This window comes from Mytilus trossulus, chromosome 1 (genome assembly GCF_036588685.1).
Source record: "Mytilus trossulus isolate FHL-02 chromosome 1, PNRI_Mtr1.1.1.hap1, whole genome shotgun sequence".
In the NCBI taxonomy this organism is placed as follows: domain Eukaryota; kingdom Metazoa; phylum Mollusca; class Bivalvia; order Mytilida; family Mytilidae; genus Mytilus; species Mytilus trossulus.
Genome location: NC_086373.1, coordinates 98,238,265 through 98,350,693, shown reverse-complemented (window position 1 = coordinate 98,350,693; position 112,429 = coordinate 98,238,265). Strand labels below are relative to the sequence as shown.

The window sequence follows — 112,429 nt, the reverse complement described above, 5'->3', positions numbered from 1 at the left end:
TTCATATTCGTACAAACTGATTGAAAGATGTGTCTGGATGAGAAATCTGACGAACAGAAGGGGCGGATGCAGGGGAAGTTTTCGGGTGTGGAACCTCCTTTATTTGGACAGTCAATGCATTTGAATGGGACATACAGTTGGAACCCACCCCCTTTTCTCCTGGGTTTGGAACCCCCTTTTAAAATGACTGGACACGCTCAACATAAAAATGTACAGATTGAATATGCAGGAACCTCCTTTTAGGGGGACAATCAGGGTTGGCTGTAGTTACCCCCACTTTTGTTTTTAAGATCAATGTTTTTGAATAGAGACATATTACTGGGGAAAAAATTCTTGAGCAAAGGAAAATTTAAAAGATTTCGTTTTTATTCCAAAAAACAGATACTTAATATTTTTGATTACTCCTCCTCTAATTTCCTTAAATGTGTGGGTTTTTTTTAATGTCTTTAAACAATTTGTAGGTAACAATATTAGAATTTCTTCCCCTTATGTTATTTAAACCATGATCAATTTCTATTGTTATGACTAACAATAGACTGTCTTTTCTGGACGAAGAAGCAGAGGTTTCCCAAACCCCGATCTTCACACCCTGTGGGTAAAATCCATTGTTATTTGTAACAATAAATCTATTCAATTTACACGTGTTTTATGAAATATAGAAACTTAGAAGTATAACAATAGAGCTGGGATGTAAGTATCACGAAATTTTCTATTGTATTGCTATTTGTGTATTTTTCTGTCCTGTATGTAATTCCATTTATTTGTATTGCAGTACTGTCTTGTAATGTCGTTTAAGTGTTATATTTAACATTGCCATAAAAGCAGGAGGTTTGACTAGCCACAAAGTCAGGTTTAATCAACCATCTTACTGTTATAGTATAGTTCGTTTCTGTGTGTGTTGTATTTTAGTGTTTCTGTTGTGTCGTTGTTCTCGTATATTTGACGTATATCTCTCAGTTCTAGTTTGTAACCCGGATTTTTTTTTTCTCAAGCGATTTATAAATTTCGAACGGGGGTATACTACTGTTTCCCTCAGTTATTTTTCTTTGCTATTTCCACCAAAGATGAATAACTGGATCTTCCTTCACTATATAGGGAACAGGGTTTAACGTGTTGGCGGGGTGTACAACGTTTCGGAGCTAGACCAATACCGTGTTCAATTCGTTCCTTACTCGCTTATAATATGTGTATTGTACGTTGCACCTTTTACAAATGATTTGCAATTGTTTTCTTGTCTCTGGTGATTCATTTTACCTCAACAAATTTAGAACTATTACCAGAGATCAAAATATAAACAATGTTAAAGGGGGAAGGATATTAAAAATCGAATAAAGAATTAGGAATAAGTAACAAATAGGTAACAAAAAAGAAATAAGGAATAAGTAACGAATAGGTAACGAATAAGGGATAAGTAACGAATAGGTAACGAATAAAGAATAACGAATAAGTAACAAATAAGGAATAAGTAACGAATAAGGAATAAGTAACCAATTTGAAGTATATGTATTTAACTATTGTAATCACAATCAAAATTCAAAGTTGTATTGTACAATTAATAGAAACTGTAAGTAGAGTTATAGTTCAAAATAGATGCAGCATCTAATCTAATATTATAAGGAATTATGTACAAATATAGTTTTGATTTTTTGATATTAGATATTTTGAGATATAATTATGGTAGGTTTATTAGATTTTTTTAAAGACTTTGTGTTATTGAGATATTCACTTTTGGAAAACTATATATTTTTTTGTATTTTTTTTTTGTAAATTATTGAAAAACTTAGGTAGCTAGATTTGTTTGTAATTATGTAAGAATTTTTTTTCATAATCCTATATACTTTTTTATGAAGCGAACCCTTAAAAATCTTGTCTACCATTGTTTATCAGCATGATAAGTAAAACAAATAAATGAAATTATTGGTGAACTTTTTATACTGAATCTAACTGTATATATTTAAATTTTTGATATCGGTCTGTAATAGGTAAAATTCCACTTTCAAATTTTTCAGTTATTTTACCACATTCCCTTTGTTCCAGGAACCAAGGGTGTGTCAAATATTAAATGGTAATCTCAATTCAGAGCTGTAATAACTTTTAACTTAATGTCTGTGATATTTTGATATGAGCGTCACTGATGAGTCTTATGTAGACAAAACGCGCGTCTGGCGTACTAAATTATAATCCTGGTACCTTTGATAACTATATATAGCCCCAACTGTTCAGTTCGACATATCTGCAGTCGTATCAAGATTTACAGATGCTTTATGTTATGAAGTTTCCGTATGATATATTCCATTATCCACCTCATTTTCGATATGAAGACTGCTTGGATAAATGTGCAAGAAGAGTCAGCAGATCCTGCTTCACATGTGGCATCCGTCGTTTTGTCCATTTCAGTGCAAACCCGGTTATAAGTCTTATTCGATGGGTCACATTTGTTATGACATAAGGAACATATCATTTATATTAAAGTTACGTTTTTATTCCAAATTTCTAACAGTAGGTCGACTAATAGTACAATTAGCGAAATTGCTTGTTATCTTTAAAATCTTAAGCAGAATTCAGAAGCGACCAGAGGTAAAAAAAACCTAGAAGTGGATTTTTTTTAAAGTAAAACCATCAATTGACTTCTTATTTCATTAATTTCTGTCTAAGACAATTTTTGACAAGCTTTTGCCTTTTGCCTTTTGTCTTATAGTGACATTTTAACAAAAGAGATATGATTATCAAGCTCACTTTAACTATATTTTCATCTTTTATATACATTATCTAACGGACCATCACACCAATGTTCCTCGTTTTTATATAAGGCATAAAATGTTGTGACACCAAAGAGTCTTATCAACAGATGAACATTTGCCTTTTCGGAATAAATTTTCTGATCGGAAATCAACATAAAACGAGTGTCTTGCTAGTAAAATGTGAAGGAAATTATTAAACCAATGAATTATATTTACTGAACTAAGCCCTCTCTGCACGATTTTGGACTTTTTGGGGGAAAAAAATGTATAACCACAAAATAAGATTTCATTCGGTGATGGTTAATAGCGAGTAAGTAACTTTTGAGTTTACTTCCGAAATTTACAGGATAGAAATGATAATCAGTCCACGCAGAATCATGGAGCACGTAAACATGATTAAATTTGTTAGAGTAATGTAAACTATTTATTTGATATTTTGCATATATACCCATTTTTTTTTATAAACGTGAAATTGTTTTTAAGAACCAATTATTAAATGAAAATATCATAATATGTCGACTACTTCACGATAGTTAATTTAATTTTGGAATAGGGCAAACGTTTTTTAATATTTTTATCATAATTAATAATGCTTAAATAACCCTGCACTGATAAAAATGGTTTAATAGGTACATCTTATATCAAAAAAGAAAACAGACAGAATTTCAGCGTTTTATTTACCTACTATAGTATTATGCATTCACTGCAACACAATAAGTTGCTTGCTAATAATTTTAAATTGTCATTAGTCATTTCAAACATCCCTAGGCGACATGTTGAAAAAATTGCGGTTTGTTATATGTATTTCTAAGTAATTTGTAAATATAAAACAGTAGTTATTACCAAAAAGGATTGTCGTTCGCCCTCGTTAAACAAAATTCAGAATATTCTGTGGATCCTCATATGCAGACGAGGAAGATACTTACAATTAAAGACGTATATAAATGAAGACTGGATGACTCTCGATCATCACTTCCCGACAGGAAATCTCATCTTAAAACGGGGAAACAAAACATATTCACCAATTTGTACATCTGAATCCTACGTCTGAATCATGGAGAAGTTTTACAGATTTTTGTGTCTTGGATTATTTCTGTATTGTTTGACACCTGTTGTGGTAAGTTTCTTATTATACAAATTAACAACGAGAGCGCTATCTTAACTAAGCTGTATTTGGCGACATTTTTAGGAATTTTTAGTCCTCAATGCTCTTCAACTTCGTAATTTATTTGGCATTTTTAACATTTTTTTTCTCGCGTCTATGATGAGTCTTTCGTAGACAAAACGTGCGTCTGTCGTTAATATAAATTTTCAATCCTGGTATCTATGATGATAAAATTGAGAATGGAAATGGGGAATGTGTCAAAGAGACAACAACCCCACCAAATAAAAAAACAACAGCAGAAGGTCACCAACAGGTCTTCAATGTAGCGAGAAATTCCCGCACCCGGAGGCGTCCTTCAGCTGGCCCCTAAACAAATATATACTAGTTCCGTGATCATGAACGCCATACTAATTTCCAAATTGTACACAAGAAACTAAAATTAAAATAATACAAGACTAACAAAAGCCAGAGGCTCCTGACTTGGGACAGGCGCAAAAATGCGGCGGGGTTAAACATGTTTGTGAGATCTCAACCCTCCCCCTATACATCTAACAAATGTAGAAAAGTAAATGCATAACAATACGCACATTAAAATTCAGTTCAAGAGAAGTCCGAGTCTGATGTCAGAAGATGTAACCAAAGAAAATAAACAAAATGACAATAATACATAAATAACAACAGACTACTAGCAGTTAACTGACATGCCAGCTCCAGACTTCAATTAAACTGACTGAAAGATTATGATTTCATCATATGAACATCAGGCACAATCCTTCCCGTTAGGGGTTTAGTATCATACCATCATAACATAAATGAGAAGAACATAACCCGTGTCATGCCAACAACTGTTTTTAGAATAAATGTGTTTAGTTCCGATGCAAAGACCTTATCAGTGACTCAATATTAACGCCAAAATATGCAATCTTTAATGACTTGAGTTTATCTAGATAGTCAAAGGGGACAAGAACTTGCACACCTTTATGTTAACATACGGCATTCGGCTATCAGTCAATATAAAAATGTAGTAAGCTATTACAGGCCATGCAGTTGTGGATCCAAACTTTTTATAAAGGGGGAGGTCGCTGACTGATGTAAAAGGGGATGGGCTTCCGTCATGCTTTATTGATAATCGAATTGAATACTTTTCAAGCTGTATCATATTTAGAAAAATATAATTTATATATGATAATGCATGGCGTGTATTGGTACTCTTTTACCTTAGACAAACCCAATTGTGTTACACATTTCAACCTTTGATAAAGCGATGACAAATGTACACATTCACGATGACAAGAGTTTAATTCAGACACTGTTGACTATCCGATGAATTATAACACTAGTTTATATGTAATTATCCCATAATTGAGCTTTGCACCAGGTTTCATTAGATATATATGTTATGTCATATCGTAAGGATCAGGGCGGATATTGAAAAATATGTTACAATCTATAAATAACGTCAATTTCTGTACTCATATGTACTCTGAGCATATGTACCTCTTTATAGTTTTCTCTAAGTTTATAATGGGTATTCTGTGAAAAATTCAACAAACTATAAACATTTTTATTCGTACGAATTTTTTGCATTAAAGTTTTTCTAATTTTCATTGTTGATACATAATATTATCGTGATCATCATTATTAAACACACTAACTCTGTCAAATACCGCAGACTAATATTAAACAAAGTTTAAATTTAACCAAATATGTGTTCCTCAAATTTAGTGTCAACAATATATTACCCTTAATTTAAATAAAATACGTCTTATGCATCATACAATCGTCATAAACACTTGCTATTCAGAAACGGACGATTAGTGCTTGTATTTGTATGTCTTCAGTTAAGTTGCATATGCTATTCAAGAATTATCCAATAAATACTACTGGGTCTATTGTAAATGTCAACTGGGTTTTATTATAATTTTAACGAAAATATTTTTGAAAATATAATTATATGCAATACTATGGACGCATTATTATTCGTTGAATACTAATTGAGCGGATTTCGGGGGTACATGGGACCATGAATTTAGATATTCAACAAGTTTCAATTTTTTTAAAGAAGTATTTGCAGACTTTGCAAAAACCACAGAATTGAATATCTGCGAACATGCGATCTTTCCTCAAATCACGAAAATTGATGGGAAAGAAAATTAACGAACTCACAGTACCTATATTGTTTCTGTATGGTAAGGGCATTACACATTAGAGATTTGACGGTGACGTTTTTTACAAAGTGAATTGATATATAATTTTCAGTTAATAAAAACAAAAGGAACTTCACAAAATACTGGGGATGACCTCCAGGCTAGATACCAGACCCTGCTTTATGAGTGACACCCGACATGTGACGAGCACAATATATGTGTATATGTTTATAAATGCAATAACGGATTGGTGATCCAATCTAAATCTTATTTAATCCTCATCTGAATGAGTGCTAGCATATCTTAGTTAACTTGCAATCAAGTATTATATAGAAAGTATATAGACTGCTATCAACCTAGATCATGTCCTTGATATTGAAACAGATGAATGTAAAATAACAAAAATATCGCAGTTCAAGAAAAATTCAAAACGGAAAGTCCCTCATCAAATGGCAAAATCAAAAGCTCATTTTTATCTTAAAATGCCCTGTACCAAGTCAGGGAAATATCCATTGTTATATTATTGTTCGTTTCTGTGTGTGTTACATTTTAATGGTGTGTTTCTGTTGTGTCGTAGTTCTCTTATATTTGATGCGTTTCCTCAGTTTTAGTCTGTAACTCGGATTAGTTTTTTTCTCTATCGATGTATGAATTTCTAACAGCAGTAAACTACTGTTGCTTATATCAAACACAGTAAACGAATGGTAACAACTGCCAACAACTTCAAGATAGAATATCTGTCAAACGTTGTGATGTTAACCTTCCAGTAGTCAAGTTCCATGTCTTGAAAATGTATTCATAGTAGGAGATTATAACTTTGTCGATCAGGTATTGTTCTTGTTTAATTATTCACCTTGATTTGTCATTTCCAAGATGTGCGAGATTTCCATCGGTATACTTCCATCACCTAAATCTAATCCGGAGACATCAACCTTTTGTGATGTAAATTGTCTACCCTTAAAACTTGACCGAGTATGACATTTTGAACTTGAAACCCATTCTCATTGAAAATCGTGAACAAGATTATTACTTGTTTAAACAATTCAACAGAGACTTATAAACATAAAAGCAATACTAAAAATACTTAAACTAAGGAAAGAACTACTACAACCCTTTGAAACAAAACTAGGAGATCCCACGTTTCACATTTTTGTACCAATTCGGTCATGAGTCTGAGTTATAGATGTCAAATTTTAGGAAAAGATGACAAAATTTTTGTTACGACGATTGAAACATGTATGTCGTAATCTTTGAAACAGACATAACATAACGGTCACCAGCTCGTATTTGAGTCAATAAACCATTTTTTCCCGCTGAGATGACTTAACTTCATCACTTGGAACACACTAATTTGTAGTTTCCTTATAAACAACAATTTCCTTTAATGCTAACTATGCAATATCGTATGAACTAGGACATACACTCTATATATATGCAGGGCAGCTGAAATTTTGCTACAAATGAATCAATTGTGAAGCTGAAATGAAATTTGTTCTCAACCGACTCTCATTGTCAATTTATAGATGTTATTCAAGATATAAGGCATAATTCTGTTTTTCTCCCAGCATGACCCTGTAGTTGTTCAAATGAATCCTTCTGGGAGTAGACTAAAATTACAAATATTAAAATATTAGTCCTTTCCCTCATAGTGTATGCGTTAACCTCATCGTAACGAATAAAAGCAAAAAGTATGATTTCTTTAGTATAATAATTTCACTCTAAAAAAGTTGTTGCCTAATTATTTTTCACACTTTAACGAGTGCATTTGATAGACGTTTATATAAGCAAATATGATATAGTCTGTATGCATTATATTTGAATAGCCATTCATTAAAGCTGTATAAAAAATATTCCAACTGTAACATTGAAATGCGAGTATATAATTAGAATGGATAAAAATGGTTTTCTTCAATTTTCATGCAACAAAAACTAATCATATGTATGTGAATACAACATAATTTTGAAGTGTTATTTTTGTATGTATTTATCATCTGAACCTTTATTTAGTAACTCCCAATATACTACAATAATGTCGATTTGGCAGCTGTGCTCATTATGCTTTCCAAATTAATTGTTACCCCTTAACATGTATTCGGTCAAATCAAAAGTTGTTAGTTATAACTAGTCAGACATTTTATCTGATTCTATTTTAAAGATTCTGTTCTCATTATACTCCTGTAAAATATTTCAATAAGGAATGAGTTGAGACATAGTATAACCTCCTCCATATACTAGTATCTTTGAATATTGGAAATGTATTTTCCCAATCAAGAATGAAAACCAATTAAATAAGAATCTATACACAAAATTGAGTTCTTGTTGATAACGGGTGCGTTACTAATGCCTCTATTTTGGAATAATTAAGTCACGCGTCAAAAAAAATCATTATACGTCACCATTACTCCAATATTCCTCTTTTCTTCCATTTAAAGTTCTAACAAATTTTACTGTAAACAAATTTACAAAACAGATTTAAAGTTCAGTGAACCATCTGAAATTGAAAAAAAATAATAAAAGAGTTGTGCATCATTATTGAAAAGTTCTTGGTCATTTGGCCAAAATCACTTATCACTGGGAATAGAATACATACCTTAAACTCTTATATAATAATCTAGTTGAAATAAAACAAATAAATATAGTTGCAGAAATGTTCAGGTTAAATTAGGGTTTTCAATAATGAAATTCTGTTTATTATTTATAATGCTAACTTAAATTAACCTACATTATTGAATGAAATCAGACTAATATGCCACTGAGTTTACACGTAAGCTAGTTCCTGGTTGCATTTCCTTTCACACATTTTATATTTTGGTCCTTGAAAAACTAATCCTATATAATTTATAGAATACAGTTGTAAGTAGTACAGGTTAAAAATTGTCATTGGTACACTTTTGAGGTCACCATTTTCTATAAAACTGAATAATGAAATAACTTTTCAATTATGCAATACATGACATATTGACTCTGGTCAATTATGATCTGAAATATATCTACATAAGAAAATGTCTGTACAAAGACAGAAATATGACAGTAGCAATTCATTCGTTTTAATGTGTTTCAGCTTTTGAATTTAGTTCGGCACTTTTATTATTTCACCTTTGAAGGAGATTCCATTTAATACTTATTCATTTGGTAGTAATTATCTGTAAATCAAAACAAGTGGCAATCAACCTGTTATTGTATCAGTCAGTACTTTTTTTTTATTTTACTTTATCACTGTGACTTTGAGATGAAGAACAGCACTGAAAGGGATGTTGATTTGCTTTTTGTTGGATATTGTTTAATATACTGATTTTGTGTCATGGATGAATACCCCTTTATATCCTCTGTTTTATTTTAAAGGAATCAACTTTAATATCAAAACACAGGTTCTACTTAATTTTTTTCAAATCCCTCCTTAAACAGAAAATGAAATACTTTCGTAATTCTTATCAACTTCTTAAATTTTATGTATTACCTTTTCACATTTACACAGTAAAATCTTTTTGATTTATAACGGATATGCACACAAGCAATATCTAAAATTAATAAGCAGCTTGGTCTCCTTTTCTTTGAATTAAGGCAAATTAATTTTGTAACTTGTTAAAAGTTGGCAATAGATGATTGAAATGTGTATAAACTTTTATATAAACACATTATACATTTTTGTATAATCGTTCAATTCGAAATTCTGCAATTTTCAAATCCGGAACAATTCCGTATGTTTAGCATTGGTAGATGATCAAAAAGTCAACTGTTGATACAAAAAAAATGCATTCACACTGTTATAAAGAATATTATTAAACACGTATTTTAGACTGCAAATGATGTACAGTTAAACAGGTCAAATATCTATGTATAGGGTTTTGACATGGCTTGGTACTTATTCACTCTGACATTGTGGTATTGTGCTATGGTCATTTAGTATCATTGGCCTTCCGTTTTGATCATGTGCTTTGTCTATATATCATTATGTTTTTCTTTGTAAACATATTTGATATTTTATATTGATTAAGATTGTAACAAAATGTAAACTGCTGTTTCCCCTATTTTTGAAATTTTACATTTCATGTCTGTTTGTTTTGTACAATATACTTAAATTTTTATGGAACTGTCATACCAGTGAGAGGTTAGCTAAAAACAGATTTTACCCACCATTTTCTACAGTAGGACATGCCTGTTCCAAGTCAGGAATAAGACTCGTTTGATGTGTTTGGAATTTTGATTTGTAAAATGACATTATATACGGGACTTTCCTTTGAGTTCGGTAGTATTGTTATCATATTCTACTTTGTATGTTGTAAAATTGTTAACATAAGCTTAGCAATTCAGACAGCTATAAACCCGGTTTAATCAAACATTATTTTACCAAAGATAAGGCATTTATCAAGTCAGTTATATAACATTTTTTCCATTCGTTTATTGTTTGCCATTTAATAAGGGACTTTCCGATTTGAATTTTCTTTCGAGTTTGGTATTTTGATCATTTTACTTTAACAGTGAAGTTTTTTGTGCATGAACAACTGAAATTATGTCTGAAACGTTTGTAATAGAAGCCTTGTTCCCTTCCCCATTTTCAATTTAGAAAGTCAAAATATTGCAGGATTGGAAGTGCTTAAATGTCATTTAGTTTGCACAACGTTATTCTTCATACCGTTGATAACGTATTTTTTATGATCCAGCACAATAAATGTCAGTATTATGATTAGCAGTTCTGCAAATCGTTTACATAACACCATATTATGTTATGAATTTGAATTTTACGGAGTCTATTCGAGATTTTTTTTTTTTATGAATTCTTCTGACAGTGTGTATTGTGGAAAGTTAAAATTAGTTTAAACAATTTATGTAAGTTTTGGTATTATTAGTTTTACCTAATTATCCCTCATAATTAAAGAAATTTATTCAAAATACACCCAGTTCTGTACACGGCTGGTAATCTACACACGCAGAACATTTGGTTCTGCAATAAAAACAAAGTGATACATGTATCATTTACTGTTGTACATGGAGTTGAAATCCTACAAAATCAGTTGCCGCACGAGATTTTGCCTAAAAAAGTGACATTTGGATTTTGAAATGGTTCTAATTACAGACTATAAAGTTCAAATTTACTTTTTTTTCGGTCAATGGGTATGAATGTCGATTTGGGCGGCGTGTACGCTGTCCGGTGTTGATCGACATCTTAATAAATCTAAAAACCTCATATTTTCATTATGTCATGCGTTAGGGGATCTGTTCTGATTGAGGACATCGTGAATGCGTGAGGGGACGTGAAATCATAATATTATTTCCAAACTATGAGTCTTTGAAAGTTGGCTAAATCTGGTCAGATTGTTCATGAAAAAACACATTTGTGTGCATAACCAAATTAATGAAACAGAATTTTGAAATACATTGTGGAAAGATATGTTTTAACCCTGTATGCTTACATTGCCTTTGTAAATTTTAAAATTGTTTGTATGCACATTGAACGATAAAATTTATGTGACGTATAATTTTTTTCTGACGTCAGACACTCAAATCAATCCATGTGTTCGTAGACAGTAGATGTTTTTGTGTCCTGTTAAATTGTTCGTTTTAAAATTGTTTTACGATTATGTCTGATGTACCCATATTTTGACTATTCTATTAAGTGTGACTGTTTATTTAACGCATCATGTAAATGTAGCGGAATTTGATGAGACTGTTATTAAAGTGAGAGGGTTAGCGCTATAGAACCAGGTTTAATCCACCATTTTCTACATTTGAAAATGCCTGTATCAAGTCAGGAATATGACAGTTCTTGTCCATTCGGTTTGATGTGTTTTGTTATTTGATTTTGCCATGTGATTTTGGACTTTCCAAATTGATTTTCCTCTGAGTTCATTTTTTTTGTGATTTTTCTTGTTACGAACAAGAAAAGGAAAAAGTATGTGAATGATTTGTTTCTAGCTACAAAAGTTGAAAAATTTCAAAACCTATCAGCCCAGTATGGTTTTTTTTACGAAAAGAGTTAACTCCCCTTATATTGTGTATTTTAAAACAAAATGGATTGCTAAAACACAAATTTTTATATTTGTTTGAATAGTTTGATTAATACAATACATCACAAAGTTTTCTGTATATGAATAAACAGTCTAACCAATAAATTGCAAATATGTCTCCAATAAAGGCAACAGTAGTAAACCGCTGTTCGAAATTCATAAATAGATTGAGAAAAAACAGTTCGGACTACAAACTAAAACTGAGGAAAACACATCAAATATAAGAGGAAAACTACGACACAACAGAAACACAAGTTAACATTAAACTTTAACACACACACTTGGCACAGGACATTTTAAGAAAAAATGGTGGGATGAACCCGCGGTTTTGTGGCATGCCAAACCTCCCGCTTCTACGGGTCGGCAATGGTAAAATTATATATCATTTAAAGACAAGATTTCATGACCGGACTACCATACAAATAAATGAGAGAACATATAGGACAGAGAAACACGCCAATTATAGCTAATAAAAAGTACCAGGTTAAAATAAACTTATACGTCAGAAGCGTATTTCGTCCACACAGGGCTTACCAGTGACGCTCAGATGAAAAAAATTCGGGAGCCAAGACAAGTACATTTAGGAACAAAACTTCCAAAAATGTGTGCCTAATACGGCTAGGGTTTCTGCCTGGAATAAGAACATCTTTGTTATTTCCAATAATTCATAATTTTGCAACCAGTGAAGTTTTATGAAATGACTATATAATAGATGATAAAATCGAAGTGGTGACTAACTACACAATAAAAACAACCTAAACCAGCACATAAAAATTAACAGCAGAGTTAGCCATACCATCAACGCACAAAGTGACGTCACATGAATTTCTTACACAATATTCCAAAAATATGATGGACAAAATACAGAATTAGATTTGCAATACTGATATAACAATGAAAATTACAACATTAATTGATATCAAATTGTGGTAGTAAACTGTATTCGTTCTTATGTTGTACTGTTATACCACTGTCCCAGGTTAGGGGGAGGGTTGGGATCCCGCTAACATGTTTAACCTCGCCACATTATTTATGTATGTGCCTGTCCCAAGTCAGGAGCCTGTAAATTCATTGGTTGTCGTTTGTTTATGTGTTACATATTTGTTTTTTGTTCATTTTTTTTTACATAAATAAGGCCGTTACTTTTCTCGTTTGAATTGTTTTACATTGTCTTATCGGGGCCTTTTATAGCTGACTATGCGGTATGAGCTTTGCTCATTGTTGAAGGCCGTACGATGACCAATAGTTGTTAATGTCTGTGTCATTTCGGTCTTTTGAGGATAGTTGTCTCATTGGCAATCAAACCACATCTTCTTTTTAATATACCGATTATTTGCCAAAATCCACGAATTAAGAGACATATTTGAAATTTAATTGGAAGACTTCTATTCATAAAATAAATTGGTGTTTTATTGTTATTTCAAAATTCTATCTCATAATTTTTATTTATGCACACAAAGGAGTAGGTCCAGTAAGACCCCTTTTTGGCCCTACAATATAGCAGTTTTACAAAATAGTTAGAATGTACAGTTATAGTTATTTATTGGATAGAAGAATGCTTCTGCTACATAAATATGGGCTGTTTTTGACAATACAATGCACATATATCGGGTAGTAGCACCATTAAGTCATGCTAAATTACTGAAATCTCCACAATTCTAGCATTTTAGTTAAATTTTTTGCGGCCACTTTCATTTTTCACAAAAAACATCTGAAAAGTGACACTTTTCGGCATATTTGGTAGTTTTTCATGTTTGAGCTTGAATCGGATCGTTTCTTATGACTAAATCAGTTAAAATCTTTCACATAAACTAATTGAATCAAATGAAATAGACACTTAAGTGTTTAAAAAGTAGTCAAAATCTTTAAAAAGATGAACCTGGAATTTAAGGCCAAAATCGGTCCTTACCGGACCCACTCCTTTGTTTTTTCATAAACAATCTAACCATATCAAAGCAACTTTCAACGACTGATATCTTTTATATAAAGATATAATTCCAAGTCCCCTCACGCATTCACGATGTCCTCAATCAGAACCAATCCCCTCACGCATGACATAATGAAAATATGAGGTTTTTAGATTTATTAAGATGTCTATCAACACTGGACAGCGTCCACGCCGCCCAAAACGACATTCATACCCATTAACCGAATAAAAAGTAAATTTGAACTCGTAGGTCTGTTAATAGAACCATTTCAAAATCTAAATGTCACTTTTTTAGGCAAAATTTCGTGCGGCAACTGATTTTGTAGGAGTTCAACTCCACGTACAACAGCAAATGATACATGTATCTCTTCGTTAAAGTATTCACCACAGCATAGCATTCTCCGATTTTCAATATTTTGATCAGTCGAATAAGAAAATTGCGATTTAGAAATGTCTTTACCCTTTGAAGCGGTGACAATTGCTCCACTCAAGCACAACCGGAAAATCCTCTCACGGTTTTTATTGCAGAACCAAATGTTCTGCGTGTGTAGATTACCAGCCGTGTGTAATAAACCTTTGGATAATACATATACTAATAACTAATATCCCATAGTTTTACCCATGATATATGTTTCTTTAGAAAAAAGTCCAGTAATATCTGTTGATAACTTCGTACTTTATTTGGTCTTTTCACTTGTTTTATTCAAGTGTCTTGCGTACAGAATTATAAACCTAGTATATAGGAAGGTTTTCTTTGTCGAATCAGAACTACTTATTATTATTTGGCGGGAAAAAAATGAAATAGCATTAAAAAAAAATATACTATTAACAAAAGAAAGGTTTATTGAAGTTTATGTATTTTCTATTTACAGAGCTCTATCGGAAAAGACAAAGATAAAGAATCCGAGGGTAAGTGTTATAGAAGTAGTTATATAAGTGGTTCCCATAAAACTTTACAATACTTAATAGTTGGGTGTCACTGGTATCAAGCATGAATGTATTCTTTATCTATTCGTATTAAGTGTTTTGGTTCTGTATTGTAACTTAATCATTTTACTGCGCCTTTATTTTGGCACAAATACCCTATACGAGCTAATATTACTTATACGTTCAGAATATATGATTATGACTAAGCAGTGGTGATAAACTGCACAAATATCGAGAATTTCAAGAATAGGAGGTATATATTTCTGTAAACATGTCTCAATCAACGACCATCGGTAAGTTTTTCAAACCGAAGAATAAAAGGTTATGAATTAATTCCCACATTTTAGGTTTCCTTTTATACTAAATTTTGTCCTGGTATCTATGATGAGTTTATTCAAACATATTACAACAACTTTTCTTGGCAATAAAAGTTGGGCTTCAAAGCTTTTGCAAAACTACATATTCTAGGGTCGGCGTGAATTAGATGTGGACACTATAAAATCTGAAAGATATGTACATACAATCTAAGTATCTTTTTATCATGCAAAAGTATTTAATATTCAATTTGTCTACTATTAATACAGGAATTCCTCATTCCAAACCAAAAAGACAATTTAAAATAATTGGTCCTGTTTTGTATCATACAAGGGAATTGCCACCGTAAATACAAGTATCTTGTCCTAGGGAGGGATAAAGCTTTCTTTGTAAAAAAAAAACCCAACTCCGATTCAAACAAATAAATCCTTGAAAACTGACATTATCAAGTTACTGAATAACTTGATTGGCAACATATTTGTTAAATGTGGAAAACTTGTTTTTAACAATCAATGGACATTCCAAAGGGAACAACTTGTGCTCTTATTTTTGTCGACTTTTCTTTGGAAATATGGAGAATTTGAAGCTAGCGTGATCGTTTAACTTTACTATCCTCAATATAGATGATGTCCCCTCATTAGATAATTCAAAGTTTGGTGACTTTGAAAACGATCGAACTTGAATTAAAGTATACAACAGAAACAATTAAGTCTGCTTCATCTTTTGACTTATATCTAGAAATTGAAAACAAGTGTCGGTTGAAAGCAAACCGTTATGTCAAAAGAGATGAATTCAGCCTATCAAAATTTACAATAAATCACAGCATGTTCAACTTTTTCATTTTTTTTTTAAATTTTGAGTGGTGTTAAAATTGATCTTCCATCTGAAAGAAAACAAAAGGAAATAAACACGAACAGCATTACAATTCAAGGCTAACAAAAATATTCGTCTCTATTGATGTTAAAATTATAGTAATCACTAACAGTTCAGACAACTCCTTCTAAGTACTTTTAATAATTACGAAAATAAGTGTTCATTTTTTAAAGAAATTTCAAAACAACTATTTGGCTTATGAAACAATTACTGCTGATAAGTTAAAAAGGTTGTTACCATTTTCTTGGTAAAAAATTTCCAGATACAATGCTTTACAACAAATGTTTACTTTTATTTCATGGGTGATTTTTTTTTATATCAAATTCAGTTGAAAAGGATTTTGAGGTTTTAGTGTCCATTTGGTATCTTTCGCCTCTCTTTTGAAATTACTGTAAAATGAATTTCATTTTTTGTTGAAGATATGCAGTCAGATTAAGAAAGGGGTAAGGTGCAAGCGTCTTGTTGGTCCTCATTTTATGTTTTTTTCTGACTTTTTACCCGTTCCACTCCAAAGTTTGTCAAGATTGTGTCCCCTTCCTCCCCTTACACCCAAACACTTTTTTTATCCGCTTTTGCTATACCACAAGCTACTCGAACATTTTATGATCTCTTGATAAAACTTGTAAACGAATCTCCAATATCAAAACCTTACTGGATTGAAAATTATCCCCAGTTAGAATTTTTAAATTGTTATATTTTTTCTTCAAATTTAGATAACAAAATTGTCAAGTACTACAGAGAACTTTGTTTACCTAAGTTAAACTTTGAAATGCAACATGCCTGATAATTTACACTTATCAGATGCGTATACAATTCAGGGACTATTTTATTAGACACACTTCACTGGTTGTCTAATAATTTTTTGATATTTATATTATTGCAATGGTGGTGGTAATTTTTAATTGTTTTGTTTGTTTACTGTTTCACTGGTATATCAATATGTCATTTATTCATAAACATGTAATATGAAATTCAAATGAGACATTTTTTTTATTTCAAAATATTATGATTGTATTTATGCTACAGATGCACCACTGCAGAGAAATAAAAGACAATGTACAAGTTCAGGATTTGCAAGTATAGTCAGCGGTGGTTGTAGTAAGTTATACATGATACTTGTTAATTATTTGTCTATAGATGTGTTTATCCTTGCTTAACAGTGTGTATAAAATATAGCAACTTGATTTTAATCAGATATTTATTAAATTATATGAAGATGTTGGTCAAATGCCAAAGAAGCAGGAAAACGACTCACTATAATCCCACAATAAAGGGAAGTTTTTGTGCAATATTTCAAAATGTAAATTGCACTCCGTCTACGATAAAAACAATTTTTACGGTGAATCAATATAAAGAGATGGTAGCAACATCCTGTTTGCTAAAGAAACACAAAATATAACTAGAAACAACTATTGTTGCTTAACGAGGCTACCTTTGAAGTATTTACCAATTTCACAGACCAAAAAAATATTCTTACTTCAATAATACCAGCTTTTAATCAATGGTAAAAAAAATATCATCGGCACAAGGACATTATTACCAACATGCAGACATATTATACGTTTATCTGTTTCACATCCTATCTTTATGGAAATATTCTATAAAAAGCACAAAAGTGTCGTCATTCTACTCAAAAGCCAATTTAACAAAACGATAATGTTGCCAGGTCATTAAAGGTGGCATTTTTCACACGAAATTGATGTTTATGTACTCATAGGGTCTTTGCCTCGGAAATATATATATATATAAACACATTTATCAAAAAGAATAGGCTGTTTACATGATACGGGTAATGTTCATCTCGTATATTTTATGATTGTATGATACTAAACCCCACACAAGAGAAATTGTGCTAGTAGTCCTTTGTTATGTTGATCATTGTCATTTTGCTAGTTTCCTCTGTTACCAGTTCTAACAACAAATGGAAGTTTTTAATGACCTTGACTGGCTATACAGCCCTTGTACGGTCGGCCCAGTTCTAACATTGGACTCGGACGTCTTTTATCTGAGTTTAACTTGTGCATTGCTGTGTTTGTTTATTCTTTATTAACTAGAGGTATTAGTGAGATTTAGTTCTCACAAAACAAGTTAAAAGCAAACCCCACTAAACCACCAGCATTTGTGTGCCAATTTAAAGTCAGGTGCTACCGACCTTAGTTGCTCTTATTTCTCCTTTTTTATTAAAACATTTCTTGTTCATTTATCTGTTTTGGAGGTAAGGATGACGTTCATTTTCGTTAATTTATTACACATTTTTGTTTAGAGCCAATGAACAGTTTTCTCAACAGTTTAGTAGTTAACTTTTTAATACATAATTCAAATTAATTTTGTTCCGACACAGGTTTTGATAACGAATAGATCAACATTTTAATTGCGATTATAACACGAAATTTACAAGGTTTTATAAGTTAAATAATTGAAGCTTATACAAAGATTCGAAAAGATTTGCGGTTTTAAGAAGTTTTGTCAGTTCTTTTAAACAAGGCTACGCCTTTTAATTTTGTAAACAATCGTACATTCACCGGAAATTTTAAAGTGAAAATGATATACATTTTTCCCTATACTTATGAAGAATGGTTTTAAAATATTGAAGTACAATTTATTCATCCTCCCAACTTTTGCATTGAATAACAAGGTGAACTTTGTGTAAGTGAACATAGTTTGTAGGAATAATTGATATCACATACAGGGTCATTTTGTATGTCTTTTGGAATGATATTGTATTACCATATCTGAAATGTTTTCAATTCATTTATTAATTTGGTGTATTGCGGCATACTCAAGTCTAGCTGTTATTAGCTTCAAATGTGCTGAGGGGATTACAAATACAGACTCATTGCATTTTATTTTAATAGACTTACCAAACGTTTCCCTTAATACTACATCCTACACGATACCAGCTGGTAGTTCAGTGTCCCTAGAATGCACGGTATCAAGTCAAAGTACAATAACATCAGTCTTCTGGACCAAGTATACAGATACCGATACTAGTAGAAGGATCAATAGTACAGGTACAAACAAGTACAGAGGAGGTACACCAGACACACCATCTTTGACTATATCTAAGGCTGTACTTAGTGATGCAGGACAATACAGATGTTCTGCTGTTAATCGCGATGGAACAGGACATAGTACTAGTAAAATCACGCTTCATGTCACAGGTATTAATTAATTTTGATTCAATACATTTGATATAGAATAGAAATAATAAGACTTTTTATAGTGAGTAAGAATGTAACACAATGATGACTGCTGTACCTTTTGTTACGTCTGTTGTCAAAGACATATAATTATGTGTTGTTGCCCTAAAAGTGGCAAGGTTTAGCAGCTTTAATTCACCATTTTCTACATAAGGAAATTCTTGTACAAAGTCAGGAATATGACAGTCGTTTTCTATTCGTTTGATAATTTTCTTTCTTGAAATTTCATTGTAGGTCGTTATATTTGTTATTTTACTTTTTAGACAATCTCAAATGTTTTCTCTCTGTAAATGAACTCGTTTCAGTGATCACCCGTCTAAAAAGGTCACCGTTCACCTAATTTTCGAACGAAATCGTAACTTTTTATTAACAACATTTCAATATTTTAATTACCAAAAACTTCAGGATGAGAAATATTTGTTGCCATTGTTGAAGTTAAAATTAAGATACAAAATCTGTTTGGAACTAAAAACGCGTAATACAAAGTGTACTAGTCACCTCCCCGTGTTCCAACTTTTCACTTGTCATTGAAAACTGTATCACTTATTTCTCAACGCATTTTTACATATTTTGAATATATTTTCACATTTACAAAGCTGAAATAATACGCCATTGTTGTTCTTTTGTATTGTTTATCCACTGTTTGGAGACCTGAAGTAAGGTGTTTACATAGAAGGCACTTCATTAATGTACTATTCACTGTCGCGCCATACCTCAAATGTAAAAAAAGTCAACATATACACTAACAGTTGAATCACTCAATCAAAACAGTTGTAAGTGTCCTGATTTCCAGTAACCAAAATTTTGATTTTGTTTCAATTAGAGTCCTACATTAGATTGATCCAATGTAAAATCCCATTTAAATAATGTAAAAGATCTAGTAAAGGGTTGATAATGATTTTGTAGGCGGAAGGTAACCATTTTCGACTTTGTTTTTATTTCACTGCTCACAATAACGATGGTTCTACCGTCTGGACACACTTATACAAATTGCCCCGATCCAGGTCACGGTTGATTTTGAAATATTAACTTCGTTTCTTGTGAGGTTGCTTTTTATATTTCATAAGAGTGTCTGCTAAATACAGAGTTTGACTGTTTTATAAGGCAATAACTATGTCCTGTTCTTATAGAATCATGTGGAGGAAACTTTACAGCAAAGGCAGGAACAGTTATCTTTCCCGCCATTGATAATAGAAAAGTCTGCTTTTATCAGATTACTTTACGGACGAATTACAAAGTATCAATTAGCTTTATCAATAGAAGTGGTTGGTCAAATACTGGATACACAATAAAGGTTTGTTATTCAATATAAGAATAAAATATAAAAAAGAAGATGTGGTATGATTGTAAATAAGACAACTGTTTACAAGAGACCAAAATGACATAAAAATTAACAACGAGAAGTCACCGTGCGGCCTTCAACAATGAGCAATCCCATAACACGTAGCCAGCTATAAAAGGCATAAAAGGTTGTAAAAATATGTGCTGAACTCATTTGGTATAGAGCCAAAATACCAAATATTCATTAAAACAAAATACATTAATTACTTATCTAAGATTGCATGCAGTTCAAAAATAATTCCAAATAATAAGTAAATCTTGCTGTTCTACTCTAAGGTGTCTTTGGTTTGGTTTGTTTTAATTTGTTCAAAAACGAAACAAAAGATAGCACGGAAAAAAGCGATATTCAAAGATATAACTGCGAAGTTACGTTATGATGACTTAAGCTTCGTGTCAAATAGCAAACGTTAATAGACTTACACGAAACACTCAAAATGACATGCAGAGGTAAACAAGATAAAACAACTAATTCCATGTGTAAGTGTATTAAATCGGATTTAAGAAGAAAAATATTAATAGGAAAAAAAACCCACTTAACTCTTTGTTATCGTTCAAAGATCGACCCAGTGGTTGTAAATAAACTCTCAACTTAGGTACCAAAATTATAATGTTGTACACCAGACGAGCACTTCGTCTACATATTTGCATCATTGAACGATTTGTAGTTCATCCTTTCCAGTTCGCTATCATATCATGATATTTGCGGACGGAAAGATTGATGGTTTGGTGGGACAAATTGATTAGTTTGTTTAAACTTTTTTTATTTAATTTTTGGTAACTGTTTAGTATATGGTAGATGTTTTAACAAAATCTTCTAAAATTCATTACACGTTCGGCTGTTATCATTCTTAAGTATATGACAGTCTTTTATAACATTTACATTTTTAAATTAAATTCTTTATCTCTGATGCTATTTGTAAAATGATTACATGTATATGTTTGTAGATTTATGATGGTTCTAGTAGCAACGGTTCTTCAATAGCCACTATAATATTCTTGAGTAGCCCTTCTTATTATAACTCATCAAGTAACAACATGTTTATTGAATATTCTCGATATGGTGGTGAATTAGACAGTATAGAGGCGTCATACCAAGGCATTATTAAAGGTAACAAAATCTTATATAACAATTGTATATTTTTTCTATAACTAAATTCCAATATATAGTAGTATCCTTAATCGGTTCTTATTTTAGAAATATATGAACGTGGATCTTCAAATTTGAATATGTTGCAAACATGTTAGTTACAAACATACATGGAAAGAATTAAAATTTAAACTAAGAATTAAATTTACTACTATAGTTTAGACCTTTGTTTTGTTTTTTTCTGCAATGATTCCTGTATATGATGCACGAAGTTCCCAATAAGATTCTGTTTTGGATGAAAGAATCCGAAATAAAAAAATAAGTGAATAGTACCGCTATTACGGGCAATTCCGTTCATACCAATTATTTTTTAAAATGTTACCGAAGAACGCTCTTAGAAAAATAGCAGAAGAAAATATTTTGAAATAGAATACAGATAGAAATTAGCCCCCTTCCCTCCCAAAAAAGCATCCAAAGCACCGTATACGCAGACATGGAAAATGCTTTGTTGGAACGCAATGATGAAAGAAGATATTTGACGGAGAACTTTCCCTATGTTACAGGTGAAAATAGTCTCTTTCAGGTAAGTGGAGTTGTACAGACGAAATTCAATATAGTTTTGAAAGCTTGTTAAAATTAAAGCATCATCGTTTGATCTCAATCTACATAGGACATCAACTGTTATTTATTCATTTCCGTTAATGAAATGCCAAGGCTCTTTCCATCGTCACAACGTCTGTTATTATAAATATATTGGATCATGCCTCATGCATGCCTACAGAAAATCGAAAGGACGTTAAACATTAGCCACATCATTAAGTTAGAGAACCATTCATACTTAGTGACACATTACAGCCAAAGGATATGAGATTGTCTTTGGAGATGACCTTAACGGATATGTATGGTCAAAGAAAATTGAATAAAAAACAGAAAAGATGATCAATGACCATTAGAACCTGTCATGAGTTGTCATAAAATGAGATATATGTATGTTGGAGTTTACTTTTGTTGCAGTTCTGTGTTTCTGTTGTTCTGTTATTTTTCTCGTTCAGTTGGTGGTTTTTGTTTTAGTTTGTAAACCGGATTTGTTTCGCTTAATTTATTTATAACTATTGAACAGTGGCATACAACTATTGACTATATAATGAGACATAGTACTTCTATAAAGTTATAAGTCGAATCATGGTGACCAGATGAAAGACATACTTACTAAACATTAAAATATAAAATGTATAAAATGTTTTAACAATATATAGTAAAAAAAAAACCAACCATCAACTGATTGTAAACAATTTTTTTATTTGTAGATACCTCTATTGTGTTTTGCCAGTATTTTTGTAAATATTGTCTATTTTTGAACCCAACTACAGTTCTTTAGAACTGACATCATCATGGTGACTAATCAATTTGGAACAATATATTTGTTACACTCCAGCTATTGTCGATATTTGGCATTCTGATGGCCAACCTCTATGCTACTTTTTTTTTAAATTCAAATGTCCTTTCATTCCTATGATGCAGACACCACACGGGTGTCTCTAGATTTTTTTTTATCAGCATTTGTTTTTGGTTTCATGTCAAAATTTTCCGCTGTTTTTTTTTTACAGATATATGGTTGTTGCTCACAGGGAAACATTTAACGCAATGTTATTTCATTAATCACATACACTTTTGAAATCTGGTATCTGAAGTTGGTAATCCCCGTTTGCCCCCGTGATATCATATACTATTTGTTTCGTTTGTGCCTGGCAAACTATTATTTGTATAATATTAACTAACAGATTAGATTCTCGTTTGTTCAGGTTGACTGGTTTTTAGTGAAATTTCGACTCTTCATTTTTTTTCTATATTGGTAATACCTTATTGTTCAGAGCATAATTTGTGTTCATAAGTAAACCGACCAAGTAAGTGTTTAATACTTATTTGGCCTACTTTTCATGAAAAGAAGCATCATATATTTAAATTTATTTATTTTGAAACATGTTTCATAAGAAATATATCACTTTTCATGTACTTTGGTAATTAGAAAAACATGTATATTCTCATTTTTGTTTCATTCAGCCTCGTCCTTAAATCGAGAAAAACGAACAGCATCATATTCAAAATTTGTTGGAGAACAGGTAACTTTATCATGCCCACTACAATTAGTCGGAATCACAGTACGGAAAATACAATGGACATTTATCAACAACACAGGATATAGCATTGACCCAATTATATTTTCCTTTTCTTTAATGAAATACCAAGGGGCTTCCATCTACACTCCGTCTCTCACTATCAAAAATTTAGATCTTAGTGATAATGGAATATACAGGTGTCGGGCCATTAATGCGACTACTAGTACTACTAGTTTACCTGTAAATCTGACAGTCAATACAGTGACACCTAATTTACCTGTGGTTTCCACAGACAATACGGTAACAACTAGTTCACCTGTGGTTTCAACACACAATACAGTAACAACTAGTTTACCTGTGGTTTCTACAGACAATACAGTAACAACTAGTTCACCTGTGATTCCAACAGACAATACAGTAACAACTAGTTTACCTGTGGATCTCATAGTAACTACAGAAACGACTACTTTAACAGGTAAATGATAATTGATTACGATACTACTACTTCAAATGCTATTAATACCTTTAGTACAACTGCTGATACTACTTCTACTGCTAATGCTGCTACTGATATATATATATATATATATATATTACTACCACTTATAGTAATAATTTACTTTAATCGATATATGCAAGATATATATTTTTAGATATATGTGTAAACACTGCATCGGTCCAGGGTTTTTAGAATTATGCTATTAACTGCATCAATAATTATTTATAGAATGCAAACACACAATTAAGTATTTACCCAAACACATATATTTTCGTATTTACCAAAAAGTATTCATTTTAGTATTTACACAAATACATTTAAGTATTTACCCACAAACCCATATTTAGTATTTATTTATCCATAGGTGACAATACTAATATTTTCTAACTTTATCACTTTTTAGAATGAGAAAAACTGACATACCCAACGTCATTTTACAATTTTATAAAAATTTAGAAGCCATTTCGAATAGTTCTTAAAAAATATTTCAATGTGTTTCAAAAATAATATTGTGCACTTCGCATTTTTTATAAATAAAAAACATAATATATAATACCCTTGCATCCAATTTCAGCAGTCTGAGGTTGACTTCCTTCACCTGCCTTTGCCGTATGACAGACCAACATTAAGCCGGGATAATATAATAATACTTTCCCTTATAATAGTTTCCGCAAATTGTATATTTTTCTAAAATGGGAAAATATATGTAAAATTTAGTCACAATGGAGTTTAATCACTGCCAGTTTTAGTTTTGTCGTCTCTTAACAACGTCAAGTGCAATAGCAATGCACAGAGACCACGTTTACCACCATCCTATTCTTCTTTTTTTAATTACTTGAAAAACTATCAACAGACCTGAATCAAATTTGTTATATTTTTTTGCAGGACATAAAGTTATGCACCTGCCATTCTCATATTTGAACGCTATGAAATGATGCAGAAATGAATGCACAATGAAAAAAATCAGAAGATCAATAGAAATAGAAAGATATCGGAAATGAGTATAAAAAAAACGTAAAATTAGACAGCCAAAATAATTTCTCTGACAGGACATAAAATCAGGGGGAAATCGGCACAAGCAGACTCCATGATTCATATGGAAATATTTGAAAAAGATGATAACAATAAGGAATATAAAGAGAACTTAAACAAAAGACTAAAAAAGATCAAATTATTTTGAGACAAAATTGCAAGGTCTTTGTTGAGAAAAGCGACGAATGAATTAGGAGAGGACGTTTTGTGCAAGAAGAGAGGGTTTTGGAAAACTCAAATATTATGCTTAAAGAAAAATAGAAAGAACACAATACTTGCAAGAACATAAAGAGAAGAAATTAGAAATGTGATTATGAAAATGATCAAAACAACAAAATACTTTAGTAAAAGGACGAAAAGTGGAAAATCAAAATATAGATTAACCAGAAAATTACAACAATGATACACATAACATACTAATTTAAAAAAAAAGAAGAGGATTTAAATTATGTTAAAGATTTTGTGAAGATAGTTTGTGATCATGATATGAACTAATACGTTGCTCTCATTTCCCTTAAAACAAAAGTTACAGTTTAATAAGCGTCGGATAATGATTATGAGATATTCAGACCTATTCGTCGAAAACAAAATGACAATGTCATGGCAAAAAAACGGAAAACGACGTAGAGGAATAACAATCTTCAAAACTAAAGACAACACAAAGCGATTCTCATAAAATAAACCGAAGATGATCTAAGGTGCTCCGAAAGGGTATGCTAATCCTGCTCCACATGTGGGATCTGTCTACCCTTCCGTAGCACCTGAGATCAGCCCAAGATTTTGTGGGATTCTTGTTGCTTAGTCTTTAGTTTCTATGTTGTGTCTTCTGTACTATTTGTTTGTTTGTCTTTTTATTTTTAACCATGGCGTTTTCAGTTTATATTTCGATCTTTGAGTTGACTGTCACTCTGGTATCTTTCGTCCCTCTATTTTCAACAAAGTACATATTCGGTAATGATTATAGAATATAGCTGATAACTTCTGTTCACGCACAGTGCATATCAGGCACAATTGATGGTGATCTAGTATGAAACCGCCAGACATTTAAAAATTACTCGATGAAGAATAAGTTTCCACAACTTAGGTAAACCATGAAGGTGAATTGCTTATGGTACCCAACACCTTCACCAATATGAAATTGGCTCGTTTAATTTTTATAAAATTTTGACAAAGTATTTACTTTTACCATTTAACAAACATACAAATATTTCACAATATTTGAACCAACCAATTTATCTGAAAAGTTACACTGGTTATATTGCAGTTTGACCAACACTTATTTTGATCATTGAGAAGCTTAATATTCCAATAACAACTTTATTTAGTTAAAACGTTTAGCTGATTAAACAGAGTTATCTCCATGTAGTGTTAGGTACCACGATATGATTTAGACCTGCTTTGTACAAGACAAAACCGCAGAGCCGTTTTTTTTAACTTGCTTCTTCAAGACTCAGGAAGAAATAGTCCATATGAAGACCTGTTATCTTAATTGGGCCCAACATTCTCAGAGCCAACCTGTATTTTGCATTGTAATGCTTCGTGCTGGGGGGCAGAATTACAAATACCAATTTCAAAGATGTGTGATCCGGCTCGGGATAGAATGCACGAGCAGCTATGCATGTTAGATGAGCTGACTATGACAGCCTGATGTTGCAGAGGAAAGATGAGTATTGATGACTACGTTTAGAAGATGATATTGACAGCTGTAATTATTTTGCAAAAAGATGAAAATTAAATAAAATTGGTTGAAATCTAGTTACAAACATTGAGTATTAAGATAAGGACAAACGATCACGATTTAGCAAAGAGTATATATCTTTGAGTGAGACATACCAAATTTTCGAAGATTTTGAATCAAATGAAAAGCAGTACATCCAACACAGGTTGGAGATAATTATTGACAAAATTAGTAAGGAAATCCTACTGAGATGAAAGCGAGCTAATGGCAATGATTTGTGAACCAGGTAAAAGAAATATTATTTAGGTATTCCTAAATACCCGAAATCAGAAGGACTCTCATATTGAAGACAAAGATAATGCAGACACATACTCTGAAATTCTAATCATAGACTACTGCACGAGCAGAGAAATTATATACAATCATCATCTTATGATACGGCAGGTACAAATATAAAAGAAGAATTGATCAGAAATAGGATACCAGTCATTTTTTATAATTTGTTCGAACTGAATAAAAAGCTGAAAAAAATACCGTTTGTTTACAGATTTTTAATTGTGATACTAGTAAATCAAATGAACAGTTCTTCGTTATCTTGTATATAAGGACTTTTTTACATATTTGTTTCTCAAAGACAGTCTAAAACACTATAGAATGAAACCTTGCAAAGTAATGTAATTTATTTGGCCTTTTAAACATTTTTTGATTCGAGCTTCACTGATGAGTCTTTTGTAGACGAAACGCGCGTCTGGCGTAATTGTAGAATTTCAGTCCTGGTATCTAAGATGAGTTTATTTACATCCTTCTTTGTTTCCGTGCCATAGTTCTACAGTTTAAAGACCTCAAAAAATGCCTCGAAGTTTGAAATAATCAATGTCTCTAAAGTTATGAACACAGCAAGATATATGCATCTTATATTTTTCGATGTCTACTTTGCAATAACTTGTAACTGAAATGTGACATTTCTATGTTATACAAATTTTTGTCAGATATTTATTGTACAAATTATTTCCACAATTTTCATTGCATTATTAAAAAAAATACAAATAAAGCATTATTGCGTAGCCTTTCCGTCTAGTTTTGCGATTAGAAATTTAGAATAAAATGTTGTTATAGGTTTTTTTTTGTTATATCTTTTTGTTATATATTTTTATCCTTAAACTTTGCTTTCTAATTCATCATAGTGGAACAATTTTATCAGGTTATTACATGGCATTTTTCATATCGCATGTATTATCAGCCATAGGTTCACTATCAAACCAAGAGCCGCACGGCTCGAGGGCTGATATTGGCCGAGGGCTGATAATACATGCGATATGAAAAAATACATGTTATGATTATTTTATCAGATGCTTCATCAATGGAGAATAAACAGATTAATGTATAATAGATCCTTGTATGTGGTTCTCAAATTGAAGTTTAAAGAGTGGAAAGTTCACGGACGTCGCACCCCAAATGTAATACATTCGAAATGAAATCTTTATAGCATATGCTAGAACAGAGAAAAAAACCAGCAGTAATATTTAGTAGTTTAACATGGACGATAGAAAAATAATTCAACAATATACATAATGAACACTGTTTGGTAAAATCAACATTTTTAAAGAAACTTTCTAAATTATGTCTGAACCTTGATAAATGCATTTCTTTTATCATTTGTTTGTTTGTTGGTCTTTTCCTCTTCGTTTTACACAATATGCTTTCTAGTATCAAAATAATTGTTTTGTACTCTAACTTGTAATGTTTTTCACTGAATATGTACCATTGATGTGTATTTTCCGGAGTTTGCCGAGTATCGCTGGATTGCCATGTGATAACGTTACGGAAAGGCATGTGGTAATAATCGAAGCATGTGATAAAATTTTCATATCAGCCCTCTTAACAATATTTCGGGAAAATATGGAATTCACGTAAATTTAATGCTATTATCATACAGTAAAAATTTTATGTTATTTCATTTAAGTATATGATAAGTACATTTATACATTCTTTGAGTTATATCTGTGACCAATCTTGTATTCTCGTTTTTGAAAATAATAACGATATGAGGAATTGTCATACTAAGCGATAGTGATTATTACTGATGCATTATCTGTCAAGTAGTCAATAAGTAGAATATTGTGTTTCATATTAAATGACAACAACCATTATTCAAATATGTAGAATTAGTCGCAGTCAACAATGCGTCATATCAAAACAAAACAAACCAACAACACTTCAAATTTTGGCTAGTGGTTATTTCTCGATTGTGCTAATTTTGTCTTTGAAAGCTTAGATTGGCTCATACAAGGATGACTTTGGATGGATTCTGTTATTATTTTATGTACTTTTTGTTCACAAGGCTCTGCATAAGCTTCGGTTCTTGGCACCAAATATTTGGCTTCGAGCGTTTCTGAAGAAGATGCATAAAGAAAAGCGATTTGGACGCATGAAATGAATGTGTTAAAAATTCAGTTTCTCATTTGAAATGAAATGCAGTATTTGTACATGTACATGTATGGCAAAAATGGCAAGGGTTCAGTTAAATACGAAATATAAAATACCTAACTCAAAGGAATTCAAAATAGAAAGTCCATTATCAAATGGCAAAATCAAAAGCTCAAACATATTAAAACAAATGAAAAACAGCTGTTTTATTCATAACCTGAAGCAGGCATTTCCTTCTGTAGTCAATAGTTTAATAAAACCTGGTTTTATAGCTAGCAAACCCTCTCAATCATATTCAATCATATGACAGAAAGATAGAATTTTACTATATTGACAACAAATAATTTATATTCTGAACAGAACACAAGACACACTGTTTCATTAAAATGTTTTCAATATCTTTAATCATTCCTATTTTTACCCCCCCCCCCCCCCCCACACACAAAAAAAGTATCAAGAAAAACATGCTTAATTGACTTGTTTTGCGGAAAATATGAACTAGAAAACGATTTATTAACCTTTCAATCTTTTGTTTCAATTTTATTAAGAGTATATATTTGCATTTACGGTTTATAGACGGCTAAATGATGGTTTTTCATAGCTTCACTTTTCATGTAGATTCATAACCTTTGTCGATATTTATACATATTTACATATATCATTGATCTTCTTTGTATCTTATTGCACATATCTTAAGTCTATAGCAATGCTTCATGTTTGTGTGACATTGTCGTATTTAGAAACATATATGATATATGTGTATACACGTTTCTTCTATTATTTATCTTTTAGTAGTATGCGTTTGTGTTTGAGTACAATGCTAGTAATAACAATTCACTAGATGAACTAGTTCTGGACTCGGTTTTGAAACATTTCAATTAGCAATTGATGTCCTGACGGATTTTATGAGTGAAAATAAAGCATAAGCCTATACAATCTTCAATCATTTCAAAATATAATAATACTAATAAATTAAATTCAGATTACTAGGTAATTAAGATTGACGTAAATTCAACCTAATTGTGACATGGAATGATAATATATTACATATTTGACGGTTTTAGTAAATTTGAGTTAAGATTTCATCATTTAGTTTGAGATTTAGTTTTTATGATTGTTTTTTTTTAATAGTTTATCAAGGACACCCACCGACGAATGAAGTGAAGATACAAAAATAGATTAATATTAAAAATTTTGTTCCAGCAAAGCCTCCAGTGGTGTCAACAGATAAAACGTTAGTTAACGTTATATATGGACACTCAGCAAAGCTCTCTTGTATAGTCTCTTCAAAGTCGCCAATACAATCGGTTACGTGGGAAAAAAAAGTTGGTTCTACAGTGGAAAAATTACAGATACACAGTAATGAGGGAAAATATCAGGGTGGAAACGTGACAAATCCTTCACTTACTATCCTGAATGTTGATGGGAACGATAGCGGAAATTATACTTGTACTGCCAGTAATAGTGTAGGAAATGGAAGTGCTGATACTATACGAATCGTTGTTATTGGTATGCCAATTAGTTTATATTTTTTATATTTATATTTAAATGCAATGTGATTTATGTTAATCTACATTAAACATTTTCTGATTTTCAGCAAATGAAAACTTAAACACATCTATGCTATTGTGAATGTATTTTAACATTGCATTATTATTTTTATAAAAGAGGGACGAAAGATACCAAAGGGACAGTCAAACTCATAAATCTAAAACAAACTGACAACGCCATGGCTAAAAATAAAAAAAAATAAAAAACAGACAAACAATACTACACATGACACAACATAGAAAACTTAAGAATAAACAACACGAACCCCACCATAAACTAGGGGTGATCTCAGGTGCTCCGGAAGGGTAAGCAGATCCTGCTCCACACGTGGCACCGGTCGTGTTGCTTATGTGATAAATCCGGTAAATAGTCTAATTCGGAAGGTCACATTTATGAAAGGGAAGGGGGTTTTAGTTACGACGTTAGGAACATATCCGATATCATTTGTGAAACGGTTATTCCATAACGGTCAACCAACTCGTGATGGCGTCCGTAAAATTTACGGAGGGATGATTTCAACTGCACCATTTGGAACTCTTGGTTTAATAGCTTCCTTGTGAGCTGTAACTCTTTATCAAGAAAAATTATGACAGGAAAATGCAAGAACGGGAATATTTTATCAATTGGGAGATTTATAGTATACAGATGCTGCTAGAATGTTGCTACTTAGAAATGGAAAGTTCACATTTGGTAAGCTGAAATCATCTCTTTTGTCATAAAGTTTCATTTTCAACCGACCCTCATTGTCAATTTCTAGATGTTAGTCAAGATATGAGCCCGAATAAACTGTATCTGTAGTATCCTTTATCTATAGTTCGATGGGATAGATGCGTTCCACATAGCCACCAAATTTTGAATTATTTGGTGAAAGAACATCATCTATATAGCGGAAAGTAGAGTTAAAGGATATTGCTAACTTCTTATCTTTCTTCCTTAGAAGTTCCTGCATGAAGTCAGCCTCATAATAATAAAGAAACAAGTCGGCAAGTAGAGGGGCACAGTTTGTTCCCATTGGAATGCCGACAGTCTGTTGAAAAACACGTCCTCCAAACGTAACAAATATGTTGTCAATCAAGAAATCAAACATCTTGATAATATCAGTTTCAGAGAATTTTTTGTTTGAATCAGAGTGATCCTTTACAAAGTAGGATTTATCCCTCCCGAAGACAAGATACTTGTATCTACGTTGGCCATTTTTTTTAATGACGCAAAGCAATACCAACTCTTTCAATTTGTCTTTTAGTATGGAATGTGGAATACTTGTGTAAAGAATAGAAAAGTGAAATGTTTTAATACTGTTACAAGATGAAAGAGTGTTAGATTGTATGTACTATAAAAGATCTTTGGAATTTTTAAGTATCCACATCTGATTCACGCCACCTAGAATAGACAGTTTCACAATAACTTTGAAGCCCGTCTTTGATTGCTGATAAAATAGATGTTTATAATTTAGAAAGAGGTTTCGTGGATCACTTGGTAGACCCAGCAATATAACGTTGTTTGTAGTTTAGGTATCCAATACAGTGATGGAAGATCCAGTTGTTCATCTTTGGTTGTATAAATGGTCCAAATCTTAATGTGACTCTAAGTGATCTTTAAGGATGACTGGAAGGACTTTGTCAGTCAGTTTGCAGGTCAATGTGTGTTACATGCATCCGGACTTATACCACACTAACCATATATAACAAAGCACGTGGATTGTTTTGAGCTAAAACGGATACAATGTCATATAGCTATGAAATTATTTCAAACTCTAAGGTTTCAGGGGCGTTTGCATAAAAATCCTATATAAGAAAGAAAAATATAAGTTTATTTAATTTATATTCTGTTCATCATTAAAGCAAAATTAATCATTTAGACTATTGGACATGTTTATTTTCGTTGGTTAAAGGTTTGTATCGGTTATTCTTTTTACAATTACGACCATGTTAAAGATGTGAGTACATGGAATAGTTAGGCATTAAAACAAAATTGAGAAAGGACTCAAACTCTTATGTTGCTTTAATATGGTTGAGTATTCATTTTAGATCATATACGGGGAGTATAATCTAGTCTCGACTTCATTATCCTGTGTGTTGTAGACAGACGCCGAGGAATATATTAAAATATTCAGTTTAACATTGTTACATTTTCGGGTTTAAAATGTCAGATATTATAAAATGGGATTAAACTTTAACAGAGATACGAGTCCGACCAACTTATTGTCTGTTTGATTCAATTGGTAGATTCATCTACAGTTGGGCAAAAATATACTGCAAAGAAGGAGATTGATATTTGTTTAATCAATATTTTATACATTTGATGCATCAGAAACGTTCGAAAGCAAAGGATATATATATATATATATATGCAGTCGCGTCGCTCTAATCGAATATTCTTAATCAGCTACGGTTAACTCAGACTCTGTCTAATTGGGTTGATAAAAACGAAAAATCTTAAATATTACATCGATAACCTTTGGGACATTTTTATTTTGTTTGATCTTTTATAGGTTGCAAGTTACTAATAATGTTAATTATTTAAATGTTATGATATCTTATTTCAGATATTGATGAATGCCAGAACCATACCTTAAACAATTGTGTACAAGATTGTGAAAACACATTTGGTTCATTTGTTTGTCAGTGTTGGAAAGGTTACACGGGTGATGGGAACACGAATTGTAAAGTAGATAACGCCCAAATAGGTAAAACAAATATTTACAACATTTTGATTAATAGTAAAAACAGAAATTTTAATTTAAGTTTTTAAAATTTTATATTGAATCCATTAATGATTTTCTACTGTAGAATTTATTCTTAAAAAACAAATTTATTTATTTGATAAACCGAACTACACATTTTTATCAGAACTGTCAAATAACCTTTCTTCTACCTTTGCATTATGCAAAAGAAATAACTTCAAGTATACACCAGCACGTTATGATTGGTATATGATAACCTACACACATACATATTGTAAACAATTACCAATGTTCATGTTGTTCTTTTGTTGATATTCAATTCCCTTTATATTCAATAAACTATTTAATATGAATAAAAATTCAAATTGAAGCCCTGTTGTTTGGTAAATTATTCGATAAATTTGTTGTTTTAAAAAAAAAACCTGCAGAATACCACATGTTTATCAACAGCAATTTTAATATGTAAAATTCACTTGTACTGCAATATTTGAAATAGGTTAGCATTTAGCAAAACCAATGACCGTTGATCATATTTATCATGTTTTAATCACTTAAAGTACGTTTACCTTTAACTTTGCTTCAATCTTTCTTTACATTTCAAGTCAGTTTGATAATAACACTGATATCTTGAACCTAAACCCGTGATAAATTTATACTACGTAGATTACTTTGTATTTTGTTTTAAGAAAGCTTTCATTAATATCATATAGTTTCTAGATGGTTCTGTTCAAGTTAATGAAAACATTTAAGCATGGTATAAACAAGGCAAACTTTAATTGTATTATATATATATATGAGAGTTATGTTGATACGTTTTTTTTATAATATGTATTTCGCTACCATGTTTTTATCAACAGAAAAATATTTAAGAACTGCAGTGATTTCTATAACGGTTGAAGGACCATATAAATGGAATGCCAGCTTGTATGACGTTGATTCTAACTATTACAAATACTTCACATCGCAGTTTGTTAAAACGGTATGTTGATCGATACAAGGCTTCAGGTGCAATTGTTTGCTCTGTTTTCTTATGCATTTACATGAAAAGTAATATCGAATTTAGAGAACAAGCAAAAGACTGGAGAAGAGACTGATTATCATTTTGAAAATATTAGAACTCAACTGAAAATAGGGGTGAAACTAGGTGATCTATAAGGGTTATTGGTTCTTGTCCTACTAAAGACATAACAAAATAATTATTGCAAGGGAGAAAAAGTTACAGATATCAATGCATGTCCCTTTCCTTCAATTTTATGACCGTATCAAATTTATAAATTTCGGTACGCAAAAAATTTACCAGGAGTCGCTTTTCTACGAGACAAACCTACTCCAACAATATAATATTTGAAAGACGATTACATAATTATGAATCATGCAAAACAGAAGTAGCATTTTCATCCATTGAAATGATCATGTCATATATCAAGTAGATAAGCAATGTTGCATTTAGAATGAAGCAGGACTACTTTATATAAATAATATGACATTGGCGCCCATTTGTTTGGAAACGATGTATAGAATTTTGAAAATTATTAAAAAGTGTTCGATAAATTTCATGTAACGGTCAAAATATGTATTCTACGCGTCAGCCATCTTGTTTCTGTCTAGTTTTATTTCTCTACTTCTCTGTTTTTATAATTATTCTTTTCTTTCTTTTTTTTTACTTTTTTTATGTGATTGAATTAATAATTAACTACTTCATTTGCAATTTATTAATACAGTACTCTTAATTTTCTGTTTATGTTAAACATTAATGATGCGCATCAGAATATGTGTATTGTTAGTATAAGAACATACGAAAAACTTGTGTCCCATCCTGTTGCTTAATTATTGCAATAAGGTACTACTATAATTATCGTATCGAGAACTATAGACAAAAATGCACATAACATTTTATTGCATATAAGAAAATAACCATCACTGGAAGTTAACCAACCAAATGTATCCCCTTATTTAACCGGTGTACAAGCTGTAGTTACCATGTTACCTCAAGTTTACAAAATCTTCTATAGAAACCCGAAATAAAAAAAAAATAATGGTGCTTTAAAATACCCAAGACATAGGTTTATGAAACAGAAATGTTTGAATGCAATAAAATGTAGGATTAATTTCCTACAACTGTCAAATTCAAGGAAATATTTTTGTTTCGACCTAATTTCGTATACAACCGGATGTGACGTACCATTATTTGGTGGTATAACACCTATATCGATATCGGCTTTTTTTGTCAACTTTTTTTCAAATTAATCCCTAGTTAACCCGAATCAATATAAAACATTTAGTTGTCGGTTCATCTTCAACGTATGAGTTTGAATGTCTCATTGATTACCTTTCGTTTCTCTTTTACAGGCTAATGAAATTGGCCAAACACATCCTGGATACAGAGAAACAAAGATTATAAGTTTAAGGTAGGTTTTATGACTTCGGTGGGGCATATCTAGATACACATTCATCGATCAGTTTGGACGTTGTCTAAGGTCCCACATTATGAATGAATAAATTGAGAGTTCACAAGTTATGACAAAATCACATCAACAGATATAAACATGACATGAACATGTACCTATCAGGATACCTGCATTATCAAAACGAGATTTTATTCAGGAAAGATGATATATTCGAAATATGAATTTTATTAACTTAAAGTAAGTAAACGTATCCAACTGAAATGAACTATGTCTGCGCTAGGTTAAATCCGAGTTACTACCACTGTTTTTCGTGTCAACATATATTTGTTCTGCCTATCAGTAATTCCTCAGAGAATTGTTATTAACCGGTATAATATCTGTTTTTAATGGATCACATATACTATTCCATTTATATCGTCAGAAACACATACTGTGATGCTTTTGTGGAAATAATATACTGGAATATTTCTCCCATTTTGAACTTTAATTTGAAAGAAATTCTTTTTCATGACACGTGTTATAATCTAATCGATATTTTAAAGCCAACACTGAATCAGCAACCTCTAGATTTGGGATTTCTAACCTGCAGTTGATATTTTTGTTATCTGCGATTCACATCTCATGTTTACCCTTTCTCATGAATACTTAGAAACAAAAGACAGGACATCCAGTTGGAATTGATATAGGTAATAGTTTCAAAACCAGAAGGGGTTATAAATATTACGAAAACATACTGTAATACATTTTATGTGATTTTTGATGTTGGTAAATGCGTGGTTCTTAAAGTTTTAATGCGACACATGAAAAAAGAAGTAAAATGTTGGACGAGAATTGTATTGTTCTTTTTATCATTCTTATGAAATATGTTTTGAATTTTACTTGGTGTTCAGTATCTTGTGATTTTCTTTTTTTGTGCGACTAATATAAGCATTTTTTTTTTATAAAAGCCATAAAAACGTATCAATTTTTTTTTTCATAAACTGTATGATGGTCTCTCCCTACAATTAAGGAAAGAAAATTGATGGAATAGATAAAATTAACATTTCAGACCTGGAAGCATAGATGTAGATCAAGGTATCATAGTGGACAAGTCATCAAATTTACCAATGCTTCTTCAAACGATACAAAGGAACGTCGATATGCAAACATTTGGAAACTTCACAGTCACGAATGAAACTTTTCAGATCGTCCAGGGTTGTAAGTAAAAGAAGGAAAATATTAAGAGTAAATTAGTTTCAAATATGTTTTTAAATATGATATTAATCTCCAGAGCACGTAAAAGGACTATTCAGAACGAGAAAAAAAAACAGTTGAGACAACTATCCACAAGAGAACCGAATGACTCATTACGCAGTAATTGGTCACCGTATGGACTTCACTTATGTGCAAAACCCATGTTGTGTAGTTTTCAGTATGTTTCATGGTTAATATGTTTGCTAGATCTCTAAATCCCCTAATTTGGGACAGGGATGAGATAAGCTGTAATCAGTTGTAAAAAGGTGTATTTCAGTAAATCAGAATCAATCACGACAAAACGTTTAAAAAGATTAAAGTCACACAATGCCGATATAAGAGTACTTACGGTTTTTGGAAGGATATTCAAAAGCGTTAACAACTTAAAAACAAATCATGTGTCAGGGACAAAAATATCAAACAGTATAGATCCAACGAATTCACTGTAAAGACGTCATTTATAGTCTGACACAAAACATTCAATTATTAATCGAAATTCGGATCGTAAGTGATCTTTACTGTACAGAATATATTTCGTTTTATTGGTTTTGATAGGTCTCTTGGTATTTAACTTTCCTTCTAAGCTGTCTGGTAGAAATATTATTATATAAAAGACGTACTTTTAAAAGTTATTTTTAAAGCTATTTTTCACATACAATTTTTAACTGATAAAGTACGTAATAAGTTATTTGGAAGATGAAATGTGAATCAGTTTTCATTTAGTTTGATGACTGTATAACATATTTTGCTCGTCTTAGCCTTAACTATCTTAATCTTGTCATTTCTTCATTTTGTTCATTAAGATTTTATGTTGAATCTGGATGATTTTGAAGTGTGATCCTGAAAAGAAATGTTTATTGTCACTTATTTTTTAGAGGTCATACGTTAACTTCTGAATATCTATTCTGTTTGAAGTTGCCTTTTATTTGTATAAAACAGAAATAAATTTAATCATAAGTCATTTGACACATATTCTTGTCACAAACTTTCTGTTTTCTTTTATTACAGTGGGATACATAACTGATATCACTATTAATGAAAACATTACTGGTACTGAAGGAGCTATAGCTACAGCAGAATGTATAGTGGATGCAGTATCCATAACTGGAAATATTGAATATCAATGGAAGTTAAATGATGTTAAAATAAACCCAACAAAGATATCTAGAATACAAGTGTTGTACAGTAAGATAACAAGTACAAAATACAACTCTACTCTTGTGATCAAAAATTTAAAGAGACAAGATAAAGGTTAGTATCATGGATTCACATATTATAAGCATGTTTATCTATACAACATATTATGGGGACAAGAGAATTAGTTTCTTGTGTTTATTAATTTTCTAGATCTGTTATATTGCTCTTTTTATATTTTCTTTAGTGTATCAATTTGAAAGAAAGGAAAATGACAGTTACTTTTGTCTTCTTTTGGTTGGTAGGGTTTGAATTTGTCCGTTTTTTATGGTCCCAATTGATACGATATTCCCGGAAGCTATTAAACCAAAAGTCTCAAAATGGTGAAGTTAAATTTTACAGACGCCATCTAGATTTGGTTGACCGTTATAAAATATCACTTTCGATGATATCGGTCATGTTCCTTATGTCGTAACTAATAACCCGTGTCTTTTTCACGAATGTGACCGACCTATTTTTACCGGATTTGTAATAACTTGAGCATTACAACGGGGACAGGATTTGCGAACTCTTCTGGAGCACATCAGATCACCCCCAGTTTTTGGTGGAATTCGTGTTGCTAAGTCTATTGTATTCTATGTTGTGCCGGTGGGGTTCATGTTGCTAAGTTTTTACTTTTCTATGCTATGTCGTTGGGGTTCATGTTGCTTAGTCTTTACTTTTCTATGTTGTGTCAGTGGGGTTCATGTTGCTTAGTCTTTACTTTCTATGTTGTGTCGGTGGGGTTCATGTTGCTTAGTCTTTACTTTTCTATGTTGTGCCGGTGGGGTTTATGTTGCTAAGTCTTTACTTTTCTATGTTGTGTCGGTGGGGTTCATGTTGCTTAGTCTTTACTTTTCTATGTTTTTTCGGTGGGGTTCATGTTGCTTAGTCTTTACTTTTCTATGTTATGTCGGTGGGGTTCATGTTGCTTAGTCTTTACTTTTATATGTTGTGTCGGTGGGGTTCATGTTGCTTAGTCTTTACTTTTCTATGTTGTGTCGGTGGGGTTCATGTTGCTTAGTCTTTACTTTTCTATGTTTTTTCGGTGGGGTTCATGTTGCTTAGTCTTTACTTTTCTATGTTGTGTCGGTGGGGTTCATGTTGCTTAGTCTTTACTTTTCTATGTTTTGTCGGTGGGGTTCATGTTGCTTAGTCTTTACTTTTCTATGTTGTGTCGGTGGGGTTCATGTTGCTTATTCTTCGATCTATGAGTTTTAATTCCCTCTTGTATCTTTTCTCCCTCTGTTATTGTGTTTTTGGAAAACTAAACTCGTGACAAGGGGGCATTCTACTTCACACTTTAAAAGAAACTTTCAGATCGCCACGGTTTAATGAATAGTGTGTTTATTATCTTACTAATAGTTTGGAATGGGCTGAAATACTCTTTCAACTTACAATACAAGTACTTATATAATTTTATCTGTAGGAAATTTAACATGTGAGGCAAGACTTGGTAACAAAACTGAAATCAGATCAACCCAGATATATCTTTATTCATTCAAACTTGAAAGTGACTCATCATTCGTCATTAGCAATGGGAGTGATATCAACGTCACGTGTACAATTCTACCTCCTACTAAATCAGCAAATGACTTGAAAATGTGTTTAAATGGAAAGGTTATTCCTGGTATGTTTATATTTAGCTTTTTTATAAAATTTTTGACAATGTGTGATTTTAATTGTGAGTTAAGAAGACTGCACAAGAGTTGTATTTATCATTAAAATTAATCTAGAAGAAGTTTTACCGATGAAAAAAATCGAATAAATCTTTTAATAAGATACAAATCAAGGGAACAACTAAAAACGAGGGAATCGCACGAATTTCAAATGAAGTTGGACCGAGAAACTCGACATAGCAACCGTGTCCTGCTATGCGTCCAGCTATCATTATTCGAATCCATGATAAATTTTGAAAATGCTCCATGAACGTCTTAAACTTCGTCAACCAACTGGCTGAGGGGTGTCATTTTAATTGAATTTCGAATAGGCTAAACACTGTTTTTCTTTTATCGGTATCTCACATGTGGGAGCTCTTTACTATTTTCGACGAACAGGCTATTTATGACTATGATTATAGACATTATAATTAACCTTTTGTCGTTGTTATGCTCTGTCGCATTTCAAAAGTTGTATTCGCTGTCATATATCATTGAAACAAAAAAGAAGTGAAATGCTCTGTTATTGTAATCGGAATTACCTTTGAAATCATGACGAAATAATTGGTGTTGATGAAAATTACATAGCATAATTATATAAAATTATGATTATTACTTTATTTATCATTTTGGACCAAAAACATATTGATTACAGAGTCCTTTTTATACATGAATCAACGGGGGACTGTTTCAACAAATCTTTCGTTTGGAAAATTGTTAAATAATTAATTTTTTGGTGACAAAATATTCATCATTGCAATTTGCTACTTGATAGTGAACTGTTGGTCAACATATGTTATGCAACACGACCTGATACAAAAAAATGAAGAGCAAATTTAAAGTATTGCAGCAATTCTGGTGCATTGAGCTATAATTCTACCATTTTACATATTATATAGTGAAGTTTGTTTTTGTATTATGGCGTTACACTATTTTCCCAGGAAAGTAGACAGTTAACTCTGTGTTATCCCCGCCACATTCTTTCTATGCATGACCGAAGTTAAAAGCCTGTAGTTAAATGGTTGTAGTTGGTTCATGTTTAAATAGTCTTATTTGTTTGTCGTAAATTATTTTGTTATAAATTTGGTCGTTAGTTTTCTCAATTGAAATATTTCACATTTTTCATTTTGAGACCTAGTCGACTATACAGTTAGGGGCTTTACTTAATGTTGATTGCCGTACGGTTACATATAATTGCCGACGTACACTTCTCTTTATGTTTGAAAGATAATAGTCTCATTTATTTTCATTCCGCATCTCCTTATTTTCATTTTGGTCTTTTGTGAATATTTAGAATTGTATGTTAACTTTGTCAGCTATCCAATTGATACCGACATGATTGTTATAAACAAAATCTGTTTTGCATTATAGATTCTAAGATGATTTTAAAGGCTAACATTGCAGAGTTGAAATTGACCACATTGAAAACCCAAACAACTGTTGGATGTAGTTGGAAAACTGACAAAGATTGCTCCGAAACCAGGATAATAAAGATATTTAATCCGAGTAAGTGGATACAGGATATTCCTACAGTTTCACTAGTGTTTTTTGTTTTAGATCTGTTAATATGTAAGAAAGTTTCTCCATATTTTATGAACTATTAAATAACTAATGATAAGTCCTCATGTCATGCAATTATTTGGTAATTAGTTATCAAAAGTACCAGGATTATAATTTTATACGCCAGACGCGCGTTTCGTCTACATAAGACTCATCAGTGACGCTCAGATCAAAATAGTTAAACCATTCAATCGTAATAAATAAGTTTTTTTTTAAACATATAAAAAAAAAGAAACTAGAACAAACAAACCTTCGTATTTGCTTGTTTGCTGTATCATTTACTTCATATTTTCTTAATATATATATATATATATTATGATTTATGACTGCATATGGAACATTTAAATATCCCTTCTTGTAATATTCTATAGAGTGGGGTGCTCATTTTCGCCATATCTTTTCATGTTTTCTACAGTTTATGTTCAGGTTTATATGTTTTTGAAGTAAACTGATATTTCTATATGAAGATAACTTCAAATGCAAAACATTCCTAAGCTTTGAAACATGTTTGTTTGAAAATAATCATCTGTTAAGTTAGATTAAAGGATGTTTGAACATTCCTGAAGTTTTGTCAATGGGGGACACATTTTCGCCGTTTCTACACATCTATTAAAACCAAATAACTGCAGCTTTATATAATACTAATAAAAAAATAATCTTTATAGATAAACAGCAGACATTTCAAAGGTGTAGAAAAACATAAATTTAGGCCAATCAGTCAAAAAATTACTTTAGAAAAAAATCTTTGAAAATCCTGTTTTTCATTCGGGAAATTGACCGAAAATCGTTGTCCGTTTTTCGATCTTTTGCAGTAAGTGTTGTAATTTTGTTTAAGTTTAAAAAATAATCATATTTGTTGTAAAATTATAATTTATCGGCATATTTCTTCCATTTCAGCCATCCTTAGAAGTGTTTACACCTCAAAATCAGAAAACGGCGAAATTGCGTCCCCGGCGAATATGGGTTCCCACTCTATATGTTAATGCAAATGTTTTTGGAAACTTTGAAATCAGCTATGTCAAAATGTCTTATTAAATATGCCACAATTAAGTGACCAGTTGATGTCGTTCTAAGTGCTAAAATATAATCTTTTGTAAGCATAATCAGTGTATAAGTTGTACATCTTAATTTTTACGCATTCATTATCATATTCCATGAATCTTTCAGAAATTGTCCCATGTTTAGAGGAAGTTGACGCAAACAATATCACATGGGAGAAAACTCACCCTGGTATTACCAATGAACAATCATGCCCGTCTGGATATTTAGGTAGGTTTTCGCCTATCGTGCATGGTGTTCAATAGTAATGAAGATTATAACAAAACATTGACTATTAAAGGTCTATGATCTGGCAGTTGAAATTACCTTGGAATTTGGTATTTTAATTATTTTAGTTATTACTCATTTCTTATTTAAATATTCTGTTTTAAAATAATTAAAGCGAAAAACAATGACAAAATAGTTAAAAAATATCTACTATATAACGTTAAAAAGTGGATTTATTATGATAATTGGTAGGTATAAAAAGTGACTTAGTATAAAAAAAGTTTTAAGGCGATATTTTTGCGAAAGCATTGACAAAAGAACCTAGATAGATAACCTTTAAAATAAAGTTGCTTTATCGTAATTAAAAAAATCTTTTGATATGCAACAAATAAAGAATTGTATAAATTGTTATCAATGGTACCAGGATTATAAATTGATACGCCAGACACGCGTTTCGTCTACATAAGACTCACCAGTGAAGCTCAGATCAAAATCATTATAAAGCCAAACAAGTTGAGGAGCATTGAGGACCTTAAATTAAAAAAAAATGTGCCAAAAACGGCTAAGGTAATTTATTCCTGGATAAGAACATCCTTAATTTTTTTTAAATATTCAAAGTTTTGTAATAAAAGGAAATTTAAAAAGTTTGATGAACATTTTATTTAACTACAGGTTTAGCTTCCAGATATTGCGAACTTCAAAATTCCAAAGGCATGTGGAGAGAACCAAACCTGGTTGCATGCACTAGAAAAGTATTTGCATCTATTTCTGATCAAGTAAGGCTATCAGATCGTCAGTGCCTGAATTATTTGAAAGATTACCTTTTGAACTTTTATTCAAGGCCAAATTAATTGAATGAATTTTACATCTGACTTAAAAGATTAACAATTGATAATATTTTGGAGTCTTTTTTAATTGTCGTAATGTTCATTATGTTTTAATTGGAGCATTCGAAAATCAGATACAAAGTGTTTTAATCGTTCTGATCATTAAAAAAATGTAGAACAATTAAAACGAACACATTAACAATCAGACTTCTAAAAATCACTGATAAAGATTTTTTTGATTAAAAAAAAACCTGTTAATATTGAGGATGTCTGCTTTATAAATTTAAACCATTTTACGGCAAGAAAATCACAATGGTTTATGATTAATAATTAGCTAAATTATTTCAGCTTCACAATATTCAAGATGGCTTACAAGTGGATACATTAGCTAATGTGTTGAAAGTGTTTTCAAATGAGAGTAAAGACATTTTGAATAGCAACAAATCAACTGCGAGTGATATCAGGTCCGGTGTAGAAATTTTAAGAACGGCATCAAGTATTGTTTCTAATAGAGAAGAAATCATAACAAAAGAGGAAACAGACGTAAGAATTATATTTCATAATATTCTCGGTAAAGATATCTGACTGAATGTGAGTTCAAATTGTGGTTGAAGGTTGCAGAGGAATCGGCGCGTACTCTTTTGATGTAACCAGTCCGCTCATTGAAGAGTTCTTGCCTTCCCTCAGTTTTTGTTATCTTCATTTAAATCTTCTTAGTTAATTCATGTCATAGGAACATATGCAAACTATTGTTCTGTTTTTTTCGATTATGTTTTTTTTTTGTATTATTTGAATGAAACAGATCTGGAGTCGAAAAGCCTTTGCATCAAGTAGAGTGATTTGAATTTTCTCATTTTACCTTGCTCGCTTTTTTTTAGTCACCTATTTTCAGGTTAATATGTCATATCCTCTTCATATGTGTTTTACATCCAAAACAAATAACCACACATTTCATACAACTATTTCAATATCATCTATACTTAATCATTAAAAAAAGAACTAGGAAAAGTTGTACTCGTGTGTGTCTTTTTTTAGAGTTCTGTGTAAAAGAGGGACGAAAGATACCAGTGGGAGAGTCAAACTCAAAGATAGAAAATAAACTGACAACGCCATGGTTTTAAATAGAAAGACAAACAGAGAAATAAGAGTACAGCAGACACAACATAGAAAACTAAAGACTACGCAACACCAACCCCACCAAAAACTGGGGGCGATCTCTGGTGTTACGAAATGGTTAGCAGATCCTGCTCATCATGTAGCACTCGTCTTGTTGCTTGTATTATTACAAATCCGATAAATAGTCTAATTCGGTAGGACACATTCGAAAAAACGGAAGGGTATTGTAGTTATGACATAAGAAACATATCCGATATCATCTGTGAAACGGTTATTTTATAACCATCAACCAACTCGTGATGGCATCCGTAAAATTTACGAAGAGATGATTACAACTGCACCATTTGGAACTCTTGGTTTGATAACTTCTTTGTGAGTAGCAATCATCTACTGTTAAAACCGTTGAACCACAAGTACCATAGTATTTTCATCCACGCAATACTAAATGTTGCTCACCCAAGACAGCAGCTAGTAATTTAGTGGTTGTCGTTCGTTTTGTGTCTTTTTATTTTAGTTTTGTTTATTGCTGTGTCATAAAGCAGACTATTGGTTTTTCAATTAAATTTTATTTTATTTTGTCATGTCATAGCTGACTATACAGTATGGATTTCTTCATTTTTAAAGGCCTCAGTGGATATATAGTTGCCGAAATCCGCTTCCATTAAAATCCGTTTGTCCCTCCGTCGGCAACAGGTCGCACATTAACGCAAAATGCTTTAACTAATTTGCAGAAAACTCGTGAATTATTTCTATCTATTGACGTGAGCTCCATTTCCTTATTTATACATGTTACATTCCCTAGTTATGCAGTTTTATTCATGAAAAAAGGGGTGTTTTTCTAGTTATTGGACAAGAACTCAAAAATGTTTTTAGCAGTTCTCATGAAACTTTGGTGTACTGTTTATATCTATATTTTAATATATCATTTTTATATATTAATTTTAGATTTTATTTTTCCGAGTTATGGGATTTAAATAACAAAAAGGAGTGCTTTCAGCAGTTTTCAGTTAACTTTGGTGACTGGTTTATATCTATTAAGATAACATCCCTTCAGTTTTTCACGAATTTCTGACATTGAGGGAATGACATTGCTTCCCTCGGTTTTAGTCTGATACGTAAATTTGTTTTGCTTAATTGAATTATGACTATTGAACAGCAAAATACTATTGTTGGCTTTATTTATGACCTAACAACCATCTGCATCTTGTACTCAAGAATTTTGAATGACTAGTGGGAATATGATAAACACTACAATACAACAGCTTGGTATTACTCACATGTTATTTAAATTTTGATTGTCGTCTTCATATAAAAGCTGCAAATTTAAGCTACTGCATCATCATGTTTTCTTTAAATGATTTTAGCTTGATTTCATTTAAGGATTTTTTTACTGCCACGGATAACATATTATCAAGTGAAACAGACAAATCATGGAAAGAATTCTATACCAAGGTTTGTTCTATTTAAAATTTTATCATCTTTCTTCTTAACAGATCAAAATTATTCAAAAAATAATTCAAACTCAGATCAAGCCAAATAATGTGTTAGAAGTAAATAAAGAAAAAAGAAGTAAAATCACAAAAATAATTAACTCCGAGGAAATTTTAAACGGAATGTCCCTCAACTCTAAGCCAAATTCAAATGACAAAACACATCAAACGAATATAGCTATCTAATGGAAACTCTTGAGAAAAAATACTTGTCTATATATCAAAGGATAACAAAAAATAACGGACTCATTATTGGATTTAGACTATTTTCTTTTAAAACATAAGACTAAATCGTCTTGCATCAATGATGCAAGTACTAAATGTAAGTTATTTAATTGCACTCTGATCGTTTCACGCTTTTTTATTTTATTTCACAAAGACTGGAGAAAACAAGGCTGGTCAAATGATGAGCATTGTTTCAAATGTTAGTGATTCAGTTTTAAAGTCACTCAAAAAGAACGAATCTAGAAGTATTGTAGGCGACAATATTGGTAAGTCTCATTGTATTACTTTATTAGCCTCGTTGCAGAGTGAGTTCTGCTTATTATGCACCTTTTAAATACAACTTTACTTAAACAGAAAAGTGTAATATAGTGTTTGGTACAGTTTAGTACTATGTTGTTTTATGACCAGTTCCTTACGTTTTAGATTTTTTTGTCCTAAAATACGGTTATCACATTCATAGTTACAATTGTTGTCAACATACGTTATAAATGCTTAATAACATTAAAGGATAACTAGCAACTCTTATACCCGTTAATGTAACACGTTGTGAGGGGTAATAAAATTAACGGTACCAATTTTCTTGCACCAGATGTGCATTTCGACAATACATGTTTCTTCAGTGATGCTCGTGGCCAAAATATTTGAATATAGGAAAAGTATGTCCGTCTTTCTGCATAAAATTGAGAGAGGAAATGGGGAATGCAAAGCGACAACAACCCGGCCATAGAGCAGACAACAGCCGAAGGCCACCAATGGGTCTTCCATGTAGCGAGAAAATCTCGCACCCGAAGCTGTCCTTCAGGTGGCCCCAAAAAAAATATGTATATTAGTATAGTGATAATGGACGTCATACTAAACTCCGAATTATACACAAGACACTAAAATAAAAAATCATGCAAGACTAACAAAGGCCAGAGGCTCCTGACTTGGGACAGGCGCAAAATTGCGGCGGGGTTACACATGTTTATGAGATCTCAACCCTCACCCTATAGCTCTAGCCATTGTAGAAAAGTAAACTCATATCAATACGCACATTTAAATTCAGTTCAAGAAAAGTCGGAGTCTGATGTCCATATGCTTTGCTATCGTAATATATAAAATGATTTGATTGTACAACACTACCCGAGTATTTGAACAAATGTTATGCGGGTCGAACAGTTTAAAGAGGAGATAATCGTAATTGTTTGTGATAAAAACAAAGAAGATGTGATATGATTGCCAATGAGACAACTGTCCACAAGATACCAACAAAATAGTTTGCCGCACTTAAATATTGTTTCATCGAATTATTCATCAAATGATTTTTTTTTTATTAGACATCAAGAGATATTTGATTGATTTTGAAATAAAAACTGTGAAATTAACGTTCGGATTTTGATTATATTTCCACTCAGGCGTTACATAGCAGAATATGAATCTTGAGTTATATGGTTGATAGTTTTATATTTAATGGAAGTATCAAATATCTTATTTTAAGTAATAGAAACATATAAAAATAAAACGCAGTTGTAAAAAAAATAAAAAAAATAAAGACTTTGTTGCAATTGAACTGTGAACGTTATTTTAAGGATATGTTTTGCTTTTCATAAATTTTACTCTTGGTCTAACATTTTGTGTTGATCCTTAACATCATTTTATTTTTTCTTTCAGTTTTAGAAATCGGAAATGCAGATATTGGCGACGTCAGGTTTCCAGGGAATGAAATTCGAAATAAAACACCGAGTTTTCAAAACAAAGTAGTTCTATTAGAAAAGACAATTACTGATAGTTTAAAGAGTGAGAATAACTCATTTATTAGCATTTTCATTAAATGACATACACTTTTGAGTAAAGATCATAATATATATAGATATGCGTATACGTTTAGTCAATGACAATAAATAACGATAAAAGTAAACCTGAAGTTATACGGTTTGATATTTGAATATTTTCTTCCATATATCAGTCTGCATAACAGAAAAATCGTATCTCACATTTTCTTTTTATTAGGGGTAGGGGGTGGGGTGTAATATACCTCTTAGAACCAAATTTTGATGGTCGGACAACATTTTGATTGATATAGAGTTCATAAAAAAACATTTTCGTAACTATATTTTTGTTCCCTAATCACAACAATACTGGCAAAAATATGTTTTCTGGCATTACAAATTATAAGCCTGTTATCTTTGATAAGTTTCTTTCACAAAGTGACTAATATGAAGTTGCTATTATACATCCTATATAGGAATTTATACTGCAACGTGAATACTGCAAGTTGTACCAAACATTGTTACAAAGGAAAGGGATGTTTCAAGCAAAGTCGATTCAGTATCACGTCATTTTTTTCACATTTTTTAATTTAGTTTAAGGATGGAATGTACGTTTAATTGTGTATGTTAATATATGCATAAATTTGTGTTGTAAGTTTTGGCTTCAGTATTTAAAACAAAACATGGTAGATTTCATAAACATATCAACGTTTTTGTAATTGACATGAAATAGTAGAAGGTTTCGGTGAACTTCGCCGAATTTCGCACTTTCCCAGTTTATAAGCCTCATGCAAAATGGTGATACATTTTAGAATATTGATCATATATTATAGCATTCATATTTATACGTATATGTTTACAGCAAATGGTACAATACAGTACTCAGCGGTGTTATATAAAACAATATCACAACTGCTACCTACCAGTAACAAGTAATGTATATAATTAAACAATAAGTAGATAAAGTCAAACTCCAAAAGGAACAATACCGAATGTTTTAATCATGAAAGCGGCCACTTCACAGCATGCAACACTTATCATATGAATCCATGCTAAGTCAAATATTTGCAATTGATTTTAAGATATAAGTTTGAATTTCATTTTATTTTAATAATACCAATTTTCACTCAAAATAACATCTTTTTCAACTTAGCATGTTTAAGAATGAACCGATTTTTGTTGTGTCTCTTGTTCTTCTTATCAAGAAGTTGTTCAAGCATTGTTTCTATTTTTTTACAGCGCGTCACAGAACATAGTTGGATCACCAGTTATGGCGTTTTCCATTCCGCAAGATCAAATTTTGAAAAAGCTTAGCCCACCTCTTCAGTTATATTTTGAAACAATTAAGGTTAGTGTACTAGTATTAATTTATGTCCAAAGAACATAAGCATCAACAAATCCAAATATTTGCAAACCTTTTAATTATGTAATCATGAATTTGGAAATTTCTTGACACCCACAGTTATCAGTTTTTCAAATTATTTAGAAATTAAATGTGTGATAAGGGCCTTTTGGGGCCTCCAATATAATTTTAAATTAAAACTGTTTAAAGTGAATAAAAAAGATATAAGATAGTGAATTATAATTTTTGTACTTTTTTTAACACTTTACAAGCAACACAGGTTAAACAAAGAGTTTTTTTTATGACTTTTGATCCCGTCTCCCTTTCAACGAATGCGACTGACCGAAGTAAACTGATCACTTGGTTGGTACTTAAAGGAGCATCCAAAAATATTCCAGATGTTAAGTAGAATGTGCAGTTTGCATAAACTGATCTTGCAACAGTTAAAATGTTGTTCTTTGTGGTTTTTGTATTTTCTAAATGGATGTGGTATTCATACTGATGATAGTCTTGTTTTTCATCCGTCATGAAAAAATTGTTTTAATTGCTAAATTAATTGTTCGGTTATATTTTAGAGTCAGTTTATTAACATGCTCGATGGTTTATGCATTTCAAATGATGGTGATGTCTTACTGTTAGATAAAGCGTCAACTTCCAAACCCCAAATTTTTTTTGGAATTCAGATTTCTTTGGTTAAAAAAGTATCAAAGTGATTAAGATTTTACTTGTCAGCATATCCAGTAAATGTTTTAAGTCCTGAAAAATAATGAAAATTACCTTTTTTCAATTATTTTGGGAGACGTTGAAATCCTTTATATTTATAACCTCATTTTAAGACTACAGATATGAAAACAAAAATAGACCTTTTTTTCTAGTCACTCTTTAACTATTTTTATTAGTGATATCAACATTAACATGCACTTTAAAGTTATGTCTATGAATAGGGACTACTGTAAAACCTGGAATTTTTGAAAAACTAAGGCTTTTCTACCTTAGGAATAGATTTCCTTATCTGAATTTGACAAAACTTTTAGGAATTTTTGGTCCTCAGTGCTTTTCAACATCGTTCTTTATTTGGCCTTTCATAACATTTATGATTCGGGTCTCACTTATAAGTCTTTTGTAGGCGAAACGCGCGTCTGGCGTAACTATTAAATTTTATTCCTGGTATCTATGATGAGTTTATTTGTTGACCCTTTTCCTGTGTTACGCCGTTAGTGCTGTTCTCGTTATACCATTATACCATTATCGAATGTGTTCCTGATGGGATATCATAAATTGTAAGATGTGACTTTGCTACTCTTGTTAATTTTAAGTATCAATTTAAAATTAAATTTATTTGTCTTGTAGTCAAACCTCACAAAGAAGCAGTGTTCTTTTTGGAATTTTGATCTACCGTAAGTACTATAAATTTCATGAAGTAAATGTTTTTGGTTGTGTTTTTGGAGGCATTTTTTTTTAGAGTAAAACCGTTGTAACTCTTTTTCAAATGACACTTAAAGAAACTTGCATTTCTACACTTAATTAAAGTGAATAAAGAGATATCAATGCTTTGAAAAAACATCGGAGTTGACCCGGTTGTATGAAATGTTGATTAAACTAAATAAAAGATGACAATATGTTCCACATTATAACTAAAGTGGTATTAACTTAAGAATATGTTTTCAAGGAAACTACATATGTTTTAAACATAAGCCAATGCGGCTATGCTTATTTAGAAGATAGCACTCATATTCTATAGACATGGCCAGCTTCATATAAATAATGTTCATTTGTACACAAAATAATAATCCATTAATCTAATCCTTCATAAGAAGTAAACATTATTCATACTAGAAGTTGGGTATATGTATATATATTCGACTATGTTTTGCTTATAAAAACTAATATTACAAGCACAGAACTTAAAGGAAAATTCAAAACTGAAAATCTATTCGCAAATGGCAAAATCAAAAGCTCAAAAAAGAATGACATACAACAGTTTTGAGACCATTTTTTTAAGAAGATATCGTCAACTTATCTCAATAGAGACCAATATTAGAGTCACTATATATAAATACATTCCAGGAATGGTGGTAACTGGGCTACAGATGGATGTGAAACTGCCTATATGAATGACAGCATTACTGAATGCAGATGTAATCATTTGACAAACTTTGCAGTTATACTAAGCTTGGAAGATATAGTAAATAGATTATAATTATATTATGTAAAATATTGTTATAAGAATTAAGTACTGCATTAACTTGAAATATGTCTTTGTTTTTTCTACTTAAGCTTATATTTCTAAACTTCGACTTATTAAGTAGGGCTATATTGCAGTATGTTTGATATAACTCTTTTTTCAAATACCACAGAATAGAACGGCTTGAAATTTTGGAACTGAAACGTTAGCGTTTGTTTAATTTTTTGTTTCTGTCAGACTCAAACATTTTGTTTTCTGCTAGTTTGAACTCTTCGATACATTAAACCACTTTTGAACAGACTGATTTGATTTCTGGTCTACATCTCGATAGGGATGACTGGAAACATGTAAGCGCTTTTCTGATCTTTCTCACACCTGATGCCTGTTTTCTGTTACTTCAGCATGCGAGTGACCAAGTTTTAGAACGGCAATGGGTATAAATTCCTGTCTGACCATCAAAATCTAACACTGTTAATTTTAATTTCATTAATATGTGTATACATTTTTTTTAATTTTTAAAATTTTTTAAAACTGTTTTTTCTGATTCTATCATTAACAGACTGACGAACATCACGAAATAATGTCGACTATGTCTTTGGTTGGCTGTATCATATCATTGATATGTTTATTCATCACAATAATGGTATACAGTTTAGAATGGAAGTGAGTAGAAATCTTTTTAAAATAGTTGTTATAGTATTATAGATTTTATATTGACAAAAGGGAAACAAAAACAAATTGATATACATATTTTTGGAAAATTTTATAAATTCGGGTCACTTTTATTTATAGACAGAGTGGGATACGTAGAATTATGCCCCTTACATTTGACATTGGAATGTTGCACTTACAAACAAAATAATTAAGTCAGTGTTAAAAGAACAAACCCATTGTAAATCTGTAAGAGTACTGTTTGATGAGGGTCTTTATCATTGTATACATCACCATTGCTGATTGAATATGAAATTTATAAGAGTTTAATGAAGTACTGCAGCGGAAGTTTTAGAATTTTTTAAATGTCATTATAAATTTAAAATCAATTTTGGACACTCGTTGTAATCTTGTCTCGCTTTAAGAATTATGATTTTCAGCAAAAAACTATTTTACTAAAGAGGCGGAATATTTCAAGGGCATGATATATAGCCAAAAGGCAACAACTGAAAAACGTTTGCAACACAAACCACGAAACAATCTATAAAATTTAAACATCATGACATGTTTAACTTTATTGACGGATTAAAAAGTGTTTATTTTTTCTCTACATTTTGCAGGAATCTTACATCTGATAAGTCTGTGATATTGATGATAATGTGTGTTGCATTGGTATTGGCCTATATCGCATTTTTAGCTGGAATAAACAAAACTGACAATAAGGTAGATAAACTCTTCATTACTACTACGATTAACATTTAGTAAAATAGACGCGCGTTTCTTCTACAAAAAAACAATCAGTGACGCTTCAATACAAAACGTCCCAACTTGTTGAAAAGAATATCAGGAAATCCGTAAATTATATCAGAATGTTTCACTGTTTAAAAACTCTTAATATTAAAAACATAAATAACATTCATTTTCAGTAAGAAATGTTTCAGAACTAAAACAACATTATGTACACATTTTATTTTGGAGTTGCATTTCGGCTGATAGTTAAATGTTTATTATCTCTAAGTTAGCATAAAATGTATACTAACTCTAAGTTATTGGTGATATTCAGTGGATGCCATTGAGTTTGTAACGAAATGTAATTATCTTTGGTTAGCTTGCTTGTAAGCTAAACCGTGAAGTCATTATTATGTCAGGTATACTACCCTCCTTTCGAAGTAGCATAGTCAAACAGACAGATCGATTGGTTTTCTGTCGGACTAGTTTATTCTTTAAAAAGCATAGTTTACCTAACCTAACAATGACTTCACGGTTCAGCTAAAAAGCAAGCTAACCAAAGATATTACCTTTGGCTACACACTTAATGGCATCAGCTGTAACGTTATCAAATTTGTTGCAGAACGCCAGACTCTTTATTGTATAATAAAGTGTAAATATATCAAGTTCATTTATTAACAATGTACATGTATAACGTTAACAAAAAGTAACGGTGGAGTAATATCGGTACCGTTGATGTTAATGTTAGAACATAGTTTTTACAATACGATTCACGATTAGAGTACTTAGTTTCAATGTTCAGTTAATCACTATAGGTTTTTGTACTTGACAATGCAAAAACTCTCTCTTGTCAAGCTAAAAGACGATACAGGATTGTCAGGTTTCAATATTTTTCTTTTAGAATTTTCTCTGTTTTGGTGTTCTACAGCTGGTCAAAATATTTTTGGAACCTATAATATCTGTGATTGTGTCTATTCTTAGTTTCATGAACGTCCTATGCAAGTTAATATTTAGCTAACGATCATTGCACATTATTGATTTTTTTAGATCATATGTCCTGTTAAATTGTAGAACCTGGTTATGACATATTTTGATAAGGATGAAAGCTTGGTTTACTCATCGGATTTTGTCTAATGCTGAGTTCGTTTCTGCGTGTGTTACATTTTAATGGTGTGTCGTTACCCTCAGTTTTAGTTTGTAACCCAGTTCTGTTTTTTCTATCAATTTCTGAGTTTCGAACAGCGTTATACTACTGTTGCCTTTATTTACTAGTACTTAATTCCTAATAAACAATTAATTCGTCTGTGTTTTGGTTACTTTGAGAATACAACATCAAGAGTTTCTCTTAAACTATTTAGTATCATCATGTTCTCTGTAAAATGCTGAGATATCAAAAACTGGATGACCTTTAATCAAACTCGTCATACAAATGATAACGGCAAAAGTAATATACCGCGCGGTTCAAAATTCCTTAATCGATTGGATAAAATAAATGCGGGTTACAACCTTAAACAGAGTTAATCACTCAAGTTATAAGAGGAAAGCAACGGGACAACAGAAACACTTAAGTGCAAAATATTATTTTTTTAAACCGCCACCATACATTGAAACGAACTATTTAATAACAATTGCCATATTCATATATATGCCAAACAAAGTATGCTATATCATATCAAAACAAATGATTTTTTTCTTCTTCTTTGTTTTAATAGGATGCGTGTACTGCTGTTGCCTTGATACTTCATTTACTTTTCCTGATTGTTCTATTTACAATGTTAGCAGAAGGGATAATTCATGCAGTATTAGTTGTGGCGGTGTTCCCACCGAGGAGATCCATCAACAGAATTCTAATTCCTTTGATATTTGGTATCTATTCTGTTTATACTGTATATATTGTTGTACAAAACCAAGCATTTATAGGTTTATATTCAACAATATAACTCATCTGTTTATCACTCGTTGCAAAGTGCGTGATGAAAATGATTCATAGCAACTTTCAGAAGGATGATAGATCAAACTGATACTTAAGCCTTCAATAAAATATTAAACCATCCGTTCGCACGATTAAAAATCATGACCCCTTCAGAGGAAAACAAATACATGATTCTATGTTTTTTTATATTTATATTGTCATCCATTTTCGTTTGCAATTTAGGTATTATTGCTTTTTATTTGAATTATTTTTGTATCTTTATTATATTAAAACCAATTATTGAATGCACAAATCTCCGAAAAAAATCTTACAGGTAAAACATGGGACACAATAAAAGGAAGCAATTTGATGTTATAACAAAGATATTGCTATTATAATTAAATATGTTTGGTCGTGCATTGACGTGAAATGGACAAGGTGGATTGGGAGTCACGTTTTAGGGGATGGATGGACATTTTAAACAAATACATACATGCAGATTTTAATTCTTTATAAATAAAAACAGACATCAATCGTTTGAATACATTGATAGTTCACATAGTAAGGACACTTATCATATAATTCTGCTGAAACTGTTAAAGCTCTTCATTATAAATTTTGGAACAATAAATAAAACATACTAACACAAATTATATTCTTGCATTATAGTTATTCCTTTTGGCATAGTTCTTATATCTGCAAGTGTCACCCAGTTAGAAGGATATGGAACAAGTAAATTGTAAGTTGACAGCTTCAGAACTTTATCAAATATAATTTTATCTTTTTTTTTGTTTCATTTTACCCTCAAAATCACGACCTTCTCAATTCTTTTTCTTAATTGATCTGAATCGCAGTAATGTTTTGTTTGACATAGTTCAACCAATACAAAACATTAACACCGACTTTCACTGAGACTGTCATTAAAGTGAGAGGGTTAGTGCTATAGAACCAGGTTTAATCAACCATTTTCTACATTTGAAAATGTCTGTACCAAGTCAGGAATATGTCAGTTCTTGTCCATTCGTTTTTGAAACGTTTTGTTATTCAATTTTGCCATGTGATTATGGATTTTCCGAATTGATTACCCTCTAAGTTCAGTATTTTTGTTATTTTAATTTTTGAAAATGGTATGTCTTCATTTGACAGCTGTTGGTTGTCAAGAGAAAATGGACTGATATATGCCTTCTTTGTGCCCTGTTTACTTGTCATTTTAGTAAGTATCTTAACTTAGATAATAGTTTGCAATAATAATCCTTTATAACGCGTTTGATGAAATATTGTTGTAAATAAACACGAAATTCAAGCAATAACGTATAAACAACACATCAAACGATTTAACTTTGGATTTGCATCTTGATTCAGAGCAGTATTATTGATGAATTAATTTTACAATACGTACTTGGGGCATCAACTAATTTCATTATCTTTAATATACTGCACGTTTCAAAGGGGGAAAAAAAGACTTCTTTATTATATGGGTATAAATTATTATTTCAGCTATATCCAAATTCTGTTTTTCATTGCTTATTTTTTTTTTATTTCAGTCGAATTTCGTGATAACTGGATTGATTTTGAGGAAACTGTTTTCAACACGAGCCACCATGAGCAAAACAAAAAAGGAAAAACTAATGTATGTTTAAATGCTACAGACCTTAAATGTCAATAAAGTTGATTTTACTAGATGCAATTGATGAAGATAATTTTTCAAAAAATAATTATGCTTACAATGTTTTCATTGAAAAAAAATTCCAGTATATATTTATATTTCGTTATAATATTATCTTTATTTCTGTTTTCTAAACAAGCAAAATACAAATATAATATTATCTTTATTTCTGTTTTCTGAACAAGCAAAATACAAATATAATCATTATGTGCTAAATAAAATTCAAAAAGCTATACTTTTGCAGGCTTTTAAAATAAATCTTAGTGATAGAATAATAAACAACTTTTTTTTCAAATCTCAAACAATATTCATCATGTTATCTTGTTAAAAAGGCAGCGTTGAAAACAGTATGAAATTTGGAGAACAATATTAAAACAATAGTAAATAATGTTTAATGAGAAAGTTTATTGTAGAACTGGAGTCCGAAGTATTGCCATCTTATCACCTGTGTTTGGTCTAACATGGTTGTTTGGTATGTTTTCATTCCATAAGAGTACTGTTGTGTTCAGCTACCTATTTGTAATTTTCAACTCTTTACAGGTACGTATCTATTCCTTAATTAGATTCAGAGTCATAATTTATTTTAGTCAAATTTAGTTGAAAGACATAACGAATATTTATTTATTTTGCGAAATCATATGTTTCATAATTGATAAAAGATGGGCGCCTAATTTTAGATGGTGCATACAATAGTACATATAAAAAGACAGGTCCTTTTATTTCATGAAAAGGTATAAAGAAGTCATGTTTAAAAACAGTTTTTGATAAAGATATAATGCAACATATTCACCTTTGCACTTGTATATCGATTGTAGTTTGTAATATGTATTAATGATGGTTGGGATGGTTGACAAGTGTTTACTTTAAACCTGTTTTACGTCCAAATGCATGTGCTAACTGTTGTTTAACAAGACAATGATTTTGAAAAAAATCTTTCAAAAATAAAGGATTGGCTTATATCGTCTTCATGGCTGATCATAAATTAATAATAAGTCGTTAAAGAAGTATTATTCTCAGTCTCGTTGAAATCTCGTTTTGGAACTATTTCATATGATACAAGTGGAAAATGTCAATGAATTAAAAAAAAATTAATCAAACTTAAGTCTGTGAAAAAAAAATGTATTTACAATGAGTATCTTTTGAGTAATTCATTTTTCAAATTTTATTACCAAGTCAGTTTTTTTTAGCCCGAATTTTGTGATAAATAGGTGAGGGGTACAAGAAATTATTTTATTGAATAGCAATATAATATTTCCCATAGAAAATAATCAAACGTTAGCGTGCAATAAATTCCAATTTTTGCACAAGTGCAATAAATCTTCAAAATTCATGACGACATCAACGACAAAATCTAAGGGGAATATTCATGCAATAACCAAATATTACCAGAAACGTGTACGTCCCATATATTTTTTTTTGTTTTCGAATTTCTAAAATATCTTTCTTCAATCATTTATAACCAAAAAGTTGAAATGATATGCATTTTGTTCTTAAACAGAAAAAAAATCACCAATTTACAAAATTGACAACATGGTAAATTTGACACAATTAACATCAAAATAAGATAAAACTTTCTTATATTATAAAACACCTTCCTATATAGGTTTAATAAGTTAAATTTATTTAAATTAGTCCACTTTATCTTTATAGATTGATGAAAGAAATTAATTATGGAACTGTGATTTGTTTTCACAATTCCTCAAAAAAGGAAAGAAATGAGAAAATCATCAAAATTTTGTACTTTCAAAAGTCCGAAGGAAAAAAAAGTGGACCACCATATCAGTTTTCTTCACAAATAGTTGACTTTTTTGGCTCCTCAAAGGTGTTTATCCTTAATTGGTTTAAAAATCATTACTTACTCAATACACAAAATATTTTCTCTCTCGAAAACTTAAAGCAGAAATTATTCGTACACACAAATCGGATCATTTCTGATGTTTGACGTTAACTCTCTTCAGGTTGCACTTTGTAAATACATCTGTTTCTGAAAACACGCCTCTTTTGAGGAGAAACTGAATATTCATGGAACATTAATTTTGTTTACATACTGGTTCCCAGTTATGCTCACTGTGATCCATATCACAGAGAAAGAACTTGGGCGTGTTACCAGTAAATAAACACGTGCATATTGTTTACATTGAAATATGTGGTAACCTTTCATTCGAAGTAGGGGTAGTTAAGAAAATTAGTGTAAGTTTAAACTCTGAGAAGTTCAGGGCATATAAACGTTAAAAATATGCCGCACAGCCCTATATTTTGACCTTTGAAACAAATTGTGGTGCAAATGAACTTTCAATTCTAGGATAAGATTTTTTTCAAAACCTCATAGCAAAAGTGGCACAGTTTAAGCCGTAAAAGGAGTTCCTATGAGAAATTGCATTGTCCATATTTACAAAAATGCAACCTACAATAACTGACCATAAGTCAGTGTAAATTTTGTGGAAAGCGGGCAATAATATTTCTATGTAATTTTGTCAAAAATATTCTAGTGTATGTTCACGTAGCTAAGCGTTTTTCTTTATTCTTTTTAATCAGCATATTATTATATTGTTATAATTGTTCTATATATTTTATATATTTTACTTCTATTTTAATATTCATTTTGTTTTATTCTAGGGTTTGTTTATATTTATCCTGCACGGAATATATAATCAGAATGTAAGTTTTGCAAGAATTTATTTCCGTAAAGCAACAACCGAATTGTGTACTTTTGGTGGAATGATATTTCATCAGACTCGGTTTGGAATTAGTTTAAGTTGGGAAGCTCTATTGGTCGACTTGTAATCATAACATGAATGATATGGTATTAGTCTTATAGAGCAGAATTGATACTTAACCTTGTCAAAGTCGAAAAAAGTTATTTTAATTGACATGCATATCATGACGTGTTATGTCACCTAATAATCCGTATTTTAGTTAGGGTTTAATTCACAGCGAATTCACTCAGTAACCCGCATTTTAGTTAGGGTTTACATCACAGCGAATTCACTCAGTAATCCGCATTTTAGTGAGGGTTTTCATCACAGTGAAATTAAGGTAGAAGGTCTTCTTCACATCTTTATCGTTTCCTTTAAATTAGACAAGTTACCGACTCCAAACTGGAATATATGACAAATGTAATAAATAGGTAACTTTCCATTTCTCAGCAGTAACATACACTCTGCTTTGTCGAAAGGTGTTTGAACAACTCTTTTAACACGATACTCCCATGCATATTCTTACTGTATGGACTTAAACACAGGTGGTCATTTTACATGAAAACTGCGAAAACTGAACCACTGAAATCACAACTAAAGACGTTTTACAGTCACTTTCATGTATTGTTTGACCCAGACAAAGTGTCGGTGTATGAACTCAATAGCGATATGATTTCGCTGTCATCAATCTTTATATGCCCCTATACTTGGAAGATCTCATTGTGCAGGTTATGAATTTGCATGGCGGGTGATGGTTGCATGGTAAGAGATGCTTATTCAATTGACACACCCGGTCTTGCTCATTTTGGAGTTCTTCCAATTCCCTCGCTTTCTGTTTGTCACCTTGATTTATCTGGCCGTTATCTTTTCACGAGATTTAAACTTAAATTACTAGTATTGTAAAAGAGGGACGAAAGGTGGACGAAAGACAGAAGAAGGATAGTCAAACTCATAGAGTGAAAATAAACTGACAACGCCATGACTTAAAAAAAGACATACAGACAAATAATATACAGACGACAAAACATAGAAAACTAATGACTAAGCAACACGGACCTCACCAAAAACCTTCTGTGTCGAAGAATAAAACCTACAAATATACCAATAATAAAACTTCTGTGTCGAAGAATAAAACCTACAAATATACTAATGATAAAACAGTTTCGAATGAAGTCAACGGTTAAATTTCACTGCAAAAGATTCACATTTCCAGAGATTATGATCGCATTTCTTTCTAATACAAACGATAAAAACAGTTTGCAATCAAACGTTTAGATTTTTTGTTTCATTACATAACCATAAACTCGCTGCAAATGTGTCTACATTTTGCCGTTCGTCGTTTGGTAGTACAAACAATGCTTTTTTTTTTTTTTAACTTTAACATTAAATTAATTATCTAAACTTATTTTCACAGTAAGGTATTACCCAATTGAGGTACTATCCTCCTTTTTTTCATTGTTTTTATTTTCAATAAAAAAGGACTTATCAACACTATCTTCATAAATTCATCTGATGAAGATGAAGATAAAAGAACTGCAAATGAAATTTAATATGCATAGAAGAGCGATGTGATTTGTGTCTCTATAACATATTCCTCGAGGGTTATTTTGTACAATTATTTGTACAATTTATTGCATTATCATACAATCGTTATCAAAGGTACCATGCTTATGATTTTATACGCCAGACCCGCGTTTCGTCTTCATAAGACTCATCAGTGACGTTCAGATAAAATATTGATAAAGAAAATAGTTATCAAAGGTTATGCGTTTATTTTTCTACATTGGTTAGAGGTATAGGGGAGGGTTGAGATCTCACAAACATGTTTAACCCCGCCGCATTTTTGTGCCTGTCCCAAGTCAGGAGCCTCTGGCCTTTGTTAGTCTTGTATTATTTTAATTTTAGTTTCTTGTGTACAATTTGGAAATTAGTATGGCGTTCATTATCACTGAACTAGTAGATATTTGTTAAGGGGCCAGCTGAAGGACGCCTCCGGGTGTGGGAATTTCTCGCTACATTGAAGACCTGTTGGTGACCTTCTGTTGTTGTTTTTTTATTTCGTCGGGTTGTTGTCTCTTTGACACATTCCCCATTTCCATTCTCAATTTTAAAGGTACCATGTTTATGATTTAATACGCAAGACGCGCCTTTCGTTTACAGGAGACTCACCAGTGACGCTCAGATCAAAATAGTTATTAAACCAAACTAGTACAAAGTTGATGAGCATTTATAAACCGAAATTCCAAAATTTTGTGCCAATTACGGCTAAGGTTATCTATTTCTGGGATAAGAACATCCTTAGTATTCCAAAAAATTCGAAGTTTTGTAACAGGAAATTTAGGAAAATTACCATATAATTGATAAACATGCTAACTACTGGGCTGGTGATACCATCTGTGACGAAACGTCCACCAGCAGTGGCATCGACCAAGTGGTGTAAATAATTATCAAAGGTACCAGGAATATAATTTAATACGCCAGACGCGCGTTTCGTCCACAGAAGACTCATTAGTGACGCTCAGATCAAAATATTTATAAGGCCAAAGAGGTACAAAGTTAAAGAGCATTGAGGATTCACAATTCCAAAACTTTATGCCAAATACAGCTAAGGTAATATATGCCTGATATGTATAAAAATAAAATGAATATATAATGGATATTCATGTCAACACCGAAGTGCTGACTATTTAGAACAGTAATAGTCCCGTTCATTTTGAATCCTGCTTTTCAATTTCCTATTCAAAGAAAAAGATCGGGATAAGAAATAGTCTTGATTCAGTCTATGTCATTTGTAATCACAATTTTATAGAGGGATAAAATAATTGCTTTTGATATTTAGGTAAAGAAATCTATGAAAAGAAGAGTTTCAAGGATGAGAAAGGAGAGAGAACTTACTTCATCAAAAATGACAGAAAGTACAAACACATGGAATATCTTTAAAAAGGTAATGTGGTTGATATATGTTCCTTGCAATAGCGTAATAACCTTCACAGAACCAAATTCCCTGTGCCAGATGCGCATTTCGACAATACATGTCTCTTCAATGATGCTCGAGGCAAAATTATTTGAATTAAAAAGCCATATAAAAGATGAAGAGCTATAATCCACAAGGTCAAAAAAAATTTAGCCAAATCCTTGACAGGAAACAGAGCTTTGCATTAGGGAGATACATTCTTTAATTAATAATAATTGCTAACATTTTATAACAGCAAATTTTAGTAACACAAAAACTCCATGTTCATTTAAAAGTAAAATAACAAAAAACTGCAAGGTATTTCAAACAGGAAAATCCTTAATAAATTGCAAAATCAAAGTTCAATCAAATCGAACGAATAGAAAACAACTGTCATACTTTTGACTATGTCCAGGCATCATGAAGAAAATGAATGATTAATTTTTTTTTTAAAGATGGCTTAAACTTTCACTTGTTATACAGTCGCATTTAATTCTATCATATTGAAAACAATGTGTGAGCATAATAAACAGTCATAAAAGGTAAAACATAAAAAAATGGGGTACATCTGACATCATTGTAATACATTAGATGTAAACAAAAAATAATTTGAAACACAAAAACACAAAATGGCATATAGACAGTGTATTTAAGCATACATGAAAGTCAATAATTTAGAATTGGCCATAGCACAATAACACGACGTATAGGAACCGAGCCATGTCATAAGTATATTATCAAAAAGTAAAATCACAAAAATACTTATCATATGGCAAAATTTAAACACATCAAACGAAATTGAGAACAACTGTCATAATTTTGATTTGGTACAGGAAATTTCTTATGCATAAAATGGTGGATTAAACTTGGTTTTAAAGCTAGCTAGACCTCTCACTTGTATGACAGTCGCAAACAAATCCATTATATTGACAACGATGTGTGACAAAAAAAAATCACTCAAAATACACAAACATGATAGGTAAAACATGGACTAAACAGTACAGGTTAAAAAATTTGCAAGGAAAGACAAAGGGAATGATAGAAAGCATCATTACCTATCATCTATACTCCAAGACCATCATGTATTATTTGTGAAGTTATACGGAATAGTTATCATCAAGGCATTGGTGTCTTACAATGATATTTCTAGAAACAGAACAAGACGATCTTTGACATAATATTGGCTCATCAACTTTCTGATCAGACACTGATGAAGTTTTATACAGAATAGCTGCTGGAAGTTATTAAATACCGAATGAGCTGAGAAATGTTTATCCCATACTCAGGTGATGACGGTATATTGCATCTTACGTGGGGAAATTTTATAATTTCAAAATTAAAATCTTCTCGCTTGTCATAAATGCTGGTATTGAAATAATTGCGTATGTCAAATTCGAGGGAAATGTCTAAAATGAGGCAGAGGAAGCGAATCTGTTGGGGAATATATTAATGAAACCCAACGAGAATGTTTCGATTGTTAATGAAAAGAACATCACCAATTTACCTGAATGTTAAATAAGTTTGTAAAATCAGAAATGTGTTTGAAACTGTCAAACACAATTTTTATTTTAAATCAATATTTTGAATTTTTTTATAAATTTTGTAGAAGAAAGAGAAGAGATCTGGAACATCAAACTTTTTGTCTGAAAGTAAGATTTCCATTAATTAACAGTTATTCATTAATTTTGCATGAATTGTTCCTTTCATCACTGAGTTAATATTCTAAAAAGAAAAGGCAATAAATGGGGCAAGCTTGTTTGTCTTTTTGAACTAAAAGATAATTGAGGGACTAAATAGATCCAACAACAAAACTTTACAAGCATGGCCGTACTTTTGATGAAGTAGATAACTGGAATTTACATATCCATGATGTAAAGAATTCAGATTAAAATTTGCTCGATTTCATACAAAATCAAGATAACAATTTAATTTTTTAAGCAAAATGATTGCTGACTTGGTGTAATGTAGCCTGCACAAATAAACATCAACTCTTGAAATGTTGTTTTATTACGAATTTCTGCATTTGGTGATGTTTGATATCAAAGTCACGATGTTCCTGTATATTATAAATGATAATTACATATAATTTGTACATCAAAATGCACAAATAAATCCTTTTTTAAAACGAGCTGTAAAAAGAGTTAGCATGGCTTAAAATCATTATTAAATTTTTCTATAAACAAATGCTATTAAAATTTTGAGACCATAAATGCATACAGTTTAATATCTCACACTATTTTTCCACTGAACAAAAACATTACAAGGAAAAAGTGTATCCATTTAAATTAAGGAAAAATATTTTGCATTTGAATACAGTACAAACTATTAAATAAAGCGTATAAGTACACTATACTTGATCATTTTTATATAGCTGAAAAAATATTTTCTACTAATCCTTTAAAACTTATTCTGAACACGACAAACATGCAACAACCTGATGTTCTGTATTTAATTGCCGTGTTGATGTTGTTTATAAGTGTTTTTCGTTTCTCGTCTTGTGTATAGATAAGACCGTTGGTTAACCAATTGAATGGTTTTACACGAGTAATTTTTGGGGCCCTTTATAGCTTGTTCGGTGTGAGCCAAGGCTCCGTTCTGTGACCTATTATGGTTTACTTTTACAAATTGTTACTTGGATGGAGAGCTGTCTCTGTGAAACTCGTACCACATATTCTTATATCAATTTTGTGTATGTAGCAGGTACATCCGGGTCAGCTGTAGCAAATCCAGTATACAGTGCAACATCAGTCGGACAAGAGGAGACAAGTGCTTTTGTACAGGTTTGTCGCATTAGTTCGTATTCATAGCTACATGTTATTTAAAATTAAGTACCAGTCTTTGTAAGAATCAGGCAATTTATGTAAAAATCAAAACATGATCAGAAAAAACCCACCGAGCTAATCATGCTATTTAATACTTACCATCGTCCTGAGTAAAAAATTATTAGTCTTTCATTTGTGTGTGTCTGGTAATATCAAATAACTCGGTTAGAAAATTGGTTAGAATGATAGCAAATTACAGAGTTATCTCCCCTTATTCGTTAATTCCTGGTGCATTTCAACCAAATTGTATCTTCTATTACCAGAACAGAACTGAAATGAATGTTATTTTTGTGCATAACTACATATTATGAACTGAAATCATTGTCAAATTGGGTGGTTTTTTTTATCATGTTTTCACCACTGCCTGATTCTTAGGCACACTGGCACTTAATAACATTGAGTGTATAGGATCCTCAACTGTCGTTTGGTTTTGTAACTGGAACTGACTTATGAGAAAAATATGTAAACAAAAACCACAGTTTACTAGAATAAGAGTACTTTAAACAATAAATATTATTATTAAGGTAGCAGTTACATTCTTACTTTTTTATATTCTTGCTTCGAGGAATATATTTTACCTTGGATGTTCAGAGGTCTTGTGATTCAAATTCTTTCCTTAAATGATCTTTAATTGTTCACTTTTTGTTATGATGTTAGTCCAATCAGTGAACATTTTGGTGAACTAGCTGTAAGCTGTAGGAAGCATTTTCATTGTCTGTTATGTTGCTTTCTTTAGGTTTTTCCATGTTGATATTCAAATGACCACCCATTCTTTGAAGAGTTAGGTATATAGTTTATCTATGTTTCTCTCATCAACTTATTACTCCTTTTATTCCCACTTTTCAAATATAATACTTAACCATGATAACATGAATAATGGACTTCCTTCCATAAAAAAAACCGCTTTAATGTCATAATACGATTTATTATACTCCACGTTAAAATGACAGATTATGATTGGCTAATACGAGGGAGACAATTTACTCTTCCCATACCTGAGTAGGAGAAAAATGTCTTGAATGTCACCCGCTTGTACAGACCAATTCAAAATCGATAATTTAAACGACATTGATCGAATTTACATCAAGTAATTAATTCCAATGCTCAAGTTCTATATTTTGGCTCAAAAATTTTTCATAGAATGTCAAAATAAAAAAAACCCTTCTAGCATAACTTCTATTAATTTTCATAATATCTGTAATGTTATTATGTACGTGACGTCGAGGTCGAATTAAATAGACAATTATGATAGGACATTTTGTATAATGAATTAGATAACACAAAGCTGAGAGGGTGATAGAGCAGATTGGAACCCCTCGAAAAATATTGTCAACCTCGGCTTCGCCTCAGTTGACAATGTTTTTTCAAAGTTACAATATACTGTATCACCCTCCTAGCTATTTGTTATTTACATAGTGTATGTATTCTCAAAATAAGTGTTTATAAGCTATTTATTGAATAGTTAGAATATTACAACCAAGTTATAGGGTTTAGTGAGGATGAAGTTAAATGGTCATGTATAATGAGGTTGGCCTATTGATTTTGGATTAGCTTTTCTAGTTCAGCAAACAAAAATATGATTGTTCAATCATTTATTTATTTGACTTTTGAAATAACATTAATAAGCTAAAAAGATTTAAGCATAAACTTATTTTTTTTTTCAAAATTATTCAAACAAATGTATTTTAGCATTTTTCCAAAAGATTTCTCCCTACGACATCAAAATTTCATATTCAGTAAACTTTGATATCAGAATCTACTTAAATCATAATTCGTTACGGTGTCATTTATAAAATTATAATCCTGGTACCTTTGATAACTTTTATCATTAATTTTGTTTGAACCATTATTTTACTTGTCTTTTATATGCTTTTATGTATATTTTGGAACTCGAAGGATCAAGACTTTATATTTAAAAGAAATAGTGCAACCTAACATATAAAATTAATCAGATCGTTATTTGTCTGTGTTAGATATTTGAGTTGTTATATTGTATCGCCATTTGTCTATTGTTAAAGACTGTTCATGTCTATAAGTTGATTAAAAAAATCAAATGCTTTCTAATTAATGTTTATCCCATATCTGTATGAATAAAAGAAAATTGGCCGTTCACAAAAAGTTCTAGGTTTAAATAAATAATATGTCAATGGAAATCTTTTGTAGGAGACCATGAATGAAAAAGAAGCATTACATGTTAAGGAAGAAGAAGCATCACATGTTAAGGATGAACAAGTATCTAATGTTAAGGATGAAAGTAAGTTAAAACAACAATTAGATTAACATTGAAACGTATCTTTTCTGTAATTCCTTTTAGACACGTCATTCTATCTTTTGCATTTTCATATCCTACCATCTGGATCAGTTGGTACATAGTGATCTTAAAGACTATAAATCCGTTCGTTCGATTATTCGTGTGTCCCCCTTTTGTATTAGTTACTGCTCATGAACTGCTTGATACTATGTTATGAACTCATATTACTTTTGAACCTTTCATTTCTTTATTTTTTCTGCATTTAAATTATTTTATGAGTTACTTTACACCTATTTTTATGAGATTTTACTGATAATCTTAAATATATAATGCCATTAAGCACCTCATATCTGCTCGTTTGTCGGAATCTTACTTAAAGCACTGTTAATTAAGCTCGGAATTTGCCATAGTTTTTTTTAAGTTGGTAGCCATTTTTTATCCACAACTTCTCCTAAAACCACCAACTTATTAAATCTTAACCATATACTTAGTAATGCTTTTGTGAAACTTTTTTCTGTAGAGTAATTTTCGCGGAATATTTTGGCAAATCATGTGCTCACTTAGAGAACCCAGATATCCCCTTCTCCTTAAAAAATGTAACATAATTTGATGCAATATTCTTTTTTTTAATAGTGTGTAATGATATTATGCACCTCCAATTTGTTTTTGGTGTCAAGTAGCATGAGGGTTTCACTAATTAAATTATTGACTCTGCAAGGGGCGAAGATATATTTGTGTGGTCTTTTGCTGCAGTACCTACACCCTTACAAAGTAAATAAAGCAGATTAGGTTTTTATTTATTTGACTCATTGGGAGGGGAGGGCCAGTATGATTTGTTACTTAGTTTTGTATCAAACTGTATACAAAATTGTATCGACAGTTAAAACGGAGTAGGCAACTGAACATTTTGGCATGGCAATTGTGTTTTAATTACTATTTTTATATCAGATAAAATAGTCCTCTAAAGAAACGGATAAAAAATACAAGTCAAGTCATTTCCTATGACAAAGCAAAACTTCACAATGGTTTAAATATGTTTACACAAAAATCAGTGTAACCGATTACGTTTGATTTTTTTGAGTTACTAAGATGGAAATCATGACATACTATTACACTTGTCAAATGAAGGCAACAGAAGTATACCGCTGTTCAAAACTCATGGATCAATTGAGAGAACGCAAATCAAATTTATAAACTCGAATCGAGGAAACACATTAACTATTACTGTTTAGTCCAATTTTGTTAATATCCTTTTTGGTGTTGTTCAGAATTTATAAATTCCGGTCTTGTGTCATTGTGGTATGGTCTATTTTTTAATCTTGTCTTTCATTTTTGCTTATGTATTTTGTCTATAGAGTGCCTTTTTTTTGTTTTCTATGTTGACCTTTGTTTTGATAGATTGTCAACTATTTATCGAAACGAACCAAAGTTTTTGCTATTTTTTAAGTATTCCGCCGGAGTGTGTGTCTCTTTTTAGATAGATGAAAAAATTCCAGTATCTACTAAGTTACTTGCAAATGCCTATTGTTAGTTTGTTTAATTAGCAGGTACTAAGGCGCAGTCTCTTGTAAATCCATTGTATGACGCAACGTGTGACAATAGCCGATTGTGAGGAGAAAACAGCTGCTTATCTGCAGGTTAGGCATATTAAAAATATGATTGAGTAATTATTTCAAAGAAGTAATAAACATCATATTAGAAGCAGTACGAAAATTAAAAAAATTAACTACCATGCACATTGACTTGATATGGCAAAACAAAAAACAGAGGCAGTTGTACCAAATGGGTATTTAAACTAATAATTCAATGAGAAAACGATAGCGTGATATAGAAAAAGACGAAAATCGAAAAAAATGACTAACAAGTATATACAAAAAACAACATATAAATAAAAAAAAGACAACGCAAAACCAAGGATTATTTCAGGGGTTCAGAAAGATATATAAGATGAAACTGGTTCGCGTTTGACAACTACACTTTGTCCATAGCGGATTCCAGTTTAGCTGCAGATGTTGCACCCGTTGGTTTGCTCATTTGAGATCAATTTCGGTGATAGTTAACTCTAATTAAGTGATATCATTCAAATAAGAGAGGATGGGATAATGGTAACGACATTTGCAAAATATCTGTCGTTTATATCTGTAAAACGTATTTTTCTATAAACTACAACAAACTCGTGAAGCGTCCGTAAAATTTTCGAAGTTATAACTTCAATTCAACATTGGGAACCGTTGTTTAAAAAGCTTCCTTATAAGCAGCAACCATCATATCGATTTGGAGGTATATACTCTATATAAATGTTGGAATGTTAGAAACATAGAAACAGAAAGTTGACTATTGGGAAATTGAAATCATCAGTTTTGTCTTAAAAAGATAGAAATTATAGATTCAATGCGATTTTATACATTCATTGTAAAAAAAGCAATTAGAAAGGGAAATGTATATATAGCTGTGAGATGTATAATCAGAATGCGAACGCGAATGAAAGCGCAAACTAGTTGTAATTTCAACTTGTCAGCGGAATGTTATCCATAGTTTTGTAAAACAAAATATATCTCAAATGAGCCGACGTGTTATCGAAATATACATAATGAAACAGTGATAATGTACTAGGCGGTTATTGGTTGTTGTTAAAGTCATAAGAAACCTCAAATTAAATGGATAGTTTTCATTATACAACTTATGTACATTTTTGTACATATACTTTTTTCTGAGGAAAATGCTTTAATTTTTCACACTTAGAAGAAGTTTACTTATATTTAATTGCTTCCTTGCAGGAAGCAATTCGCCGACATATTTTCCGTATGCATAGTAACCCGAGCGTAACCCTCCTCATAAAAATCCGGTGACCACAATACGCATGGATCTGTCATTGAAATAAACAAATATCTGATTATACATGTTAAATAAAGGCAACAGTAGTATACCGCTGTTCAAAACTCATAAATCTATGGACAAACAACAAAATCGGGGTAACAAACTAAAAACGAGAGAAACGCATTAAATATAAGAGTAGAACAACGACACAACACCGGGACGCAACACACACAGAAACGGACCAAGCAACAAACAAAACACCACGTGCTCAATTCCCATGCTTTTTGTGATTTGTTTACTATAAGGTAACAATCGGTAAAACTCGGCTTCAAAACACGGCATTTAATGAGCAGCCATATTTGTTCAATCATAACAAACAGAGAGAAAACAAAATTGACGATTATATGATATATTTACGAAAATAATGATAAAGTCGTGCACAGAGGATTAAGTTTATGATGTATACATGCATTGGTTCAAGAATTGGACAAACATTATTTTTCACCACTCACTCGTTTCATATGACTTTAATGTAATCTTTAAAAGATTACACTATTAAATATCTTTGTAAACTCAAACAGCGCTTATGAATTATTTCAGTACTTTTAAGTGTTTTTTGTGACCTATATGATTTTTTTTAATATTCGATCGTATGATTTACTGAAAACCCCAATTTTAAGACAACGAAGATCTAGATTCGTTTTGATGGAATAAAAGATTCTTCGGAATTTTTCGGAGATTTCCGAGTATGCTTGTATAAAAAAAAACTGTCAATTTGGAAATAAATGTGTCAGACAAGTTCATAATCTAATATTACTTTTCCCCCTGAAGAATACTTTAATATCGGTTGCATTGTTTAAAAAAAAAACGAGCAAAAAACAACTTTTAATTTTTCAAATCAGTTGGAGTAAAAAATAGAATGCGTCCAACGTATAATGAAGCATAAGGATGTCCTTACAAGAAGTGGCGTATTCTGTATATGACCGGTTCAGTACAACTAATCAGAATCCAATAATAATCAAAGTTTATTATTTATGTTTAAATCACGAAATGCTTTATAAAATACACAAGTTTAGATATTAAATCATCATATTGAAATTCTTATCTTTATTTCAGACAAGAAAGTGGTTTTATAATCAGGAGAGAAAATTGAAAGTGCCAAAGGATTGAAATATTGTGTAAATTGTGCTTTTTTCATCATCATCACCAATATTTAATTGTGAATAAAAACTACTGAATTTAATGCCAAAAAGGTTGCTATTTCGGCTTGTATAATTTTTATAACATATACATTAGTTCTGAATGATATTTTGTGTTGTTTGCGGGTGCCAAGCAATCAGCAATATAACATATATAACACTTTATTATTATATTAAAGTTTTACGAGGCGACTTACCTGGTATGGAACTTGCGCCCTTAACATTTGTCATACGTGTTGTTATTTATAGTTTCAGGTGTATTTTTTCTAAAAAAAATTATTTAGCGCTATTGATGATTGTTTGCCTTTAATTGCAAATTCTATTTAATAATATGATTTCAGAATTTTGCATATCCAAAAATAATGTTCATTATCTTCGATGACATTACATATATTGCATAGTGGACTTTTAGTTATTTCCAAGAGAAAAGTAATTGTTTGGCTTGAAGAATGTAATGTAGAAATTTCCATCTTAACTTTTTGAATTATTGTCTAGTATATAGCTAAATATATAGTACAGGATTTTATGTCTTTTGATTGTGTTGTTTTCGTAAATAAACATGTTTGAAAACCTATTTTTTCAACGGCAATTTTCTAAGCGCTTAGACATTTCCAGTGCACCGTTACAATTCAAATATGATGTAATGGTATGGAATAACCTTGCAGCTTGGTAACTATTGACACAAATATGCTACAATTGAGAAAAATGACTAAAGATTTTACCTATCTGCCGTCGCCATATTGGGATAGTCGTACGATTATCTCTTTAATACCAGTGATATTGTTGAAGTTCATTTCAATTATAAGGAAAGCTTGTCCAATGTTATCAAAATCAAATTTTGATATGACTTTCCAATTGGGTAATTGGTCTTGTTATCAATGAGTTTTTTACCCAATTAATATTTATATCTCTGTCTATCATTTTGAGCCCACGAGCATGGTAATTTTTACTTATTATAACTCTTTTAATTTTTTCTAGTTAATTGTTCCATATACAACTATGTATCAATTTTTCTATATTTTGTATTCTTTATCATTTCTGTTTCTGATGCAATATGTTAAGTGATATACGATATAAGATTAATGGTTAACAACAGTTATCTAACTTAACATAGTTACATTTAAATTTCTAGTTATTTCTTGTAACTAGTTATTACTCTTTTGATATTTTCTTCACAAAATGTGTCCATATATACCAATAAAAGTTAGCTCCTACATTACTGACCTCCATGAAATATTCAGGGTTCAATTCTGTTTTCGGTTGTTAATTGTCAATTTGTCAATATTCCTCACATAAGTTCATAATATAATCTGCTAATGTTTGGTTTATTTCATGAAAACATGAAGAAATATGCAAAACCTGTAGCGTTGATTTATCTTAAACGTTTTACAGTTTGTAGACAACTGCTGCAGATAACTTTATATAACTGTTTACAATTATTGTATATAACATGCCCTGTATGGCCGATGATATGTTCAATAAAATATTGATATTTGTAATATTTCTCTTCAAGTTGAAATTTATTGATTATTTAAGTAAAGTCATGCATTTCCCTTATTCACTGGTCTCATTCCTTTTATCTGTGTTGTCCTACATTTAGTTAAAAGAAAAATCCGGACAAAGAATAAGAGATATGCGCAAAGGAGATACATTTCTTGATTCTTAAGTACATATACCATTTAACAAACATTTATCCAAAGTAGAAAAAGTGTAAAATAACATTTACAGGACAAGGTCTTGAGAATATGTAACTTCGTTTCGTGTGTATTTTAGTCTTAGGCACCATCTAATTGACTATCGAGTTAAAACCTCCGATGGTAAATAAGCGATATACACATTTATATAGATATTAATAGAAATAGAAAGTGAACTTGTGCAATTGTATTTTTCTATGTTTGTTTAATTTCATATTAAAGATATTCAAATTAAAAACATATATTAATCATTGTTTATTTGTGTGTTTCTCTGTCATGTATGTTCTCCCATTTATTTGTATTGTAGTAATTGTAGTAAAGTCATGTAATGTTGTCATTTTAATGTTATATTTAACATTGCCATAAAAGCGGTAGGTTTGGCTTGCTACAAAACCAGGTTTAACCCACATTTTTTTCTTAAAATTACCTGTACCATGTCAGGAATGTGGCCATTTTTAAATCATAGTTCGTATCTGTGTGTGTTGCATTTAAGTGTTTCTCCTCTTATATTTTATGTGTTTCCCTCAGTTTTAGTTTGTAACCCGGATTCGTTTTTTCTCAATTGATTTATGAATTTTGAACAGCGGTATACTACTGCTGCCTTTATGTTTTACCTGAATAAGAATGATGTTTTGTGGATTGAATCAGGCAACCAAATGATTTAGTTTTGTTTCACTTTCAATGGTGACATTCTTTTCCTTTAAATAATCAACACACACAATGCATGCGTTATCAATCTCTAGTTTAGGGGTTGATTTGAAGTTCACAGGACTACGGAATCAATGAGGTCAAATTATTCACTTGCAAGAAACAAAAGACACGGCTTCCTCTGTCTCACTTTCATACTTATATCTCGAATTTGGCATAAGATGAACCGATGTTAATTTAAATTATCAATTTTCTCCATCTAAGTTGATATGTACAAACCTCGCGTGCATATGAGATATACATTAACCGACTCAGTCGGTATTCAAGAGCTAACGGCTGACCTGATCCTACCAAATAACATGAACTCGCTTCAAGTTCACACGACTTATCGGGGCCTTTTATAGCTGACTATGCGGTATGGGCTTTGCTCATTGTTGAAGGGCGTACGGTGACCTATAGTTGTTAATGTTTGTGTCATTTTGGTCTTTTGTCGATAGTTGTCTCATTGGTAATCATACCACAGCTTCTTTTTTATATTGGTTAGTTTTAAGTTGTTAACCTGATTTGTTTCTTCTTTCCCCGCTAGCAAGACATCAACATCCAACAAACTGTATCTGAACTTCGTTCAACCCAAGCGAAGGTTGGAAAGTTTTTGTAAACATAATTTCTTAAAACTAAGCATTATCAATAACACTTCTATGTGAAATGTCTTTTGCCCACGCCCCAAAATATTTTCAGCCGAAATCTATCAATTATAAAACAACCTTCGAAATAATGATTGATTCAGGTAATTGTCTAAACGCGAGAATGCATACTTGCACACCGGCCAAGTAGTCATCACTTTTGTGTTGACATGAATTGAATCCTTGATATGCTCGTTATCCTAAATTTTGAATTTTTTAAATACTAATGCTTTTCTACCTTCGGAATAGATTACCGTAGCTTTATTTGACAAAACCTTTAGGAATTTTTGGTCCTCAATGCTCTTCAACTTCGTAGTTTATTTGACCCTTTTTTCACTTTTTATTGATTCGAGTGCCACTGATGAGGCTTTTGTAGACCGTTCTGACGCATATACAACATTGTATTCCTGGACGTTGACACAAATTAAAAGTTAAAAAAGAAATGTAACCCCCTTTTATAACATGTGCTTCATCAATCTTTGAAACCCAATTGATGCAAAGCACCCGTCTTAACTCCATAACAAATGTGTTATTGTTCTCGATAAAGCCCAAAAACAACATCGTTTTTGTGTGAAAATCACTTTCATAAAGTTAAATGCTCTTCAACTTCGTACTTTATTTGACCTTTTTTCACTTTTTATTGATTCGAGTGCCACTAATGAGGCTTTTGTAGACCCTTCTGACGCATATACAACATTTTATTCCTGGTATCTATGATGAGTTTATTTAACTACTTTTTTTTTAAGTCGTTGACACAAATTAAAAGTTAAAAAAGAAATGTAACCCCCTTTTAAAACATGTGTTTCATCTATCTTTCAAACCCAATTGATGCAAAGCACCCGTCTTAACTCCATAACAAATGTGTTACTGTTCTCGATAAAGCCCAAAACAACATCGTTTTTGTGTGAAAGTCACTTTCATAAAGTACTTAATTATTGCATTAGATATTAACAATTCTCTTGAAAACTCCACATATATCCTCACGACACTAAGAAAGAAATCCCGAATAACCATAACCAAATGACAGTTGTTATCTGGCGTATTGAATTATGAATCTGGTATCTTTAATAACTATTAGCCTGTCGTATTGTTCTATTGTATTGTTTATTTGTGTGTTTGTTTTTCCTGTATGTTCTTCCGCTTATGTGTATTGTAGTTCTGTCATGTAATGCTGCCATTGTAATGTTATATTTAACATTGCCATAACAGTGGAAAGTTTGACTAGCTACACAACTAAGTTGGACCCACAATTTGTTCTTAAAACGTTCTTTACCAAGTCAGGAAAATGACAATTGTTATCTCATAGTTCGTGTCTTTGTGTATTGCATTGCCGTTTGTTTTTATGCACTTTAGTGTTTCTGTAATAGTTATACACCGAGGGATAGGTGTTTCTGGAAAAGAAACCCCGTCGGCCGGAGGCCGGAGGTGTTTCTTATCAAGACAAGACGTATCCCGGGGTGTATAACTAACGTACACCCTATGCTTCATCCTGTATTTGTTAACATTGATTATTTAATGAAAAGGAACGGATAGCATATTTATTGACAATATCAAACCATGATTTATAAGATTATATTTTTACATGAAACCCCATTTGTAACTCTTACTTTCTTACTTTGTCTATCTTCGTTCAAACTTTGACTAGTGAGTAGATTTTACAAACGTCAAAGTTGCTGTTTTTCATATCTCCGTTAAATCCATGTTCTTATATATATCATTAGGTCAAGGTTGGCCGTCTCGTACATACTTGTCACAAAAAAACATCTTGATTCTCGTATGCAGTTGTAAAGTGCCAGTCTTTGTAAGAATCTGCAATTTAGGAAAAATAAAAACATGATTAGAAAAAAAAAACACCGAGCTAATCATGCTATTAAAAACTAACCATCATCCTGAGTTAAAAAGTATTAGTCGTTCGTTTGTGTGTGTCTGGTAATATCAAATAACTTGGTAAGAAAATTGGTTAGAATGATAGCAAATCACAGAGTTATCTCCCCTTATTCGTTAATTTCTAGTGCATTTCAACCAAATTGTATCTTCAATTAACAGAACAGAAAATGGAAATGAATGATATTTTTGTGCATAACTACATATTATGAACTGAAATCAATGTCAAATTGGTGGGTTTTTTTGGTCATGTTTTCACCACTGCCTTAGGCAGAGTGGCACTTAATACGGCTGGGTATAAGACGAAAGACATTTTGAGTCAAGCGTTAGATTTGTTGAAAGCAACTAAAGATACAGGTATTATTATAATCCAAAGTACTTGTCTGCTTAACTAAGGTTATCATAAATGTATTTTAAATATCTTACGGCTTTATAGAAAAGCCCTCTCCCCTCTTCTCAAGAATAAACAAACATTCATATTCGGACATACTGATTGAAATGTGTCTGGATGAGAAACACTACGATCGGCAGTGGAGAACCTAGAGGAAGGTTCCGGGGTTGGAACCCTCTTTATTTGGAGTGTCAGTGCATTTGAAAGGGGACATAAAGTTGGAAACAATCCCCATTTTTCCTGGGTTTGGAACCCCCTTTAAAAATGGCTGGACACGCTCAACATAAAAATGTACAAAATGAATATGAAGGAACCTTCTTTTTTGGGGGGAAAGGGGGCAATCTGGGTGGACTGGAGTTAACCCTCCTTTTTTTAAAGATCAATGCTTTAGAATAGAGACATATGACAGGGAAAAAACTCTTGAATCTTGAAGCAAAGGAGAGTTTGAAAGATTTTGTTTTTATCAACAACAAAAAACCAGATAATTTCCTAAAATGTTTTTTTTTTGTACTTTCTTTTGCTCGTGTTTTTTGAAAAATGATCAATTTCTATTGTTATTAATAACAAAAGACTGTCTTTTCGGGATGTAGAAGCAGGGGTTTCCAGAAACCCCGCTCGTCACACCCTGTTGCTAAAATCCATTGTTATTTGTAACAATAGATCTATTCAAACATGTGTTTAAGGAAATAAAAAAACTAAGAAGTATAACAATAGAGCTGGGGTGTAATAAAACTATAAGCATGTCGAAATGTTCATTTGTATTGTTTATTTGTGTATAATTTTTCTGTCCTGTATGTTCTTCCATTCATTTGTATTGTAGTCCTGTTATGTAATGTTGTCATTTTAGTATTATATCTAATATTCCCATAAAAGAGGGATGTTTGGCTAGCCACAAAGCCAGGTTCAAACCACCATTTTTACAAAAAATGTCCTGTACCCAAGTCAGGAAAATGGCCATTGTTATATCATAGTTGGTTTCTGTGTTTGTTGCATTTTAGTGTTTCTGTTGTGTCGTAGTTCTTTTTATATTTGATGTGTTTCCCTCAGTTTTAGTTTGTAATCCGGATTTAACTTTTTTCAATCGATTAATGACTTTCGAGCAGCGGTATACTACTGTTGCCTTTATCTATTTTCCTTTGATATTTCAACCAAATATATGACGAACTGGATCTTCATTCACTATATAGGAAACCTAAACCACACAAGTGTTCTTCCATACCAGGTTTTATTGTTGGGTATTTCAAGAGATTTTACTCATTCTAAATTATAAACATATAATTTTATCAGTTATCAAATTGGGGCTTCAAAGTAAATATGAACCAGAAAATATAAAAAAAAAAGTACCGAACTCCACCAAAAAAAAACAACAACTGAAAGTTCCTTATCAGGAATACCGAAAATTTGTTGAAAAAGTCTACCTCCTAAAGAAACTCCAATATATTGATCACTGGTTCCTCTTTGTAGCATGTGTTACTATAATTAACACAATAACGGGATGTTTGGTATTTAGTAACGAACCACGTCAAAAGGATGTAAATCAAAATGGACTCAACAGTAAAGGTTAATAATTCATAAAGACAGATAAAAGAACGCTATAACACACAATTAAGATGATAAATAACATCAGTACATAGAATCTAAACTTCAAGATCATTATGTATAATTTGTTAAGTTGATACGAAATATTTATCAACAAGGTATTGATGTCTCTGATGAATTATTAATAAAAAGAACAAGACGTTTTTTTATACTGGTTCATTATCTTTCTATTCAGACATTAGTGATTTTTCTGCAAGTCTGAGAAGCATCATGAAGCTCTTGAAAACCGGAAGAGTTGGGTAATAAAATTGAGAATGGAATGTATATCCCATATGCAGATGCAATTGATATAATACTACTTACCGCTTATTTTCGCGGACAGAACTAAATCGCCAAAATAATTTCCGTCAAAATAAAGGTGTGCATACATAGGTATTAATAAAGTTTTTAATCTGCCAAAATAATAACCGCCAAAATATTTCGTATACCTTGTTCAATGAAAATCGCGAAATTTTACACCCGCGAAAATAACCCGCTATACGGTAGTTGGAGAAATTATTAATTCCAAAATCAAAATCGTCTTGATGGTCATGGGTTTTGGTGTTGAAGTTACCACTATGTCAAACTCGAGGTATAAGCCTAAAATGAGACAGAGGATGCGGTATCTGTTGTTTCTTTAATTTCTAGTTTTAAGGATATAATGATGGAACCTAATCAGACAAGTTTTGAATGTTAACGGAAAGAACAGCATGTGTATATCTATTTAAGGGGCGTCGTGAATCAAATAGTATGTAGATACCAAACAATTCCAAAGATCTGTTATAGTCTATAATTATAATTTTGATAACTAATTAAACAATCTTACTCTCTTTCATCGTGCCTAATAGTATTAAAACGGTTTCTGTTGCTCAGTGTTTAGTTTTCTTTATTGCGTTTTGTGTACTGTCCTGTCTTTTCGTCGTTTTGTGTCTCGCCTTGACGGAGGTATGCTGTTTCTGGCGTCAGCGGCGATGGCGTCACCAATGTATTAGATTTTGATTAGGTCTAGTTTATGGTGAACCACAAGTGGTAGGTCAATCATATTTGGTATGCAATTGTATAAGCAAAGAGATTAATTGACCTTGTCGCCTCAGTCATGGTCTATTGACTTTGAAAGTTTTGCTTATTTTGCATGTATAAGTTTGTGATTAAGTCAGTTTATGGGGAACGCCAAGTGGTAGGTCAATGATATTTAGTATGCAGTTGTGTAAGCATTGACATATCTCATTTCCATGGAGATAATTTGACTTTGCCCCCTAAGTCATGGTCTATTGAATTTGAAACTTATCTTAGTTTACATGTATTAGTTTGTGATTAGATCAGTTTAAGATGAACTACTATATATAATGTTAAGTCAATGTTATGTGGTATGCAAATTTATTGATATTTGCAAGTATCGTTTCCATGGAGATTATATAGCCACACCCCTCTTCATGGTTCATTGACTTTGAAACGTTTACATAGTTTATAAGTTAATGTTTGTATTTACGTTTGGGAACGACTTATAAAAAATCAATGGTATTTGGTATGCATTTGTATTAGCATTGGCACATGTTATTTACATGGAGATTGTTTAGCCATGTAACTCAGACATGGATTATTGACTTTGAATATTTGCATAACTTGTGTAAGATGATAAAGGATTGCTATTTTGATTTCAACATTTGCATAATCATAATTACAAAAAGGCGAGACATATTTCTGTGATAACAGTTTATGTTTTGTATTTTTCAATAACATGTATCAGTTTATTTTTGACTTATGAGTTGAGATATCCTTAATTATCTTTCGCATCTCTTTATTCACTAATTTGCTTTTAGTTAAACTAAAAGAAAAATTGAAAGAATTATTCCTGCTTTGTTTCATATAAAACACGTCCAACACAAAAACAAGTAATTTCTAAGGGATAAAAAAAATCTTACTATGTAAATAAACAACTGATTTAAACAAAAATTCTCTAAAACTGATAGATCATAAACACTTTTAAAATTTCTTGGCTGGCAATATATTCGTCACGTTTGATGCAAGTCTTTTTACAACAAACAATCGGCATTCTCATGGGAAGCAAATGTGTTTCTCTTCTTGTCAGCTTGTTTCTTTATTCGTATGATACAGTTAAGCCTGTCTCATATTGTGGCATGAACCTTTAAATTGACAAAGAGCGTCGGTTAAAATGAAATCTTTACTTCAACCGAAGTGATTTTAGCTTCCAAATTGTGAACTTTCTATTCAATGTAGGAACATACCAATAGCTCCTGCATATTGAGTATATATTTCCCAGTTGATGCAATATTTGCTTGAATTTCCTATCATAATTTTCTTGATAGAGGCTTTCTGCATGCATGGTAGCTCAGTTTCACTGATGACGACGACTTTATTTGCATTGTTGTAACCACAATCCCGTCATCTTTTCCTAAAATGTGACCTGCCGATTAGAAACGACAGTTGTTTTCCGTTCGTTTGATGCGTTTTAACATTTGATTAAGGACTTTCCGTTTTGAATTTTCCTCCGAGTTCAGTATTTTTGTAATTTTACTTTCAACATGCAGAGCAGCATCTGCTTACCCCTCTGGTCTAGTCAAAACTATTCCTCGGTCCATGCTCGGGTTTGATATACTTTTGTATTTCTTTTCCTTTTTGCCATGGCTTTGCCAGGTGTTTGTGTTTGAAAATATTTATATATTAAGATACTACTTTTGATTCTTTCGAACGTTATCGTGAGATTTTCCCAATATGGTAGTCCAGATAAATTTATCTTTTACAATTCCAAAATGCTACATCCTTTACATCAACTTCCCGTTTTCGGCGGGAAATAAAGGCAACAGTAGTATATCGCTGTTCAAAACTCATAAATCCATGGAAAAAAACCAAAATCGGGGTAACAAACTAAAACTGAGGGAAACGCATTAAATATAAGAGGAGAACAAGTACAAAGATGAACAGCATAGAGGACCCAAAGATAAAAAAAGTTGTGCCAAAAACGACCAGGGTTTTCTGTTAGTTACCAGAACATCCCTATTTTTTAGAATAATTTATACTTTTGCAAACAGTAAATTTTATAAAATGACTATACAAAAGATGTACTTGATAAAACTTAAGTTTTAACTAATTACAGGAAACAACTGAAATACATTGCATAACCAGACATTTGTAAATATGCTTACGTAGCTTGATAGTGAACTAAATGGCAAATAGATATTACCTTTACCTACACACTCAAGATCACTCTAGTCAACGGTTGTAATTAGATATTATCAGCAATAAGTCAAATATATTTGATGTATGGCATGTTTATAAGGAATAAATATCCTTCTGTCAGAATTCATCTAGTCTTGACCTCATTTTAATGGATTATTGGTGATGTAAAGCTTATTATACTATAAAGTGCGAAATGTCAGAACTATTTTGTCCGTCCAAAGAATAGTTTGGGGGTTATGGCACTTACTGATAACTTTGATATTCTGAATCTAACCATTTATTTAGATTTTTGATTTTGGAATCGGTTTTCAAATTGGTCCACATTAGGGTCAGAAATAAAACTTAGTTTAAAGTAAAACAAGAAAGTACTGAACTTTACAGGAAAATTCAAAACGGAATTTCCCTAATCAAATGGCAAAATCAAAAGTTCAAACACATCAAACGAACGGATAACAACTGAATTTAACTAAAATTGAAACCAAGGGGTTCTTCGATATGAATAATCTAAATATATATTTAGATATTTGATAATGGGCCTATAGTTTTCTAGTTTGTTCAAATCGGGTTCCAAAACTTAACTTTATTTGATATTAACAAAAATTGAAGTTGATTTGCTGATTCTTACCATATATTTAGATTTTAGGTATTTGGCAAATGTAATTTGAAAATTGTATCACAATCAAAATTCAAAGTTATATTGCACAATTATTACAACTATAAGTAGAGTTATAGTTCAAAATAGATGCAACATCTAATCTAATCTTATAGTAGAAATTATGTACAAATATGGTTTTGATTTTTTGATATAACATATTTTGAGATATAATTATTATTACATTTTTTAAGACTTTGTACATTGAGATATTAAATTTTGGAAAACTATTTGTTTTTAATTTTTATTTTGTAAATTATTAAAAAAAACATAGGTTTGTTTGTAATCATGTATGACATTTTTTTTCAGAATCCTATATACTTTTTCATGAAGCGAACCCCTTTAAAAAAAACTTGAGTAATATTGTTTATAAGCATGATAAGTAAAACAAATAAATGAAATGCTTGGTTAACTTGGATATACTGAATCTAACCGTATATATTTAAATTTGGATATTGGTCTATAAAAGGTAAAATTCCACTTTCAAATTTTTCAGTTATTTTACCACATTTATTTTGTTCCAGAAACCAATGGTGTGTCAAATATTTAATGGCAATATAAATTCAGAGCGGTAATAAGTTTGAATTTAATGTCCGTTCTAGCCCCAACTGTTCAGTTCGAGATCTGCAGTCGTATTTAGATTTACAGATGTTATGAAGTTTCCGTATGAAATATGTCCAGTATCCACCTCATTTTAGATATAGACTGCTTTTTGTCATGCGAACTTATAAATAAGAAACATATATTTGATTGATAGGTCCTTCGAATATCTACATATCCGTCAGAAATTAAAGTGAAAGAGAGGTGAAAGATACAAAACGGAAGTTCAAACTCATTAGTCGAAAATAAACTGACACCGCCGTGGCCAAAAAAGAAAAAGACAAACAGACAAACAATAGTACACAAAACGCAACATCGAAAATTAATCTCAAAGTGTTCAAGAAGAGTAAGCAGATCCTGCTTCACATGTGGCATCCGTCGTTTTGTCCATTTCAGTGCAAACCCGGTTATACGTTTTATTCGATGGGTCAAATTTGTGAAAAGGAGATGGGACCTAAGTTATGACATAAGGAACAGATCAGTATACTAGTATAACTGTTGAAAAATAATGTATAACCGCAAAATAATATTTCATTCAGTGATTGTTAATTGCGAGTGAGTAACTTTTGAGTTTACTTCCGAAATTTACAGGATAAAAAAATAATAATCAGTCAACACAGAATCATGGAGCACGTCAAAAATTGAATTAAATTTGGTAGAGTTATGTTAACTCTTTATTTGATATTTTACATATATATTCCTCTTTCTTTATTAACGTGATTTAAAAAAAAAAAAACAATTATTAAAAGACAATATTCTGCAATTTATAAAAAGAGCTTTGAAATTGTTTCAGTTTGAAAATACCATCTAATTATAATAAATCGACTACTTTACGATAATTCATTTGATTTTGAAATAGGGCAAACGTTTTTTTCAATTTTTTTTTATCTTAATTAATGCTTAAATAATATGACCCTGCACTGATCAAAATGGTTTAATAGGTACATCTTATACCAAAAAAGAATACAGACAAAATTTCAGCGTTTTATTTATCTACTATAGTATTATGCATTCACTGCAATAAAATAAATTGCTCGGTAATAAAATTGTCATTTGTCATTTCAAACATCCCTAGGCGACATATTGAAAAAAATGCGGTTTCTATCTCGGAGTGTTATATGCATTTCTTAGTAATTGTAAATTTCAAACAATAATGCTGATCATAACACATAGTCGATATCATGAATGATATTATGCAATGTATTCAATAAAATATAACCATTGCTTCATAAATGTTATGTTTTCAAAATTGTATAAATAGTTTGATCGTTAAACCTTGGAACAGTATATACTTTCCTTGTTCAAACCATAATAAAATAAGTTCCCATAAAATCAAACAGCTTCAGGTCGTCATATGAAATTAACAGTTACAACATTCATATATCAGTATCATGATCTTGACCTGCATGGATACGCATTCAACTTGCAACTGGGCGATTTAACAAAACGGTTATTGATGACTGCATGAAAAACATGAAATTAACTGTTCAGGAAAAAATAAGTCCATCTAGTAATAAAATACGGGAAAATAAAAATAAATATTTGCAAAATGTTGCCCTGGATACTGTATTTTGGACATAAAGAAGACTATGTCCCAATTTCACGAAATTTCATTATGTTTGACAACGATTTTGATGAAAAACAAATCAATCTTTAACACAGACTGAACCTAAATGCTAGGATCTAGGATCGCCAAGTATCGCTTTCACGAAAAGAAGGATGCATGTCAAAAGATCCAAGTAGGCAGTTATTTCACCCGTAACTCTTAAAAACCTCCTTGCTTTCGACATGACGACAATAATACGATTTTTTGCCTAAGGGAGGGGTCATTTTTCTATAGTAATTGTAATATAAAAATATTTTTTCACATTTAGTATAATTTTTCTACATATTAACGTGAATTTCTGACACAAAAAAAAAACCACAATAGTTCATTAAAAGTATGTAATCAAAACTATGTATATCAAATGTGCGAAAATTTACTTTCGAGAGATACAACAAAAATACATAAAGTATCTTTAAATTTATTCTGTTTAAGATCTTATTTAATCTCATTGAAATAAATTAGATATTCTGTATACAATATTATGCATGCTTCACAATAAGTCAAAATAAAATGCTGAACGACCCAGATCCACTTCCTTTCAAAAATTGTCAATATCTGATGTATTTCAATTAAGCACAATAAACTTTATGTAAATTTATTACACGCATGCAACCAGGACAAGCATTTTGAACACATATTTTAATGGTACCTAACTGTCAGAACATGATTATGATTATTAAAGGTATAATAAGTGTAAAACTTTATGATACCATAGGGCCTAGGTGTTGATTGACTTTTATTTTGATGACCTAAGATCAGTGCCTAAGATATGATAATGAAATAGCACCCATACCTTCTTTAATATATAGACGATCTGCTAAGTGAACATCACACCATGAATCTCTCCATTTTTGCGTGAAAGTATCACCCAAAGTCAGGTGACATATCAAACCGTTTTGTAGTTAAGATTAATTAACGTAACGGTCAGAAACGTCTGTTTTAATATGTCAGTGTAATCTTCAGCTTAAGAAGAATGTAACAAACTTTGTATTTATAAAGGATATAAACTAGTACTTCGTTTTGAAATATACTTAGATTTTCATTGTAATGTATCTATATTAACAAATTTGCGTATATATATATATAGCGGCACACTTAGATTAAATGTTGAAGTTGGTCGTTATCAAAATACTCAAAGAGATAATAGAATATGTATATGTTCAAATATGAATGTTTTGGAGGACGAATATCATTTTGTTTTATCATGTTCAACGTATAACAGATCTGTGCGTATAAAATTTTATATTTATCCTACTGTTCTTGGCCAAATCGGCACACAAGTTAGATAATTTATTCTAAATCTCTGACAGTAAAACTATGCAGTTATTTAAATGCAGCTTGGAAAAATAGATCACGTAAATTGTCATAATATTATTGTTTACTCTGTAACTTTTGTTTTCTGCTGTCTTTTCTGTGTCATGTATTGTATATAGTTTCGTTTGCCATAGCATGTATATGATTCTTGAAAATAAAGTATTCATTAATCTGACTACAGTAATAACTATGCCGATCTGATATATCAATAAAATGATAATGCCCCCAGTTCGTCAAATCTCGTACCTAATTAGTCGATAACTCAAAATCACGACCGATCTTGTACATGCGCATTGTTTCCCTGAACTAGAGTATAAATGAAGATTGGTTAACTTTTATCATCACTTCCCAACAGAAAATCTCAACTTATGATGGGGAAACAAAACATATTCACCAATTTGTATATCTGAATGTTTACTGAAATAATGGAGAAGTTGTACAGATTTTTGTGTCTTGGATTATTTCTGTATTGTTTGACACCTGTTGTGGTAAGTTTCTTATTATACAAATTAACCATGAGAGCGCTATCTTATCTTAGCTGTATTTGGCAAAACTTTAAGCAGTCTTTAGTCCTCAATGCTTTTCAACTGCGTACTTAATTTTGCTTTTTTAACAATTTTTTATTCGAGCGTCACTGATGGGTCTTTTGAAGCCTGGCGTAAATATTTCTATACATTCGACATCCTCAATTGGTCCGAGTCCACAGTTATCGTCCTTTGATTTTTCGTTGTCCACGAATATAGTGCTTAGTGTGGACAGTGTGTTACTTGCATTTTTTATACCCCATCCAAATGTATTTCTTCATGTTTTATGCCTCAAATAGCAAGTATGGGGATTAAAGCACATTATAAAAAAAATTGGGTCAAGAATTTTAAAGTGAAGTAGTGATTTGGTCCGGTTAATAAGAAGAGGTTAAAAAATAGCACATCGAAAGCTTTTAAAAGATTTCAGGACCCTCATAACACAAAAATATCCATATTTGGAGTTAGAGCCAATGAATTTTTCTTTAATATTTGGATATTATTGAGAAGGTGTAGGTAGGATTCAATTCCTAGAAGGTTTTAACCCAAAAAAAATCATTTCAGTGGGCCCTGCTCTAATTTATAACCTTTCATTTGAGCCATGTACGGTGGCGAATTTTGTCGAATGGAGCTTCCGAGGCTTGCAAAAAGAATGTACACTGGACACCAACCAGGAACCAATACGAGTTGAAGATATGGATAATAGCTTTCAATCTAACCACCTGCGGTCAAGAACTTTGCCGTAGAGGGATGGGAGTAAAGCGACTGCTAAAACCAGCCGTAATGATCCAAAATCAGAAATTGAGTATGTTGTTGTCAGCTTCCAGTGCACTTTACCACCTGAGAATTTTCATGAATAAAAGGGTTGGGGACAAGCTTTCAATTCCACTAGGTGTGGGAAAAAAACTTTGCCGTAGGGAACTGTACAGAAAGACTGAAAAATGAGCCCATATCCATAACTGTATAGGTACCTCAGACTTTTGGATGGCCAGTAAAGTCTTGAGGTGCACTTTCCCACACAGGGACTAATACGTGTTGAAGAAATGGATTATAGCTTTCAATCTAACCACCTGCGGTCAAGAACTTTGCCGTAGGGGGATGGGAGTAAAGCGACTGCTACCACCAGCCGTAATGATCCAAAATGAGAAATTAAGTATGTTGTTGTCAGTTTCGGGTGCACTTTCCCACCTGGGCATTTTCATGAATAAAAGGGTCGGGGACAAGCTTTCAATTCCACTAGGTGCAGGGAAAAAAACTTTCCGTAGGGAACTGTACAGAAAGGCTGAAAAAATAAGCCCATACCCATAACTTTATAGGTACCTCAGACTTTGGATGGCCAGTGAAGTCTTCAGGTGCTTTTTCCCACCCAGGGACTAATACGAGTTAAAGATATGGATTACAGCTTTCAATCTAACTACCTGCGGTTAAGAACTTTGCCGTAGGGGGATGGGAGTAAAGCGACTGCTGACACCAGCCGTAATGATCCAAAAGAAGAAATTGAGTATGTTGTTATAAGCCTCAGGTGCACTTTCCCAGCTGGGCATTTTCATGAATAAAATGGTCTGGGACAAGCTTTCATTCCCACTAGGTGTGGGAAAAAACTTTTCCGTAGGGAACTGTACAGAAAGACTGAAAAATGAGCCCAAATCCATAACTGTATAGGTACCTCATACTTTGGAAGGCCAGTGGAGTCTTCAGGTGCATTTTCTCACCCAGGGACTAATACGAGTTGAAGATATGGATAATAGATTTCAATCTAGCCACCTGCGGTCAAGAATTTGCCGTAGGGGGATGGGAGTAAAGCGACTGCTGCCACCAGCCGTAATGATCCAAAATGAGAAATTAAGTATGTTGTTATGAGCTTCTTGTGCACTTTCTGTAAGGGTTGCGTCTCATAACATCATTAAAATGAAAGTAAATAAAAAGGTTGATGCCTCTATTCACATAGATCGAAAAAAAAACAATTCATTGATAGTTTGTCATTAGTGAAATGATTTACACTGAATCATCAATAATAAATTTAAGTTTGGTTAAGCACAAAAAATGAGTAAACATTAGTCAATTTTAAACGGCATGATAGTAATAGTTAAAAGGAATTCAAATTAAGAGATGTAGGAAATACTTTTTGCCGACAAGCTGACGTTATCGTAAATCTTCGCCCTCAAATATTAACCATTACTTACCCCGGATATTCGTCTTTTCAATGCTGACAGAAATATAATCTGATATGTTCATTGAAAAGATGATATTTTGACAAAAAGTTAAAAGAAAAAAAAACCAACAGCAACGTCACTCTAGTCAGACTAGAAAATATGATTTGAAAAATTTGGAAAAGCCAAACCTAAATATATTTTTGATTAACTAAATATTAATTATATTTCTGGTGAACTCTAAGTGCTTGTTTGATATTCAAAATATATAGCGAAAATCTAACAGAGACCGCTAGAGTGAGACCTCTCGGTCTTTCACTATACATAACCATTGTTAATCTTGCCTATTTCGTATATAAAAAGATGCTTTCAAATAAGTATCAAAGGTACCAGGATTATAATTTAGTACGCTAGACGCGCCTTTCGTCTACAAAAGGATTTCCCGGAAAATACCATCTTCGATATGTACGAAGGGCTTAATGTGTTACTTTTCAAATGGAAATCGTATGAATTCAGATAGATGGGTACAGGTGTTGGCTAAATCTTCCTGGTCTATTAATTTCCTTAATATTACACATAGATTTGGTTGATATATAGATATACATGATATAACAAGGAATTAGAAATCCTTCTCGTTCTATAATTATAAAGGGCTACACGTGCTAGTTCGATATTCAAAATATATAGTAAAAATATACCGGAGACAACTGAAAAAACAGTGTGGCCCTCCTGGTGTTTCAATATCCATACAGTTTGATAATTTTGCCTATTTTTTGTTTATATACGGATGCTATGAAAAGGATTTCCAAGAGAAATATAATCTTCGATGCATACGAAGGGCTTAAAGTGTCACTTTCCAAATAACAATCGTCAAACAATAAGATAGAAGGGCACAGGGCGTATGCTAGATCTCCCTGATTAATCAATCTTCAAATGACCGCTGTAAAAACATTGAGAACACCCCCCCCCCCCCCCCCCCCTCTTTTGACATTTCACTTAAACTTGCGTATACATCTTTAGTAGTGCTACGCTTTTGACGTTGGATGACTGAATTTACCTGTCGCATCGGCTTTTATCCTTCGTGCATATTTTGAATATCAAACTGACACAGTTTTCATTCCTGATCTACTTATGGTCTGAGAGCACAATTATTTCGTAGTACATTTCTTTTAGAACATAAATGAAATTGAAAAAAATCTAACCTGCGCTTTCTCAATGAAATTTTTACAGTGTGTTGTACTACTTTTGGGGCAAATCATATCAAATTATAGAAACTTTCATCGGCTCTCACTCAAAATATGGACAATCTTAGGGTGTCTTGAAATCTTTAGAAAACTTCCGAAGTGGTAATTTTTAACCATTTTTCAGCTGGATCAAATCGCTATTTTCCTATAAAATTCTGGACCCAAATGTTTTTACAGTGTAATTTCACCCGGCCAATAATTACTTACAATTTGAGGCATTAAACATGGAGAAATAAATTTGGAAGGGGTATACAAATTAATGGCAAGTAACCATCTGTCAACACTAGGGACTATATTCGTCAACGAAAATCAAGGACGACAATTGTGGTTCCGGACCTTATATGTGAATCTAAGTGATTAGTTTTCCCCTTTATACTTTATTCAAGTGTTGAACCTCATTTTGTTGAGTTTTTAATTAAAAGTATAAACAAAGGTTAAAGCAAATTGCAGAGGAAAAACAAAATGCAACATATGCATATCTCAAAACAATAACACTAGTGGTTCCAGGAAATGGAGATCCCATAATATAATGGTCATTATTCACGAAAAGACTGAAGAAGGATATCGCCTTGCCATATATGATGGAATCCTGCTGGGATCTTTAATACAAGAAATCAGTTTGCGGTTGCTGATTTCAATTCATTGGTACCTTCAGATGTTTGTGCTGAAAACTCTATTTCTCTCTGAGACGTGCCGTAAAATCTGAACTGATATGGCGGACAAGGTTTTTTTCAATGTTGATATTGTGGTAAAAACAGATGTGAATTTGATAGATATGTCTGTAAAAAAGAAGGGCAAATATATAATAGAAGATGAAATTCAAATTTAGTTTGTAAATAAAATGTTTATTTTTAAAACATTGTGCAGAACATAAACATTTGTCAAAATGATTGTACGCATAAAAATAGTTTTGATAACAATTTCATTTTATTTCATATTCTCAACCTAAAAACCAATACTAAAACAATACGATAAAAAGAATAATCATTATGCCATTTGATATTTTCATACAGACTTTATCAACCCGCCCGCGTGGGCTCTCTTCAAATTATTAATACTGATACAGTCAGTACGAAAAAGGGCTTGCTTGATATTATTACTGATAAAGTCAGTATTAAAAACAAAACATCAATTATTCTATATATATTTTTCATATCATTTAATTATATTGTGTTTGACATTTCAATATTTCTGTTTCTTTCATATTAATATATTATGCCTAACGTTTTTAAATGTAAAGGTTATTATTTACATATATTACAGTTAACTTTTAAAAAATATATTTCAATATGTTATATATTTTAGTATGATTTCAGTTATTCTGTTATTATGTTATTCTGTTATACCCTGACGTTTTTTTCTAGTGATTATACATAATCCCTCAAAATTTAAGAGAATCTACATAATCCCTGATTATACAGATTCACTGTAACATATACATACTAGTAGTCGAACTTTATCAATATTGAAAGACCAGGTGTGTCTCACTGTCATTAAAGAGGTCTTCAGTAGGTTTTCGCTTAAAATGTCTTTTATGTTTGTCCTTCCAGAACTATTTCTAAATGTTTCTAGCGTGATCGGGTTTTGTTTTTGTTTTGATAAATAATATATGTAAAGTTACATCTTTGTTGTTGTTTTATTGATAAAGATCTATATTTCATAAACACAAATCTCGACTCGCATAAGGGTTTACATTTGAGGACAATGATAGTTTGCAACATCTTGAAGGAGTCATTAGACAATTTCTTACATATCTTTTGACTCCTCTTATATATGAAAATCATGCTTTTAAAGTTATCGAATATTTTAATTTTGTTTGGATTTTTAACCAAATTTCAATATCGAAACGACTGTAAGCAGCCGGTTGGATAAAGAATATCAAATGACGAATAACGAAACGGCCGCTAATTCACATATCTCCCATAGAACTAACTATGCCCTAGACCAATACAATATTGTGTCAGTAGGTAATGGGGTACTGATTATGTCAAATAGTCAAACTTTACTTCATCCGGCTGACCAAACTAACAGATTTTGCACATTGGCCATTAAACCAGAGGGAGAGGTTACTGAGGCCTCTAAAGTGGACAATAGCACTTATACCAAGACCAAGTAAGAGTTGGTCAGCATAGGGTGGGATGAACCCAGTAGGTCGCATACTTAACGTCCAACTTAACGATTGACGGATGACCGATCTAAGAGATTCTCCACGTGAGCCATTATTTCAGTAGTAGAGAAAGGGATGGATTTTGAAATGGCAAATAGTCTCTTCGCAAAATAGTTTTCAGCGAATTTGATTTCTGTTTTTAGACACAATGGTATTCAAATTCGACTTTGTCTATTGAATAGCAATTTCCACTTGTGTACATACACACTAATCAGCACTCACTTTCACCCCCGATTTGCATTTAATAAAGTTTGCATACGACATCGATAGTAAACCTCTTTCCGCTCATCTATCATGCCCTTGGTATGACGATATTCTTTTTCATCTTTTTTTCATTCATCGGAAGTTATATTCCGTTGAGCGCTTATTAAACCTACTATTCCAAGTTGTGATGTACATGTATATGTATTCTAGATGTTGCATCTATCTCTAATTTGATGTATGCCTTTTTGTGATTTTTCGTTACATTTGTTGTTTTTATAGTGATCTTAAGATGATAACACAATATTGACTGCTCTACCCCTATTTTTGACATTTTTACTCTTTGAGTATGTTTGTTTTGTTCATACATCGTTGACAATGTAATGGAATTAGATGCGACTGTCATACAAGTGAGAGGTATAGCTAGCTATAAAACCAGGTTCAATCCACCATTTTCTACATTAGAAAATGCCTGTACCAAGTCAGGAATATGACAGTTGTTATCCATTCGTTTGATGTGTTTGGACTTTTGATTTTGCCTTTTGATTTTGGATTTTCCTTTTTGAATTTTCCTCGGAGTTCGGTATTTTTGTGTTTTTACTTTTTAGATTCAGAGTATTCATTTACACTTTTATGTAAATCAGCCAAATCATTTCTTTAGTTCTGACTGGCGAAATTAATGGTGACATAACCATCTGGTTCTGACCAATACCGATAACACAGCAGACATGAACTCTGCTCTTGTGATATCACGACAGTGTTCTCGATACATAAACTCATCATAAATACCAGGATTAAAATTTTAATTATACCATAGACGCGCGTTTTGTCCACAAAAGAATCACCAGTGACGCGCATATCAAACTGGAGGCTCAAATGAGCATTTGTCGCTCACCTTGGTCTATGTGAATATTAAACACAGGAAGAAGATGGATTCATTACAAAGTTGTGTTTTGGTGATGGTGATGTGTTTGTATCTTACTTTACTGAACATTCTTGCTGCTTACAATTATCTCTATCTATAATGAACTTGGCCCATTAGTTTCAGTGGAAAATGTTAGTAAAAATTTACAAATATTATGAAAATTGTTAAAAAAAAGACTATAAAGGACAATAACTCCTTTAGGGTTCAATTGACTATTTTGGTCATGTTAACTTATTTGCAGATCTTACTTTTCTGAACATTATTGCTGTTTACAGTTTATATTTATTTATAATAATAACCTAGATAATAAGCGAAAACAGTACAATTTCCTTAAAATTACCAATTTAGGGGCAGCAACCCAACAACGGATTGTCCAATTCATCTGAAAATTTCAGGGCAGATAGATCATGACCGGATTAACAATTTTACCCTGTCAGATTTGCTCTAAATGCTTTGGTTTGTGAGTTATAAGCCCAAAACTGCATTTTACCCCTATGTTCTATTTTTAGCCATTGCGGGCATCTTGGTTGGTTGGCTTGGTCACCGGACACATTCTTAGCTTACCTGGCTCAAAGGGCAAAGTAAAGTTTTCTCAACACTTGGTGTCCGTCGTCCGTCGTCTGGCGTCGTTAACTTTTACAAAAATCTTCTCCTCTGAAACTACTGGGCCAAATTAAACCAAACTTGGCCACAATCATCATTCGGGTATTAAGTTTAAAAAATGTGTGTCGTGATCCAAACCAACCAAGGTGGCCATCATGGCTTAAAATAGAACATAGCGGTAAAATGCAGTTGTTGGCTTATCAAAAAAATGGACAACTGATCCCCTAAGGAGTTATTGTCCTTTAAAGTCAATTTTTAACAATTTTCATAAAATTTGTAAATTTTTACTAACATTTTCCACTGAAATTACTGGGCCAGTACATTACCGATATAAATAATTGTAAGCAGCAAGAATGTTCAGTGAAGTAAGATGTACAATCACATCACTATCACCAAAACACAATTTTGTCATGAATCCATCTGCGTCCTTTGTTCACATATTATTCACATAGACCAAGGTGAGCAACACAGGCTCTTTAGAGCCTCTAGTTCAAATTAATTACCCAAATGATGAGTGTGGCCAAGTTTAGTTAAATTTGGCACAGTAGTTTCAGAGGAGAAGATTTTTGTAAAAGTTAACGCCGGACGACGGACGACGACGGACGACGGACGCCAAGTGATGGGAAAAGCTCACTTGGTCCAGCTAAAAATGTTTAAAAGGCCAACAAAAGTACGAAGTTGAAGAGCATTGAGGACCAAAATTTCCTAAAAGTTTTGCAAAATACAGCTAAGGTAATCTTTTCCTGAGGTATAAAAGCTTTTGTATTTCCAAAATTTGATGTTTTGTTAACAGTTAGTTTATTATTATGCACATATCAATGATAACTCAAGTCAACACAAAAGTGCTGACTACTGGGCTAGTGATACCCATGGGGAGATAAATTTCCACATGCAGTGGCATCGACCCAGTCGTTGTAAATAAACTCATCATAGATATCAGGATTAAAATTTTATATATACGCCAGACGCGAGTTTCGTCTACAAAATATTTATCAGTGACGCTCGAATTAAAAATTGTTTAAAAAGCCAAATAAAGTATCAAATTGAAAAGCATTGAGGACCAAAATTTCCTAAAAGTTTTGCCAAATATAGCTTAGGTAATCTATTCCTGAGGTAGAAAAGCCTTTGTATTTCAAAAATTAGAATTTTTGTTAACAGTTGATTTATTTGTATGCATATGATCTAGATTCTTGGTCGGTCTTTATGAGTTGTTTGAAACAATTTTGTGACAAATAAACGGAGATGACTTAGTTGTACCGTCAACAAACAGTAATCTTCACACTTTGTTGTTAGCAAATTCATTCGAGTAACAGTGGATCGGATATCTATTTGTTTTGTAAAAAAAAACATATTATGCTGTGTGGGAGATAATGAGTGTATACTGTTTACCATATTCTGTATCAAATGAAGACGCTTATTTAAGAGATGAGATAATAAATGTCTTCTTCGGAATACTTTTCGTTCAAACCAGTCATCTAGAGTTTATGCAGTGATTTTCGTTTACATACAAACATAATCCATTACGCTCGATCTACAAAGGAGTTAATTGTTCACTGCTTTCAGCTGTCATTTCTCTGTGTTGTAGTTACTTGTGAAGACATATCGTTCACTTCAATTCATTATATAAAAAGATGATCTACTGTATGGAATGTAGAATAAAAACAAACACGGCGAACATACATGAAACGAGGATCGATAATGGTTGACATCAAAAGAATGGGATTGTTCGGGCAAGTTTAATTTTGTCGAACATAAAGGATCTGTGTTGATTATTCATCATTCACTGATTGAAATGTATTTCGAAGTGCATAATTTTACTGGTTCCGGATTATAATTAAATAAAAATAATAAACTCCTTGTAAAACACCCAAAACTTAAGTTATATCTAAATAACCGAAAGGATCAGGCAGCCTATCAACACGAGCTATGTTATTCTGTACACAAGGAGGATATATGTCAAATCATGTTTGTGACAAAAATACTAATTGAACATAATCCTTCAATTCGCAAAAAATAGATAAGGTATTGTTAAATCTCTTATTGGAACCGACACGAATTTGAGCAGTGAACGCAATCATATTAACAATTCTATAGTTAAAATATAATAAATAGTGGTATTGTTTAATATCTAAATGGAAACAATGTTTGATTTGAACTTGATTTTAAAAGAAAACTTGCCAAATAGCCGAGGAGATACGCAAACTCGTCCACCGTAAGTTTAAAGTTTAAAAATCGACATCCGTTTTATATCCTTTCAATGCCAGAAACTGTCTAGTTGTTTTTTTGCTACAATAACAAGGAAAACCTGGCTAAACTTGACATGATAAGACACTTGAACCTTACATCGCTATTGATGTTTTAAGCAATTAGTTTAAAGGGACATCCGGAACTGTTGGATTTTATGACAGTCTTCCTTCCATCGCTGCAATATCATTTGAACATTCAATTAGATGATTATAATATTATGTGGCAATCCAAAGAGAACCTGGAAATATTAGACCACAATGAACAGAGACCCCCTAAAAACAGCCATTTTACTTTACAATGAAATTGAAAAAGTAGTTAATTGCATGTCCAATCATCTTTTTGTTGTCGACCGCAAATAAATAAAATATTTATTTCATAGCATTTTCACCCCCTTTTTTTTACAGAATTTGTTCAAGGTATGGTGGTTTTACCTATTTTTCGATTTCAGTATGTCATGATGTATATCTTTTGTATATTATATGAATTTCTAACAAGTTTCTACGATATTCTTTATCATTTGACAAAATACTATGCATCTGAATAAAATTGTTTACTATTTGAAAAAGCGCACATTCTTTAACTTTAATTTACTTCCTTTTATTTCACATAGCAACACAAATTAAAAACTGCCAATCTTTGCTGCATATCAATTTTTTTCACGATAAAAATATATATCATGCAACATAATCAACTTTACAAATTTGGAGAACATCAAGGTGTTCCGACCATTGGATAGTATTTAAAAAAATATTGAAAGGATGGCATGATTACAAGTTTGAACACAAACGACACTGAAAATCAACAAAAAAATAGGCATTTACCTATCATATGATGATACGATGAGGTGATAAACTTAACAATAAATATTTTACCTGATTTCTTATCATATTCATATTATGTTGACACGTCTTAGATCGTTTGTGCTAGCTCATTTTAAACAAGCTAAACAATTACAGCATCATCTGTTTTTTCTTTACCGATTACCTCTAGTCAGAAGTGCGCACTGTTTTACAGGGGAGGTAATATTTTGTCACCAGTTTGCCTACTGTATGTGGGTGAACATTTTGAACAAACTCGTCACTATCTAAACTATCATAAATAATGCTAATTTCAGTTTGGTCATCACCTGTTTCACTGTTTCAACATGTGGGAAAATATCCACCCGTCTGAATATCACGAACTACACTATCTGTGTCGGTAAAGAAAAGTTTCACATTATTTTCATATAATTTGCGTCTAATTTTGTAATTAAATTGTTACTTTCATGTTTTTGAAACATGAAAAATGCAATACCTCAAGTAAAATTGGCTAAATAAATTTCAGCTTTCATTTTTTATATGAACTGCTATCAACTATTCTGTATAATTAACTCTGGTGTAAAACATTGGTTTAGCAACACATTTATTTTTTCATTTATTAATCGGATCGCATGCATATATTATTTATAGTTTTTGCAAACATAGATCTTTCAACATCATGAACATATCCTGACATGGCTTTTGAACTGAAAGTTGTTTTTGATATATATATATATAAATCAAGCAATAGGGTATGAGCAAAACATTAAATATAATGCAAGTCCATTTCATTCCTAATGACATATATTGTTTAAGATTCCAATAATTGAGCACATACTTGTTGCGTTTTTTTTTTTTATGTTGGTTAGAAGTGGATAATCATTTGCTGCTTCAAGTGGTTTTTTTTATATTTAAGATCGCCTATCATTTTCCTAAAGACTTCTTTGTTCCCTTTCATATGGATTTACTCAATCAAAATCTCCTTATATGTAATGGTTGTGCCATAGCCCTCACAAATAAATTGCTTACAACAGAACAAATATTAAGTTGTTTGTATTTATTCATGGCCAACCTCAAATTGATTATAGGCTTTACCATGTTTTTGTTTTTTCATGGAAATTTCTTGCTATAAATGCCCTTTCAAGCAAAAACAACACATCTGTTATCTGAATGCAGTTCCAATTAAAATTTTGTAGTTTTGACGCTTACATCATAACGTCTTGCTCAAATATTTTAAAAACTGAGCATTTCAGCATTAACAAAATCTTCAACACTCATATGCTCACCATTTATAAAGTTACATCACAAAAATACTGTACTCCGAGGAAAATTCAAAACGGAAAGTCCCTTATCAAATGACATAATCAAATAACAAAACACATCAAACGAATGAACATCAACTGGCATATTTCTGACTTGCTATAGGCATTTTCAAATGTAGAAAATGGTGGACTGAACCTGGCTTTATAGCGCTAAACGTCCCACTTGTACGACAGTCGCATTAAAATTCCTTTATGCAAATCTTCTTTTGGTGGTAGGTTTGTTTTTTTCAATTTTTTTTTTTATCTACACAGACATATTGATATGCAACCTTTTGTATAAGTACATTATGATATACGTCAATTTCTGTTTTTATTGTTTTCAATAGGCCCTTTATTCAATTTTTCGCCAGACTGTCGGAATTCGGCATCAATCTAAATGAGTCAATAATCGTATTTATCTTTCCCATTTTCTTTGAACAAAATAGTGTTTAGTATAAAATTAATCTTTCCCTTGCTAATTGTCAGCTGTTATCAAACAAATGTGCGTTTAACCCAATGTGAAAAAGAATAAGAAATACTTTTGTAAGTTGATATTATAAATTTTCATTTTTGTGAGCTTTACCGCGATATTGTTCAGTAACGTGGTCAGTCAAGTGATAGCGGTAGCGATTCTTTTTGTTTTACCCTCCATCGCAAATACAAACTTGAATAATGAGTAGTATTCATTCTTTTTTTTTTGGGGGGGGGGTCTTTGTCCTGTTTAGTAAAATGTTTTAAATAGTGCAACACCAAAAAGTGTCCATGAGTTGAAACTTGTGATCCAAAGGAGAAGCCTTTTATCTTTAACATTGATCATCGACAAAAAGGTCTATTACGTTAAATCCTTTACTTTTTGTATTCTAAAGAGATAGGCTTCATCGTCCTCCTTCTAAAAACAAGATTTATACTGACACCATGTTTAATTTTTTTTTAAATTTTGAGGGAATCTGAAAAGCAAATGCGTAAAACTTAAACTCATCTACCAAAAATTGTATTGTTATGATTTACCTGAGCATTATTTTATGTGGATACAATGTCCAATATTTGATCCGTATGATGAACATTAGTTATTGATCTCTCTTTGGCGATAATTTACTCCTAACGTTCGAATGTCAACCCAATGCCCTAACTGAAATAGATTAATAATGTCTTTGACTTTTTCCATCATACAATTATTTTCAATTGCCAAGCCTGTTGATCCCTGCCTTGGATAAAGAGTTTGTATTTTCTCAAATCTAACATTTCAGTACAACATGCTGTACATAATCCTTTGCTTGTCATGATCTGGATTTGATTTTACTTCACATTCAAACTCAGTATCTAAATCAAAATACAAAATCATGGAAAAATCAATGCTACCTCTTGTTCCACTTTTTTTTTCTGAAAGCAATTTTACTTTTAAAATTGAGAAAGGAAATGGTGAGTTTCAAAGAGACAACAACCGGACGAAAGAGAAGAAAACAGCCGAGGACCACCAATGGGTCTTCAAACCACGAGATGTCCCGCACCCGGAGGCGTGCTTCAACTGACCACTAAACAAATATATATGTACTAGTACATTGATAATTAATGTCATAATAAACTTCGAATGATATAAATGAAAAATTGAAAATCATACAAAACTAACAAAGACCAGAGACACATGACTTGGGACAGTCCCAAAAAAATACAGCGGGGTTGAATATGCTTTGTCAGATCTCAACTCTCCCCCTATACCTCGAGCCAATGTAGTTAAGCAAACACACAACAAAACGCAATGTAAAACTCAGTTTAAGATAAGTCCGAGTTCGATGTCAGAAAAGATAACAAAACAAACTAAGCACAATGGCAATGATACAGGAATTACCAAAGGACTCCTAGCATTTACTGACATGCCAGCTTTAAACTGATTGATAAATTATGTCTTTATCATATGTATATCAAACACAATCTCTTCCATTAGGGGTTGAGTATCATACCATCTTAAAATATTTTAGAGGAACATATCCCGTGGCATGCCAACAGCTGGTTTTAGAATAAATGTGTATAATCCGATGCAAAGACCCTATGAATGAACCAATATTAACGCCAACATATGCCATCTTAAAATTATAACCTTACAACAGTATCGTAACTATATCACTTCTAAATAAGTCTGTTAAACGTTTTTATTACTCTGTAAAATAATATTATTTTTTATAATTGATGTACTGTTTCGTAGGGGACATTTGTCCACTACGAAACTGCATCTTATTTCTCCCATACTTGTTTAGTAGGTGACCGTTTCGTAGTGGACATATTCACGTTTTCCCCCTCCACAATCCCCACAATCCCTATATTGCAATAGTAACAAGAATGATTATTTTCATCAAAGCGCGTACTAAGCTGTGCACTGATATTTTGCATAATTTTAAAACCAGAAACTGAAGGAGATTTGACACGTTTCGTAGTGGACATTAACAAATATACGGTATCACTCTGATCCATTTGGTGTGCTAAATTGTTTTGGCCAACAATTTAACTGCCGTTATAAAAAAAACTGCTCGGCAGGTTGTTTCCGGCATGTTTTTTTCTGTTACTTTTGATTTGTATCTGACTTGTACGACGTTTCAAGGAAGAAGTATTACATTTTGCAAGACTGAACATTTGAGAAACTTAAATTGCCTTAAATCAGAAAATGTAATTTATACTGTATTAACACACTTTTCTTTTCATTTCCCTTCAACGGAATTTTTTTTTCGAGAAAAAAAATCAGGAATTTAATAATTTTATAAAATAGAAAAAACATTTCAAGTATAAAATGAATGATTTCACATTTGAGACTTTTTTAAAAATGCAACGGAAAGCGAGAGGGGGCCTAAATTGATTTAAAATAAACATGCTGTGATCTTCACTTTGATGAAAAATTGCTAAATGTGCCATTTCATTTCCCCATTCCCCCTTTAACATTGCGTGGAAATCGCACGTTTGCTACCAAATACATGTATTTAGTACTCAGTGGGGAGGAGTGTCAAGGTTTGAATCCCCTTATATATATGGTATTCGAAAAATCAGGTATCATTCAGATCATTAATTTGCTTTCTGCTTGACCATAGTACTTTTTTCTCAAAAAATTTGGGATCAAAAAATCTTTTTTTTATTAGAAGAAAAACATAACCCCCTTTTTTAATTTAAATGTACGAATCTCTTGGTATACTGATATGTTGAAAACGAATGTTGAATGTTGAAAACCAATGTTGAAAGTTCAAAGTCGAAAATTGAAAACGAATGTTGAAAATAGAAAGTCGAAAGTTGAAACGAATGTTGAATGTTGAAAACGAATGTTGAAAGTTGAAAATCGAATGTTGAAAAGGAATGTTGAATGTTGAAAACGAATGTTGAATGTTGAAAACGAATGTTGAATGTTGAAAACGAATGTTGAAAGTTGAAAATCGAATGTTGAATGTTGAAAACGAATGTCGAATCTTGAAAACTAATGTTGAATGTTGAAAATGAATGTTGAAAGTTGAAAATCGAATGTTGAAAACGAATGTTGAAAGTTGAAAACGAATGTTAAATGTTGAAAACGAATGTTGAAAATTGAATGTCGAATGTTGAAAACGAATGTTAAATGTTGAAAACGAATGTTGAATGTTGAAAACGAATGATGAAAACGAATTTTGAATGTTGAAAACGAATGTTGAATGTTGAAAACGAATGTTGAATGTTGAAAACGAATGTTGAAAGTTGAAAATCGAATGTTGAATGTTGAAAACGAATGTTGAATCTTGAAAACTAATGTTGAATGTTGAAAATGAATGTTGAAAGTTGAAAATCGAATGTTGAAAACGAATGTTGAAAGTTGAAAACGAATGTTAAATGTTGAAAACGAATGTTGAATGTTGAAAACGAATGTTGAAAACGAATGTTGAAAACGAATGTTGAATGTTGTAAACGAATGTTGAAAGTTGAAAATCAAATGTTGAAAACGAATGTTAAATGTTGAAAACGAATGTTGAAAGTTGAAAATCGAATGTTGAAAACGAATGTTGAATGTTGAAAACAAATACTGAAAGTTGAAATCGAATGTTGAATGTTGAAAATGGTTACAAGAAAAAATAAATAAAAAAAAATTGAAAGTTGAATGTCAAATATTGAAATCGAATGTTGAATGTTGAAATCGAATGTTGAATGTTGAAAACGGATACAAGACAAAAAAATGGATGTTGAATGTTGAATATTGAAATCGAATATTGAAATCGAATGTTGAATGTTGAAAACCGATACAAGAAAAAAATGGATGTTGAATGTTGAATATTGAAATCGAATGTTGAATGTTGAAATCGAATGTCGAATGTTAAAAACGGGTACAAGAAAAAAAATTGAAAGTTGAATGTTGAATATTGAAATCGAATGTTGTGTCATTGATCTCCTCTTATAATGCGTTTCCCTCGGTTTTAGTTTGTTACCCCGATTTTGTTTTTTGTCCATGGATTTATGAGTTTTGAACAGCGGTATACTACTATTGCCTTTATTTATTGAATGTTGAAATCAAATGTTGAATGTTGAAATTAAATGTTGAATGTTGAAAACGGATACAAGAAAAAAAAATTGAATGTTGAATGTTAATTGTCAAGCAAATCAAATCGTTTACATAACACCATATTATGTTATGAATTTGAATTTTACGGAGTTTATACGAAGAACAACATCCTTTTTAAAATTAGTTAAACAATCGTCATTTATTATATTTAGATCTTATGCTTTACACGGAAAGTAAAAACTTTCCAAATTATGTCAGTTTTGGTATTATTAGTTTTACCTAAGTAGCCCTCATAGTTAAATGAATACAAAATACACCCAGTTCTGTAATACACGTTTGGCCAATACATATACTAATAACTAGTATCCCATAGTATTACCCATGATATATGTCTCTTTAGAAAAAAGTCCAGTAATATCTGTTGATGACTTCGTGCTTTATTTGGTCTTTTCATTTGTTTTATTAAAGCGTCTGGCGTGCAGAATTATAAACCTAGTATATTTGAAGCCTTTTTTGGCCGAATCAAAAGTACTTGTTATTATTTGGCGAAAAAAAAAGAAATAGCAGTACAGTTATATGATTTCAAAAACAAACCAGAAAACATTTACTAATACATTCATATGCTACTATCAAATTTTGTACTATTAACAAGAGAAAGGTTTATTGAAGTCTATGTACTTTCTATTTACAGAGCTCTATCAGAAAAGACAAAGTTAGAAAATCCGAGGGTAAGTGTTATAGAAGTAGGTACATAAGTGTTTCCCATAAAACTTTACAATACAGTAACATAGTTGGGTGTCACTGGTATCAAGCATGAACATATTATTCATTTATTTGTATTAAGTGTTTTTGTTATGTATTGTAACTTCATCATTCCACTGCGCCTTCTTTTGGGCAGAAATACACTATACGATCTAATATTACTGACACCACGTTCAGAATATATGCTTTTGACCAAGCAGATGGGATAAACTACACAAATATCGCGAATATCAAGAATATGAGGTATATATTTCTGTAAACATGTCTCAATCAACGACCATCGATAAGTTTATCAATCGTTTTTCAAACCGAAAAACACAAGTTTGTGAATTTATTTCCACATTTAAGGTTTCCTTACACATATTACAACAACTATATATTGCTGAGACTTCCAAGTTCCCCGCGATCTCTTCTTCTTAATTATTAATTTCACTTTTTTTTGGCAATCAAAGCTGGCCTTTAAAGCTTTTGCAAAGCTACATATTATAGGGTCGGCATGAATGGAGCAGGATCTGCTTACCCTTCCGGAGCACCTGAGATCACTCCTAGTTTTTGGTGGGGTTCGTGTTGTTTATTCTTTAGTGTTCTATGTTGTGTCATGTGGACTATTGTTTTTCTGTTTGTCTTTTTCATTTTTAGCCATGGCGTTGTAAGTTTGTTTTAGATTTACGAGTTTGACTGTCCCTTTGGTATCTTTCGTCCCTCTTTTAGATGTGGATACTATAAAATCTGAAAGATATGTTAAAGTACATACAATCTAAATATCTTTTTATCCAGCAAAAGTATTTAATATTCAACTTGTCTTCTCTTAATACAGAAATTCCTCATTCCAAACCAAAAGACAAATTAAAAAAAATGGTCCTGCTTTGTATCATACAAGGGAACATATATACAAGTATCTTGTCCTAAGGATGGATTAAGCGTCATTTGTAAAATAGAAATACCACTCCGATTCAAACAAAATATTCCTGAAACTGACAATATCTAGTTACTGAATTCCTTGATTGCCAACATATTTGTTAAATGTGGAGAACTTGTTTTAACAAACAATTGGCATTCCAAAGAGAACCACTTATGCTATTCTTTTTGTCGACTGTATTTAGGAACAATGGAAAGATTGAAGCTAGCATTATCGTTTAACTTCACTATCCTCAATATAGATAATATCCTCTCATTAGACAATTCAAAGTTTGGTGACTGTGTAAACGATCGAACTTGAAAAAAGTATACAACAGAAACATTTAAGTCTGCCTCATATTTTGACTTATATCTAGAAATTGAAAACGAGTGTCGGTTAAAAGCAAACCTTTATGTCAAAGAAATGAACTCAGTCTATCTGAATTTACTATGAATCGCAGAATGTTAAACTTTTTCATCTTTTTTTTTTTAATTTGAGTGGTGTTAAACTTGATCATCCATCATCTGAATTGTACATATTTTAAGTTGTAACCTTATATATTACTTATTACTTCCATATACTATATATATGAGGAAACAAGACTGATTGGTACACACTTAAAGGCCTGGTATCTGTTTTCATTTTTTTTTATACTTCTGTAAAATTTAGAGAATAAGCTTATCGTCTTCTATGTGATGAATACGATAGGAGATTAATTCGTAAGCCTTTTGGCGAATCGTTTCATTTTCATTCGATTATACACCTCATCTTCTTTTTCAACTAATTGTACATCACTGACTCTCATATATTTAGCCTTGAGCGTTCCTGGTCAACTTATATCCAGAAATGTTCTCCTACGCAACTAATCTGTAAACTGTAACACTGATCAATGTACAAAAAGAAAGTCGTGTTTGAAAATAACATAATGATACAATATGCATTGACAGGGTGAAATCCCCTCATATGCAAGTATCATTCGTCATACAAATACATTATTTATCTATATCTAGCTAAAGTAGTTGTGGATGTCAGAAAAAATGTAACAAAAAAAACTAAAAAAAAGTAGAAACAATGTCACATTGACTAAGAAAATCCAATGTTTTAGAAATTATCTCAAATTTCCTTTATGTTTAATAATGTCTTTAAAACGTCGATACTCTACGTGCCTGTGTTTAAATAATGAGTTTAAATGGTTTAAAGGATATACTATCGTTTAAAATATTGAAATTTCAGTGAAAGTAAGAGAGGGCAGCACTAAACAATTATGGTGCGTTGGAGATATGGTGTTAGATATATATTTTGCTACGTATGGAGGTACAGCTTTCTACTGTAGTATAGATGAAGTGACAACAAGTGTACAACAACAATGTGACGGACTTTCCAGGTGCCAAGTCACTGCAAAAGATGAAATTTATGACAATAGTTGTCTATTTTATGATGGAGTACTTACAATCAGATACGGTTGTGTGGGTGAGTTTAACAGAATTTACAGGCAAATATAAGGGTTTTTTTACACATAGAAGTGTGAGGTATTATGATCGTTTTTAAAGACAAATCAGTTTATATTGTCTTTGTAGGGGTTTTTCACTTTAGAGTTAAAACATAATGAATGACTAGAAATTTGCTAACAAATGCATGAATTACCGTCAAAGGTTTTATGGATAACAGTAGGGTAGATGGATTCATTATCCATATAAGCTAATATGTATTATCGGGATAGCATCATCACCAAGATCATTTACTAGTAGACAAAGTGTGTATTTCAATATGAACTTTTTTTAATATTTTTTTTTTTCAGTCAAAAAGACTAATCGTTTTTCTAATCTTTTTTTCTGTTTTCATGTGAAAAAATGCAGTAGTTCAATAAAACAATGAAGGCTACTGCATTTATGATTACTTTTCATTTGGATAATTAAATATAGAGTTGTGTCATACGGCTTACCAGTTCCACATTCACCAAAGTCAAGTCAGGATATAGCATTGACCCAATTATATTTTCCTTTTTTTTAATGAAATACCAAGGGGATTCCATCTACACTCCGTCTCTCACTATAAAAAATTTAAATCTTAGCGATAATGGAATATACAGGTGTCGGGCTATAAATGCGACTACTAGTACAACTAGTTTATCTGTAGTTCTGACAGTCAACACAGTGACACCTAGTTTACCTGTGGTTTCCACAGACAATACAATAACTACTAGTTTACCTGTGGTTCCCTCAGACAATACAGTAACAACTAGTTTATCTGTGGTTTCTCAGACAATACAATAACAACTTGTTTACCTATGATTCCCACAGACAATCCAGTAACAACTAGTTTACCTGTGATTCCCACAGACAATTCAGTAACAACTAGTTTACCTGTGATTCCCACAGACAATACAGTAACAACTAGTTTACCTGTGATTCACACAGACAATACAGTATCAACTATATTACCTGTGGATCTCATAGTAACTACAGAAACGACAACTTTAACAGGTAAATGATAATTGATAACGATACTACTTCTTCATCTGTTATTTATACCTTTAGTATAACTGCTGATACTACGTCTACTGCTAATGCTGCTATTGGTATATATATATATATATTACTACCACTTATAGAAATAATTTACTTTAATCGATATATGCAATATATATATTTTTTTTAAATCTGTGTAAACACTGCATTGGTCCCGGGTTTTACGAATTTTGCTATTAACTGCATCAACAATTCTTTATAGAATGCAAACATACAATTTAGTATTTACCCAAAAACAGATATTTCGTATTTACCAAAAAGTATTCATTTTGGTATTTACACACATACATTTTAGTATTTACCTATTTTTTCCTAACGTTTGCTTCTTGAAAAAAAGGGCTAAAAGGGAAAACGGTAGTATTTATTTCTCCATAGGTGACAATACTAACATTTTCTAACTTTATCATGTTTTAAAATAAAAAAAAAACATGACATGCCCAATGTCATTTCACAATTTTATAAAAATTTAGAAGCCATTTCGAATAATTCTGAATTTTTTTTTTCAATATATTTAAAAATTAATATTGTACACTCTGCATTAATTCATAAATAAAGAACATAATATATCATACACTCGCATTCAATTTCAGCACTCTCAGGTGACTTCCTTCGCCTGCCTTTTCCGCACGACAGACCAACATTAAGCCGGGATAATATACAAATACTTTCCCCTATAACAGTTACCGCAAATTGTACAATTTTCTAAAAAGATGAGAGAACATATGTAAAATTTGTCACAATGGAGTTTAATCACTGTCAGTTTTAGTTTTTTGTTCTTTTAACAGCGTCAAGTGCAATAGAAATGCAGAGACTACTTCTAACACCATCCTTTCTTCTTTTTCAATTCCTTGAAAAATTATCAATAGACCTGAATCAAACTTGTTATATTATTTTGCATTCTCATATTTGAACGCTAAGAAATGATGCAGAAATGAATGCATAATGAAAACCATCAGAAGATAGAAATAGAAATATATCGGAAATGTGTATCAAGAAAATGTAAAAGTAGACAGCCAAAGTTATATCTCTTACAAGGCACAACGTCATGGGGAAATCGGCACTCTAGGATTCATATTGAAGAAAAATATTTGAAAAAGATTATACTAATAAGGAAAATGAAGAGAATTAAAACAAATGACTAAAAAGATCAAATTATGTTGACACAAAATTGCAAGGTCTCTGTAGAGAAAAGCATAGACTGAATTAGGGCAGAAACATGCAAAAAGAGAGGGGTTTCGAAAACTCAAATATTATGCTTAAAGAAAAATAGAAAAAAATCAATACTTGCAAGAACCCATAGAGAATAAATTAAAACGATATGCAAAAGAAATGTGATTATGAAAATCATCAAGTCAGGATATAGCATTGACCCAATTATATTTTCTTTTTTTTTAATGAAATACCAAGGGGATTCCATCTACACTCCGTCTCTCACTATAAAAAATTTAGATCTTAGCGATAATGGAATATACAGGTGTCGGGCTATAAATGCGACTACTAGTACAACTAGTTTATCTGTAGTTCTGACAGTCAACACAGTGACACCTAGTTTACCTGTGGTTTCCACAGACAATACAATAACTACTAGTTTACCTGTGGTTCCCTCAGACAATACAGTAACAACTAGCTTATCTGTGGTTTCTCAGACAATACAATAACAACTTGTTTACCTATGATTCCCACAGACAATCCAGTAACAACTAGTTTACCTGTGATTCCCACAGACAATCCAGTAACAACTAGTTTACCTGTGATTCCCACAGACAATACAGTAACAACTAGTTTACCTGTGATTCCCACAGACAATCCAGTAACAACTAGTTTACCTGTCGTTCCCTCAGACAATACAGTAACAACTAGTTCACCTATTATTCACACAGACAATACAGTATCAACTAGATTACCTGTGGATCTCATAGTAACTACAGAAACGACAACTTTAACAGGTAAATGATAATTGATAACGATACTACTTCTTCATCTGTTATTTATACCTTTAGTATAACTGCTGATACTACGTCTACTGCTAATGCTGCTATTGGTATATATATATATATATTACTACCACTTATAGAAATAATTTACTTTAATCGATATATGCAATATATATATTTTTTTTAAATCTGTGTAAACACTGCATTGGTCCCGGGTTTTACGAATTTTGCTATTAACTGCATCAACAATTCTTTATAGAATGCAAACATACAATTAAGTATTTACCCAAAAACAGATATTTTCGTATTTACCAAAAAGTATTCATTTTGGTATTTACACACATACATTTTAGTATTTACCTATTTTTTCCTAACGTTTGCTTCTTGAAAAAAAAGGGCTAAAAGGGAAAACGGTAGTGTTTATTTCTCCATAGGTGACAATACTAACATTTTCTTACTTTATCATGTTTTAAAATTAAAAAAAACATGATATGCCCAATGTCATTTCACAATTTTATAAAAATTTAGAAGCCATTTCGAATAATTCTGAAATTTTTTTTTCAATATATTTCAAAATTAATATTGTACACTCTGAATTAATTCATAAATAAAGAACATAATATATCATACACTCGCATTCAATTTCAGCACTCTCAGGTGACTTCCTTCGCCTGCCTTTTCCGCACGACAGAACAACATTAAGCCGGGATAATATACTAATACTTTCCCCTATAACAGTTACCGCAAATTGTACAATTTTCTAAAAAGATGAGAGAACATATGTAAAATTTGTCACAATGGAGTTTAATCACTGTCAGTTTTAGTTTTGTGTTCTTTTAACAGCGTCAAGTGCAATAGAAATGCAGAGACTACTTCTTTCACCATCCTTTCTTCTTTTTCAATTCCTTGAAAAATTATCAATAGACCTGAATCAAACTTGTTATATTATTTTGCATTCTCATATTTGAACGCTAAGAAATGATGCAGAAATGAATGCATAATGAAAACCATCAGAAGATAGAAATAGAAATATATCGGAAATGTGTATCAAGAAAATGTAAAAGTAGACAGCCAAAGTTATATCTCTTACAGGGCACAACGTCATGGGGAAATCGGCACTCTAGGATTCATATTGAAGAAAAATATTTGAAAAAGATTATACTAATAAGGAAAATGAAGAGAATTAAAACAAATGACTAAAAAGATCAAATTATGTTGACACAAAATTGCAAGGTCTCTGTAGAGAAAAGCATAGACTGAATTAGGGCAGAAACATGCAAAAAGAGAGGGGTTTCGAAAACTCAAATATTATGCTTAAAGAAAAATAGAAAAAAATCAATACTTGCAAGAACCCATAGAGAATAAATTAAAACGATATGCAAAAGAAATGTGATTATGAAAATCATCAAATCAGGATATAGCATTGACCCAATTATATTTTCCTTTTTTTTAATGAAATACCAAGGGGATTCCATCTACACTCCGTCTCTCACTATAAAAAATTTAGATCTTAGCGATAATGGAATATACAGGTGTCGGTCTATAAATGCGACTACTAGTACAACTAGTTTATCTGTAGTTCTGACAGTCAACACAGTGACACCTAGTTTACCTGTGGTTTCCACATACAATACAATAACTACTAGTTTACCTGTGGTTCCCTCAGACAATACAGTAACAACTAGTTTATCTGTGGTTTCTCAGACAATACAATAACAACTTGTTTACCTATGATTCCCACAGACAATCCAGTAACAACTAGTTTACCTGTGATTCCCACAGACAATCCAGTAACAACTAGTTTACCTGTGATTCCCACAGACAATACAGTAACAACTAGTTTACCTGTGATTCCCACAGACAATCCAGTAACAACTAGTTTACCTGTCGTTCCCTCAGACAATACAGTAACAACTAGTTCACCTATTATTCACACAGACAATACAGTATCAACTAGATTACCTGTGGATCTCATAGTAACTACAGAAACGACAACTTTAACAGGTAAATGATAATTGATAACGATACTACTTCTTCATCTGTTATTTATACCTTTAGTATAACTGCTGATACTACGTCTACTGCTAATGCTGCTATTGGTATATATATATATATATTACTACCACTTATAGAAATAATTTACTTTAATCGATATATGCAATATATATATTTTTTTTAAATCTGTGTAAACACTGCATTGGTCCCGGGTTTTACGAATTTTGCTATTAACTGCATCAACAATTCTTTATAGAATGCAAACATACAATTTAGTATTTACCCAAAAACAGATATTTTCGTATTTACCAAAAAGTATTCATTTTGGTATTTACACACATACATTTTAGTATTTACCTATTTTTTTCCTAACGTTTGCTTCTTGAAAAAAAAGGGCTAAAAGGGAAAACGGTAGTATTTATTTCTCCATAGGTGACAATACTAACATTTTCTAACTTTATCATGTTTTAAAATAAAAAAAAAAAACATGACATGCCCAATGTCATTTCACAATTTTATAAAAATTTAGAAGACATTTCGAATAATTCTGAATTTTTTTTTTCAATATATTTCAAAATTAATATTGTACACTCTGAATTAATTCATAAATAAAGAACATAATATATCATACACTCGCATTCAATTTCAGCACTCTCAGGTGACTTCCTTCGCCTGCCTTTTCCGCACGACAGACCAACATTAAGCCGGGATAATATACTAATACTTTCCCCTATAACAGTTACTGCAAATTGTACAATTTTCTAAAAAGATGAGAGAACATATGTAAAATTTGTCACAATGGAGTTTAATCACTGTCAGTTTTAGTTTTGTGTTCTTTTAACAGCGTCAAGTGCAATAGAAATGCAGAGACTACTTCTATCACCATCCTTTCTTCTTTTTCAATTCCTTGAAAAATTATCAATAGACCTGAATCAAACTTGTTATATTATTTTGCATTCTCATATTTGAACGCTAAGAAATGATGCAGAAATGAATGCATAATGAAAACCATCAGAAGATAGAAATAGAAATATATCGGAAATGTGTATCAAGAAAATGTAAAAGTAGACAGCCAAAGTTATATCTCTTACAGGGCACAACGTCATGGGGAAATCGGCACTCCAGGATTCATATTGAAGAAAAATATTTGAAAAAGATTATACTAATAAGGAAAATGAAGAGAATTAAAACAAATGACCAAAAAGATCAAATTATGTTGACACAAAATTGCAAGGTCTCTGTAGAGAAAAGCATAGACTGAATTAGGGCAGAAACATGCAATAAGAGAGGGGTTTCGAAAACTCAAATATTATGCTTAAAGAAAAATAGAAAAAAAACAATACTTGCAAGAACCCATAGAGAATAAATTAAAACGATATGCAAAAGAAATGTGATTATGAAAATCATCAAAACAACATCTTGAGAGAAAATACTTTAGTGAAAGGACGAAAATGGAAAAAAACAAAATATAGATCAACCAGAAAATTGCAACAATGATACACAAAACATACAAATTTAAAAAAAAAAGAAAAGGATTTATATTAGGTTAAAGATTTTTTTAAGCTAGTTTGAGATCATGATATGAACTAACACGTTGCTCTCATTTCCCTTTAAACATTAGGCGTTACAGTTCAATGAGCGTCGGATAATGATTAAGAGATATTAAGACCTATTCGTCGAAAACAAACTGACAATATCATGGCATAAAAACGGAAGTAGACGAATAACAATATTCAAAACACATCAAATAAAACTAAAGACAGAGCAAAGCGATTCTCATAAAATAAACAAAAGGTGAGCTAATGTTTCCGAAAAGGTATGATTA

General features: G+C 31.6%; 1 protein-coding gene across 3 annotated transcripts; it reads left to right on the top strand.

Moving 5' to 3' along the window:
* Nucleotides 1-3,525: 3,525 nt before the first annotated feature.
* LOC134692692 (adhesion G protein-coupled receptor F5-like) lies at nucleotides 3,526-73,528 on the top strand. 3 transcript variants are annotated; one of them, XM_063553180.1, is made up of 39 exons: nucleotides 3,526-3,858; nucleotides 14,798-14,834; nucleotides 17,067-17,138; nucleotides 18,896-19,201; nucleotides 20,371-20,534; nucleotides 21,527-21,689; nucleotides 23,730-24,260; nucleotides 30,625-30,930; nucleotides 33,518-33,658; nucleotides 34,513-34,634; nucleotides 36,005-36,063; nucleotides 37,112-37,260; nucleotides 38,305-38,547; nucleotides 39,899-40,099; nucleotides 41,499-41,633; nucleotides 42,855-42,956; nucleotides 43,626-43,729; nucleotides 44,129-44,323; nucleotides 46,277-46,348; nucleotides 46,766-46,877; nucleotides 48,262-48,387; nucleotides 49,222-49,291; nucleotides 49,599-49,707; nucleotides 51,052-51,098; nucleotides 51,769-51,886; nucleotides 52,446-52,549; nucleotides 53,158-53,260; nucleotides 54,979-55,132; nucleotides 55,848-55,917; nucleotides 56,325-56,391; nucleotides 56,723-56,808; nucleotides 57,258-57,384; nucleotides 59,461-59,502; nucleotides 62,380-62,484; nucleotides 64,100-64,142; nucleotides 65,191-65,273; nucleotides 67,479-67,569; nucleotides 69,114-69,203; nucleotides 71,500-73,528. In XM_063553180.1, exons 1-38 carry the CDS (start codon nucleotides 3,796-3,798, stop codon nucleotides 69,176-69,178), a joined length of 4,887 nt encoding a protein of 1,628 aa, XP_063409250.1. In that variant the 5' UTR covers nucleotides 3,526-3,795; the 3' UTR covers nucleotides 69,179-69,203; nucleotides 71,500-73,528. The 3 variants fall into 3 exon arrangements, with proteins under 3 accessions (XP_063409250.1, XP_063409242.1, XP_063409260.1); XM_063553172.1 differs by having other exon boundaries at nucleotides 3,528-3,858; nucleotides 69,111-69,203; XM_063553190.1 differs by lacking the exon at nucleotides 23,730-24,260 and having other exon boundaries at nucleotides 3,532-3,858; nucleotides 69,111-69,203.
* The last annotated feature ends 38,901 nt before the right edge of the window (nucleotides 73,529-112,429 follow it).

Bases quoted from the DNA above. Each gene is read 5' to 3' on its own strand.
- LOC134692692 (XM_063553172.1), top strand. From the start codon at position 3,796: ATGGAGAAGTTTTACAGATTTTTGTGTCTTGGATTATTTCTGTATTGT. The intron at 38,548-39,898 runs GTTAGTATCATG...TTTTATCTGTAG, and splicing joins TTTAAAGAGACAAGATAAAG to GAAATTTAACATGTGAGGCA. The intron at 62,485-64,099 runs GTAATGTGGTTG...TAAATTTTGTAG, and splicing joins CATGGAATATCTTTAAAAAG to AAGAAAGAGAAGAGATCTGG.